The following is a 142,725-nucleotide window of genomic DNA, read 5'->3' on the forward strand; positions in this document are numbered from 1 at the left end:
CAGCGACAGGGTAACAATTCCAGAAATTGTTTTGTTCTGCATGGAGTATGTGCTTGTTAAGGGGTTTGGGAGTTTGTTTCTTTTTACATTGTTTTTACTGATTTTCAGAAATACAGAATAGCAGGAGTGCTTTCTCTGCACATTATACAACAGGGAGTCAGGAGCAGTAGCTACAAGCGACACACAAATGCAGCCGTGTTGTCCCCATGCAGCTTAACCACGTTCAATTAGTTTAGACAGGAGAAAAGTGAAATCTAATTTCGGGCATGTTTACAAAAATCTGCAAAAAGAAGTGTGCTCTTAAATAAGGTTAGCTAACCTGTGTTAACTAACCTGGGTTAAAACAGCGCTGATGCAGCAACTCACCTTTTAATTCGGGTTAGCAGCTCAAATTCAACTCCAGATTTCCCCATAGGCTTTAATTCGAGCTGCTAACCTGAGTTAAAAGCCAAATTGCTGCGTCTTCACTGCTATTTTAACCCAAGCTAGCTAACTGGAGTAAAGAACACTTTTTTTTTTTTTTTTTTAAATGTAGACATACCCATCATTTCTTTTTGCCCTGAGCAGGAAGGAAAAAGAGAGGGATGGTCACCAGTATGACCTACCCCTGGAGATGACAGGACTCAGTGGGTGACAAAGGGTATGTCTACACTGCAGTCAAGGAGTGTGAATGCAGCCTGTGTAGATGTACCCGAGCTGGCTTTAATCGGGTGCCAGCAGCAAAGAAGCCCAGGGCAGCACATGCTTCTGCATGGGCTGTACATGCCCACCAGGGACTCTGGGTAATAACTTGCGCAGCTAGCCCACACTGAAACCCGTGCTGCCGTGGCTTCTCTGCAACGGTACCTGAGCTAGCCAGATTAAAGCCAGCTTGGGTACGTCGACACAAGCTACAATCACATCCCGGGATTGCCATGTAAAGGCTGGATTACTAATGCCATCACAGCCCCAGATTTGGGGCAAGGAGGCCCTTCACGAGGGAAGGAGAAGGGGAAATGCCCTCAGACAGGGGAGGAAGAGGCCGAAACCCTTCTAAAGGAAAGAAGAGCCCTCGAGATGTGAGGACTGGGAGAGCCCCCACCAGGGAACTGAGGGCATGTTATAATCAACACCTTTGATTAGAAAATGAACACTGCGGCCAGGAAGCTGTGCGCTCCATGTAGCGACTGGTTTGTATATAACCAGAGCCGCAGTGGGGCCACACGGAAGGGAGAAGACAACTATGAAGACTGTCCCCTCGCACTGGGTCGCTGCCTCCATCCCATCCACAGAAACTCCCGGTAGCCCACTGACCACACCGAGAAACAGGGAGGGGTAGGAGCTGGATAACAGTTGATCTAACACAGCATGGCTGCCTTCTAAGTCCTGACTCCCGGGGTCATGAATTAGTTAATGCTGCCCAGAGAAGAGCTGGCGAGCTCTTGGGAGCCCAGTATGTAGGTCATGGCGCTCGGGTGCTGGTTGCCAGTCAGTGCATCTATCTGGCTGGCACTGCTGTCTGGGAAAGTGTGCCGAGAAGGCACGCAGGGACAGCCCCTCTGGGGAAATGCCTAGGGATCTGCTGGGGGGGGGGGTGCCAGAAATTCCTGGAGATCCTCAGGATACAGGGCCTAATCTGCACCTGTCCCATCACAGCACCCCTGGCCTCCTGTGGAAGAAGGGAGGCTGAGCCGAAAACATAGTTTCCCCCAATCCCATGCACTATCTGGGGACTCATGGCTGCCAGCCTGGCGTTGGGGGTGGCGGGGATGCCACAAATGAAATCTCTCACAAGAGCAAGTTTTTGTTAAGGGACCGGGGAAACTATTGGGAGTGGGAGGAATGTGGTTCATAACAATAGTTTTGTTTCCCCAGAAAATTAAGGTAAAAATAAATCAAATAATTTTTTTCCACCACAGCAGTCTGTAAAGGTCCAGTGCAGAGGCCTCCCCATGCCATTGTGGCTGTTGTTGATATTTTTGCTGACTTGCCACGTTTTAGCAGAGCTGTTGCTTGCTATGCAGTAGGCAAACCTAAATGTAAACGAGCTGGCATCAGCTAAACGGAGATGTAGTATGAAACAGCTTAATCAGTAACATCCTTATCTAAGCCACCCTTCCAAATCTCTGACGCTTGGGTCAGTCCCAGGAAATATGGCCATGTTCACAGGGTGTCACCTGGCCCATGTGAAAAGCGGGATACCCCTAAATTTAAAACTATTTGTCCTGCTGCACCAGTTCTGATCATCCATCTGAGTGTGTAAGCGAAACACGGGCATTTGCATCATGTCCCTGCTTGGAAGCACCGGCAACTCCTCGACCTGACCCCTCCTCTTATTTCCCAGACCACCGCTAAACAGTGCTCCACCCTGCCTCCCTCACATCCCACCCTTCACACTCCCCGCACACCTCAGTGATGCTTCCCAAAAGTCCATGCAGTCCTGTGAGGACCCTTCCTCCAAACTCCATTCAGAACACCAGGAATATGTATGTAGTGCCCACTGCTTAATCTAGAGCCATGGTTCTCAACCAGGACTACGTGTACCCTTGGGGGTATGCAGAGGTCTTCCAGGGGGTACAGCAACTCATCTAGGTATTTGCCTAGTTTTACAACAGGCTACATAAAAAGCACTAGCAAAGTCAGTACAAACTACAATTTCATACAGACAATACTGCTGTATATACTATACACGGAGATGTAAGGACAATATTTATATTCCAATGGACTTATTTTATAATTACATGGTAAAATGAGAAAGAAAACAATTTTGCAGTACAAGTGTGGCTGTGACACTTTTGTATTTTTCTGTCTGATTTTGTAAGCAAGTAGTTTTTAAGTGAGGTGAAACTTGGGGGTACGCAAGACGTACAGGGAGAACAGGGAAACGCCATTCACTTTTGGGAGAGGCCCACAAAACGCCCTGCCTTCCTCCAATCTCCCTCATTCAGAATAGCAGTTTATGGAGGTGAGTGTTTCCTACAATGCTAGCCCATGCAGCCTTTGCAGGCATTACTCCAGGGCTGGGACCTAGCCAATCTGCAGCTCCCTTGGCTGGCTTTCTGTTTTTCACAAACAGCTGTCAAGAAGTATGAATATTTTACTCAGCCCGGCTCCAGCAGGAAAAACTCTGTTTGAAGAGGCATTAGCCTCTATTAACAAACACTAAACATCCAGGATGAGGGCAATCTAGTTGTCTGGAGTCAAACAACTAGCTCCTAGCCAAATGTTCCTCAGAGCTGGGACTGATCCAGCAAACTCCCATTGACTTCAATGATTGAATATGTGGTGTCCTGGACCAAAGGGGCACTAATGAAGGGTCTGTCTATACTGCACAGTAGGCTCAGGTCTGTGGGGCTTGTGGACCCGAGTTTTCCAAGCCTATAGTTGAGCATGCGCACTGCACTGCACACCTCACAGCCACACTAACAAGTTCACACTGCATGACGCAGACCTTCTGACTCAGGTCTGCAGCTCAACCTGTGTCCACATTACAAAATGACAGGGCTTTAGACCTGAATTTCAGTGGGGTACTAGGACCCAGGTTCTGAGTGCTTGCTGACAAGAGTCAGACTGATTTGTGCACATACAGAAGGAGGGCTTGGGTTCAAACCTGAGTCAAAGCCTGGTCTTGGTGTGCAGTGTAGACATAAATTTAGATGCTGAGCCAGCTACTCCAGTGCAGGATCAAGGCTGCTGTGTGATTGTACACATTCCTGACTGGTAAGGGGGATAGGATAGTAGCATCGTCAAGGATGGGTCTGAAATTGGAACCTGACCTGAGTTCTTTAGCTGCCTGAAATAGAAGCAGCATCCTGGCTGAAGCCAAATTTAATTGATGGTACAGAGTGAGCACAGGGGAAAGATGAAAATAAGGAAGGACATTCAAGCACGGGTATCTGGAAGCCAAGTCTGTGGGGTAAAAGGCTGATTTCACCCTCTACTTTGTGGGGCGGGAGTCTGTCTAAGTGCATCCATGGGCAAGCAGCCTGCCTTTGTACCAAAAACATGCTAAGAACATTTATGCCCGAGCTATCTAGACATAGAATTTGCTGTTGACCAAATTCAAGGGTCGAGATGGGCCCAAAGCACAGTCCTGCCAGCTCCACACACCCCTGGCCCTTTGGTAGATGTTTGAATCAGAGTTTTGCTGTTGACTCCTGCCCACTTTTTTTTTTTTTTTTTTTAAATAACTGACCAAACTAAAACCCCAGCTCTGAATACCTCATAACTTTGGCTCCAAACCGTGCAGCAGAGCCCATCTCTCATCAAATGTATCATCAGTTTAATATCGGTTACCTCCTCTAATAGGGAATCTAAGTCCTCTCCTTGTAGGGGATGGCTCCTAGGAGCTAATCCTTCATCTTCATCTCTAGTTACGCCATTGCTGTAACAGGTCAGACCACTGGTCCATTAAGTCTAATATTCTGCCACTAGAGGCCACTACCTGATGCTCCAGAGAAAGGCAGAACCTGCACATAATGCACTTGCCCATCTGTGCAATGCTTTACATGGGTAGAAGTTCCTTCCTGACCCTTGTATCAACCAGCTTGTACCCTGGAGCTTGAGATTTGTATATACTTAGCATGTACAATTACAAAGGTTTTGCTAAGATGTATCTCTTGAAGATACACCTTAGCAAAATGCTGTATTGATTGAGCTGTAGGGGGATAAAGTGATATTTAGGGCAAAAAAAATTTTCCACCCATCACTGTCCACCTGCCCCTTAGATACTAGAATTTGCACCTGGAATCAGCACAAACCCAAGGCCAACATTTTCAAAAATGGCTACTAATTTTGGTTGCCCAGCCTGAGACACTTAAGGTCTGATTTCTGGAGTTGCTGAGCACGTACAGTGCCTGCTGATTTCAGCTATCATTTTAGGTGAAAGTGGGCATGGGATGTTTCAGGTTGGCTCCAAACAATGGAAGTTCCCACAATTAGTGGCCACTCTTGGCCTAAACTGCTTGTTTGTCCTCCCAAAAACTCCAAGTAAATCCCACAGCTTGGGCACTGAGCAGAACGGCTCCATGTAACATGAATTCACCCCACCTCCAGCAATCCTGGCACCAGCACAAGCTTGCAATAGGCTTCATTTCAAAACCTCTGTATAACCCCTAGGGAGCTGATCAATAAAGGACAGGCTAGGGAAACAGATTGTCCCTAAATAACATCCATGTTCAATGCAAGTCAGGCTGGGTGACAGAAGAAAACTAGATAAATTCATGGAGGTTAAGTCCATTAATGGCTATTAGCCAGGATGGGTAAGGAATGGTGTCCCTAGCCTCTGTTTGTCAGAGGGTGGAGATGGATGGCAGGAGAGAGATCACTTGATCATTACCTGTTAGGTTCACTCCGTCTGGGGCACCTGGCATTGGTCACTGTTGGTAGACAGGATACTGGGCTGGATGGACCTTTGGTCTAACCCAGTATGACCATTCTTATATTCTTAAGGGGTGCTTTGGTGCAGAAGTGACCTCCTGTCTAGTTCGTCCTCAGATATGGTCCTGTGTGGAATTCTGGCACGTAAACAGGTATAAACCCCTAAAATTTCTACCTCAGCTAATTCCAAGGACTATTTACCTAACTGGATACACAAGGATTATGAAATGCATTGCAGGACATGTTTGATTAGTTCAGTCCTTCCACAGTTCAGTGCAGCTGTCAGAATAAATGACTTCGGGGGGGCAGGGGGAGGGGGAGAGTACACATCTGATTAAATAACTCAATAGTTCAGCAGTTCCCAAACTTTAAAACACATGTTGTGTGGGATAAAGAAGCAGGAAGGCCTTTTAAAATTAGCCATTCATGGACAAACAATTAGATTAAAAACAAAACAGCATTTCCCATTCTTCAGCTTCATGCAAGCCCCAGAAAGCCAAGTTTAAGTGAAATCTGCAACTCCTGTACCTGTTTTAGCTGTGGCTTTCTTAAGTCATCGCTGCTAGGCAGCGGAACATTATTGAAACTGGCAGAGACAGCGAGGGCAGAAGTACTGGAGATTTTATTGATATGATTGATCTATCTGGCAATTACCATAGTATCTAAGCACCTTCAATGTAAAATCCATTGCAATAGCAAAGTACTTCATGGAGTCTCTGGCATTTCTCCCTTTTTGGGGAGAAACTCTTCTTGCGAGAGGCTCTGATTTTATTATTCATTTTGGTTTGGGGGTATTAGTGGTAGGGGTTTATTAGGCAGGGAGGGAGTGCAGGTTGCCAAGGTTGTTCTTACAACATTAGCATAGTCTAATGAACAGGACTGCAGCATGGCAGACAGGAGACCTGGGGGGTCTATGCTCAGCTCTGCCACTGACTTGCTATGTGACCTTGGGCAAATCACTTGAGGTCAGATTTTAAAAGTATCGAGGCACCTAAAGATGCAGCTAGACACCTTAGTGGGATTTTCAAAAGCAGTTTCGTGCCCACGACCCATATATTTTAATGGGGAAAATCTGGCCCTGGTGGTGGGAGTTGAGTACCTGTAAGTCCCATTGATTTCAAATATAGCTGTGGACACTCAGCACCTCTGAAAATTAGTCCCTTAACCTCTTTCTGCCTCAGACTCTGCGAAACAGCTCTGCTTTGAGCTCTGAGGCAGAAGAACGTTAAGTGTTAATATTCACAAGGCACTGTTGTACGGAAGCTCACATCCCTGCTCAGTGGGAACTGCCAGACAGGAAAAGTGGGCAGAAAAGTATAGATCAAGTGCTGTCAAAAGGTGACCTCAAGAGCATTAGTGGAGTAACCTTCTGTTTCATTAGAACGAGCAGACTCTGTCAGCAGATCAATGAAATGCTTTTAGCAGTTGTAGCTGGGAGCTCATGTAAAAGATCCCTGGTGGTGGCAATTGTTTCAGCAGGGAGGGGACAAGGATGGGACAGATAGTGGAAGGGCTGCACTTTGAGTAAATTGTTATTTACACTTTCTGGGATTGTCAAAGAAATGCATTGCCCAGCTCGGTTCTGATTTCAGACATTGCAAGAACCATGAGGATTCCAGCCACCTTGCTGCACCTGCTCCTTGTGCATCTCAGCACCTCTCATACAATACACTGGACATACAAAGGTAATGAGTACAAGCAACAACTGCTTTTTAAATGCTGCTGACTCCACCAGGCTGCTAACACAATCACCTGTGCTTGGAGCTAAAGCTTGGCTTTTCAGCTTATTAAAAAATACAACATGGCAGATAATTAATTTCACTTCATTGATGATCGCGTATCTTAAACATGGTTCTTTTCACTGCCAACCTTCTCAATTCCTTTGTGTGATTGGGACACATTGTCAGACAGAACAATAGGTTGCAAATAACGAGAAAAATCTTTACAGGGCTTTAGAATAAAAGCTGACCTTTTGCTGAGCCGGGAAAGAAAAGAAGAGCTTTCTCTTCAGATAACTGCTTGCTCACTATTTTACTTTCACAGCCTGCGGAACAGGGATACAGAGGCAGGGGGCTGTTTGTTTGCATATTTGCCCTCATGTGAAATTTTGCTTAATTCTCAGTTCTTTTCAGATCTGATTCTGTTGAAATCAGTGGGAGTCTTTCCATGGATTTCAATGTGCTGGGAAGCAGGCTGCCACAGTGGGGGGAAACTAAAGTTCTTGATTTAAATTTTTTTTTTTAAATGGCAGTTAGCACATTGGGCTGCTTTCAACAATTACCTTAAAAATCTTTTCACAACATCTCCTGAACATCTGTGCAATTACCTCACTGGTGCATGTCTGGGAATTAAACTACAGTACCTGCAAAAACTGACTTTCCCAAAGTAAAATGAAAGAAAAGAATAGGTCTCAAATGTTGAAAGAGGTTTATAACAATGCAGTAATAATAAATAAATAGAAAACCATTGGTCAGATGCTGAAATAGCTTTGAACAATTCAAAGATTAAAAAAAAATGATTAAAAAGCCAGGCCATCACCTTGTACTGTTGAATTCCCAGCGGGAGATTTCAGCAACAGCTTAAGGCTTTACCTTGGCTGTGGTATTCTGAAATAGATCAATGTGCTATAAATGGCAAAGGGAACTGCTGGAAAAGGAAGAATGGATTTCCATATTGATTCTAAGCCAGAGCAGTGACAGAGGACATAAAAATGCCATAAAGTCCTGAATACAACAGTACAGCGAGAGCAAAGCCTCCAAAGATTAAAGCAGTACTTAATTATTTGGATGGCACTGGGCTTGGGGGCGGGGGGGGGGAAAGATGTTAAATACTTAGATTGAATTGAAGTGGAAATTGAAGCAGAAATGTTATTGCTTTATATATTAAAGGGAGGGAATGTTAGCTAGTGATTTAGAGCAGATGAGTGGCAAACCAGGACTCCTGGGTTCTATTTCTACATCTGTGACCGACTCACAAGTGTGACAAGACACTTAACTCCCCCATGCCTCAGTTTACCACTGTCTAAAAAGGAATTAATATTATTTACCTACCCTAAAGAGGTAGCGTATGGTTTAATCAGTGAAAATAAATCAGTTTGTTATCCTCAAATGAAAGGTGGGACTGAAAGTGCCAATTCTTATTAGTAAAGCATTGACCAGTTACTTTCTTAGCAAAGAGCATTCAAGGGACCAAAGAAGACTCTAGCCAGCAAACTAGACAAAAGTTAGGAAAAAAACACGCAAGAGGTTTAATTGATTTGAAACCTTCTCTCCTTTTCCCTTCCTTATTTTCTTGATAGTGCCTATATAATTAAAAAAAAAGTAGAGAATTTGCTGACAATCCTCCGTGGGCCTCCACCTCCGAGAAACTGAGACAATTGGCTTAGTGCTGTTCACAGCTTTCATTGTAGAAGAACCCAGACTTCATGGCTCTGGCCCCTGGAATAGCTATAAACATCACGGTCTGTATAAACACCACTTCTATTTCAATACAGGTTCAGCCTCCAGCCATTAGTAGAGATGGGATATTAGGGGAGGCAGGTTTCCTGCCTGGTGGTGCCGTTGTCATGCAGCCAGAATGATGCATATTGTCACACTAGGGAAGGTAGATCAGCCTTTCAGGCACTTAGTTCCTGGCGTTATAATAATCAGAGGGGGATGCTCTGCGGCCCTGCTGCTGAGCAAGGAACAACTCATCGCCAATGAGCCAGCAGCACTCATGCCGCCTTGTAAGAACCTGCTCTGCTTCTCCTCGGCCTTGCAGCGGGAGAGCTGGATGAAGTGCACTGGGGAAAGCACTTTGCAGCCTGCGCTGGCAAGCACCAGTCCCCCATTGACATTCAGAAGAGGAAAGTGAGGTACAACCCGCAGCTGATGCAGCTTGAGCTGAGTGGTTACGATGGACCTTTGCAGGGGAACTTCACCATGACCAACAACGGGCACTCAGGTAAGCAGCAGGGGCTTGTCCAACTACCTTCCCTGCCCCAAAGAGGAGGGCAATAGGGCTGTGACATCACTGCTAATCTCAGGAGGGTGGCAGGTCACTGCCTCCACACAGAACATAAGAATGGCCATACTGGGTCAGGCCAAAGATCCATCTAGCCCAGTATCCGGTCTACCGACAGTGGACAATGCCAGGTGCACCAGAGGGAGTGAACCCAACAGGCAATGATCAAGTGATCTCTCTCCTGCCACCCATCTCCACCCTCTGACAAACAGAGGCTAGGGACACCCTTCCTCACCCAAGCAGGGAGTGGAGCATCTCTCCTTCCATAGCAATGGACAATTGACACTACATCTAACCCTAACCAGAGGCTGCAGAATTACCTGGAAACTGAGAACAGGCCTTGGGATTTTCACCTTTACTACCTCATGGAATGACCTAGACAGTCACTATGGCCCAGTCCTGCTCCCCCTGGAGTCAACAGCAGAACTTTAGACCTCTTGGCCTGATCCCAAGAGGTGCTGAACCCTACAACCCCCATGGGCTGCACTGGGAATTGCGAGGGAATGGCCATTAATTCCCATTAGGTAGGGAACAGTAGGCTCTATGCCAGGTGCCAAGCAGCTGTTGGGTGAAATTCACCCCTTGCCGAGGCCTATCTGTTGTAGGCTTCACAGGGACTCAAGTGGTGCTGAAGCCTTGGCCTCCTCCAGTGCGAAGGGGTGAATTTTACCCCCTGCTGTCTTTTTCAATGCAAGAAGTGAAGCAGCAGGCAGGTGTAGGGAATAGATCTTTACCAAGTGTGCAGATAGTCCACACTGTAGAGAGGCCCGTTTGTCCAGTAGCAGCCTGGCCAGTTGCCTTCCATTCCTAAAGGCCAGATGTCACACCCAGCAAAGTCCCTCCTGAAAACTGACCCTCTTTCTCGAGTCCCACTATCATATCTGCAGGACTGGGCCCAATGTTTGCGATTTGTTCATGGGAAAAGATAGAAAACCCTCCCTAGGGTATAGATATTCATTAGTGGGGATCACCCTAATCACACACTGTTCCACCTTTAAATAGTAAATACGGTCGGCCTGGAATACATGCCCTTACATTTCAAATGGTGCCAAGTAGGATGGATTAATTATTACAGTATTGTCAGTATGCATAAAACCCCACTCGCACATTGGTGGAGCAGAACTTTATCACACATATTCCCTGGCATATGCATTGGCATCTTGCCATGGCTAGTCATCCCATTATTGACCCATCACACCCTGCATCCCTTTTCTGGTAGGCTAGGTAGCAGGCATGTACCATGAATTAGCTGGCTGGCAGCAGCATGGATTCCTGTCAGTGAGGGGAGAGAGTCTCTCCTTGCTGAGCAGATACTTTTAGAGAGTTATTCAGGGCACGTGTATGCAGGAAACCAATTAACATGGGGGAAATATTTTTAGCTGACAGAAATCCTACTCTCAGACAAGGTTGTTTTTCTGAGCTCCACTGTCCTGATCTTGCTTATTTCAGTTTCCCGCTTTGTCATCTCATTCTGGTCTCCTAATTTTGCCGATTTCCCCAAACTGCTGGAAAAGCCTGTCAGCAACACACATACAATCAAGAGAAAGAAGAGTCTATTTGCATTTCTCTATGAGACATTGGTTGGGGGGGGGGGGGGGAGAGAAGGAGAAGGGGGATAGAGGGCAGATTCAGCATTATATACTGGCATTTTGTTCGTGTATACGAGTATTAGAACTACAATTCCTTGCATTTTGGGCCTGCTTCTCCCTGGCTTTGCAAAGTCATCATTTGCTCCTGTGCCAGGTGAGTGTAAAATAGAATTCTGCACTCACATCCATGGAAGATTAACTAGGGGAGGATTTGCAACCTCTGTGCACAGACATAAATGACAAGGTACCAGGAGTAAAAGGGGAAATCAGACCACCTGTTTTCAAAACCACTTCTAAAAACCCTTAAAGTAATTCACACAACAACCCTCCTGTGAGGTTGGCAAGTAATATCAGCCTTGTTTTACAAGATAGAAACAAACCCTGAGGGGCTTGATGTCAGAGTTAGGTGCATGCCTGCCTACCTTTGAGGTGTCTGGACCTATGTGAGTTGCTTGAGGCCCCTTGGTGAGTCAGAGCTGGCTTAGAATTTGGGAGTTCCTGGCTCCTAGCCCTCTGCAACATCCTACCTAAATGATGCATCCCTCAGTAAAGAATTTCCTGGCACTGGGGGGGGTGGGAGGAGAAGAGATATTTCAGTCTTCCATCAAAGGCAGCTGGAAGATAAAGAGATTCCCCATCTTCTGTGGAAGATCTTATTCCAAATGGATATTCCTTCACTCCATCTGCACAGGGAGAAGGGACAGATGCAGGGGAGGGACACAAGTGGTGAAACATACTGTCTCCTGAGTGAGACCGCTCTAGTTGTATCTCCAAGAATCATAATGGTTAAGAATGCCTATTTATCACACTTACGCCCAACTGTTCACTTGAGGCTTCTGAGGTCAGTGTTATCTGCTCCACTACCTGCAAATTAATTCTTGCAGCTTTATCTTTCAGGGCTCTCACCATTTTCCTACACTCTCATCATCGAACTACTGACTTGCCAGCCAGGCCATTTTAATAAGGAATGTGAGCTAAATCCCGGAGTCCTTATGCACAGCTGTATTGTAGTCAAGCAGAATTTTGCTACAGGCTTCACGGGGAATGGGAAAAGACTCATTATAGTGCTCTCAAGCAAGAGCCTCAAGCCGGGTCTACACTCAAAGTAGAGTCAACCCAGCTATGTTGCTTAGGAGTGTGAAGAGTGCATGCCCCTAAGCAACGTAGTTAACCCAACCTAACCCCACCTCCTCCCTTGCGTAGACATCTACCTACTGCCTCCAAGGCCTTGTCTACACTTGAAACACTGCTGCAGCTGTGCTGCTTTCACATTTCAAGTGTAGACAAGCCCCAAGTGGGCCACAGCAGGAGAGGTTCTGCACATCTTAAGCTGATGGGAGTTACAATGTTTAGCAGGTTCTTTGCACTAGAGCAGGGTAAAGTTTGTCAGACAAACCTTTTTTGGGGGGCGGGGGGGAATAAACTAGTTTTAGGTTGATGGACAAAAAGATTTTTCAGCTTGGGTTGAATTCAGGGACTAGTCTAGAGGAAAAAAAATTAGAAAGGTGAAATGTTTTGTTTGGACGGCATTGGCCTGGTAAACCCAGGGTTGTGAGTTCAATCCTTGAGGGGGCCATTTAGAGATCTGGGGCAAAAATCTGTCTGGGGATTGGTCCTGCTTTGAGCAGGGGGTTGGACTAGATGACTGCCTGAGGTCCCTTCCAACCCTGATATTCTATGATTAAACCCTCAGTAAAGATAGCAGCATTTGGCTCTTTGGTTTTTAAAGGAGATTACCCCACCAGCAGGAGCAGCCCCATTGAGTTCAGTGGAACTGCTCTCCCCACTAAGCTGTATGCACCGAATTAAGTATTTGCAGCATCAGGACCAGCTGCATCCATTTCTGTTAATCTCATGTCATCTTTTTCTCCTGTCTTGCAGTCCAGATTGATTTACCACCCACCATGCGCATCACCAAAGGGCTCCCAAGCGTCTTCACTGCTGTCCAGATGCACCTGCATTGGGGCGGGCTGGACCTGGAGACTAGCGGCTCTGAACACACGGTGGATGGAATGAGATACTTTGCAGAGGTACCTGTTTAAGGGGAGATGTGCGTCATCCTCATAAAGGGAGGGGTTGCCTTCTTCCCCCTCGTGGGGGGAAAAAGGCAGGAAAATCCCATGTTAAAAGAAAACCTCTGTGGGCAAACAGTTCCCTGTGAATTGCTTTAAGTGTAGGGGGCTAGAAATCTGGAGCAACTCCACTGAAATCCATGGGCCTGATTTGCCACCACCTTGGCTAGTCACCTCCCCTTGTTAGAGGAGAATGCAAAGTGGATGTAGAATGCTACCACTAATGTGAGCGAGAGGAGGATTCGGAAATGGGTGCATTTTACACCCATCCTGTCCAGATGGGTGCAAAGGAGGTAGAAAATTAAGGCACAGCAAGCAGCAAAATTTGGGCCAGGCCTTATTTCTGCCCAGGTTCCATCCCTGCATGCTATGGGCAATAGAGAGATTGAGACAGAAGCAGGGCCAGCTCCAGGTACCAGCGCAGCAAGCAGCTGCCTGGGAAGGGGCAGCACATCCAGGTCTTCAGCGGTGGGTCCTTCAGTCCCTCTCGGAGGGAAGGACTTGCCACTGAAGAATGAAGCGGCGGCGGTAGAGCTGCCACCGAAGTGCTGCCGATCGCTGCTGGAGCCAACCCTGGGCAGAAGCCCCTATAGTTTGAGGTTCGAGTCTGATCAGGCTGTTAGGTTGCAGCCATTGCCAAAAACCAGACTAATTGACCAAGGAGGGGGTTATTAGAATAAAGTACTAGCAAGAATAGAGAGAGGGGGTGAAAATCTCTGTTGTTCCACTAGCCAAGGCTCTTTCATGTTGTTTAGAAATAAGACTCCAGCCCTTGACTGTAAAAGGTTCCCCGACTGCTTTATCCACTGTCTTCCGCATGGTTGCTCTTTGCTTACAGTGGCAGGCCAAAGTTCACCACATGCATTGTGATGTGTGTGTGTGTGGGGGGGAAAATACAGAGCTAGAATTAATCTCCATCTTAGCTGTTTGCCCCAGGGCCCATTCTGTTACAGCCCAGTTCACAAAAGGGAGCTGCCAAGCCTTGGCAGACAAGATCATGTGCAGCAAAGGGCCAGCCCTCAGAAAGCAACAAGGATGGCAAATGCTTTCCTCCGTCTGATGCTTGTAGCTGCGGAGTTGCAAAGGCAGTTTAATAGGAGCTCAGGGAATACGTTAATACATTTTAATTTTTTCCTTATATTAGGCCTGATCCTGAACACAATTAAATGAAAAGGAAAAACAATGCTCATGGCAGCCAAGGGGGTTTGGATCAGACCCGTAACATTTGTTTTCTCCAACTGCTCTTTAATTGCAATCATTGCAAGAAGGGGCATCAGATGTTTTTCCTTCCTACTTTTAAAAACCAGGAGGGAATCCCGATTACTAGTAATACACAGTTATTGGCTCTTTGGTTGGCAATTTGGTCAGCCCTCAGGCCAAACCACCTTTGCAAAACCAAGGTTTGCTGCTGCACAAGGACTCTCTTCAGCATCTGTTCACAAGCCTCACCTCCACAGGCAGCAAGCAAAGAAAGGTCTTCGTGCATTAAAGATCAATGGTGGGACCCTACCTGCAGCTAGTAGCTTTAAGGAAGAGGAGGAAAGTGGGCATTGCACTAGCACCTAAAGGCCCCAAATGTGAGGAGGGACCTACTATGCTAGGTGCTGTACAAACACAGTAAGAGTCAGTCCCTACCCTGAAGGCTTTGCATTCTAAAGAAAGAGATTAAGTGACTTGGCCAAGGTCACAAAGCAGGTCAGTTGCAGAGCCAGGATTAGAACCCAAAGTATCTAAGTCCAACACACCAGCTACTGTGGGCCATGCTCCTGGTTTAGTCACACCTGCACAATCCCAATCGAACACAAGTTTGTGATGAAGAATTTGGCCCTAAATGTTTAAGTGTCACAGAGAATAGAAATTTGGTCCTAAAATATTTTCCCATACCCATGTTGCCGAAGTCTTGGGTGTCTGCATTCAGGTCAGCAGGACCAGGAGACGGTTGGGCACTGGCTATCCCTTCAGTCTGAGACTTATTTCAAGAGCTGGAGGCAGCAAAACCACAAGTCCCCAGCCTTGGACTGACCTTGTCTTGTTCCCCACAGCTGCACATTGTCCATTACAACTCCGGCAACTACTCCAGTTTTGAAGAGGCAAAAGACAAGCTGAACGGGCTGGCAGTGCTTGCTTTCCTCTATGTGGTAGGTTGTAGCTCTGCAGGGAGAGGGAACAGGTTGGTGAGTAGGTATGGGACATCATTATTAGTAGTAATAGTACTGCAGTAGCATGTAGTGGGCCTAACCGAAGTGTATTTGTTGGAATTGTAGGCGGTCACTTTAAGAACAAGGGTCAGAACTAGCTTGCAGGCTAGGGGGGCTCTGATCGGAGTCAATCTGGAAAGAACCAGCTTAAAGCTAGGTGGGGTGAATTGTGCCCCTCTGCCTTAGGGAGCAAGCCTGTTCTCTCCCCATTTTGGGGTGCTTGTGTAATTCTGAATGCTAAGGAATAGAGGAGAGTCACACTGTAGCCTTCCAACAGGAGTATTTAGGTTTCCATCTGATTTCTGCATGCATGCTGTGAACACAACACCAACCAGTGCAGAGCCCCATTGGGAAGGGCACTGTATGAACACATAGTAAGACAGCCCCGTCTTTGCAGATTGACCAGACAAGGGGATACAGGGGCACAGGGAGGTGAAAGGACATGCTCAAGGGTAGTAGCAGTTAGAAGACAGAGTTGGGGGGAGAGGGAGAGAATCCAGAACTCCTGCCCTAATCCAGTGCACTATTTTCTGGACCACAACAGTGGTGGAAGGTGCTTGCTATAGACATTCCTTATGCTTGCTGTAGGTTATTGGCTTTTCAAGGGTCACCAACTGCAGAACACTACTGAGATGGGTCATCACCCCTCAGCTCATGCAGCGGTAGAAGGCAGACAGAACACCACCAGAAGCTCAGTTTGGCCAGGAGGGCTTTTGTGAAGGATGGGAATGGACATTAAGAGTTACCATCCACAGGACATGCCAAGGTTGTTGTTCTGAACTATTTGTTAGACTGTCACTGAGCTCAGGAGTGGGCTAGAGTCTCCAGAGACAGGGGGTAAACCCCAGCAGGTGCAGAGAAATCCACTCACCCCTTTCTCTAGGGGGCAACATGAGCTCCACAGCAAAAAGCACATTGGCACAGGGGCAGCTCTGCAGCACCCAACACAAAGGAACACAAATTGGAATGGTCACCACAACGGAGTTCACCTGCCTGGTAACAGAAATAACATGATCCGAGTCCTTGCAGAGACCCTGCTTCATGCTTGGAAATATTTCCAGAGTAAGATTTTTGTGGAGTTCCATGCATTTGAAAGGTTTTGGAATTAAATCTATTTAGGCACAGAACACACATGGCAGGTTCTGCTCCCCCACCCCCAAAGTGCTCCTTTTCCCTGCTCTGGGCAGAGCCCTGTTTGAAATGAAATAAGAATTCATTCCCCATGGCCCATTCAGTCTCTGCCGAGACTGCCCGTGGCCAGAACACCCTCTCCCTAGCCCTACCTCATGGCAGGGGATGGCCTTTCAGGCACCTCATCTTCCAGGAAGACCCAAGTGGGAAATGAACTTTCCACAGTCCAGACTACCTAAAGCAAGACTTCCCTTCAGGGTAGGGTTGCCAACTTTCTAATCATGCAAAACCAAACACACTAGCTATGCCCTTGAGGCACTGTCCCGCCCCTTCCCCAAGGCCCCACCCCCCTGCTCATTACCTTTCCCCTCCATCCGTAACTCCCCCCCAGCTAAAAGAACCAGCTAAAAGCTAGGTGGGGTGAATTGTGCCCCTCTGCCTTAGGGAGCAAGCCTGTTCTCTCCCCATTTTGGGGTGCTTGTGTAATTCTGAATGCTAAGGAATAGAGCAGAGACACACTGCAGCCTTCCAACAGGAGTATTTAGGTTTCCATCTGATTTCTGTATGCATCACCCCCACTGTCACTGGGCTGGGGTGCAGGAGGGGGTGAGGGCTCCCCTGGGGATGCAGGCTCTGGAGTGGGGCTGGTGATGAGGTACAGGAGGGGGCTTCAGGCTGGGGCCAGGACATTCAGAGTGTGGAAGGGGGCTGTGGGTTGAGGCAGGGAGTTGGGGTACAGGAGGGGGTGAGTGCTCTGGGCTGGGGCCAGGGATGAGGAGTTGGGGGGGCTCAGGGCTGGGGGGTTGGAGCTCAGGGGGTTACCTCAGATAGCTTCCAGTCAGCAGCATAGGAGGGTTAAGACAGGCTTCAAGCATGTCCTACCTCCACACTGCACCCCAGAAGCATCCAGCAACAGGTCCAGCTTCTATGTGTGTGTGGGGGGGAGGTAGAGGGCAGGGCAGAAGGCACCACACGCTGCTCTCGCCTGCAAGCATCATCCCCCCCCAGCTCCAATTGGCCACAGTTCCCAGACAATGGGAGTGCAGAACTGGTGCTCAGGGCAGGGGCAGCACACAGAGCCCCATGCCCCCCCAACCCACAAGGGGACCTGCTGACTGCTTCCAGGACACAACACAGTGCCAGAACAGATAGGGACTAGCCTGTCTTAGCCCTGCAGCACTAAAAACCAGACACCTGGCAACCCAACTTCAGGGGTCAAAATTTTTAAGTCTTTCCACACAATTTCTAGTGACCTTAGAATCATAGAATATCAGGGTTGGAAGGGACCTCAAGAGGTCATCTAGTCCAACCCCCTGCTCAAAGCAGGACCAATTCCCAACTAAATCATCCCAGCCAGGGCTTTGTCAAGCCTGACCTTAAAAACCTCCAAGGAAGGAGACTCCACCACCTCCCTAGGTAACGCATTCCAGTGCTTCACCACCCTCCTAGTGAAATAGTGTTTCCTAATATCCAACCTGGACCTCCCCCACTGCAACTTGAGACCATTGCTCCTTGTTCTGTCATCTGCCACCACTGAGAACAGCCGAGCTCCATCCTCTTTGGAACCCCCCTTCAGGTGGTTGAAGGCTGCTATCAAATCCCCCCTCATTCTTCTCTTCTGGAGACTAAACAATCCCAGTTCCCTCAGCCTCTCCTCATAAGTCATGTGCTCCAGACCCCTAATCATTTTTGTTGCCCTCCGCTGGACTCTTTCCAATTTTTCCACATCCTTCTTGTAGTGTGGGGCCCAAAACTGGACACAGTATTCCAGATGAGGCCTCACCAATGTCAAATAAAGGGGAATGATCACGTTCCTCGATCTGCTGGCAATGCCCCTACTTATACAGCCCAAAATGCCATTAGCCTTCTTGGCAACAAGAGCACACTGTTGACTCATATCCAGCTTCTTGTCCACTGTGACCCCTAGGTCCTTTTCTGCAGAACTGCTACCTAGCCATTCGGTCCCTAGTCTGTATCAGTGCATGGGATTCTTCCATCCTCAGTGCAGGACTCTGCACTTGTCCTTGTTGAACCTCATCAGGTTTTTTTTTGCCCAATCCTCTAATTTGTCTAGGTCCCTCTATATCCGCTCCCTACCCTCTAGTGTATCTTCCAGGCCCAAACCCTTCCTTCTTAGCTAGGAGATTAGACAGCCTTCCTTCCAGAGCTCACACAATGCTTCTCCACAGCCCTTTTAAGTTTTCCACCACCAGTTTCACCTAGGTAATCAATAAGATCTTTCAAAAAGAGAAAACTCAAAATAAAGCCTTCCCAACACAAGCTCGCTCTCTCTCCAAGGCTCCTTGCAGGGTATCATGCAGCCTTCTACTCTACCTTGGAAACCAGCTGGCAAGGAATCGTCCCTTGCTTCTTCAGAAGGTCTTACAACAACCTTCACCCATCTCTAACTCAGTTCTTTGTCTCTCTACCCATGCCTCTCACTTATCTACCCTGACCTGCTCGGCGGGTCATGTGATCCACCAGTCATATGACCTTTATTTTTCCCACCTGGGGAGAAGAGCTGGCTGAGTTACAGGTGAGGCTGACATCCAGCTCTTCTCTATGGGCCAGACAGCTGCTGATGCTGCCAGACGAGGTGGCCAATTATTGGCAGTCGTTTTTGTGATGTAGACACTTGCCCCCTGGAACTGGGCAGAGACCCACTAAATTCATGTCACACAGGCTACCAAACAACCCTGAAATGGCCACTGTGGATAAATCTGAACCAGCCACATTAAAGGTGAAGTCTTCATAGTCTATCACCAATCTCCGGAGCCATCCCGACCCTTTATTAATTTAAATTTGCTTTTTCCTCCCATTGTAAAAAAAGCTCAGCTCCATTTTTTCCCCTTGAAGACCTTGAGCACAAATTCCCGCAGCTAGAAAGTGACACCCGGACTCTCATGGAATGACAACCAGTCACTCCCTCCCTGGTCACACTGGCAGTTCTATACAAAAAAAAGGCTTATGCCTCTCTTCCTTTGTTCAGCGTGTTTACTTAGTGCATCAAACCCCCAAGCCTCTCCCCAGCGCATTGCTGGAGCAGCCAGGGGCTGATCTTTCCCTGCTCAAAGGGTAGCAGCTCCTCCATGGCTCAGGCTTCCAGTCTGGAGTAGCCTGGGGCACAGGACTGGTGGATGTGCCTAATGTATTGCACAGTGTGAGCCCCTTGGGACCTGGCTCCGGGGAATGCATGGGATTAGCACTCCCTGTGCCGCCCTCATGCACTGCCCTCTCCTCATGTCGCAGAACCACACTGCTTCCATTGCAGACAGGGTCCAACTCCTTTGCCTGCGCTGGAGGATGAGTCAATTTTTCCTCTTATGGCCTCTTCTCTTTACCCCGGGGGTGGGGGGAAGGGTGGGAGGAGAGAGGTGAAACATGCCTGTGGACCATGATGTGGCTCAGCTTTTCATGGTCCTTGGTGGGGTCCTGTCCCCATCTGAGATTATTTTGAAGGCCCAGGCTCCTTGGGCCAGCAGCTCCCTTCTGCCAAGTGTAAGGACTCGGTACTACGGGCATCTCCTGCTGGTACAAAGAGCAAGAGTCTGAGATCAGAGCTGTTTAAGGGAGGGCGTCCTAGCCCAGGAGCGGGGCAAGGTGAGCTGATACCCTACCCCTACCACTCTACCCACACCCTTGCAGACTAAGCTGGACAACCGCTTAGTACAAGCCCTGGGGGAAAGCTGCAAAGTGGCAGATGTTAGTAGGTAAAGCGAGGGCCCCGCAGGACATGGATGTGAGTGAGGGGAGGAGGAGCAGCATCGAGACAAACAGAATAGAAGCAGCGGAGCTGGATGAATGACGGAAAAGAAACGTTACTGGTAAATAATAATAGGGAGGAGGGATGCTCATTTAGGGAATGGGGATGGGATCCAGGAGAGTTGGGCTCAACGCCCAGGCCAGCTCTGCCACAAACTCCATGGGTGACCGGGGGCAAGTTATTTAGCCTCAGATTCTCAATGGTATTTAGGTTCCTAGCTTCCATTGAAATCAGCTGGGCCTGGGCCTCAGTCTCCTCATCTGTAAGCTGGGACCAATAATAACACTCCCTTTCTCCCACCTGTTGTCTCTCTGATCTGTTTAGACTACGAGTTCTTTGTGGCAAGGAGCATCTCCTGCTCGATGTATATACAGCACCTTGTACGATGGGGCACCAAGGGCACTGGAACCATTTGTATTGTGGGGGTGCTGAGACCCATTGACCCAAGCTGTAAACCCTGTCTATGCTGGAAACCATTTCAAGTCAGGGGGTGCTGTAGCACCCCCTGCATCCCTAGTTCCAGCACCCATATGGGGCACCCCTCTGATTTGGGGCCTCTCGGTAGGGTGACCAGATGTCCCGATTTTATAGGGACAGTCCAGATATTTGGGGCTTTTTCTTACATAGGTGCCTATTACCCCCCACCCTCTGTCCCGATTTTTCACACTTGCTATGTGGTCACCCTACCTCTAGGTATTATTGTAATAGGAAGAAATTGTAACAGCATAACTATTTGCTGTGTGGGCAGGAAAGCCCAAATGAGTGACCACGGGAGTGCTGTGACCGGCTTTAGGTCATGGAAGTGGCTGAATGTCTGTATGTTCACTGCTCTTACAAACTGGACTCAGAGGTCTGGCTCTCTGCCGGGAAAGGGTCACCCCTCCCTCTCTTTTCTCTCTCTGGGAAGCACAACTCAGCTGCCCACCGCCATCAACAGAGCATTGTTCGTCTCCTCCAGGCTCCAGCCGCTTGAGAGCTTCGTGCTAATTTCAAAGGCCTGAGCGCTGCTTCATGTTGACAAAAGCTGCAGACAGGGGTCTGCGGTCCTAGCAAGAGATGATTTGACATGGCAGTTGAGATCCCGTTGTGGTGCGATAAAGAGAGGCATAACCTCGCTCCGTTCCAGAGCTCCTGCTGACAAGACGCTTCCAGGCACTGAAAAAGGGCATCTCCCTCTCTTCCTCACACTTCGCAGTTCATGAGAGGCATTGATCAGAGGCTGAGGGGATCAAGACTCCTGGATTCTCTTCCCAGCTATGGGAGGGGAGTGGTGTCTAGTGGTTAGCGCAGCAGAGACTGAGTCCGGATTGCTGGGTTCTGTTTCTAGCACTGGGAGGACAGTGTGGTCTAGTGCTTAGTGCAATGGGGCCAGAAGGGGCAGGACTTGTGAGTTCTACTCCCAGCTCATACACTGAGCTTAGGGAACTCATTTAGGGCTAAAAAAAGTATAGGACCTTAGGCCCAAATTTTCAGGATGTGGTTGCTTAACATTGGGCATCTAACTCACTACTGAGACACTTCCTGAGTCATAACTGGCTTGATTGTCAGAGGTGCTGAGCACCCACAAATCTTATGGAAGTCAGTGGGATCTGACAATCAAGCCAGTTATTTAGATGCCTAAATACAGACTTTGATGCCCAACTTTACATGCCCAAAGTTTTAAAACGTCAGCCTTAGTAGCTGTGTGCCTCAGTTTCCCCCATCTAACACACAAGAGAGCACTAGGATGCTTTAGTGTGTATGTAAGAGGAGGACACGTGGGAGGAGCCCTGCACCCTCTAAGGCTCCAGCACTCTTGTGCAATTCAGTGCAGGCTTCTAGCTTGAGGATCCATAATGACAAGTGTGGTTATTACTCATGAAAATATCCAGTCCCTGAAGAAATCCAGCGCCAGTATTTGGCCGTGTGAGCTCCTGCCTCAGTGAATCTCACATGCTGAACTGAGCTAGAACTGGTGCTGGGTTGACTTTTACGTATTTTATTCATCAAGCCCTGTTCTCTTTCTAGGATGGGAATTTTGAGAACACCTACTACAGTGAATTCATTTCCAACCTGGCCAAAATCAGGTTTGCCGGTAAGTCCCTGGCACCCCTCTCCATTCTTGTTGCCCAAAACGTCAGTACTTGTAAATGCTGGGTACATCTGGGCCTAAAGGGAGACAGCCGCAGGGCAGGGCAGGGCAGGTGAGCTCACTGGGAAGTTCTGTTTCATTCTCATGGATAAGGTCAGATAGATCTTGGCCTGGTTGGTGAATGGCATGGGAGACTGGGATTATTATTTGCCTGGGTTTAAGGTGCAGTGACCATTGCAAGGTCAGATGTCTCATGAGCCAAAGGTCACATATCGCTATCAGAACTTAACATGTTCTTCCTTGTCGTGCATAACAGGACCCAGGTCTGTGACTGACCCAGCCAGAGGTCCCAAACTGATGGGGACTTTCCCTTTCAGTTGTAATTTACCAGCCGCACAGGTGCCCCATGCATTAGCTCAATGGGTTCCATGGGCTTTGCTGGACCCTGCAGTTGTTACTGGGAGAAGGGGGGGAGGCTAGTAGTCAGCTTGCTGCATTTTTTAAAAAACAAATTACCGGTATATATCAAGTTGCAGTTAAATAACTAGGTAACTTCAGCCATACCCCACTGCACACCTCTGCAGCATCTCTCCTTCCCCACACATGGAGGAAACAATGGTGCTGATTGCAGAATCATCCTTCCATTCTTAAGCAAGCCATGACATCCTGTTAAAGGGAGGGACCTCTTCCTGCCTCCACCAGAGCTTGCTACATCGAAAAAAATAGTCTCGCAAAAAACAAACAAACCAAAAACCACTACAGCAACCCAGTATTAACACAATATGCTGGGCTGTTGGTTTGGGGCTGCCCTGGGATTTCCGGAGCTGATTCTCATGGACAGGTGAACACACCTGCGTAATCAGGTCTTTCTTGTGAACACCAAACTGGTTCTCAGTCCACAAAACCCACCCTTGCATTATGTATAGGGCAAATTCCATAGGGAACTTGGAATGTCTAGAATCATAAAAAATATTCTTCTTCTTAATACCTGGCCCTTATATAAAGTGGTTTTTATTTTCAAAGTGCCTAGAGCAGGAAAAGAACTATTAAATCAGCTTATCAAGTATGATTATTGTTATTTATCTCTATTATAGTAGCACATATAGACACTAGCCCCACTATGCTAGGTGCCGAGGTGCTGTACAGACTAGAGGTGGAAGAAAATTTTCATCAAAACAGGTTTCCATCATAACGTGTCCTTTCAACCAAACTGAAATGGTTGGGTGAAAGTGAGTAGCCATTTTGAGGAAATTTCATTTAAAAAAATTGGAGAAAACGTATTTTAAAAACATCAAAACGTCTTTTTTCAACATTTTCAGAACCGTTTTGACTATTTTTGTTTTGTAATTTATTTTGTATAAAAAATAGAAAATCTAAACAAATCATTTTGCATTTATTGAAATGAAATGTGTCAAAGGACCTGAAGTTAATTTTATTTTTTTGGAAGGTCATTTCATGAAAAATGTCTAAATTCTCATCTTGATTTGGGATGAAGATTTTTTCTCAGGACAGAAAACCTGTTTGCAGTCAGCTCTAGTACAGATGTAACAAAAAGACAGTCCCTGTCCGTCTGCTTTTGCTTGGCTCTGTCACTGGCCTAGTTCCTGGTGCATTTTGGGAAGAGATTTGTCAAGTGTCTGTCCACAGCATCCAGGACCAGTCCTATGCTTTCCTCTCCTTGGTCATCATGTAGCTATGTTTTGTTGCCTTTTTAGGACAATCAACCAAGCTCAGTTCGCTGGATGTCCAAGCCATGCTGCCCGAAAACCTCTCACACTTCTACAGGTATCAGGGTTCACTGACCACACCGCCCTGCTCGGAGAGCGTGATCTGGACAGTTTTTGATTCTCCCATCATCCTATCACACACGCAGGTAAGGCCCCCTCTGCTGCTTGCCAGATGTGATAGCCTTTCCTCCTTCCAGGCAGCCTCTCTTTAATTTTCTCCACACCTCCACTCTCCCTTGTCTGGTGCTTTCGAGGGGACTGGGGTAATTATTTGCCACGTTACAGGGCCATGAGGAGGTATGTGGCATTTTGTAGAGGAATGAAGTCACAGAGAAGCATGAAGTTATAGTGATGTCTTGACATAATAGTGCTCAGTCCTTCTCTAAGGCCTTCCATCCAGGAAAGTCACAGTGCTTTACAGACAGGAATGAATGTAGCTTCCCTTTATACAAGGTAGGTCAATAACATTATCCCATTTTACAGCTGGGGAAACTGAGGCAAAGCAGTTAAGTGACTTGCCCAAGACCACAGTGTTAATCTATGGTACAGAACCCAGGCCTCCTGATTCCCAGTCCCCTGCTCTTAGCCAGTAGTTGTAGCTCTTTCCTGATGCAGGGGGATGATTTTCATCATTTCCCACTCTCCTGTGTTCTTGGGAAGAGTAAGGTGTTTACCCCTCTCTGTCCCTTTTCTGGCTGCACAAGAAGCTGGGGCTAGATCTAGGTAATGCTGGGCCATTTGCTTAGCACTGCAGCATAGCGAACACGCCTGTGACCAATGCTCCAATTGCTTTACCTGGCACTCACACGTGAGACTCTATGACAGACCCAGGTGGCTGATCATTGGCTTGTAGATTTAGGGTTATGAATGCTCAACCGGTCACACTGCTTGACAGAGGTAGTGTGGTCCAGTGGTTTGAGCATGGTGCTGGGTGCCAGGAGATCCCACATTCTAATCCTGGTCCTGACAGTAACTCAACATGATAATACTTACTTGCCTCATGGGGTGTAGTGAGAATAATATTTGCCAGGCCTTTGAGGGTCCAGTCCCTGCTCTGCCACAGACTCCCTGCATGACCTTCACCTCTCTGTGCCTCGGTCTCCTACGTCAGCAGCTGTCGACCTTTCCAGGCTACTGTACCCCTTTCAGGAGTCTGATTTGTCTTGCGTACCCCCAAGTTTCACCTCGCTTAAGAACTATTTGCTTACAAAATCAGACATAGAAATACAAAAGTATCACAGCACACTGTTACTGAAAAAAATGTTGACTTTCTCATTTTTCTCATATAATTATAAAATAAATCAATTGGAATATAAATATTGTACTTACATTTCCGTGTATAGTATATAGAGCCAAGTCACTGTCTGTATGAAACTGTAGTTTGTACTGACTTCACGAGTGCTTTTTATGCTTTTGAAAAACTAGGCAAATATCTAGATGAGTTGATGTACCCCCTGGAAGACCTCTGCGTACCCCTGGTTGAGAACCACTGTCCTAGGCCCTCCAATGGGTATAGAAAACACTGACCATGACTATTTGAGAGAGCGTCTGTGTGAGGATCCATCTATTTGCAAAGCACTCTGGGCGACGTGATACACTGTAGTGCACATTATTGGTGTTTGGCTGACCACTCCTAACAATCGTTGTAATCAAAGATGGCGGAGAAGCTTCTGTAATTTATTATTTATAAACAGGCACAAAAAGAAACCCAATATAGAAGTGTCATTAATCATACGACTATGACTGTACCTATTGGAATTAGAGAGTGCTGGCTCGTATTCTCTCGGCTGCTGCTTAGACATCCCCACTCAGCACAAGCCAGACTGCTAATTCAAAGGGTTTATAGTCTGAGGTTATTGAATCTCTAAACTCTCTAGGCCAAATTCAGCCTTGGCATGAACAGGTGCGTCTCCACCCAGAGCGACTCTCGGCCTTTCCCCCAGCCAAACTAGCGGCGCAAGAGTGGCAGCTGCAGCCACATCTTGCAGCCACAGTGGTTTAAGCTAAAATCTCAGTACAGTACAGCACAGATTAGCTGATGTCTGGCAAGCGCAACAAAACTCCCTGCTCAGTTAAATGCAACAGGGCCAGAACCCAGCAAAAATACAAACAGCAAGGAAGACCAGCCAGAGCCAACCAGCAAAACTGCTGAGGCTGAGTTTTTGCTAGATACAAAGCCAGGAGCATAACGAACTCGCCCACCAGCAGGCCCTTGGGATAAGATAATTACAGAATAATAGTTATTTTTAGAAAAGTGACTCTCTCTTGTTTATATTGGCTGTGTGTAAATAGAGGCGTTATTTCAGCTAGGGGCCGGTGCAGGTTTTGTCTGCATGCCAGACGAACATTGGTCCAGTCTCCAGCCTAGGCATTAGGCTGTGCTGATGACTCCACGCTGCACACAAAGGGGAACTGTTGATGAGTGATTACAGGTGGCTCCTGTACACCCAAGAGTGATCAAACCCCTTCAGGAAGGACGGGACGCTGCCTCTTGTCTAGATCTGCGAGGGCATTTAGCATAGGGCACGGACCCAGCATAAGCAACATCAATAAGCTGAGAACACCAAGGAGCTTTAAATGATGAATTATTTTCCTTAGGCAAATAATGTGTGTAACCTTCTCTTTAAGTCACAGCAGAGACAGGAATGGGGTGTGTGTGATTGTGGTGAATTTGCATCTAAATAAGGGGCTGTGCATTCTAATGGGGACAGTTCAAAGGCCCCCTGGCAGTTGTCGTTAAGCAAAATAATAGGACTCATTGCAAAATCCCCATCACATGCATAGCCTGGTTAGGTGTCAGAACAAACTTCCTCTTCCACTTAGTTCAGCCATTGCCCTTGAGTCTGACAGGGGCCATGCTCCTGTTCTACGCCGGTGTCTCTTCCCCTTGCTCATGCACCTCAGTTCTGACATGTCAACACCCTGATTCTGGGCCTCTACACACTGCTGCTGGGAACAAGCCTCCCAACCCGGGGAGCAGACTCACGCTAGCGGGGCTTGAGGTAGCGCACTAAAAATAGCCCAGCTGACCCCGTGAGTCTGAGCCCGAGTCTGCACCAGAGCCTCAACGTCCACCCTGGCTGGCGTGAGTCTGTCGAGCTGGGGGCGGGAGGCTCACTTCCAGCGACAGTGTAGACATACCCTACCTAGTGCTGCAACTGCAAGGACTCATTCGGCACGATCGGCAGCTACCGCGTTATTGCTCTGGTGAGGGGTGTTTTTTCTTTCAAAGAGCTAGCCACCTATTTCCCCCTCCATAACAAGCCCGTGTTGCTTAAAGATCAAGCTGCTGGAGAACACCTTGCTGGACTGGCAGAACAACACCCTGCGGAACGACTATCGGCACGCTCAGCCGCTCAACGACAGAGTGGTGGAATCATCTTTCAAGGCCAAAGGCACCAAAGGTAAGAGTGGGGCTGGGTCCGGTGCCTAGGGTAGAACATAGCATCAGAGGGGTGGCTCCAGGTAGGCCTGCAGGCGAGGAATAAAAAAACCATTTGAAGTGAGTTTAATTTGCAATCAGTTAAGCAGGGCAACCCAAGACTCACACTCAAGGAGGGGTTAACGGTACCCTCGGACTACGGGTAAGGAAAGGTGCAGGGGTATATTGTGTCCAATTGCCATGACATCTCCAATATCTACTAGCAGAAACAACATGATCTAAGGTACTTATGGCTCTTATTACTGTAGTATCTGAGCGCTCCACAATCTTTAACAGATTTATCCTCACAAGCACTGTGTGAACTAAGGAAATATTATCCCCAATTTAGAGACAGGGAGCTGAAGCACACAGACTAAATGACTTGCCCAAGGTCACAGAGTCTGTCTGTGGCAGAGCAGGGAATTGAGTCCCAGGCTAGCGCCTTACCTACTAAACCATCCTGCCTCATCACAGGCAAGGATAAGCATGGCCAGCACGGCACCACTGACTGAGAGCCCACAATCAAGGGATTTTTTGAGAGAGAGAGAGAGAACTTTTTGCATATTGAGCCCCGTGCAACATGAACTGTCTGCCAGTCCAACAGAGGCGAGTGCTAATGCTATTTTAACAGGAGGTGCCTGGAAGTGAGACCTGGCACAACTCTGGGTTTGTGAGAATTTGGGGTCTGTATGACGCATCACCACTTGTGCAAGACCCAGTGTGTTTGCTGTAGCGTAGGTTTGGACCTTTCTCCCAGCACCTTTGACCCCCAGCGGGAAGAACATTAGCAATAAACTAACAGGGACATAATTTCAGACACAGGCAACCTACCATGTTAAAAATCTCTCTCCAGGTTCATAGGCCACTAGACAAATTACTTTTGCTCAGTGTCTTTCATACAAACTGTATCGTGGAGTGCTTTGTGGAGTTTAACAGCGGGAAAGAGAGAAGGGGAGAGAGGGACACACACCCAGGGAGAAATGATCACAAGCCAAACCCAGGCTAGGTGTAGACAAGAAGGGTCAACCCATGGGTTTAGTCTACACTACAAAGTTTTGCCGACATAGCTATGGTAACTAGGAGGGTGGGGGAAGGAATCGCACCTCCTAGCCAACCCAACTACGCTGACAAAATCCCCAGTATAGATGCAATGATGCCAGCAGAAGAGTGCGTCTGTCAGCTTAGCTAATGGTTTATCTGTGCTGGTCGAACGCCCCCTTCTGTCAGCTTATGCTGCATCTCCACCAGGGGACTCTGCCAGCACGGCTGTAGCAGTATAGTTGTACTGTACTGACAAAGCATCTGCTGTGCAGATGAGCACCTGGTCCCATGGAAGTCTGTAGTAAGACGCTCACTGCTGTCAATGGGAGTAGAACTTGGCCTGTTGGTTCCCATCAAATGGTGGCAGTTTTGCCATTGTTCGCTTAACAGATGGCAAAGATGAGGCCATGTAGCCAGGGACAACTGCCCCTCAAACAATTCCCCACCCCAAGTGGTGCACAGGGGAAAGAGACCCCAATTTAAAAGAGAGGCGCCCCAAAAGCTCCCGGTGTTTGGAAGCTGGAGAAATATCCCAGCTGACCATGAATTGGTGCGTATCAGTGATTGCTGTTCTCTCACTGATCTAGAACTCTGTCTGCCGGAAGAACTCAGCTCAAAACTGGAGCAAATACAGACTCAGCTCCAGGATCTGAAGAAGCATCTGCTGGCTGGAGTGGGCCTGACCGGTAAGAAACTTCCAGCCACTTCTATTTCCATGAGATTCACTTGCACAGGAAGTCACCATCTATATCTCCCCCTACTGGGGAGCCCACAATGGCTCTGCCCGTGGATGCCTCAGCGTCAGCAGGTGCCATGTGGACATACGAGTAGAATTTGGTCCTTTATTTGGTCCCACTGGAGAGCTTCCATCAGTCGTAACATAACTAAGCTTACCTTAAGGCCAGCTGTTAGACAGGCACAACCATCCCACTGCCCTACTCTAGTGGCTCCAGAGATCAGCACATGAAAGAATAAAAACTCAGAGCATCACTATGGTAGCATGGAGTATTGTTATCCCCATTTTACAGATGGGGGAACCTGAGGCATTGAGACTTAAGTGCTGCATTCATAAAGTCATGGTTTCCAGGAATCACATCCCCTTTAATCCTGAGAGGCTCATTTGTCAGGCATTTAGAACCAGCAAACTAGTCTCGTATCAATTGGAAATCTATCAAGAAAGATGGGCCACGCCTGGATCTTGTCATCTGAGCTGCCTGCCCCACACAACTCTGAACTTTGGGAGTTCAGATTAACTGGGACCTGGATCCAAGCCACTCCTGGTTTTGATTTACAGAACTACATATCAACGACATCAAATTGTACCCATCTCTACCTGAAATAGTCATTATAGCCGGGGGAAAAAGGTGCATTGGACCTGAAATACACTTTACACCCCCAAATATCTGTCCACATGCACATACGATTCTCCCCCGCAACCTCACCTCGTTTACTGGTACCTTCTGGTATGCTGGCCTGTTGCAATGAGAAGTTATTCTAAGAGAAGCCTCCTGAACCAACATTGGAAGGATAGGCCAATCACAGCAACATCATTTATGGAAAGTACCACTCTTTTAGGGGGGTCAAGGGGAGGGAATCTTAAGGATTGAAGAGAGAAAGACGCACAGTTGCAAACTTCTCTGCCCCAAATGAAGGTCTTTCACATTCTCCTCTCCCCCTGTGCTCCATTACATGATACCATCCAGAATCTACAACGTTAAACACCTCTTTTCTTCTTTCTTTCCCAATTTTCTGAGGGATTTTGTTGCCCAGGAAAGTGAGGAATCAGTAGTGCAGGGGTAGGCAACCTATGGCACGCGTGCCGATGGCGGCACGTGAGCGGATTTTCAGTGGCACTCTCACTGCCCAGGTCCTGGCCACCAGTCCGGGAGGCTCTGCATTTTAATTTAATTTTAAATGAAGCTTCTTAAACATTTTAAAAACCTTATTTACTTTACATACGACAATAGGTTAGTTATATATTATAGACTTATAGAATGAGACCATCTAAAAACATTAACATGTATTACTGGCACGCGAAAACTTAAATTAGAGTGAATAAATGAAGACTCGGCACACCACTTCTGAAAGGTTGCCGACCCCTGCAGTAGTGTATCACCTCCTCCTATGCCTGTCCATTCCCGATAGTCCTATGTTATCCTCTTGGCCACAGTCTCTCTCCCCTTCCTCTGAAGTCTCCTCAAATCCAGCCTTAACGCCCAGTGCTTTTGTGCTCCTGCAGTTCTTGGACCACTCACAGCTGCTTGCATATGAATTAGCGTCAGGCCTGATTGTACTGGGAGGCAGCGGAAATTCTTCAAATACAATTTTTTTAAACAAAAAACCACCTTTATTCAAAAATGTAAAATTGTTAAAAACGTGGTTTGCTTTTCAAATGTTCTGGAGGTTTTTTTTTTTTTTTTAAATTACACCTGAAAATGAAACTTTCCCTTTCTGCCACCCTTCCTTTTCTACTGGCAAAATGGAAAAAAGGCATAAAAGGTGGAAATTATAAAAGAGGAAGGCATGAAAGGAATGGGAGAAATAAATCCCCCAAATTGACTTTTTTTAAAAAACAAAAAAAAAAAATGTTTTTCCACAAATTTTCAAAAAAAATTTGAATGAATGAAAAACAAAGTGTTCCTTTTCAAAATCTGTGGAACAAAAATTATTCACATTTTTCTGGAATTTTTTAAATGGAAGATCTTTACCACTTTTTGCTCAGCTCTGATGGTATCAGTCCACCTTTCTCAGTGCTTCTGGGCTGGGTCTTTGCATGTTAAAGCATTTGGGGTAAAATGCTGCATGCACTTTCAAGGCAGTAAAGAGAATACAAGTAGAACTAGCTGAAGGCAGCTAAGACTCTGGCATAGCTCTGTCAATGCAGCTGTGTGCTGTGTCCACACCTGTCCTTGCCCTCTGTAGGTGTAGGAGAGCATGTCTTTAAAGATACATAACGGCTGGTTGATGTTTGTTTTTTTCAGGCCTTAAATCTAGTGCTTTCCCAGCTTTCTACTTCCCTGCTGAAAACATCGCAAGCTACGTGGCCGTCCGGCCCCTCCGTGACATGAAGCTCCAGGCCTTCACCTTGTGCTTTTGGATCCAAGCCCAGAACCGAGGCAGTCAGACCATTCTTGCCTATTGCACCCAGGAAAGAGACAATGAGCTGGTGGTGACTGTGGGCTCGGCCGTGGGGCTGTGGGTAGGGGGCCACTTTGTTGAGTTCCCCCTGCACCACAAGTCTGAGGAGTGGCTCCACTACTGCGTGGCATGGGCTTCCCACTCCGGGGCAGCAAATCTATGGCTCAACGGAGCAGCGGGGAGAGAGAAGCACCTCCAGAGAGGGTACGTGAGCCAGGCCGGAGGGACGCTCGTCCTTGGGAAGGACAGAGATGAGCTCCTGGGGATCTTCTCTAACGGATTCTCCGGGTGGATGAGCCACGTCAGCCTTTGGAGCTGGGTCATCAGCCATGCCGACATCCAGGCGCTCGCCTTGTGCAGGCGCAGTGAGCTAAAGGGGGATGTGATTGCCTGGGGGGAGACCCCCATGAGTCTCTCGGGGGGAGTGGTGCTGGAGTCAGACCCCAGTTGCCAATGATAGCAGGTCGAATGGGTCCCCTCTTTCTGAGCAAATGGGGAAGCACGTTTGTACAGTGTGATTTTTCTAGAGCACCTTGAATAACTGGCCGTTTCTCCTTCTGCTTTAAGTTTAGAGTCATTAAACACGCATCATAGTGTGACACGCAGAGCCCAGACACCCTGAGGGGAGAATAGAAGGTTTAAACCCCAAAACAGAGCAGTCAAACCAACTGATTTTATACTGTATTAATGTGCTATAAAGGTCTAATGAGTAAGGTCTTTTTTGGATGGTTGTACTGTTCTTAAGTCAATGATCATTATTATGCGATATGTCTACAGCCTGTGTTTATGTATATAGAAAACTCTGCTTATAATCTATAGTACAGCTACACCTCCTCCTGACATCCAGGCAATGGGCTGGGAGGGACTGCTGCCTCTCCAGCCAGCTGAGACTAGCCCCAAGCACCCAGCATTGTACAACCCAGGGAAAGACAAGTGATGGGCCATTAGAGTTAATGGGAAGACACAGCTATCCCGGCTAGAATTCCTGCCCCCCCATGAGTAACCATGAGTCAGCAGAGGGAGGTGGTACTCTGGGGTACCGTTCCGAGTCCCCAGCAATAGGTAACTTGTATTAGAAAAGGGATTTTATTCAATATAGAAACGCAACGCCTGCAAGGGCATCTTTATGTTGGTCTACTGTGTGACTTGTATGAGTTTGCTGTTTCTTACTATTTTATCTTTGGATCTGTGGTTCTTCTATTAAAATAAACCTCCTGTTTATCTCCCCCCAAGCAGGTCACTGTGTGGAGTGTGCGTGTCGCAGTGAGCTGATCACTTTGGGGCTGCTTTCACACCTTTGGGGGGTGACGAACTAGAGGGGGAAAGCCCAAGTGTCTCGTAATTATGAACTCGGGAAGATGTTTTTGGGGAGACTTGGGACCGGAAAGGCTGTTAGCGTCACCCTCTGAGGAGTAATGAGGCTGGGGGGAATCCGGGTGAGACCTTGTGCTTGTGGGCTGCTTACTGGGCTCCAGGATTTGAATCAAAGCCCCAGAATCGAGGCCCCCGCAGTTACAGGGCAGCGGGTGACAAAACCTCTTACCGTTCTGGGTGATCCCCAAAACGTCACCCACACAGCTTTGCTTTGTTTGCAGGGAGCTGACAGGGGTTAAGCCCCCACATTGGGGTAGTGGTGAGAGGGTGAAAGGAAAACTAGAACACCATAACCACAAATGACTCTCAGACTCAAGCATTTGCCAGCAGTTTAACCTGATTGACGTAGCTGCTGCCCCTTAGACAAAAGAAACACGTGCACATATCTCTCCCATATACAGCAGCCTCACGCATGGCCTTATCTTCTTCCATTCATTTGTTCGTTCATAGGGGCTGGACTACCATCTCTCCATCTATTATTTGCCTCCTCACCCCTTCTCTGTGGTGGCTTATCACCATCTTCTCTATGCATGGGCTCCCCACTTCTCATGCCAGCATTGCATCAACTCACCCCTCACAGGGGAACAGCCCCATCCTTGCGTGGGTTCTCTTTCAGCACCCCAGGGATCATTCCATCCCCCTGAGCATGGGATTATCTCGGTCCACTGGCCCTATGCAGTCATCACCCCAGACTCCATCCCATTCCAGGATCGGCTCTCCTGGACTTGGGTTGACCTATGGGCCAAGCCAGACTAAAGCCCGCGGCTGTTGATTGCTATCAAACCCCCATTCTTTCCATGGTCAAAAGTTTGTTTTTTCCTCCAAAGGGAAATAACTGAAAAATAAAATCTGAGCATGCAAACAGCCTGACACCTTCTGCACATGCTATCTGCATGACTGACCTCTCCAGTGGATTATTGCAACAAGTCTGTTGTCTCCTAAGAATTTTGGAGCTACGCCATAGCCATTGTGAATTTCCAAGGCCAAGGATAAAACTCTGATCCTCCTTCTCTAGGTAACTGACAGGTTCAAAGATGCAAACTGACCCCTTTCACCAGCCACAACAAAACAACACACAAAAACATTCAAGATTAAAGAAAACAAAATTCTATTGTTGCATCCACACCTGTACTCTTTCCTCCACCGCAGAGAGAACAAGTCACACACAAACCCGGTATATTACAGGGCTTGATTCTCCTCTCACCTTAATGGCCCCAGTAGCATTACTCTGTATTTGTGCATGCGCAGAATCTGGCCCCATGTATCACAAGAACATTTTTCCTCCTCTCTTCCAAGTGGAAGTAGAACATTCTGACAGCAGTAAAAGAACAGAAAACACATGATGAGATCAACTCACACTGGGGGGCCACGTATTGGACAGGTATGGTCTTTAAGGGTTTGTTTTCGTGTCACAAGAAAATTTACATGCGTTTCATATATTCTTTTGCTGCCACTATGTGCTAAATAAGTGACAGTGAATAATTCTCCTCTGATTCCTTCATAACATCTTGACGTTACTAGAGGACCATTTACCACTCATGCGTCTGGTATATTTTGTTAGAAGCAAAGGTTATTTCTCCCCCTTGTAAAAGTGACAGCACAGTGCCACCAAGAGGGGACCAGATTTCAAACACTTCTGTCTGCAGCTGCATTTGTACCTCATCCAATGCCAATAGAAAGATTAATTCCAGGACCGCTCCAATCTCTGTTGGAAGAATTCCTTACTTCTCTACAACTTCTTGGGGCTTTAGGGGTTTTCGATCTTAGAAATGCTTTGCAGGAACAGTTGATTCTGACAGCTTACACTTTATGGGCCTGATTCTGCTCTCACGACAGCATAACTCAGGCATAACTCCTGTGACGTCAATCTGTGAAACTGGTGTGGGATCAGAATCGACAGTCAGAGAATCAAAGTCAGACAGTGGCATTCTGTGGTGGGGTGTGTGAAATCTGTACAGTCATTTCTTCCCCTTCCCCAAGAAGAGTTGAGCTGGTTCTGAGGTCTACATCATGCAGATGGATTCAGATTCAATTTTCACTCAGTCCTTTGGCTGACACTTCAGGACAGGTTTTCGGGCTTCCATTTTTGTGTCAGCAAATTGTGGGTACAAATAAGGTCACCTAGAGGTACCTGCCTGCACCTGCAAAGATGGTACTTAGAACTCCAGGCACCATCATTTACTTACATATCCAAATTATTTTAACTGCACCTGGAAATATATGTTGGTGCTACAAGCTTAAGGCCTGGCTGAAAATCAAGGCTGCTTCCCCTCTGAACATCCAGGCAGCACTTGTTGAAACACCCCTTTGCAACAAACAGACTGGGCCTGCAGACTTAGCCCTGCTCAATTTCTAATTTGTCTTCTTGTGTTTTCCTATCAGATTTAATACTTATCATTCGGCTCCATGACCAATAGCAGGGTGACCAACAGCAGACACTGGATGTGAGGCTCACTCATTAGCACACTATCTCACTCTCACACGTATCTCACTCATTTTGAGTAAATATATAAAAATTTAAAACATTTTTACTCAGGTGCTGCAAGAGACAACAATACAGCCAGGGCCTCTTTGGAGATTGGAAAGCTGTTTTCCAAGCTTGTGTACTGCGGTAACCATGGAGATGACAGGCCCGCAAGAAGAGAAGAGGCTACGCGGGATTTGTGTGTGTGTGTGAGACACACTACTTGATGGTCAAAAAAATATTACTTTGCCCAAAAAATGAGCACGACTTGATCAAAAGTTTGCAGGTTCTGCCAAATACAGTTCAAAATTTAAACCCCACTGGACAAATTCATGTCCTCGGGGATCTCCAACCATCCAGGTCTTGGTTCCAAGTACCAAATAGTTGTGTTTGTTAAAATCCACTGGTTTGCATTGCATACAGAATTCCCATGTGCCCTAGACTTTAGTATGAATTAGGACATCTGAGCATTTCATATGCAATATTAAGCAGTGTACATTTTAAAAACAAACTATTAAGTGCTGGTTGGATTAAAAACCTGGACTATCGGATGTCGCCAGGGACCAAAGATGAGAGTCCCTGTCTTAAGCAATGACCTGCCACACCACCTGGAAAGTGTCACTCTTTGGGGTTGTAAAACTCCCTCTTAAGGACAGCCAACCCTGGGCATCTCTGCTGCAGGCAGAATTTCATTGCATCCTTCATCCCCAGCTCCAGCCCCCCGTGGTAGAATTGGCCCTCAGCACCGCTCCCACAGGCCACCTAGAAGGGTTACTCAACAAGCGCGAGCCGGCCGTCCTGACAAGGCCCTCAATGGACTGAGAACGTTTGCGACGAGCAACCATTTGTGATGCAGAGACCTCTCTCAGCCTGCGCCATAACAGCCACGTGCAGAAGTTTTCATCCAATCAGATTTATTTACCGCTACAAACCAATCGGTCCAGCACAACCTAGCAAGAGTCCTTTCTGCATTAAGGGCTAATGTTACCCTCTTCCTCACCAGTTCATTCCGGGGACCTCCCGCTTTCGCTAGCTATTGCCACATCAAGGATCTTCACACTTCTGCCTGATGGAGCTTTTGCCCACTGGCTCTCAGAGGCACCAGCTTCCTCTGTTTGGTTAGGAGGATTACAGCAGAGGGCCAATCGCTCAGTTTTCATTGGGTGGCTTTTTAGGCAACATTGCCTTGAATGGTGGAGTGGGACAATACTTCCAGTGATGACGAAAGCCAGAGCGCGCTCACAGGGGCTCACAGCCTGCTTGCTTGGCACGGACCTGGGAGGGGCCTAGTTATCTCCAAGCTGGTTTGTCCCAGCCCTGCTATGTGTGACGGAAACTGCATTAGGGATAGTTAACTGGACAGGCAGCACCAGGGACAGCTTTAGTGGGGGTTCATGGATTCAACGGCACCCACTGAAATCATGAAGCCAGGGGTGCAAAACACCCAGAGTAGCAGGGGGAGGGAGGAGGAGGAGCTGCGTTTGCTCCTTTGCTGGGAAGTCACGCATGGTACCATAGCTCGGACCCTGCATCACGGTGGCACCGCTCCCGGCCACATCACTGCATGATGTTGTGTTAGGCCCAGAGTATCAAATCTGCCAGAGGGAGCACCGGGGCGATACCCCCGTGTGTCCCAGTCTCCAGGCAGCAGGGACGCAGGGGCGGGGTGTTAGGCTTATGGCGAGAGCTCTCCCAGCTCTGCGCAGCCGGGTCTGGATGCCCCACACTGCATCCCAGGTGGGGTCTCTCTTGCTGCCGGATGAGCCCTAAGGCAGCCACACAAAGCAGGTCCTGAGGGTGGGCCAGGGCCCCTCACTGACCCACTCCCTACCCAGCCCCAGAGCATTCACTGTGCCAGGCCCTTGGTATTGTTTGGTTTTGTTTCGTACCAGAATGACACCAGAGTTATGCTGCTCCCATTGAACTGGCAGCCTACATCCACCAGGGGACAGCACAGCCTACTGGCCAGAGCAGGGCTGGAAGGTAGACGCTTGTGGGACCTAATCCTGGCTCTGCAAACGACTCTGTAAATTTCACTGCCTCAGTTTCCCTATCTGTAAGACAGGGACAGCGATACCCGCCTCTCCAGAATTTGGACTAGTTTACAGAGCATTTTGGACATGCTCCTTAAGCATTACTTGACAATTTTTTGCTGGCTGAGAGGTAGGGCCCCCAGTTAGCTCAACCTGTGAATGCAGAGAAAGATTAATTTTCTAAACCCAAACATTACCACCAACATTCATGCTAGTGCTGGCAGGAGCAGCTAGTGTGACTCCCCTCTCTGGCTTCTTTGGACACTCTCCCACTGTGGGAGACATGCAGAAAAAGTTTTGAATGAAAAAGCAAAGGTCCAGCCAGGAAGCAGTTCCCCCACTGAAGAGAAACCGTGGTCATCACTGTGTGAATCGGGATGCTGGACCGGATCAGAGCACACTGTCTGAGTGTGCTTCTTCCTTCTTCTTCGGTGTCTCCGAGGCAGTCTGGAAATCATTCAGCTTTTCTTTGTCCATCTGGATTTCTACCTTGTTCCTCTTGGCCATGCTCTGATTGATCTCCATGAAGGTTTTGCCCTTGGTTTCGGGGACAATGATGAAGATGTAAATGAAGGTGACCAGGCAGACGGCGCAGAAGACGAGGAAGCAATAGGGTCCAAGCCCTTCCTGGAGGAATAAAAACCAGAGGGGAAGGAGTCAGGGAACATGTAGGGGATGCAGGATATCATAAGATGGAGGCTCTACAGGGATGTGCCCTGTCACATGGTTTGGGAATGCAAAACTCTGCAGGAGCTGTAAAAAAGGCAGCGGCATAGACCCGTATTTAATGTAACCAGGTGAAGATAGCCGAGGTGCTGGATTCACAGCCCTGGGGACTGAAGGCCTGTGTTTAGCCGCAGAACCGGCACAGCCTGGGCTGTGGACCTGATCCTTGTATCTTGCACCCTGGGTTGTTCATTCACACCTGGCAAAGCGAGTGGCAAGCACCCCCAGTTCTAAGGCGGTAGTGGTTTTACATCCACTTTGCACAGGTGTGAAAGACAACACAAGGCAGGGCGGGTCAGGCACCATCGCGGTACAAGCTGCCCACACAGTCATGCCAATGCACGTCCATGCTGAGTTAGAGGGATCACTTCTCACGGGGAGAAGTTTCATCTCCATGGCCCATTCTGGGCCCAATCCAATGCCCACTGAAGTCAGGGGGAGTCTTTCTGTTGGCTCCAGTAAGCATCAGAACAGGCTGTTAATCCTGTCTAGCTAAGCATTTACATCGTACTCACCACTTTGGTACCTGAGCACCTTAAAATGCTCAAGAAATCTCCCCCCGTTTCTCCTGAGACTGCCAGCAAGTTGGAGGAAGAAGGGGGGCTGAGAGTTTATCTATCCACATTTCACACCCATGGAAAGGGAGTGGAAAATACCCCCAGTTCTGAGGTGGTAGCGGTTGTCAGATATCAATAGCTTGGGTCACTGCTGACCTGGGCTGGATTTGAACCAGTGACCTAGAGGTGAAAAACTATAAATATCTTTAATTCCCCCTGAAACATCGACTCCCCACCACGGAATCCTCTGGAAGATTTTTGTAAACTTTCAACATCTCTGAATTCAGCAGTAGGCAAGGGCCCAAAAGAGGAACTAAGATATACTGGGGGGCAGATCCTCAGCAGACATTGAAGTCAATAAAGCAATGCTGATTTACACCCAATGAGCTTCTGGCCCTTTATAGTTAATCCTTCACACATGCATTCTGGGACTAACAAAGGGCTAGTGTTCCCCTTTAAGATTATCCCCCCCATGAGGGGGAAGCTGCTTCTAACCTCAGGTGACAAACCCCCATGAGACTCTGGAGATCGCTCCGCACTCACCACCATATAAAGGAAGACGAGCCCCACCGTGAAGTTGCTGAGCCAATGCACAGATCCACCCACCATGAAGGCCGCAGGCCGAGACGACTGAAGGAACATTTCAGTTATCATCACAAAGGGGATTGGACCTTGAAGAGAAAGAAGAGATTGAATGTTTTAACAGGCATTTCCCTCGCCCAAATTCTTAGCAGGCGCGACACTGAACGTACAATAGAAAGCGGTGGTTCCTAAGGCACTCGTGTTTACAAGTACCTGGATAAACTAACTACAGGAAGAGATGGAAAAAAGCAGAAAGGAATGACTGTAGCTAGCCATTGTCATGGTTCCGAGGCTAGCTACACCTCTGTCCCTCCCTCATCTCTGAGCATACTCCTCAGCTGTCAGGCCTCGTGCCTTTACCTTTCCTAGGGTGGAATTTTGCAATTCTTCCACTGCTAGACTGGGCCCTGGATTACAGCCCCCTGCCTATCTACGGAGCCCATCCAGCAGGTGTGACAGGGCTCTGGGAGCCTGTGATCCATGTTATCCAGTGATCAGACAGCCTTCTTAAACCAAACTGTTCTTTGTCCTCACAGTGGGTACAAGGAGGAAGATGAAAAGGATTTTAAAACAAGAAAGAACCTGCTCTCCTATTTTTCTTCCCTAAGCCCCCACCCCCTTCCCTGACTTCTTCCAACACCTCACCACCTGCCTGTGTCAATCTAGTTTCTCAAACAGGTATCCAGCAACAACCTGCCTCTCCCTTGAGAAAGTCCCTGTATTCACAGCCGGGCTGCCACATTGACACTGCTCGAGCATGTCAACCCAAGCAGCAATCGCGCTTTGGACTGCAGGGTGGGCACACCCTCACACTGGAGATCTCGGATAGGGCAAATTGGCTTCTTTGAGGACAGCCGGCTGCCAGAATAGTTGCTGCTGTCTCTGCTAAAGAAACTGGCCCTTGGGGAAATTCCTGGTGGGGGCAGGGAGGGCAAAGCTCCCTGAATGGCAATCTAAGATAAGAACCCCACTGCCACCCATAGTTGGCAGAGAGGGGCAACAGGGGCAGTTTGCCCCAGCCCCCGTTTGAGAGGGCCCCCAAACCTGTGGAATTTGAGTGTCTTTGTGAGGTAGCTCCATTCAGGTTTGGCCCAGCTGCTGAGCCCGTCCACCGGGTCACAACCCCACTCACTCAAACTTGGCCGGGCCATCTCCCTGTCCCGTCAGAGGGGCAGCTGGGCCAAACTGGAGCGGCCCTACAACTTCGTGTGCGAGGCCGGAATGCCCGGAGCGGGAAGCCAGGCCCAGGAGCTGCTGCTGCAAGGGGTGGATCAGGCTCGTTCTCCAACTCCTGACCCACCCGCAGTCTAAGTCTCAGGGGAGAAGGGGTGGCCTCAGTTTCAGACCCCCCCCCCATGCAGCCCTGAATACCCCTTTGAGGTATCCAGTTACATCTGGATCAAAAGAAAATGGGGAAAGGGCTGGGCGGTCATTCCCTGGCTGAGAAGTTACCGGTAGTAAATGTTTACCGCCAAGGCAGAGATAAGTTAGACAGAGGGAAGAAAACACCTCGCTGTTCACTCACAAACACACCGCTGTGGAAACCCTGTCACTCTGCACGGAGAGTTTCCTTTCTGCAGCTGGCATTCCTGAGCCAGTCCGACCATGCACATAGAAGAGGAAAGGGTTGGGGGAATTGGCAGTTTCCACCAGCCAGAGAAACCCTTGCAGGAGCTGCAGTGTTGGGAATCGCTCGGCAGGGCTCCTCCAGCGAACCAATGCAAAGCACCTCTGCTGCAGCAGGGCAGTGCAACTGTAAGGAGGTGCAGATCCATGACAAAGCCTCCATGACCATGCACACGCTGCTCCCACCCACTTCATGGAACAGCCACGGCAGAATTTGGCTTTTAGGGGACAGCTGCCTGTTGCTCCATGTGGAACATATAAATGCAAGAAAGCAGCATTCAGATTAAACCGGTGTGACACACCCTCCAAGGGGGGGTTTGGCTCCAAAATGTATTGGGCACGTCTCGGACACCAGCAAGACTGTGTCTTTAGACAGCCTCTTGAAAATAGAAGATCACGTCCTTCTCTTACCAATACACTCAGACAGCCCCCGGAGATCCTCCTTTAGCTGGCATGAGAAGGGGCCTGCGTGTCTGGGGCAGAAAGCCCTGACCCCTGGACCATGCGTGCAGCCTAGCTGATAACTATCAGGTCTGTATCATTACTGCTAAGTCACACGGCCAAGCAGAAACACACCAGCTCATCTCTGCATCAGCTCAAGTTGCTGTTTCAAGTTTATGTCTTTGTTTTACCATCCTGTGCACACTTACTAGCTCCGATAGCGTGTCCAACGATATAGGCGATAACGCAGGCTATGCTGAGGTACTGCATCCAGGAGACAGTGGCCTGTGGGGAATTCAGTCACTGAATTACAGTCAGTTCTCTTCTAAAGTGATCAGCAAAGTCAAGGTGCCGTTTGCAAGCAGACTGTGGGAAGCTGTACGCCCCAGGTGCTGCTCCGTGTCTGGCGGAGATTGTGAAGGGGATGGGTTAGGCAGCGTCATTAGCTGGGCTAAGCTTACAGCCTCGGCTGGAACCTCACTTCCTATGAGCAGACCCAAGGGGCACTACCAGAGATGCACACAATGGGCAAGGGTCAGAAGAACTTAGAGGGAGGGAGGGAGAAGCAATCAAATTCAGCTCTGAACGTGCTCACTGCTAACCCAACCATGTCATTAATGGAAGTCCTGCTTTTTCCCAGCAGGGTCGCTGCTTCCCACTGCGGTTTGTGCTGCGTAAATAGGGTGGTGCAGGGAGGCCTTGCGTATTCTCCCTGCAGCTCTGGAAATAGTGACCCTGCCCACATCCCCCTAGAGGGTCCAGACAGACAGACACTATCACCTAAGCCATCCGGGCACATACCTGGAGGTTGAGGGCCATCGTTAACACAGCACAGGATACACAGCAGATCCCAAAGCCAGAAAGAAGCAGAAGTCTCCTCCCCAGGGACTCAATGATGAAAACCTGAGGGACACAGCACAAGAGGGTGAGAAAGGGGGCACCAAGGGAACCCAGCACACCTAGTCCTGAGAGGAGAAAGTGCATGGAGGGCTGTCAGCTGTTAGGGGTGGGGCGTTCTGAGGAACCTAGCGCTTTGCAGTTCTGCATGGAAGAGTCCTCTAGAATTTAAGGGCAAGGAAGCCAACAGGGTTCTATACAAGTGTCCTAGGGTTCTCCAGGAATTACTTTATAAGCCTCTAGAATTTAATAGAGAACAAGATCCCCTTTCTCTAGGGCTTTTTATACAAGCCTGTAGGAAGTCAACAGCAGGGGGATAATTGTCCAGCAAATCCTAGAGGATGGATCCAAAAAAAAAACACCCCAATCCTAAACAAACTTATAGAGAAGTTTATATTTTGTACATTCCATGGGGCTGTTCCATTAGGGAAATTCCAGTATTACCAGTAAAGTGTGGATTGGAAATAAAATAGAGACCGTGAAAGCTGGGGGAACCCCCCCACCCCGATGCTTAGCACACTTGTAGGGCAGTCAGCAGTCCCTACCCCGACTGCCTAATCCAGGCCAGGACTTAGGGAGACCCTGTGCAGTGACACTGGACAGGCCAAGTTGTGCTAGTCAGTCCGAGGCAGAGAGAACCACAAGATGCTTCTGGGTCCAAGCATGGGGGAGGGATAGCTCAGTGATTTGAGCATTGGCCTACTAAACCCAGGGTTGTGAGTTCAATCCTTGAGGGGGCCACTTAGGGATCTGGGGCAAAAATCTGTCTGGGGATTAGTCCTACTTTGAGCAGGGGGTTGGACTAGATGACCTCCTGAGGTCTCTTCCAACCCTGATATTCTATGATCCTAAGAAGGATTCCAGCCAAGTCCCGCCTCGTCTCTCCCGTGAGCAGCACTGCAGCATTTATACTATACTCTTCATCCATAGATGTCAAAGCACTTCACAAGGGTGGATAAGCATCATTACCAGTGTTTCACAGATAGGGAAACTGAGGCACAGAGCAGTCAAGTGATTCACTCAAAGTCACACAGTGAGCCTCTTGCAGAACTAGGAATAGAACTCCTGATCCCAGGCACCAGGTAAAAAAGACACCTTTCTTTTCTTATGGCTGCCTGTGCATTCCCAGAGCCCAACCACCTGTCTGAGTTGAAGAGATTTTTCTCCACCCTAGCATCAGGGGTGTCACTAGCAATCAGTGATTCATAGACACATGGGCAGGCCTGTTGCCTCCAAGCCCATGGGACCACATCCACAATCTCCCAGTGCAGAGATGCCATTATACCCGTCCGTTACAGTAACACAGTGGTTGCAAGGACAGAGAGTGCACTAGCGGGAGTGGCAACATAAGACCTGGTGAGGAAGCGAAGTAGATCCTGCTATTTCCCCAAAGAAAGTTGTAATTGTATGCGTTGGTGTAACCCAGCATATGCCCACTATTACATGGCAGGAGCTTAAGGAAACAATTTGCCTCTCTGTTTAGTGTGACTTGAGCACCGGGGGACTTTTCCTCTAAATGTGGGAAGGGGTAGTTGTGTTAATGGTAATTGTATAAAGGGACCAGAGAGGTGGGCAGTGGGGATTAAAAGTGGGCAGTGGGGGGATTAGAACCTGTCGGGCAGTGGGAAAAACTTACCGCTACACAAGTCATGAACACATTGACTGCACCTATCCCCACTGTGACATACTGCACTTCGGTTTCATTCACACCTGCAGACTTGAAGATTTCATCTGTATAGTAGAAGATCTGCAATCAAACCATACCTGTGGTTATACTTGGCCATTCATAGATGGGGGGAAGGGGAGGCTCTGAGTTAGGCACCTCCAGGCTGTAAAAGCAGCCAAACACAAATCCAAGATCTGAACTCTCCCAAACTTTGGAGACATCCACATCTGGATCCATCTGTTGGGACTGGTTTCTTTCTCCATAAATCTCCAAAACTGAGACCCCTGGGCAGAACCCTCCTAAACAATCAGATCCTGATACAAACTTCGTGGCATGGGACCAGTCTCATTTCCCAAGGTCTAGACTGGGGTTTTTTGTCCATCTGGAATGGGTTCTAGTGTCTGTGCCAGCGCTGCCCTGCCACTCTTGCCTAAGAACCCAGGTCCTCTCCTAGTCCACCTGATGATCTTCCTGGGTGTCATCTCACTTACCGCGTTAACTCCAGAAAGCTGCTGGCCCATCATCATGACAATGATGGAGATGAGCTGCCACCGCAGGGCCTGGAAGGTGCAGAGGTTGAACACGGACAGACGACCGTCCAACTTTTCTGACTGGTCTTCCCGACGCATCTCTTCGATCTCGTCATCCACATCGTCCCAGCCTCTCAGCCTCTTCAGAGCTGGATGGGAGGAGGGAAGGAGAAGTTGGGTTTCCAGGTAAACTCAGCTAGTGGGAGGAGGCTGGAGTTACAGGAAACCAGAGAGGGAATTGAGATACCCCAGAAGCAGCAGGGCAGTCTTGGCTACTTCTGCACGGTGGGAAACAAAGCAACCAGCCACAGTCATAGGACTGAAGGGAGGGCCATGGGTCCTTCATATGAGCCAACAAAGGAACAATGAGAAGGGGGACCAGAGTTCCCCTCGCGAAAAAGTACTTTTATCCTGGGCTTGATTACAAGGCTCGGGTTTCTTACGAGAGCTTTGAGAGCCCCAATCCATCTTCTTGCAAACAGAGTTCAAGGAGTTTGTGTTCTAGTGGTGAGAGCAAGGAACTGGGAGCCAGGACTCCTGACTCTGCCACTGACTATTTTTCTTACTCTCAGCAAATCAGTTATCCTCTCTCTGTATCCCTTTCAGCCCTATCGCGTAAAACTGGGATTATATGTACTTGCTGTACAGGGAAGCATAAATGAACTACTGTTTGCCAAGTGCTTTGAAAGCCTGAGATGTACTATAAAAGGGTAGCACCAGGAGCTTAATGCATCCTAACCTGACTTTTGGTTCAGGATGCTTCCCAACAGCATATTCCCATAAATCACAGAATCATAGAAGTGTAGGACTGGAAGGGACCTCGAGAGATCTTCTAGTCCAGTCCCCTGCATTCAGGGCAGGACTAAGTACTATCTAGACCATCCCTGACAGGTGTTTGTCTAACCTGCTCGTAAAAATCCCCAATGATGGAGACCCCACAACCTCCCTGGGCAATTTACTCCAGTGCTTAACTACCTTGACAGGAAGTTTTTCCTAACGTCCAACCTAAACCTCCCTTCCTGCAATTTAAGCACATTACTTCTTACCCTATCCTCAGAGGTTTATGAGAACAATTTTTCTCCTTCCTCCTTGTAACAACCCTTTATGTACTTGTCAACTGTTATCATGTCTCCCCACAGTCTTCTCTTCTCCAGACTAAACAAACCAAATTTTTTCAATCTTCCCTCATAGGTCATGTTTTCTAGACCTTTAATCATTTTTGTTGATCTTCTCTGGACTTTTTCCAGTTTGTCCACATCTTTCCTGAAATGTGGCACCCAGAACTGGACACAATTCTCCAGCTGAGGCCTTATCAGCGCGGAGTAGAGCGGAAGAATTACTTCTCATGTCTTGCTTACAACTCTCCTGCTAATACATCCCAGAATGATGATTGTGTTTTTGGCAACAGTGTTACACTGTTGACCATATTTAGCTTGTGATCCATTACGACCCCCAGACTCCTTTCCGCCATACTCGTTCCTAGGCAGTCATTTCTCATTTTGTATGTGTGCAATTGATTGTTCCTTCCTAAGTGGAGTATTTTGCATTTGTCCTTATTGAATTTCATCCTATTTACTTCAGAACATTTCTCCAGTTTGTCCAGATCATTGTGAATTTTAATCCAAAGCACTTGCAACTCCTCCCAGCATGGTATCATCCACAAACTCTATAAAAGCGGCTTCTCTCTGTCCTTATCTAAATCATTGATGAAGATATTAACCAGAACCCCTGGACCCATTCCTGCAGGACCCCACTCGTTATGCCCTTCCAGTTTGATTGAACCACTGAGAACTACTCTCTGGGAATGGTTTTCCAACCAGTTCTGCACCTACCTTATAGGAGCTCCACCTGGGTTGCCTTTCCCTAGTTTGTTTATGGATGGAGACCTAGTTTCAAATCCATGCCCCTGGCCCTTCTCCTAGTTCTCTTGCTAGCAGTGCTAGGCAGTCGTGGCTGTACCTTGCCTGGCTTGTTCTTCATTGCCCTTCTGTATCAGTAGGTACCTGGGACTCTCAGGAAAGAAGGGCAACAGGAGGAGTTCCACCACTGCAGGGATCCCAGTTAGCCCTAGTAACACTGGCCAGCCTGCAACAGACAAACAGATAACAAGGTGCCCAATGAGAGAGCTCATCCACTGAGGAGCAGTCAGAGATCTCTTCCTCAGACCGGGGCTTTACCTTCCAAATTTCCAAGGATGTTAGAAAGACCCAGGATCTGAGCTATAAGGATGCCAATGGTGATGAAGAGCTGGGGCACCACCCCGACTGCACCTCTCAGGTTTTTGGGGGACATCTCTCCCAGGTACATGGGAACGACATTGGAGGACAGGCCTAGGTGAGAAGAGAGAGAGAGGGGTTAGTCCTGCTCTGGGATGTGAGGGCTCGCTGTAACACCTGGATGTTCAGGGACTTGACCAAAGTATTCTTCCAGATGATGACAGCTGACCTCCTGTAGGTCACAAGGGGCTGGACGGCACTGGAGACCGGAGTTTGCTTTCTGCTGCTACATCCCAGGTTCACAGTTAGCCTAGGCTGTCAGTGGCTGAAAGCTTATTGCCATAGAATCACAGAATATCAGGATTGGAAGGGACCTCAGGAGGTCATCTAGTCCCACCCCCTGCTCAAAGCAGGACCAATTCCCAACTAAATCATCCCAGGCCAAGGCTTTGTCAAGCCTGACCTTAAAAACCTCTAAGGAAGGAGATTCCGATGGCCACTCTGGCCTGTGTGAAGGGAACCAATGTCATTTTTCTCCCTCCATTTGAGCTTAGAATAAAAGAGTAGGTGGCATCAGCTCCATTCCTAGTCTGAAGGTGTCCATGGTACAAAGTCCATCACCTGAGCTGGCATCTTTATTGGTCAACCTCAGTAGAAAGGCCAAAGATCGAATGGGACCATTCCATCAAGGAGATCAAATTTCCCTCTTGCCCCTGGCAGCTGGTGTTCCAAGGCAGGACGCTTGTGCTGTTGCTTCCCACACTGTATCCATTCCATGGATAAACAAGGCTGTCGCTCTCCAGCCAACACCTGCCCATGGCACTCAATTCACAGCCACAGAAACGAGCTGTTTGTCTAAGCCCCGAGGCCCCATCTCTACTAGGGCTTGGGCCAAGTCAGGGGACCTGGTTACAGAATGGGTTAGCATCATAGGACTAATCATGTGCCCATAATGAGGTTAGGATTCTGAACTGCCCAAGGTTTCAACCTCATTACAGGGACACAGTTAGGTCTTGTCTCCACTACAGCTTTTAACCCTATTGTAACCAGGTCTCTCGGATGGGGTTCTAGCTGCTGGCTAGAGGAGATCCAGCGAAAAATGAAGGGTTTAATTAAGCTGAGGAGTTTGGAGCATTTAAAACAAAACGACAGAATGGGGGCAAGCCGAAAAATGTGGGACCCAAGTTTTGGGGTGACAGTTTTGGTTTGGGCCCCATCAGCAACTCAATAGCACAGCACTGCCTAAGCGCTAGAGCTGGCCAGAGCCAGCCGAAGTCCCCCATTGCTGACAAAAGGCTCAGGGCTCGAATGCAGCAGGTTTCTCGAAGGAAGAATTTTTCTCCCAGCAGGGCAAAAACTGCCAGCAGGGGGCAGCCAAGTGATTCTCAACGTGACCTGAGCCATTCAGCCTGCTGCCCCTGCTCTGAACCAACTAGGGTGACCAGACAGCAAATGTGAAAAATTGGGACAGGGGATTGGGGGTAATAGGAGCCTATATAGGAAAAAGACCCAAAAATCAGGACTGTCCCTATAAAAATCGGGACATTTAGTCACCCTAGAACAAACCTAGTTTCTGCTTTAAGTTTTCAAAACAAAGTCTAGTGGAAACAGAGCAGTTTCCTCTTCCACTTCCAGAGGAGCAAATTGTCACCAGTACTAAATACCCAAATGAGGCTGTTCGTATGGTCTGTGAGGGAGAGAGAGACTTTCCCTCCTTTATAAACCCCCTGATCAACTAATTGCCCTGAAAACTTTTGGAGTGAGCCCTCGTGGCTTGGGGTGCATTTTGTCAGAGGCTGACTGGAGCAGATATTGTGACAAAGAGAGCACACAGAGAACGCTGGCAGTTACTTGGGAATGTAGCACTCTAAGGCCTATCAGCGTTGCCAATTGTTGCCATTTTATGATGCCTCTTGTGATGAAATCCCCTGCTTCTGGAGTCAGGTGAGTATATGAGACTCAGCCTTTCTCCTCCCCCGCCACTTTTGCTTTTCTTTAAAAATAAAAAAAAAATGTACAATAGGTAGACTGGGTCAAACAGAATCCCCCACCCAAACAGCTTGAACCATTCCGTTCTCATGTAGTCCATGTAGATATAATAGATTCCAAGGGCCCTGAACCTATCAGACAGCAGTGCCAATTTTCTATCTGTGGTAGATACTGCTAATTCCTGGAATGGATTTATGGATCTGGCCACACCTCTACAGACTTAGCTTGGAAGAGTTCTGCTTGGGGTTTTAAGAACCAGGTAATATAAATTTTGCCCAAAATATTTGAGAAGTGAATCACCACCAGCAAGGCCACAGCTGTCATAACAGACTGTGGTTCCATATATCTTAAACAGGACACATTTATTAAAGAAAACAAACTAAATTTACAGACTTCCACGGAGCCCAAGTTCCAGCCTTATCTCCTTCATTTACCAGGAACCACACCCACTCTGCACACAGCACACAGAGTGAGACAGACATGGAGACACTGCATTGCACTGCAGCGGGTACTGTTCCTACAATATACTCCTCGCAAACCAACCCGCTATGACACACGCTCCATCTGGCCCAGAAAATCCTACCCCTTGTTCTACCCCTGCACACTGCCTTTCACTCACCAGCGCATATTCCCACGATGATTCGCGAGAGGATGATCACCTCAAAGGTCTTTGCCACCTTGGAAGTTCCCATGAGGATGGCAGGGACAATGGAGAAGATGTTATTTATCAGCAAAGTGCCCTTTCTGCGGATAGATTGAGAGGATGACAGTTCTAACTTATCATCATCATTACTTGTACTGTGGTATTGCCTAAAGGCCCCAACTGAGACGGCGCTCAGCTGCGCTAGGTGCTGTACAAACACGTAGCCAGATGCAACTGCAGCTCCGAAGAGTTTAGAATTTAAATATGACAGACAAAGGAAATAGGCATGACAGACAAAGGAAATATTATCCCACTTCGCAGTTAGGGAACTAAGGCACAAAGAGGTTAAGTGTCTTGCCCAGGGTCACTCAGAATGCCTGTGGCAGAACTGGGAACCGAACCCAGTCCAGTACGTCAACCACGAGCCTGTCCTCCCTCTCAACTATCCTCACTCTCCTCTGGAGGATTTTTCCTGCATTTAAACACAGGAAAGCAGGTAGCCGAGGAGACAACAGTGGGCAAAGGATCGCCAGACATATAAAAAGCTACGGTGGGATCTAACCACAAGTGCCTTAGATAAACTAAGCTGCTTAAAAATTAATATTAAGATAGGGGCTAAGAGTGCAAAGACTATAGGCCTTGGCATAGCAGATTGGACCAAGTGGTACATTTGGCTCAGTATCGTGCCAGCAGTATGGTCACGTCCACTCCATCCACAGTGCAGCCAGATCAGTTGTTCTGCAGATGGGGGAGGGTGGATTCCTCCCTGATCCAAGAGGCAACCATTGGCCTGGCTCCATAATAGAGAGGGTGGCTATGGTAGGATACTGAATCAGATGGACTCGTGAAAAGACCTTTATTCAGACCACAGCAAATGGCTTCTGAATGGACTACAGACCGACCCTCTTATGGTGCCTCTGTCACTCACCTGCCACATTTGTTCACCAGAGGGCCCACCATAAGGGACCCAAAGAAACCTCCCAGTGGGAACATAGATACCGTGAGAGACCAGAGCAGTTTTTGGAAGCTGCTCTCCATCGGGATGCCATTCCTGTCAAAGTAGGTTTGATTGTAAAACTCTTGCATGAACTAGAAAAGATACAAAAACAGACTTAATTGGCTTGGTGGGGAGGAAAAGTGACTGAAACATGGTTATTCAGGTTATAAAAGCAGCAGGGGACCAAACAGGGTAAAGCTCCACTGAATAATTTCTTGGTGAAAGAGGAAGATTTGTTTTAAGAAAAATATAACAGAAGGTTAAAGAAACCTACAGTAGAACTCTGGCCTATTTCAAAGGTCCTGCTGCCTTAATTACCTGCTTGATTTTCAATGCTCCCTTTGACTTCATTTGCAATCACGGGTGCTCAACGCTCTTGAAAATCAGGCCCTATGGTTTCTGTGCACAAAGCCCAAAACACATGTTCTCCCATAATGCACATGGAAAAATGTTTGTGTTGGACCACACCCTGCTTCCCAGCTGTGGTTCCCCTTAACCTCTTCAGCAGAGCTCCAAACCCTTAAGCGATGTCAGTCTTGGAGCTGGGGGTGGTGAGTCCCCGCTTGCGTAGATGTACTTGTGCAAGCTCTCATTGAGCCAGCACCCTAAAATTAGAAGTGTAGCCAGGGTAGCATGGGCAGTGGCAAGCGGCGGCAGAGACGGGCTGTATAAAATACGTACCCAGGGGGTTCAGCTAACTTGTGCCACTGCTTCCTGTGTCCCGCGCTACACTACTATTTTTAGCATGCTAGCTCTCAGTGTATCTATTCGAGTCACGTGTCCAGCTCCAAGCATAGAATACAACAACAGATCTGGAAGAAATGGTGTCCCGTTTGAGTGGATATACCTGCACTAGCTTGGCGTGAGTGGTGGGAGGGGCCATCTGCCCAAGTGTGTACCTCGAGTCTTAGATGGGATTGTCCCTGGGGGGCTAGCCCCTCCCACTGTTTGTGCTGCTGTGGTTACGCAGTTGTTTTTAGTGCGCTACCTCAGTCAGAGCTAGTGTGGGTATGCCTGCGGGAGCTGGAAATTACACCTCCCAGTTGCAGTGTAGACACACTTATAAAGAGACAGGGCACAGGGAAATGTAACCCTGGCATCCCATGATAAGTGCTATCCTGGCAGGATCACAGGGAAGACATGCATACATAGATAGGAGACCAGCAAACGATCTGGGGGAGATAAAGGTCCCATTCCTCAGTGAGGCTGAACTTGGCTTTAGGAAGCAGGATTTTAGGACGATCATAAAAGGAGGAAGTGCAATAGTCAAGCCAGGAAGTGGGTATGTTAGCACATAGAGGAGCAGAGGGAGGGTCCACCTGAAGATGAATTTTGGCAATACACTGGAGGATGGTGACTGGCAGATTTGGAGGAAAAAGGAAGTTGGGGTCACAGATGGATCCAAATTTCAGTCCTTGGGAACAAAGTCTACTTGTTCGTGAAGACCAGGATAGCCACAATACAGTGTTATGGGACAACTAGTTTTATAGAGAAATGCCAAAGGCTGGATGCCGGAAGTCCAAAATTGGATCTTAGCAGTGGTCCAGCACTCTTAGCTTTCCCTGATTAAGGATTTCAGGACTGTGCTTCATTACTTTATCTCCGTCACCACAGCTGTCCAGTGTACGTGCACAGAGAGAATTCCACACTAGCCAGATGGCTTGTGGGGTTAGAATTCATACAGTGGGTTATGAGGTTCAGAAAAGAAAGGGCATCAAGAGAAATACATTCAGAAAGGAAGAGGGGCAGGAAATCAAGTGTTAGCAAGCAAAGCCTACGTTGGCAAGAACAGAGCCAATTTCAGTGCTATCCTGAAGTTATATTTCATGCCTACACACCACGATCACTGCATGCTAAGAACACACAAGACACAGAGAGGAAACAGTTAGGACATTTCTTCTCCCTTGGGGGATTCCTTGGCACCATGGTAATCCCAAGGCAGACGGAGTTTAGAAAGCCTAGACTCTGTGCATGTGCGCACACACGCCACTGTTACTAGTCTGCCACTTGTTTGTCTTTCTCGGCTGTTTCCTGCACCTACCACAGCTGGAGAGTTGATCACGGAGACATTGTAACCGTACTGGAAAGACGATCCAAAGGCCGACACCAGCGTTACACCTGCGAGCAGAAGTGTCATTTTCTGCAGGAAAGAAGAGCAGTTACATGGGTGGAAATTTGGAGTGTTTCTCTCAGTGTGTGCATATATATTAAAAAACCCAGGGCATTCATTAAAGCAAAGGACACTGAAAAAATTGGGCTCCTGCCCTTCTGTTTCTTCGTAGTGTAAAAAGAACATCTGATAGATTGTTTACACACTACAACTCACTTTATTCTGCTTGATTTTTCCCTTATTTGAAACTTCAGTGCAAACACCCTTTCTCTACAGTATCAATTGGTCGTTGAAGTCAAATAAATGCCAATAGCCAAAATAAATATCATTAAATTTTGCAGAATTAATAAAAATCTCTTCCCCTCGCAGTTGCCCTATTTTCTTTCTCATGGTTGTTCTGCCATCAGCATTTCCGAATCAAGCTGCTTATGGGCCCATTCCAGCTGCTATTAAACTCATTTGGAACCTTTCCACGGACATCAGATCGTGCCCTATGGGAACTGTGCTTTGTGGTTGCACAGGGGAGAAATAATTGTCTTGTGCAGGGCCTGAACATGAACGTTGTTCCTGGGCACAGAGTCCTTGGAGTCACCAGCCACTAACAACAGTCTATAGTATCCCTTGTTGCTACTGACTTCTCAAGCTACAGCCAGCTGTGCAGCAAACAGTGCTGCCTTTTAGAGCTCTCTAATGCACTCTATTGTGGGCAATCAAATCATATTTCCATTCAGCCGTACGTTGTTTTCTCCAGCCACCATTAGCCTTAATGGCTCAGAGCCTCCTCAGCCCATCTATTCTAGTGCAGAGAACTTGTTCAGTCTCTTTAACAGGAGGATTTCTCCGGAGTAGCCAGTAGTTTCCCCACTGGTCACACTCAACTTCTTCAGATGTCTCAGCAGCGTGCATGCAAAACAGAGACGCCGAGAGGTTATGTGACAGCCCCAGGTTACGCAGTGAGTCAGTTTCAGACGTGGGATTAGGAGTTCCTGGCTCCCAGTTCCATTCTCAGTCTTCTCTACTAGAGCCAGCCCCATCCCCAGTATTATAACAGTGTCTAGAGGCTCCAAATGAGATCAGGGCTCCACTCTGCTTGGTGCTGTACAAATGCACCGTGAGAGAGTCCCTGCCCCAAAAGCTTACTGTCTAAACAGACAAAAGGGAGGAGGCAAAGAGAGGCAAAAATGACTTGCCCAGGGCTCACACAGCAGGTTAGTTGCAGAACCTGGAATAGATCTGAGGTCTCCCAACTCCAGTGTCCTAACCACTAGACAGCACAGCCTCAGACATAAATAGATCCATAAAAGCCCATGAGCATCAGTTTTGGCACTGCTAACCAGCCCCCCGCCCCTGTTTTCCCCAAGGAAACTTTTCTGCAGCCTTCACCATGTCAGCCAGAAAGAGGCAGGCGAACTCACCCCCTTCCTGCCGCTGCAGGCGTCAGAGCTCTCCTGCTTCTCCTTTGTCAGCTTCATTTTGGCGTGTGAGGCAAAAACGTTGATTTCAGGCTTTTATAGGCAAAGTGGGGCAGGGGACGCCCCAAGAGGAATGATAATGCACGCTGGTTGCTCTGTGGGTGTAACAGGGAACACCTAATAATACGCTTTATTGCCCAGTACAATCAGTCTGTCCTCTGGACCTTCCCGGGGGCTGCATGGCTCTCGCATGTCTTCCATATGGCTCCGCTTTCACTTCCTCTGTTCAAGGCCCCGTCCCCGGGAGGGTCAGAATGCCTTGTGCCAAACCCATGTTCAAACTGGATTGCTGCCACACTCCCACTATGGATGTTTGAAAAAGCTCCTTGCTGCAATAGCGGTGGTGAAAGCAGCTGGAAACTCCACTGCGACAGGCTGGCTCTGCCACGGGGAGAGCAGGGTCACTTCTGCGCACGTAGCAGCAGGCTCCAGCCCTCTGGCTCAGCCTGCGCGGACAGAGCTATTTTCTCGAGGGCTGGAGGTGGTGCTTTAGGGAGAGGCAGTACGGTCTAGGAGCCTGAGCACAGATCTGGGAGCCAGGAACTCCCGCAGTTCAAAGCCTCTGCGGCAGTATGGGACACGTTCATTTCACCTCACTGGGCCCCATTTTCTCCATGTGTAAAATCAGGTTACGATCCCACAGCCCCTATTGAACCTGTATTATCTGCCAGTGATCCAGCCACTACGTCATGCAACGGTGCTACCGCAGGGTCTGGAGCCACTGCTGGAGGATGCTGCAGGGCTTGGGGCGGGGGGGGAGGAGGGGGGTTAGGATTTGTTGAACTACGCTTTTGTAGCATTCAGGAAAACCTCACGCAGTGCCTAGCCAGGCAGTTAAAGGAGCAGAGCACTACGAGCTCCCACTAACAACAATGGATGTTGAGGGTGCTCAGCGCCTCTGAATCGCAGGTCGTGCGCACCACGAGTCCTGAACATTGCCAGTTAGTTACAGTTCCGTCTCACACCCCAGACAAGAGAAAACCCTTGTCCGTGCTGCACAAGGAAAGGACGATAGACGCCGTTGTGTATTAACACAGTTGTTGGCAAGGCTCTGAGACTAGCATGAACAAGGGTTACAGAGACTCAGCAGACAAAGATAGGCCTAGGGCCTAGAGAGCACTTGTCTCGCTCCAGGCCCATTTAAACTACAAAATGTATCGGTCCGAGCCCTGCGCTCGAAGGGTCTGACCCTGTGGCCAGCGGGAGCCTTGCCATTGGCTTCAGTGGGGACAGGAGCAAACCGTAATGATGACAGCCGGGTTTTAGTCCTGCCTGTGGGCATGGGACCAAACTGGGTCAGCACCGTCTCATGGCTGCAGGTTGCCTCCCTGTTCTTTACACTGGATTGCAGCACCGTGCGCAGCGCGGAGGAGCCGTTTGCGGCCAGCTGCTGGGGGCATTGCTGTTTGATCTGCTGCTTTTGCCCCCAAGCATATTAACCCCTTCAGTCCCCAAGTCTTTTACCACCACATGCAAGGTGCATGCGGGGGCTGAGGGGGGATGGTTGGCAGAGGGTACAACTCTCTTCTCCATTCCAACTCCGAGAGCTTATTTTGCACAGAGCCTTGTTATTAGTTAACCAAGGCTGCATGGCCCCGATTAACTAGGAAACGAAGTTCACAGACAGTCCCAATCGCCAGGCTAGATGAAACAACCAACACGCTCTACTCTTAAAGGCCACACTTATTTTTATTGCTCAGTAAAATACCTTGTCCTCTTGGACCCTCGTGAGTTGCATGTGGGTCCCACATGGGTCCATGGTGTGTCTGCTTTTTCTTCCCTCATTTAAGGGACTTAACACAAGACCAGGCACAGAATCTAGACTCAGCATTTTCCACCCTGGTTTATATTTTTGGCATCCGTTGATCATTCCTCCCCAGCACTGTTCTGCAGGTCATAAAAGGAACCGGTTGGCCATTCAAACCAAAGTAACAACGGATCAACAGCAGCTCCCATCATTTTTCTTCTTCCTTCCTTCCTTCCTTCTTCAGGATTTGTTTTCGGAGTTGTTTGTTTTCAACACCCAGTAGTTACTGTTTATTCAAAGTCCCTTTCAAGCTAGTCCGAATCAGAAACACAAGTTATGCTCATGTGAGAGGTGCTAAAAACAACTGCACAATGTTGTGCAACAATGTAAAAGGTGATAAGCAGACAATACCAGCTTCTGGCTGTAATTAGGGCAAAGCAACCTACGTAGAAACAAGACCGGTGGAGGGATAAGAAGGAAAACGAAAAACCTTAAAGCAAAAATTATTCAGGGAAACAGATAAGTCCAGAAATCTTGGGGAAGGGCATTAGTGATTCATAACTATACTCATTCCTAAACAGCTTCATTCTATGCAAGCTAAAACCTATTGAGCACAGCTGGCTTTCCAGGAAGGATTCCTTCCAACAGCAAAAAAAGTGATCAGTGCCCAAAATTAAATTGCATATGCAAACACACTGGCAAAGAACATGTAGTGTGCCACTAGAGTCGCTGATTCACTGGAGGATAACTGACTACTACTGCTAGCAACTAATAGAATGAGGGAGCTAAATTACTGCTTTAGCACACATAGTGGAGGACAGTGCTGTGGTGCTGAACAATCCTGGGTTTAAAAATCCTGCCGATGACCCTGTGTGGTAGGGGTTTGGTTATGCATGGATGCCCAAGGTCTGATTTCTCTAATTAAGCTTAGCTATGCAGGGACCCCCCAAGAGCTACACCTCTTCTGTATGGGCACAAACCCCTTTCCTTTAGAACTTAAAAGTAAGCAAGAATGTATGCAAGGCAGTGTCGCCTCTCAATGCAGGAATGAAATCCCTGCACCCACACTCTGGCATCAAGAAATATTCAGCACTGCATGATTCTTTACTGATATCTGTACACAACACGTGCAAGTGTTGGGAAACGAAAGGCAACACATCGAAGTACACACTGGGCCAAAGATGCAACAAACTAGAGAGAGCAGCTATTTAAGTGGCCAGTTTGCCATTCTTGCCAGAAGGAGAGAAATTAACGAGGTCTAACCTCATGCTTTTATTGGCTGAGAAGAATCTCACGGTGAAGGAGAATTAATCTGAGAGCAGAAGTTTGTGAATTGCTGGGGGCCCACAGAGAGCCAGCTGGTCCCACGATCTCGTCTTGGCTGTTTCCAGCTTTCCTGCTGTCACTTTCCCCACGGAAGCGACTGCTGTAGTTGCCACAGTGATGTTATACATAGAGCCCTGAGTGGATACAAAATGTGTATCTGCATCCGATCCGCGATCCACAAACATGGTCTGTGGACGTATAGTGGATATCCACAGATTCTCCGGGCTCTAGTTATAGGATTGCCAGGGGGAGGGGGAAGTCTCCTATGTGATTTGAGGGGGATGAGAGGGGCTCATGAGATAACTTCTCTATTAAGATGTGGTCCACTCTGTGAAAAAAGATTGGCAAATCCTACTGTGGAAGAATGATTCAGTAACAGATCCTTGTCTAAGGACAGACAAAGGAACATTACAAGCTCAGATTTTACCTCGTTATATCTGAGCAGTTCCATGGATTTAAGTTTAGTAGAATTTTGCTGTTAAAAAAAGCTATGTTGTAACAAATTCATTGCCAAGAAAGTACTTTAGAGGCATCGTGTATACTGTACACTAGGCAGAATTTCACATCAGCAGTTGTGATTGATCTAAGATTCTCCTACTCCAAAAAAAACATAGAACCATACCATTTGAGCTGAAGGAGAATCTCCTTAGCAGTACAGAGCCTATGGCACACAGTTAAAGCAGAAAGTAATTTCCTTTGGCAAAAGCCAAAAATGTTAACTCATCTCAGAAACATTCTTAGGATTTAAAAATGTAAACAAAAATAGGTCTCCAGTGCTGGTAAAAACAAATACACACACACAACCCACAACCAACTGTCCCCCAATGGCTTAAAATGCTGCTTGTTTCATAATGAAAAACCACAACACCAATTTAAATTCTTTAACAAAATGCTTAGCTCTTTGAAGAAAGAAGCTACCAAATAGCTTAGAGCTTGAACAGCAGCTTCCTCATCTTGCAGAAACTGCTTCTTTCTAGTAGTTCCCAGCTCTTCTGCATATCTATCATCACCAGTCTTAACTGAACACAGGTGCAAGATAGAACATTAGTTGCAACAATAATTGTCTTAACATTTATTGGCTCTTCTAACCAATCAGAACACAGCAAGGGCAGTTGGGAGTTCGAGTTAACCCAGGTGCAATAGAACTCTCAGTTAATTACCTCCTTTGGTTGCTGGATTAAAATGTGCAGAGCACATGAACACTGCCCAAGACCGAGGTGATATGCACTGGCCTGCCCAGGGGTAGTCCTAAATTGGATTCCTAGTCCCATGTGCCCCTAGGCTGAGAGGTGCTGGAGGGAGCTCTGGCCAAGCAACCACAACCAGACGGTCGATGGGGAACAGGATGAGACAGGGAAGGAACAGAGAAGTCATCCCGCCTACGTGAGGAAAACGCTGCCCTATCCCGTAAGCAAACCAGCCTGAGGTGAGAGGGTGCAATAAATGCCCTGTGAGTGGGGAGGGCAAGTATTTGCAATTGGCAGACGACTAGTTCTTTGTAAATCTGCCTATCTCATCAAGGTCAATTAGCAACACGCAGCTGGCAGCAGTAGAGGAACCGTAAACAGATCGATACAGGGAGGGCTGCTTTACACTGCAGCCCAAACCAGCAGCTGTTGCTTGTCCAGCCAGCCACCCAACCTTCTCGTCAGAATCAAGACCAGGAGGGACCACCAGATCACAGCCCACCAGCCAGCACCCAGCCACCTCCACACCAGGCCCAACAACCAGAATTAGACCAAACTATTACCACCCTCAGAAAGCTCAACTATGTGTATCACAGGCAGGGAACAGGAGGGAGCAAGGTGGACCCACACCTGAGGCCCTGTCATGCCAGGGTATTGATCAAGGGAGATATGCCCAGATGATTCCAGTAAGTAGCCAATGCCCCATGCTGCAGGGGAAGGAGACAAACAAAAAACCCAGAATACATTGGAGGCGGGGGGTGGGGGAGAATCCCTTCCTGACCCCCTACAGGTGACTATCTGAAGCCCTGAAGCATGAGATCTCAGGAGCATAAGACAGAAGGGACCCTCCAGGGCTACCCAGCATAGTTCCCCACCACCACAGGCAATCCCATCATACGAACTCACTCATAAGTTTATCGAGCTCCATCTTAAAGCAAGTTAAGTTGTTTGCCCCTATTTTGTTTTGTTTTAGAACATCCCCATTCTCCCAAGATAAACACACGTTTTAGTCTCAGAAGAGCATAGAGTATTCTGGGCCTTTTGTTATAGTAGCTGGGTGCCCTATCAGACGGCAACAAATATGTGACGACCTAGGACTTCCCAGGAATCAATCTGCTGCATGCCACATCATTCAGAACTTCACAGGATAGAAACCTCGGCATCCTGCTTCTAAAGCAGGCCCCTGCCCACTTGGAGAAGCTCCTTTAACTCATAGCAGTACAGATTTTATGACACACACTTGAGCGGTGAGTGGGGGCATGTAACAGGCGGGATTGACCCTTTAAGGACCAGTGGCCTGGGGTCAACCAGCCCTGGTCAATGATCAGACCCAGCAGAAAAGGGAGTAAGTGATTATAACAACCAGCAAGTGACTCAGTTGAGGGTGGACTGCAGGGAGAAGCTGCAGGAAGGGACTGGCTCCTGCAAAAGTCCCCAAGGAAGATTCCAGGTGGAAAGCCCCAGCTCGAAGTTTGTTTTTCTTTTGTGAGCTCGTGGTCATTTGGACAATAAATGGAGCCCAGAACAAAGGGCTAAAGTCTAATTTGGTGTAGCTAATAATTCTCCAGGAAGCCAGTGTGTACAGGGCACCTACCCAAGCACGTACGCACACAGTCCGCTACAGGACGGGTGCAGACCTACAGCATCAGTGGACAGGACCCAGGACACCCAGATTCTGTTCCTGGTTCAGGCACTGACCTTTGGGGTGACATTGAGCTAGTCACTTCTCTGTCTCGGTGTAGCACCTCGCACAACGAGGTGACCTTGCTGCGAGGTGCCACCAGAATGCAAATAATAAAACAAAACCAACCAACAATGTATTTGTACCTTAAATATTCCCTTGGTGTTTCATTTCCTTTACATCTTGCTTATAGCACCAGCTTGGCAGAAGAGTTCTTATTTCACAGTCATGGTTTCATTTCAACCAACACACATCAAAGGATTTTCCAGCTCGCTGTGTCTGTGCTTCACCCCTGCACCCAAATCCAAAGAGGAGAACTTGTCTGGAGACACTAGCTACAGTTTGGCTGCCCACAACATTCCTGCACCCGTGATGGGGAGAAGTTCTTGTGTGTGTGTTTGGGAACTATCTGCATTTAATCCTGCTGTCTGGCCTCACAAAACCAGGAGCTGAAGAGAAGTTGAATTTCATGGCGAAAGGGGCAAAATATTTAAAGCTCCCAAGTTTGAAGTTTTCAGCGTCAGCAATGGGCTCTAGGACGAGAAGTTTCAGCCCCAAAGGACTTGGCTGGAGAAAATCTGTGTGTGCAACAGAAAAAGGGGAGGAGAGAGCGGGAACTAGCACTGAACCATAAATCACTGTTAGTGACTAATGAAGAGATTATTGGTGAGAGAGAGAGAGACCACACAATGCAGCAGTGCTTGAAAACTGGATTCTGAAACCCAGGGGGTTGGAGCGCTCAGATTACGCAATGATGGAGCGGTTATAAAATCCTGGATTGATCGGTAAAGAACACCACAGATAGACAAAGACGCTAAAATTCAGGTGTTTCCCCTTTTTAACAATAAATACTACAGCCGGTTTCCTCTTTCCCATCTGACTAACGGGCCACTCTACCTCGAAAGGTCCCTTATAGTCCGTGCTAACTACTCATGCTAAACCATCTGTTCCCCCTTGCATTTTGCCAGGAATACCTTTCCCAGCCCTGAAGAAGAGCCCTGTGCGGCTTGAAAGCTTGTCTCTCTCATGGATAGAAGTTGGTCCAACCCACCTCATCTCTCTAATATCCAGGGACTGACACAGCTACAACTACACTGCATATTTAGGGCAGCGACTGTCTTTTTGTTCTGTGTTTGTACAGCACCGGGCACAATAGGGTCCTAGCCCATGACTGCAATACAAATAATCAAAGATCTGCCCACAACCAAAATGTGTACAGATCCTGCCGTATATCATCCTGCTTTGCCTGTGCATGGGACTTTCCTTCACCACACTCGCCAACAGGCGACGTGGCACGTTACTGATCGCGAATGGCGTGGATGGGACTCTCGGATAAGGCCCGTTTACTTTGGTGGTAACTCAGCAGCGGTGGGAAGGGTGGGTTGGATGTGGAATCGGAGGCAGCCACAAGAGCAGAGCTTCTTTTTGCTAAGCTGCATTATAAGAAAGAGCAAAAAAAATATACCCAAGTTTCTCAGTGTATTTCATAGGTCTTGTGCCCAGCAGAAACCACAGTGCTGGCTGGTATCCCACTGCCCACCTCAGAGCAACCCTTCCCTCCTTGACCAAAACTTACTCCCAGACACCATCAGCCTTTGTTACTGGGCAGAAACTCCGGGCTTGCATGAGCCTCTAAATCCAACACAGCAGCTTCCGAACCCAGATTGTGAGCCCGGAGAACTTGCCCCAGTCCTGGGTGTGCAGGTCTGTGAAGGCGCTGGTCCCTTCTCCGCCCACATGTCTGCATGAGCCAGCAAAATGAGGATGCTACAAAATGCAAAACAACACAGAAAAGGAATGGAAATTAAAGCTCCTTCTGCCCTTGGCTCTGCACAAGCCCCTTTTTGCCCAAGGTGCGTTTTCTGACCGCTTAGACCGTGGTGGGTGGGTTCATTTTCCTGCTCCTAGAGACAAATGCTGATTTGGCCCAGCCTGGCATTCCTTTTCCGCATCTCAGGTGCTCAGAAGACAGCGAGGGTTTACGCTGTGGTTATGTAGGAGCAGATGTCACATGGAATTAAATACAGCAGGTTAGATGCCAAGCGCTCCCGCTCCCGCCGAGAAAGGAGAGCCGTGTATCTCTCAAGAGTGACCTCTACAGGCAATTAAAAATGGCATTGGTTTAGAGAGATGCTGCCCAGCCAGGTCTCCTTGGCTGGAAGGATGATCCGAGCAGGTGGGGGTGGAATATATTTGAAATCCTATCACTTCCTTGATTCATCCAGCAGTTGTAAGCTCTCTGAGGCAGGACGAGGAGTATGATATGTTTACAAAGCCTTATATAAACTTGCACTCTCCAGACAATTTAAACCTGCCACACCACCATTCTGCCTTTGTTTTACGTGGACACAGGGCTAGTCCATGGAGTTTGGCCCTGCAGGCATCTTAAAGGGGCAGGAGCATGGACGGTGCTCGCGTAATAAGCAGCTATTAGATATTTTGTATTAGCCCCATCGTTGTGCGCGTGACTCCAGGCTTTATTTACTGCACACAATTCAAACGATTTATTAATTCCTTCAGGGGCCTCTCTATGGTGCTCATTGATTTGGAAGTAATTCGGTTTTGTGATGCGCTCAGGGACCACAACACCCCTGTGAGGGGCGGGGTGGTATGATCCCCATTTTACAGATGGGGGCAGGGGCGTAGATTAAGGTCAAAATCATCCACTCGTTTCGGGTGCCCAATTTGAGGCACCGAGGACCTGATTTTTCAAAGTATTTACTGTTATCTAGTCCTTTCTATATTCAAAGCACGGCTCCCACGTCTTCAGCTGCGGCTGTGAGTGCTCGGCCCTGCTGCAAAGGAGAGCCCAGGGTCTCCAGTCGGGCACCAGAAAACGAGGATCACACCACCAGCGACCACCCGGGAGAAGTTCGGTTTAAGCATCTTGCCCAGCATCACACAGCAATTCTGGGGCAGAGACCGAATCCAGTTCTTCAGTGCAGTACCCAGCAGCCTTCACCGTGAGCCTCCTTTCTCTTCCTGCAGTCCCCCGGCTCCAGGCACTACCCAGCTGCCAAGGCACCACCTGGGCAGCCTGCCTTTTGAGCTCTCCTTTGACTTCTTCCAAGCAAAAGCTAATGCTTTGCCCTCTTAGACTTGGCCACTCAAGTAAACGCCCCTACACAGCTTTCAACTTGGGCGACAAACGAGGCAGGGTTTTACAGACGTCCCCAGAGCACTGTCCAGCCTGGGTGCTGAACGAGGCAGGGGCCCCATGGAAGAAACCGTACGTGATCGTGTAATGAACGACTACCAGGATGCAGACACACAAGGGGGCAGAATTAAGGTTGCACAGCCAATCATACGCTCTCCTTCCAAGTCCCATTCTCCCCCAAACTCCTACCAGGCCCAGTCGCTGACCCTTCTTCCCAGCTCCTTGCACAGTCTGTTTCTCACCCCCACCCTGGCCTCTGACCATCCCTGCCCTGCCCCCATTGCACCTGGCATTCTCTGTGCTCCTCGTCCAATCCCAGTCGGCTCACCTCACCCCCTCCCTGGCTCCTTGTCCAAGCTCCACCCCTGCTTCCCCCACCTCCTCGTCAGATCCGTCCCCCACTTCTGGTTCCCAGTCCTGGTCTCCTTGCTCCATCAGTCCCCGGCTCCTTGTACGATCTCATTTCCCTGGTCCCCCAACTCTCATCCTTTCCTGGATGCCAGACCTAGTCTTATTACTCAACAATTCCCAGTCTTCCTCCCTGCCCCACTCCCGTTTCCTTCTTCCCTTTCCTCTCCACAACTTCCAGTCTCCCCTTCCCACCCAGCTCCTTTTCTTCTACTCCTTCCTCTCCCCTCCTCCCCATCCAGCTCTTGTCTCCTCCTGGCTAGGCAGTGTGAACGGGGAAGTTCAGGATGGCTCCTGTAGGCAGGGCTGGAGCACACCCAGGCTGGTCAGCGCAAGGAGCTGTGAGGCTCAGTGAGGGTGAAATCTGCAGTGATTTTGCTGGTTAGTTTGTAAGAAGTCTTCCCACGCATGAGCTGAGATTTTCAAAGGCTCAGAACTTGGCCGAAAAGCACGTTGCTGGCCCCATGGCCACCCCTTCACTGCATTTCAAATCTCTTCTGCAAAACACGGGGACACTGGAACATCTCAGGAGAAAGGGGACCAGATTTTTTTTTTTTTTTTTAAAAACATGTTGATCAACGTCTTTGTTCCCCAACCTTGTTCTTGGCAATGGCTAAATCCTGTTGACTGAAACTCACAAACCAACCCAAGGCAGACACGTGGCATGGAAAATTTCAGCCCCAATGGTTAAAAACGTGGCAAAATTATAAAGCCACCAAAACCAGACATTTATAACGGGAAGTGCTGTGCACCCTGGATAACAGGTGGTGCTGCCTATAATATCCGGACCTTCAATGAAGATGAACCCCAATCGACCAACGCCTGCCTGACCCTTGCAAACATGGGTTAACATCCACATTGGTAAATTCTGCAGTAGGCGGAACACAAGTGCTCAGCCATGACCACCCAGCAGATTTTTAACAACTACAAGTGACTTAGGCACCTTTGAAAGTTGTACCCAGGCACCTCTGAAAATGTGCCTTGACAGTCCTAGTTCACAGCAAGGGTGAGGTGGCATTGATCATTATGCCATCTATTTCCCCGGCTCAGACAGGTTCCGGGAAGCCCTGGAATCTACCTCACCCGCACCATGTCTCGGTGCTGACCAGGTATAGGGAAGGCACAATCTTCCATCTCCCAGTTCAGTCCTGGGGCTTTCTGCTGAGACCAGCATCAGAAGGTGTTGGCAGTGGTGGTAGTTATGCACGTGTGTGCTGGGAACCCGACAGAGACCTACCCACTCGTTTCACACAGTCCTTTAATTTTATACCAAGAAGGTGGTGGACATTCCAAGTGAAATCAACCAACCCACACACACAAACAGCTCAGCAGGTTGCACCCCATGCTGGTGAGAGGTCAATATCCGAGTAAAAACAATCGGGAAGAGCAACATCTACAATTGGCATGGATGATTTGTGTTTAGTCACCCTGGATATGCCTTAGACAATCATTTGTTAAATTACAGAGACACTGGGAACTTGTAAAAACATTGTCACAGAATTTCTCTTCTCCCCCCACCCAGCCTGGAGAGATATTGGCAGACCAATCTGTGCCTTTATCACACACTGAATAACAACATCTCCATTAAAAAAAAAAATGCACCGAAAGGAGACCACTGTCCATACACAGAGATTGGAATCCGGTGAGGACTTTGTTAAAAAGACGAAGGGCTTCAGAAGTGCATCAGGAAAGGAAAGTTGAGGAGCTGTTATCAGGGTGTGTTCTAAAAGGGATGGCATCTCCTAAAGCCCAAGCTGTGATTTTAAAAACCACGGGTGGGAGAAGGGGCGCATTAATAAAAACAGACTGTGCCTTGGAAGAAGGAAAACCTGGATTTAGGATTTGTGCAGCAAAATGTGTCCATACGTCCATGCTGTCCCTTTCAGGGGCTGTTCTCGCTGGATGGCTGGGTTGATATGCTCGCCCACTTACCTACCCTCAGTACCAAACTGTCCACAGAGCCATGATTCCGTCAAGCGGCCACCCAAGCTCATTCACATCCGAAATCCAGAAGGAAGACGAGCTGCTGTGGCCCTGGAAAAGGAGCAAAACATCCAAGACACATCCCCACCCCAAGGAGAACAAAGAAAGACTTTGCCAAGTTATCGGCGCCCATCCACCATCTGAAGCATAGAAGAGCAGGAGCCTCCTTGAAGGCCTCATGAAACAGATGATCAATCTATCACACATCCAAGGCGCTTCCATTCAGAAGCTCCTGGAGTCTTCAGAACGTTGGGGATTTCCCCCCACCCCAGCCGCACGGTGAGAAATCCTCTTAGTAAAACAGAAAATCAGAACCCAGGAACAATTTGTAAACTTCTGCGGGAGGGGCATGGGGATGAGACTGGAAGTTGGGGTGTGACCCGGTAGCACATTCCTGGAAATCTTGAAAGAAGCGCTAAGGCAGCTGGTATCTGAATTCCATGGAGGGAGATTTCCATAAAGACGCTGTCAGTCGTTGCCCGCACGGTAATTGTTCAAGTGGGAGTTCGTTTTCCTCAGGCCTCTATCTCCCTCTACAGGCACTTGGTGGTACTTCAGTTACCTGTTCAAAACAAAAGCAAACAGGTTAAGATCTAGGACCTTGCTGTCTTCCTAAGCCCATCCTTGTGCCATGTACCAAGCCTCCTGTGGACCAGAAGCGCATGGGCTGCTGTGCACAGAGTGAAGTCCTGCAGCAGCGGCAGTATTTTCCAGCATGGACTTGCCATTATTGCATGGATCAGCCCGCTGAATTTTACTTCGGAACTGGTGCCGCATGTGCTCCAGCATGGACTAATCCCTTCTTTCCATGGGCCCCCCTTGTAGCTCACAACCACAGCTAGGCCGGCCTGGAAGGGCCGTGACCAAACTCTCTCTTTACCCAGGCAGCACGACCTGCAAGGAGAGTTGTCCTCAGCAACTTCCCACCACATCCCCCTGAAATCCCAGCGCAGTCATTGGCATGCAGCAGCAAGGGCCAGAAGTTGCCAGATTTTCTGCACACCACATTTTCTGCACTTCCTCTTCCTATGACACAGTGCGACCACTGCTTATTTTTAGGCAGCGCTCAGCTGCGGCGAAGGGAACTAAAACCCCACGTCCACCGACTTCCTATGGGTTTGTTTCCATTTCCCCGGCCTTGCCTACACTAGTGTTTTATGGTCTAATACATTTCCCATTGGTGCATCTTCCTGAGGGGGAGCACGAGTGTAGACGGCAGCCAGGGCTTATCACTGTCCTTTAGACTCCCCCTGACCAGGACTACGGCTTCCACTGAGCTGCAGATGTCTTAGTGCAGGGGTGGCCGACCTGGGGCTCCGGAGCCACATGCGGCTCTTCAGAAGTTAATATGCGGCTCCTTGTATAGGCACCAACACTGGGGCTGGAGCTACAGGCACCAACTTTCCAATGTGCCGGGGGGTGCTCACTGCTCTGCCACAGGCCCTGCCCCCTCTCCACCCCTTCCCGCCCCATCCCCTGAGCCTGCCATGCCCTCACTCCTCCCCCCCACCCCCAGAGCCTCCTGCAAGCCACCAAACAGCTGATCGGAGGTGTGGGAAGGGAGGGGGAGGCGCTGATTGGCACGGCTGCCAGTGGGCAGGAGGTGCTGGGAGCAGGGTGGTGGGGGGAGCTGATGGGGGGCTGCTGACATATTACTGTGGCTCTTTGGCAACGTACATTGGTAAATTCTGGCTCCTTCTCAGGCTCAGGTTGGCCTACCCTGTCTTAGTGCAACTCACTGGGCTGTGTTATGGGTCCCCTCTGTGCTAATCCACAGAGGACATGATGTGACGTTGTGCAGTCTATATGGTTTTATAAAAATATGATAAGTGAATATAATGTAACTGGAATACGCTTCATGCAAAAGGTCTCTTGTTAGGTATCATTACAAAGTTTATAATCTACTGAGTGTGATCATGCTATTTGTATAAATGTACCACTCTTGTATCTAAAACTAGAAATATGAAATATAACTCTGAGGGCCTATTGTCATTATGTAAAGTGTGGGCCATTAATGATGGTTTGGAATCTTGATGACTCCCATTAACCAGGACCATTGTCTGCAGATAGTTGTGTTTACCTGTTAGTCTTCCTGTATATGTGTGTGCTGGCAAGTGGGTAATGAAGTCTTGCAGTGACATGTGATCATGTCACCTGAACTGGAATCCATCTTTAACCTGGTGCTTTTCCAGTGAGGGGGGGTGGAAACCCAGAGGGACAAAGGGTTCCCGCCTTATGCAAAAGATATATAAAGGGGTGGAAGAGAACAGAGAGGGGGGAGAGGAGCCATCATGAAGAATCCCCTAGCTATCACCTGAGCTGCAACAAGAGCTGTACCAGGGGAAAGAATTGGGCCCAGGCCTGGAAGGTGTCCAGTCTGAGAAAAACTTACTGAAGCAGCTCTGAGGGTGAGATTATCTGTATTCAGTTTGATTAGGCATAGATTTGCGCATTTTATTTTATTTTGCTTGGTGACTTACTTTGTTCTGTCTGTTACTACTTGGAACCACTTAAATCCTATTTTCTGTATTTAATAAAATCACTTTTTATTTAGTAATTTACTCAGAGTATGTATTAATACCTGGGGGAGCAAACAACTGTGCATCTCTCTCTATCAGTGTTATAGAGGGCGAACAATTTCTGGGTTTGCCCTGCATAAGCTTTATGCAGGGTAAAACGGATTTATCTGGGTTTAGACCCCATTGGGAGTTGGGCATCTGAGTGCTAAAGACAAGCACACTACTGTGAGCTGTTTTCAGGTAAACTTGCAGCTTTGGGACAAGTGATTCAGACCCTGGATCTGTGTTGGAGCAGACGGGAGTGTCTGGCTCAGCAAGACAGGGTGCTGGAGTCCTGAGCTGGCAGGGAAAACAGAAGCAGGGGTAGTCTTTGCACATCGGGTGGCAGCTCCCAAGGGGGTTTCTGTGATCCAACCCGTCACACATGAGTTGTTACAGCCACTAACTGCAGAGCCTTGACTCTTTACTCATGCTGTACGAGCGCCTGCTTTTAGCTCTAGAGGTCCCTAGTTCAATCCGTGGTGCGTCAGGCAACATGGTGCCTGTCACGTTAGCTAGCCAGAGCAGGAAAAAACAGCCTGTTTCTCTCAGAACCTGGATCGGTCATCCAGTCCTGTCCCCTGCACTGAGGCAGGACTAAGTATTATCTAGACCACCCCTGACACAACTTCCAATGCCAGAGATTCCACAACCTCCCTAAGTAATTTGTTCCAGTGCTTAACTACCCTGACAGTTAGGAAGTTTCTCCTAATATCTAAACTAAATTTCCCTTGCTGCAACTTAAGCCAATTGCTTCCTGTTCTGTCCTCACTTGATAAGGAGAACAATTTATCACCCTCCTCTTATAACAACCTTTTATGTACTTATGTCTCTCCTCCCCACCCCACCCCCACCACCTTCTCTTCTCCAGACTAACCAAACCCATTTTTTTTTTTTTCAATCTTTCTTTGGAGTTATATGGAAAGAGGAATTGAGAGAGAAGGTGGTTTTGCTGCATTTAAAAAAATATCTTGGTGACTATCAGAATTCTTATTTCCTCTTCTGTAAGCAGCTTCAAAAGATTCAAATGAAGCAAGGTTTTAATTTCAATTTTAACGCTTAGTCTCTCCCCCTCTATAAGAAAGGAAACTGCAGCTGCCATTAATCCAGTCACATGCAATGCTCACCGTTGGCAACATGAGGTTTAGGTGCTGGGCTGGTTACTTGTTTGTTATCAAGGTAATACACGCTTCTGTTTGGAGAACAGCGCGCTAACGATCTGTCTACGCTGCAATCAGAGGTGTGACTGCAGCAGGTGCAGACTTACCTGAGCTAGCTTGGATCTAGTTGGCTTGAATAACGTTAGTAGTGAAGTCATGGCCCCCAGAGCTAGCTGCTGGAGCATAACCCTGCCCGAGACCCTGGGGATGTACACTGGCACCTGGCCCATGCCACTCTGGTTATTCCAGCTAGCTAGATCAAAGCTATCGCAAGCAAGTCTGTACATGCTGCAGTCACACCTCCCAGGTGCTGTGCATACACACACTAAGTGTAGAGCTACCACCTGGCTCATATTTGACTGGCCGGGCCGTTTTTTTTAAATGGATTTGCCAGTTGCCAGAAAAATAATGTAATCTGCCGGGTTCTCTTTTTACATGGGTCTAAACATTTGCATCATCATCACCACCACCACCACACTCCCCTGGGATATCGAACGTGCAAAGTTTCTGTGCCCAGCTGAAGCTGCCGCAGCGTTCCCACTTCGGCAGTTTAGCAACAACAGATGAAAACTGTTGAAAATACAGCAGCTGTCTGCCCACCAACACGCAAGTGCACTGCGCGGGTGTGGGAGAAGGTTTGAGTCATGTGAGAACACGGGTGAGATTATCTATATGCGTTCTCTCTCTAGATACTATAAGTAGCTGTTGAAGGGGCGGGGGTTGCAAAGTTGACTTGTGGTTGGGGTAGGCTTGCCTTGGGGGGGGGTGGGGTTGCAGGTTTTTTGCATTTCAAAGGTGGTAACCCTATCTAAAAGTCATCTGCTCATAATACTTATGTGAACGCACCTTCCACATGCTTTACTAATATTAACCGAATCAGCCTCTCAACACCCTGGTGAGGCAGCAAGAAAGACTGTAAGCTCTTTGGAGTGCGGCCTTTGCCTTCCTATATGTCTATGCAGTATGTTGCTAAACAGCATCTTGCCCCCAAGTGGGAAGTTGAGGCGTTCCTGGGATATAAAATAATACCCTCGCCAATCTCCCACATGCGCTTCAATTTAAAGACTTTACGCAAAGCCACACCCAAATTCATCATCCCAGCCACGATTAGACCTTGGGTGTTCGCTAGATCATTTGACCGCCATGTGCTCAGGACTAATATTAGTTACACTAATGAGTGCTGCCTCTGAACAGCTGCGTGCATGGAGCAATGGGAGTTGGGCTGCTGCCCTCTGCCACCCCCACCCCCACCCCAGACAGCTCATGTGTCGCTAATTTGCTGCAAAAGCTGCTTATGCAAATAGTTTTTTTAAAAAACAAGTGTGGCCAGGAAGCAAAATCCTGCTCCGGTTTTTCAAGCCTTGCATTTGTATTGGGAGCGAACAAGGAGGAAAAAATGGGTGGCAGGAGCTCACCCAAAGATATGTCGTGTCTCTCCCTCGTGCGCAACACCCAGTTTTTGCCAAGCTCCATGCACACCCAGCTGCTCACGGTGACTCCTTTTTCGAGTTCACCCCTCTGTACGAATGGTGGTGGGACTGTACCCTGAAGGGCCAATACAGGTCAGGGAACTCTGCAAGGCTTGCAGCTGCTTTTGCAGAGACTACAGTGCGCAGTGAGCCACCTGGATCTGAGCAGATTAACCATGGCACCGTGGGACTTGTCTTCATGGGCTGCAGCTCCATAGTAAAGTCAGACGGCTTTGCCAGAATCTGTTCCATCCAACACTGGGTGATATTCAGACTCCTACCCATACAGCTCTCAGATGGGCAACGTCTCAGCACCCTCCCAGCTCTGCATTACGTTCCTGCTGGGCTACGCCTCAAAATGGAAACAGGACTCTGAACATAGCCAGGCAGTAAGAGAGGATGGTCCAGGGATTAGGACACTAATTTATGACCCAGGAGACCAGAGCTCAAATCCTTACTCTGCTACAGAGTCTTGAGTGACCTTGGGCAAGTCACTTAGCCTCTCTGTGCCTAAGCTCCCTCTCTGTGAAGTGGGGCTAATTGCATTGCCCTACTTCCCAAACCTCACAAGGATACTGTGTGGATAAATACAATAAAGGTACTCAGTTACTAAGGAAATAGCGGTACCACGGATAGGCAGGTAGTGGCAGTAACCACAGATCCCTATCGACACTCGGCTGCATGCGTTGTCAATTGATATATGGGCAGCTAAAGGGTCAAGAGATACAGCTTCTATCCCCATCTGCACCACCGACTGCCTCTGTGCCTTGTTTCCCCATTTTCCACACTTCCCTATCTGACAGAGGCCATGTGCAAATCACTTCACTGATGCTTGTAAAACACCCAGAGATGGACAGTTCTCCTGCAGGAGTGCTGCAAAACCAGCTGCAGTGGAATTCTCTTCTCTCGCTCTAGCGGCTGAATTCATCTCTCTTAATAAAGCTCGCTGTTGTTTTCCTCCTCTGCCTCCATGCTGCCCATGGCAATTACCCCGACTACAGGAATGAGGATGCGCACAGGCAGGACTCACAGTTAAACCTTTACCAAGAATGACGGAATCTCACACTCAGCCGTGGAGATTCAAGGCTCAGGTGCTTGTGAATTCGGCCTTCGTCTGTTCAGCCTCCGTGTTCTTGGGGGGTTCGGCGTGCTGGTAACCCCCCTCTAGGCTCTGTGAAGGCTGATGCAAACCTCCGTAGCGACCACAGCAAAGGGAAGAGAGCAGCCGGGTCCTGATTACACGAGTGCAGAGGACAAACATGATGCAGTTGGCACCTCCCTGGAATGTGTTCCCAATTCCCTGCAAGGGTAGGAAGAGAAAATTAGCTCCAAGCAGTTCCAGGAGGTGTCTCTTCCCCCATCCCAGAAGCAATCAGATGCTGGACTAGGCCAAGACAGTCACTGAACGGGCAGAGCAGGGGGTTTCAGCCTTGAGAGGACAAGGGTCTGGGACATCATCCCTGCACCAGAAAGAAAACCAAGCCCCTAAGCAGTCAGGAAAGGCGGACAACTCACCTGTGTTTAGAAGGGAACATCTCCACAGTCACTGTCCCGCTTTAGAAGGGCAAAGACAGCCTGTGCTCTGGCCCCATCCTAAGAGAGGCCAGGGCATAGGGGGATGGAGAAATGGTGGGGAAGAGTTAGAAAACAGAGGGAAAGAAAAAGACACTGGGGAGGAGAGACCCAGGAAAGAGCAGAGGCAGGGAGAGAAGAGAGAACAACAGTTGAGACAGTAAACAGGAACGTTGAATAAAAGAGTGAGAGGCTAGTCAGAGACACCCAGACATGAAAGAGGAATCAAGAGATGGAGAGGAAAAAAAAGGTGTGTGTGGGGGAGATAAAAAGAGTCCGGGGACAGGAAAACGAAGGCCCTTCTATTTCACAAGACCCTTGCTTTACAGAACGTGCCATATCTGTGTATTAGTGGAGGGTCGGCTCGAACAACAACAACAAAATCCATAAACCAAGCTAAAACTAGCCTGGCTTTGGAACTCCCTGAAGTAGAGTAGCAACCCCCACAGACAATCTCTCAGATCCTCTTTCTGTTTGAAACGTGGCCAGAGAGGTGTGAGCACCTCCAGCCAGCCCCTCGCATGCGAGACATTGGCACCCAGGAGGAGCAGCTCAGCTCTATTCCGTTGGAACCAACGGTCCCATTCCGGGAGAGACGTTCACCGAGTTCCTCGCCTACAATATGGATCTCCCTCTGCGTCCTTGGCAGCTGGGACGGGGGAATCTCTTTTTGGCTGCAGTTTGCCCCTCTGGCCACTAGATGCTGCTGAAACTGCTGCTCCTGGGAGGGTATATTTTGATGCAGCAGAATTTGATGTTTAATCACTGTTGGTTGGTTTTCCTCCCTCGGTTCACAGAGCTGGGCCATTCGCAACAGGTCTCCCCAGGCATTAGCGCCAATCAGGAGTGGGCTCTTTGTGAATTATAAATAGATTAGCAAAAATATCCGCCAAGAAACTGCTCCACCACAGCCATAAAAAAGGCTTTGCTGATCCATAGCAAAGTCGAGATACGTTTCCCAGAATCATGCAAGTCTTGAATGTTATATGAGAGGAAGAAAATACTGTTCAGGGCAGCACTTCCCAAAATTGTGGGAGCGAAGCTCCCCACCTTTCAGGAAAATCAATCATGCCCATTCCCTGCAACTCTGCTGTCTTGCTCAAAAGCTACCAGTCTTAATGCATTCATTTTCCAAGCCCCGCCCATCCCTGGGAACATTGCCCTCACTTTGAGAAACACTGGAATATCCTGTGTAGATCTTCAGAATATGACCCTTCCTCACCTTTCTTCCCTGCTTTGATGAGCAGTGGAATAGTTAACCATTTTGAGATTTAAAGTATATCATCCTGGCCATCTGAACAGAATGGGGCAGCCCACATCGCTGAGCTATTGTTTCAGGCTCTCTGCAAACACAGGCGGACATCTGCTGCCTTTGTTATATCTGGGTCACATTTTGAAGGAAGTTTTTTAAAAAGGAAAGCAGAGGTGCAACTGTGCACCCTGACTAGCTCTCCCAGAAGGATCACGCTCCCACTTTAGGAAATGCTGGTTTAGGATAATGAGTCATAGCCTGGTCTATTTCAGAGAAAGAAATGGACATCTGCCCCCCAGCCCAGGTGCCTTTGTAAAAAGAATTGGGAGAATCACACTAACTCTTTCTTTGTGCACTCTCGTGCTCATAGAAAATTATATAGCTTGTGCACAGTGTTCAGTGAGAACAGGAGAAAAGCCTCAATTGGAGTAGTGTGTCTAATTCTGGGCCCCACGCTTTGGGAAAGAGCTGTACAATTTGGAGAGCTTCCAGAGGAGAGCAGCAACAGAAATAAAAAATGATAAAAGGTTTAGAAAACCTGACCTATTAGGAAAGGTTAAAAAAAACTGGGAAGGGTTAGTGTTGAGAAAAGGAGGCAGAGGAGGGATATGATAACAGCCTTTGAATATGTTAAAGGCTGCTATAAAGAAGACTGTGATCAATTGTTCTCAGTGCCCACTGAAGGTAGGACAAGTAGTAATGAGCTTAATCAGTAGCCAGGGAGATTTAGGTTAGATATTAGGAAAAAAATGTCTAACTCTAAGCGTAGCAAGCCTATTCCAGAGCTTAACAAGGGAGCTTGTGGAATCCCCATTGTTGGAGATTTTTTAAGATAGGTTGGACACAAACCTGCCAGGGAGGGTCTAGGTTTGTTTGGTCCTGCCAAAGAGCAGGGGGCTGAACTTAATGACTTCTCAAGGTCCCATCCCAGCCCTACATTTCATTGATTCTATGCTCTTGGGCTAGCATGAAGTCTTTGCTGGTGGCATGCACGCACAAATCATGCAGGCCATTTTCTGAGTCCCTGCACGGTTACATCTAGTCCCGAAAATGGCAGGGGCCAAAAACTGCATGTCTCAGACGTGGGCAAGCCCATCACTTCTCACCCACCCCCCCATCTCCCATATGGACCTGTCAGGTGAGTGCAGCGACCGGCAGGTACTTACGTGCAGGACCACCAGGACTGAATTTTGCACGGCAGGGGAGCTGCAGAGGGTCAGGATGAATCGGACAGTGCTCCAGATGCGGAGGAAGATGAAGATGAGCGGGATGAGGATCAATTTCTTATCTGCTATGGAAGTCCTGGGCTGAAAGGCAGGAGCCCTGGCTAGTATGGGGCGATATTCAGAGAGTGCCGCACGCTTCAAAGGAAAGAAAAAATGAAAGACTCTGAAGTTCCAATACTAGGTTATTGCAAATGCTCACGCTGGTGGCTTCTTGCCAAAGCCAATTAACCCTTCGCATTCTGCCCTCTGCTGCACTGTCAGCCAAAGGAACACCCAGGCCGTACAGAGACTGCCCAGGTTGGACTCCAGCCCAGCTACCTATCTGTTCTTTGGAACACAGATTTTGGGCAAAATTCTGCCCGTTAACATAAGCAAACCCGGGGCAAAACCAAGACGGCCACCCAGATGTAAAGGAGGGCAGAATGGGACACCTCGACTTTTTCAGTATTCTACGTGAGCACCACATACCACCTAGGTTGCTAAATAATTAAGAACAATCACAGCTATAGCAACGTAAACATCAGTAATGCTTAACAAAATAGGTTCGCTGGTTGTCGAGAAACCTGGGTTCCATTCCTGGCTCTGCCACCGAGTTGCTGCACGGCCTCTGGCAAGTTATTTAATCTGTACGTGCCTGTGAAATAGAAGTAATCTCAGCCTGCTTTTATAAAACCAAGATCCACAGATAAAAAACAACTATAAAGGGCAAAGTATTAATTATTATTGCCTCTGTGGTCTCCAAAGTACTAATGGTCTATTCAGAGCCTTACATAACCACACCACTGTAATAACGTGTGTGAGGCAGGGAAGGATTATCCCCATTTTACAGAGGGGGAAATCAAGAGATTAAGGGCCAGATTCTCAGCTGGCGAAATGAGCAGAGAGCCTCTGAACTGACACCTCTCAAAAACCTGCACAGGTGTCCCGCTGAAAACTCCTCCTCCCTCTCACATGTGTTGCAGAGCGTATAAAATCTTATACCCTTCCCTTCCCCCAACCCCCATTCCTCCTGCTCCTCCCAATGCTAGCAGCCCCGCCAGCAAAATCCCATTGCCCCAGAAGAGTCGGTGCAAACACACACAGACCTCACAGGGCAGCTGGGAGTTAGACCCCCTCCAAGGACCATCAGTAAAGCCCCAGCCATTTCTATAGGGGTACAAGACGCTCTTGGGAAAGAATACAACCTGCCAGCATTCTGCATTCCTCTCCTAACACAGCTGCTCTCACAATCACGAGAAAGCACGTGTCAGAAACCCACGCCGGCTCCAAAGCCAGCAGTGGTTAAACAAGCTGCCAAAGTAGGGAGGGAAGATTATTTATTGCTGTTCCTTGGAAATGGCAGACCCCCCCCCCCCCCCCAGGGCTGGAGGAGAGCGGTGAGGCCGCAGTCCTAGGGCTACCAGGCTCAGGACAGCTTCAAGCTACAGGGGAAAGCTCAGGAGAAGGGAGAAAAGCTGCAGTCCAGATGGCCCAGCCTGCTGCTGCCTCCGGCCCTCGGAAACCAGTTACAAGAATCGGCTTTGACAACCGCTTGCGTTCAGCTCCCTTCCTGCAGAGGAATCAGAGCCCAGGGCACGTGAGGGAGAGGACAGTGCCTGAAAGTCTCTGGCACAGAGCAGACGGGCGGGGAATGGGGGAGATTGGGTTTCCAGACAGTTACGCTGGCATCTTTGATAGAACACAGAGTCCCGTCTAGTTCAGAGATGGGCGACAGGTGATAGGCAGCCACGAACCTTCTTGGCCTCCTCTTCCCAGATCTCCAGGCACTGAGGATATTCCCCAGTGTTTCCAATACAGACATGACCAGGTGATGCCCGGTCTCATGGCAGGAAAGCCGGCCATCCTTCGGGAGATGGCAAGCCAGGTTTCCTGATTAGAGCCGGGTGGGAGAAACATCTCAACTTCTGGATGTCTAGCCTAACCAATCCCTTAGCTGTCTGCTCTCTCTAATTATCACCCTGGCAAGCAGATGTGACTGCGCTGGCGGCCAGGGGAAGACAATATTTTTAGAGTTGGCTTTTTTAAAATCCATAATTTAGGGCAAAAAATAGGAATCTGTCCTCTGGAGGTCCCGGTGTCCTGCCACTGTGGCATAATTTAGGTTTATATTTCCACATTGTTCAAGTGCTAACCTGGCCCTCCAAATTCTTGTCCTTGCCAGAGGTTTCATTGTTATTTGCTGTATAGATTGAAAGCTCTTTGGGGCAGGAGCTGAATTTTTTATTAGGGGTGTGTATCCAGTGCCTAGCACAGAGCAGCCACTCAAGATCCCACAGCACTTTTTGCCAGGCTAAGGATGTTTGACACCCCCACTCCCCCCAGAGGCCAAATTCAGGCCTAGTGTAGGTGGATCAACGCCACTAAAGTTGCCTTGGATTACACCAGGTCTGGATTTTTCCCCCCCAATGTCCTACTCCAATATTTACATTCTACCTTTCCACATCCCCTCCCCTTTACAGTTTTTAAATGGGTGCCATGTTCATCTCATGCTAAGTCACTGGGTAGTGGTGCTGTGCACTGTTGCTCCCCAGAGATGGCTGCATTTTAGGGATGGACGAAGCCATTCCAATCTATGTAGTTGACAGCATGCCTTGAGAGTCTAAGTGATATGAAAATACCATCATAAGTCATCCTTATTTAAAGCAAAAGCACCCAGGGTACCAACCGCTCTATTGATGTGCTTTTTGATGAGGATGTAAAGGACTGGTAGGATCACATACGCCAGCAGCTCCCACAATTTCCCTGTTAACAGCATCCACAGGACCTGATCCGCCGCTTCCAGGTTGACCCAGCACCAGCCCACAGAGACGTTTGACGCATCATAGCCAATCTTCTTCAAAGCGACAGCAGCCACTGTGATGACAAGTGGGACTCCCCAGCTGAGAAGAGAGAATGGGAGGGAGAAGAGGACACGGTTCAGTTCATCGTCACCACACAGTGAAGAGCTGGGGAACAGGTCACAGACATAAGCAAACCTTCAGCGCTGAGGACACTGAAGTGTCCTGGGATAATCAGCTGGTGACTCCAGCACCCAGACAGCTGGGAAATCCATCAACACACCTGGGAACCCCATGGTGCAGCAAGGCACAGTGCACGCCAACACCCTTCCCAGGTTAATTCTATCTCAGGACCTGCACAACAGCTGGAGACGTCCCAAATAATCTATCCTAGGAGCTGGGCTGGATTTCCTACCCTGGAAATCACGTGAAAGAGACACAATGACATTTCATCCCCCTGCTTCCTCTTCCACTTCCTTATTCCCCCCACATCAGACAGAAGCAGAGGTTTGTTTTGTTTTTGTTTTTAAAAAACAGGGTAACATGGCTCGCTCCGTTCCAGAGAGTACCGATGCAGCAATTATAACATCCTGACACTTCCTCTTGTCATTAGAGACAATCACTGAGGTGACCTATGATTCACCCAGTTCACTCAGTCTAAAGCGCAGCACATCCTTGAGCTGAAGGAAGGAAAATCCAAACATGGGGAAAAAAATAAGAGTAGGAAGGGAGAGATACAACTAAATCCTCCATATGGAACTATCTGGGATGGTGGATCAGTTCTACTGATTTCTCTCCTGCCTTTATTAGTGCCACAGCACTGTAGTATTTAGGAAACTTTTATGATCCAGCAAGAAGCCCATGCATCACAAAAGCCCTATTGTGAACTGTTTTATATCTGAACAGAATACAGTCCTGTCCAAAGGCAGGCTCAGCCACGGTCAATGCCATCATAACGTAGACTCGTCTGCACCTGACAGTCCATGCAATGAAACCATCTTTCAGGGTCCCTGATCTCAAGTTCCGTATGCACAAGTGAAAACAGGAGTTTTGCCTACATGGGAAGTACAGGACCTGACTCCAGCTAAGTGACTTGGACATCTACTCCTTTCTCCCAAGTTCTCTCAGCTGGCAGGATACCACCAGTTCCCCGCTGGGGAGAGGATGATAGATAGAAAGAAAAGCCACGGGTGACAGATTCTAGACATGTTGCTTACTGACCTACAGGAAGGTACAATGGAGATGCACATGGCATAAGACTCCTCTCCACAGTTTCAAGGATTTAAGCAAACAGTAGGTCTAATCATGTTGCCTTGAATCCTGTGCAATCATTTCCACCAGTATAAGATGCTACCAAACAGAATGGCGACGTTTTAGATCTATTTTATCAGTGCAAGGTAAGATCACCAAGGAGCCAAAGTTGCAGCTACCATGCAACCAAAAAACAATGGGGGCTTGGACAAGAAAAGTCTTCAGTTTTCGATTGCTCTCAATTTGTAGCATTGGCCACATGACATCAGTTTGCAGCATCAATTCCCCATTCTACTCCGACAGGAGCATATAAACATGCAGACAGGTCATACTCAGAGAGACCCATCATTTGCTACTACCACCGCAGGTGACCAGCAATATAATCTTTCATCCTTTTTCTCTCTGCCAGCCCAAACTCTTGAGTTCTACCAGAACACCCCTTCCTTGGCTCTTCATTGCCAAATTGCAGTCATCTGTAGCAGTCCGCTCCATACTCCTCCCTGAAACACGCAAGCACCTGGACTTGGTGTATGAAAATCTGCTCCAGTTGGAACACTCTATAGAGTATACTGATTCAAGAGCGAATCAGCAGGAGCCCAGTTTTCAAGCATGGACAATGACAATGGGCATCTAAATCCTGCATTTAGACGTCTAATGGGCATTTAAATAGAAGTGCCGATTGGTTAAATAAAGGCATTAAACATCCTACTTCTTCTTTGGGCAACTACTTTGGAAAACTGGACACCTGGTAACTTTGGGAAGGGGGGGTTGTTTTTGGAGGGAGCAGAATGTATGTGTGTCTTTTTAGGGAAAAAGCACTGGTGGCAAATACAAGAATTGATGAGAGAGCAGAGATGAGCCTGATGTACGTAGTTCGGACCCAGAGAGGAACTTGCCGAAGTTTCAGGGTGTTCAGAGCCAGTGTTTTGTTTCAGGACCACCCCAGTAGATGGCTGCAGCCAAAAACAGAAGGGAAATGAAGTCATGGGACAGCTTGGGCAGCCCACAAAAATCCATAAGTGAGAACCACAGGAATTCACAGACTCAAGCATAAAACGTTCCCCCCCTGACCCCAACTCCCACCCAGTATCTTATAGTGCAGAGGACAAGCCTAGCCCCTGATTCAACTAGCTGTGAATCTCTCCCTGGCTACAATGCCAGCCCATATTTACTTGGAAACAAAACCGGCCCCTTCCATATTATTCCACCCTGCAAGGCCTGTGGAGGTGGCAATAGGCATGATCCTCAAGAGCTGAAAAAAGTAGCCCAACAGTGACAAAAGCCCAGACTAAACACCCCTCCGGGTGCCAAGAAAACAAGGCAAATGTCCTATTTCCTTATTCATCTTTCTAGGTTCTCAATCCTGCTTGCCAGATGATCCTGAGCAGCTACACTCAGTAAAGGATACATGGGAGGACAGTGCTCTTGAAATCGATTCCAGATCCCTTGTCCTTTCTAACCAGCCAGTCCACATTTTTTCCAAGTCTAGTATACAGCTGTAGGTGGGGGTGGGGGGAGAATAACTACCACACATAATTAATTAATACAGAGAAAGCAAACAGTGCCCACAATGTATAAAGTTTTCTATGGTGCTTATCACAGTAGTGGCCGAGTGCTTGACAAATATTAATGAATTTATCTTCATTACCCCCAATGTGTTGCTATGCCCATTTTACAGATGGGAAACTGAAGCACAGAGAGATTAAGTGATTTGCCTAAGGTCACAGGGGGTCTGTGGCAGAGCTGAAAACTAAATCCAGATCTCCTCAGTCTCAAGCACAGGGCCTTAACCACAAACCATCCACACTTTCTCTCTCCAGGTTAAACATCAATCAATCACGGTATGGTGTGCTTGGAGCTGGGGTTTGGGCTCGGCTCATTATCTCCCATAAACATCAAAATGAGAACTTGCCACAGCTGGCGATCCCTCCAAGTTCAAGGATGATGGTCTTCCATAAAATGACAGCCATTTATTGCTGGTGGAGTCGCAGATCTTGTCACAGTTGGGGCAGACATTTCCCAAGGGAAGGGGCAGAACTGGACAGAAGGTGCCGGTGCGTGATTTCTTTGAACATGGAGACCCTGTTGCACACCAGTGTCCACATGGTGCTTGGCAGGAGGAGGATCATAATCCAATGGCAAGGAAACCAACATCATTGGAGACCTTCATTCTACTGCAACCTTCAGCCACCTTCACAGTCGTTGAGAGAAATGGTCTCTTCATCTGCCTGTTCTGATGTTGAGGACTTGGGGGGGTGGTAGGGGGAGGAGGGGAGATTGCTGTTTGTCTGGAACCTCACCTTCGACGTTGCCGCCTTGGGTGACCCTACCAGGAGTGCGAGATTCCTGAAGGAACCGCTTCAGCATCATGGGAACACTCAAGCCGCTCCACCACCACACCAAGGTCGCCATCCACTGGGGCAGAACAATGCAAACAGCAGAAGCAAATAACCAGACTTCAGATGTTTCAGAAAGAGCTGTAAGCACTAATAGAGCTGGTCCAATGCAGCCCTTTGAAAATACTTCTGCAGAGAGACGTTCCACATGCTATTACTCATGGAGGAGTCCCCCAGTGCATTGGCTTTTCAGAAGTATTCAGACAACTGCTGAGTGTTTGTGAAAATGGCTGTTGAATGCCAGAAATTTCATACATCTTGGCATGAATGATCACTTGCCTGAAAATTATTGCCAGAGCTTGTGTTGTTTGCGATTTTATCATCCTCCAATTTTATAACATTTACTCATCCACTCAGGAAGCAAAAAATTAATATTATGTCCATGTGACGGAGATGGCCAATCATACTCCATGAATATGGAGAGAGAACAGTTCACAAATCACCCTAGGCTGAAGAGTTGTTTATTCAAAGCAATCAGCAAATATTTCTACAGATATCAGGATTGATTTGTGAACAGGAAAAATAAAAAATAAAATTCCTGATGGTTATTCACAACTAACAACTACCCCAGCTCTGACTGCAAATGGGGTTTGCTATTTTTCCACTCTGTTGAGCTTCCCGGCTATTCAACAGTAAATGAATGACGGAGGTCAGAGCAAGACAGGTGCCTACTGGTGTGAAATCAGAAAACTGGGAAGCACTGGCAGTTTCTAAGCCTGGAAAATGATGGTTTGGGATACTAAGCGATGGTCTGAATTGGGCCTTTTAGTCGTAGGTGCTGGAGGTGCGGGGGCACCCCCTGCCTTGAAGGGGTTTCCATCATATACAAGGTTTACAGTTCAGTGGCTCTCAGCCCCCCACTATACAAATTGTTCCAGCCCCCTGCTTTTAGGGCTGCTACAGCCATGCCCGTCCACGCCAGCCCCATGCAGATCACAGAGGCACGCATTCTGGAATCGTTTATTCCTAGGCTACGGGGGCACTCCGTAGCCCATACATATGAAGATATTTTGCTGTTGGCCACAGGACACACCCAAGGGGCATACCAACAGCACAGTAACAAAGGGAGCAGAGGACACAAGGAGCCAGGAATTACTGAATTTTATTCCTGGCTTGGGTTACTCCCTCTCTCCTCCGCCCCTTGGGGAAACAGTATCTTAGGCCCCAGTCTTCAGAAGGGCTGAGCACTCAAAGATGGGGTGCCTGGCACTTCTGAAAATAAGGTATTTAATTTCTATATTCCTTAGTTTTCCCCATCCATAAAATGGGGATGGCTGCACTCCCCTACCTCACAGGGGCTGAGAGGATTCATGTATTTGTAAAGCACTTGGCAGTGTTGCCTAGTGGTTAGATCAATAGACTAGACCCCAGGGGACCATGATTCTATTCTCAGCTCTGTCACTGGACTGCTGAGAGATTCTGGGCAAGTTACTTCCTCTCTGTGCCTCAGTGTCCCCATCTGTAAAATGGAGACAACGATACTGACCTCCTCAGTAAAGTGCTTTGAGATGTACTGATGGAAAGCATTGTTGCAAGTTGGGTTGTTTTATTGGGACTCACAAAAGGGTGTTACACGTCTGGTCACGTGACGTGCAAACACCTGATTGGTATTGCCTTAGCGTGTAAATACTCAGACATGTATGCAGCCACGAATGGCACTTTACCTGATAACAGAAGGAGATGCTCTGACGACACACAAAGCAGATACACTTAGACCTGGAGTAATTAGCCCAGAAGAACTGTCCCCGGCTATTGCTAGCTAACAGGACAATGAGCTAAGCACTATTGAGTTTGGGGTACAAGAAGCTCCCATCTCGGCTTTCCATTTCAGTTTCCTCACACTCTCCTCCTCCCCGCCCCCGCCCCCACAAAGTGTCTGGGGTCAGGCTGTTTAATTGTTCACCTTTTGACACATTTCACGCAGCAGTTTATATTCCTACAAGCGCGGGGAGGATTTGCAGTATGCTGTCTGGGCAAGTCAGGCAGCGACCCGTTCAAGTGGTAGGATTTGTGCTTCCACAAAACCGCAAGTGCATTTTTTTTTTTTTTTGTGAGCAGGAATTTGCATCCTCAAAAAAGGAGGCTGGGCTTCTGGAAATATGAGCCACGAACTGTATAGGGTTTTATCCAGAGATGCACCTTAACCAGAACCCAGAGCCAGGGCCTTCAGCGGAAGTTCGGCAGCGGGTCCTTTACTCGCTCCGGGACCCACCGCCGAAGTGCCCCGAAGACGCGGAACGGAAGGATCCCTGCCACCGAAGACCCCAGGCCCCCTGAATGCTCAGAGGAGGAGCGCTGCTGCCTAGGGTGGCAAAAACCCTGGCACTGCTCCTGCCCAGAGCCAAACCTTTCCCCTAAACTTAGGGTTTGTGTCCTCACCCCCTTGAACTTTGGGACTGGCAGGATCTGCACCTAAATTTTGCAGCTCCTGGCCAGCTTTCGTTTCACAGCATCCCAGGCAATCACCCAACATGGCTGCCAGACCTGGTGGTAGGTCCATAGGCTGTTGAACTTCGAGAGTGTGTGTATACACACACACGGTTTTAGGTTATGTAAGCGGGGGAGGCCAATGCTTCAAGTTTTGTGCATGGGTCTCTTTAGGAGACCTTAAAAGTCAAGGTTCTCTCTGCTCTCCATGGACACTGAAGACTACACAGCACTTTTTAATAAATCAGTCATTTGCCCTGGTATCTTTGGCCCTCACCTCTACCTATACAACATGCTGTGTGCAGTCGCTGGCAGGCTGCTGCTCCCCACCTCAGAGGTGGTTGCATTTCAGTTGGACTGCATGCATGTTGTTGGTAAAATGCTTTGGGAAGAAAAAAATATTTATATTCTATTCCTCTATCTTCACGGGCCACTCTATAAACTTTCTATTCCCACCAGCCTTGGTAGCTAGCAATAGCTGGGGACAACTAGGAGGTCACCTGGTCCAGTTACTCTAGATTTATGAGTGTATCTGGTTTGGGTGTCATCAGAGCATCATTGCCTTCTGTCACCAGGAAGAGCACCCGTCACGGATATGTGACCACGGATTTACACGCTACAGCACTACCGTTCATGTGTTTGCACTGAACTTGACCTGACCTGTAACAGCCTTTGGTGAGCTACCCTATAAAACCAAAGCAAACTGCGAGAGCTTCTGACATGTTATCAGCAGCACTTAAAGAGTTTATGGACAATCTCACCTTCGTGAAAACAATTTGTCAGCAGTACTTGCGCAATACGTTTACGAGCCATTTCACTGAAACCTCTGATGGGTAACACAATAGTAGTTTACATTTACACGGCCCTGTATTTGAAAGGATCCCGAAGCGCGCTGCAGACATGTATGATACATAGACATACACACATGCTCTCTCTCTAACTGCTTAGCTCCCCAATGAAATGCAGACACTTCTGGGTGGACAGAAGAAGCTTTTTAATAGCACCCCACCATACTACACAATTTAGGATAGGAAGCAAAGGAAACTGTCTCCAGTTGAGATTCTACGGGCTATTCAGAGAACCAGAACATAATTAACTAACTTAGAATTTTGTGGCCAGGATACTGGGACTAACACACATTGCAAATGTTTAAACGGACTCAAAATTAACTCCATTATCTTGAGGCCCAGCACAACAAAACTGAAAGAGTAGGATGGAGCTCCCCAGACTGGCTGTTAAAACAGAGCATGTGTTACTCCTCAGTCAATAACCAAGAAACCAGTCTGGCAGGTTTCATCTAAAGCAACAATCCTATTTCCTTAAGAGAAAAAATCCAGGGTAAACCGTCCAGCACACATTCAGCCATCACAGGGGCACGTCAATTAAAAACAAAAAGTCTCTGATTGATTAAACTGAATGTCAGAATGAGAAATGCAACTCCTTTTCCCACCATAAGACACAGGCAACCACAGGACAGCATTTGTCTTTTTAAAAATGTCAACCCTTTTTACGGGTAATTTAACTATGATCAACCCCACTCTTGCCATGCACTCTCTACAGCAGAGGTGGCAAACTACGGCCCACGGGGCCGTCCTGCCCGGCCCCTGAGCTCCCAGCCGGCCCCAGCCCCTCCACTGCTGTCCCCCTTCCCCGGCAGCCTCAGCTCCCCATGCCAGCAGCACGGCTCAGGGGCAGATTTACAAGTGAACCCAGGGTGTCCTGGCACAGACTCCGCGACAATAGGGGGACCCAGGGCCAGGCACTCGGGCAGCTCAGCACTGTGGGGAGGGGCTGCACTGTGGGGGCAGGGGAGCAGGAGGGGGGGGCGAGTGGCGGGAGCACGGGGAACGCGGGCGGCCACGCAGCCGGCTGGAGAGAAACAGCGCTTCTCTCCGGCTGCGCGGCTGCCCCTGCTCCTCCTGAAGCCTCTGTTCATGTTTGCAGGGCCACATTCCGAAAGGGGCTGAGGGTGGTGGATGGGGGTGGAGTCCCGGGGGGGCGGTTAGGGGCAGGGGGTCCTGGGAGGGGGCGGTCAGGGGACAGAGGGTTGGATAGGGGGTGGGGTCCCGGGGGGCGGTTAGGGGAAGGGGGGTCCCGGGAGGGAGTGGTCAGGGGACAGGGAGCGGGGGGGGGGGGGGGGTGGGGGGGGCGGGGGGTCTGGGGGGGGCAGTCAGGGGGGGGGAAGTGGGAGGGGGCAGAGAGGGTGCGGGGGGGCAGGCTGTTTGGGGGGGCATAGCCTTCCCTACCTGTCCCTTCATACCGTTTCGCAACCCAGATGTGGCCCTCAGGCCAAAAAGTTTGCCCACCCCTGCTGTACAGCCACCTATGCCCAGATGGAGTCTCACTGAAATTAATGGGAATATGCACGTGTGTGACTCACTGCAAGATCAGGGCCTTGGTGAATTATCACAATGATTCCTAAACTCTTATCTAATCTACCATTAACCCCTTTTCTTGTGTCAAGGATCCTAATGATTTTATCTTATCTTTAACCCCTAACCATAACATCTTCTCTTTATACAGCCCCCGCTGTCCCTCCATTCAGTTTACTTGTCACCACATGCCCCGGAATCTGTTAATGACATTTGTGAGCTATTCCAGATTCGACCTGTCCTGTTGGATAAGGGATTTTGGACAGTACACAAAGGACAATTCAGTCTGGGCAATAGGACTTTGGAGCCTTGAAAAATAACCAGCCAGACAGCATACTTCCCAAGTTGCGCTTTTATGGCCAAGTTCTCAAGCCACAATAAAGAAAACAAAGGAGGGAGGGGAAAGAGGAGAACGATGCTGATAGGTGGGGCAGGGAACAAGTCCCCACTGGTGCAGCTGCTACACCGGTTTTCTCTCGGAGTTCTTGCAGATTTTTGAAGTTGGTAAAAATATTTCATAGGCTCTGCACGGCAGTGGGTCGGCAGAGTCATCTATGAATCATAGAATCATAGAACTGGAAGGGACCTCGAGAGGTGATCCAGCCCAGGCCCCTGCTCTCCAGGCAGGATTGAGTATTATCTAGACCATCCCTGACAGGTGTTTGTCTAACCTGCTCTTAAAAATCCCCAATGACAGAGATTCCACAACCTCCTTAGGCAATTTACTCCAGTGCTTAACCACTCTGACAGTTAGAACAGTTAGTCTTTAAGGTGCCACCAGACTCCTTGTTGTTTTTGTAGATACAGACTAACACGGCTACCCCCTGATATCTGACAGTTAGGAAGTTTTTCCTAATATCCAACCTAAACCGCCCTCGCTGCAATTTAAGCCCATTGCTTCTTGTCCTGTCCTCAAAGGTTAAGAACAACAATTTTTCTCCCTCCTCCTTGTAACAACCTTTTATGTACTTGAAAACTGTTACGTCCCCTCTCAGTCTTCTCTTCTCCAGACTAAACAAACCCAATTGTTTCAATCTTCCCTCATAGGTCATGTTTTCTAGACCTTTAATCATTTTTGTTGCTCTTCTCTGGACTTTCTCGAATTTGTCCACATCTTTCCTAAAATGTGGTGCCCAGAACTGGACACAATACTCCAGTTGAGGCCTAATCAGTGCGGAGTAGAGCAGAAGAATTACTTCTCGTGTCTTGCTTACAACACTCCTGCTAATACATCCCAGAATGATGTTTGCTTTTTTTGCAACAGCGTTACATTGTTGACTCATATTTGGCTTGTGAGCCACTAAGACCCCCAGATCCCTTTCCGCATTACTCCTTCCTAGGCAGTCATTTCCCATTTTGTATGTGTGCAACTGATTATGAAGCAGAATCCAATAATGGGACTTGGATGTCAATGACCTGCCTTGTCCTTCGAACACAGCAAAGTTTGAGCTGAATGATACCCAGGCATCTTGCTGACGCTTATTAGGACAGAGAGAACATGGTGATCGATTTTGACTATATGGAGTGTGAAAATAAAACCCAGCAAGGTTCACAAAGGCGGGGGGGGAGGAGTTCAGCTTCTGAATCCTCTCTCCCAGTACCTAGTGGTGGCAAGGGATGTCTTGAATTCTTAGCAGGCTGCACAAACAATCAATCCATCCTTACAATTCCCCTCCCCTGCACCCTTGTTAGGTTGGGAAGCATTAAACAGATGGAGAAACTGAGGCTCAGACCATGGTCCCACAAATTACTGATCGAAAAGGAAAAGAACAAATGGACCAGATTCCGCAGAGACTCATTCATTCTTATCAAGTTTGATGGGGTGCAAGTCGGTGTAGAATTTGGCCTCATGGATCTTGGCTCCCATTCCTGTTCCCCAACCATTAGGCCTGCCCTTCTCACTAGCCCTTCTCCCTCTCTCTATAATTTCCGTAGCCCCGCCCCACCACCTTCTAGTTATTTGAAGACCAAATGAAAGAATCCCACAACCCTGTAACATACAATAGCAAAGATCATGTAAGTCACACACTAGACTCTCCGAGCTATCAAGCGGCTTTTGCAAGCTCTCTGATTTCTACTCAGGCAGCCGTGGCCTTAGCTCTTTTAATTATCATCTGAGTGTAAGAATCCAATTTTCTTCTCTACTTAACACTTAGACTTGCTTCATGTTTTCTCTGGCCTATCTTTTAAGATCGGCACAACAGTGTAATTCAATCATCTCCAAAATAATGCTGTTTGTACGTACTGTACGAGATGATTGAAACATTTGACAAAGAAAAAGACCGCAAAATCCACTCGTTGGCTTGCCTTGGAGGGTTTTTTAAAACTATAGCCTTTCCCATGTAATTTATTATAAAAACCTGGCAGCCCAGAGCACCAAAGGATCACTGTCAGGCTGAGCTTGGAGGTGGCACATGATTACACAAGCTCAGATTGCATAATGAAGGCTTTTATTAAACATGATGTGGAAAATCAACTAGCTAAACAGTAAACACTCAGGCGCAAGTTAAACCGTGAGCTATTTTGTCTTGCTTTCCGTCAGATATGCCAAACAGCCTTCAGACCGTTTTTCTATCCTCCTCCTCACTTTCAAACCGCATTCTTCCTACAAAAACAACAAGGAGTCCGGTGGCACCTTATATTAATGCCTGCATCTGTAATTTTCACTCCATGCATCTGAAGAAGTGGGTTTTTTACCCACAAAAGTTTATGCCCAAATAAATCTGTTAGTCTTTAAGGTGCCACCGGACTCCTTGTTTTTGTGGATACAGACTAACACGGCTACCCTCTGATACTATTCTCCCTACAGTTACTGAATTACTGGTGCAAGGAGAGTGGGGGGGGGGGGGAGGAGGCCAAGGAGCTAGGTAAACACACTCTTAATGAGGGACTTTGTCACTAAAACAGAGGCACTAAATACAGCCTCCCTGCTTTGGGTACGGGTGGTATTCTAGTGGGACTCTCTCTGACAGAAAGTCAGAACTATGAGCCAGGATTCCTGGGTTCTTTCCTTGTCTCTGCCAGAGATCCACTGTGTGACTGTGAGCAAGTCATTTCATCCCGCCATGCCGCAGTTTCCGCATCTGGGTTTAATGAGAACTACTTCCCAAGGGCATTGAGACACTTAATTTGTTAATGACCACAAAGCCCTGGCTTGAAAGGGGCTAAAGAAGGGCAAAGTAGCCTCAGGAGAGACCAGGTTGAGTCCCCAGCAGCTCACCACCAATCCTGGCAGCAGTGGGGAAGTTCCAACACACAACAGCCATCCCTACCAACCAACCAACCAAGATCATGGCACTGATGAGCACAGGTGGGACTCCCATCTACCAGCTCTCAGCGGCACTTCTTGGCTGAAGTGGGAGCCCTGGATGAGGGTAACAGCAGTTGAGTGGCCAGAACTCACCCACCTCATCCCGTGGAAGAAGCAGAGCAGGCCAGTGCCCGTTGGCGCGCCCCTCACAATGGTGATGTACAGGTAGAAGGCAATGGCCATGGTCCAGAAGAAGGAGCTGGTGTTGGAGAAGGTGGACAGGGCGCCCTGCAGCACGCAGTCCCACGAGGTCGAGTCGAAGTCCTGCAGCACCCCGTAGAAGTAGGACACAGCCGACAGGAGGTCGGCCAGGGACAGGTAGAGCAGGAGCTGCCGGGGACGGGTCCGCAGCTCGGGCCAAAGGGCATGGGTGAAGACCAGGAGGCTGGAGCCCAGGAAGGAGAGGACACAGGAGACCAGCACGATGACCCGCTCAGAGAAGTACACCTCCGTTGGGGGCATGGTCCCCGTCAGCATGGTGGAGTGGGGCATGGGGGGGGGGGGGGGGGGAGGGGGAGGGGTGTGTCTGGGGGGGAAGGATCTGGGGGAGGGAAAGAAGGAAGGAAGGAGAGGTCAGCAGCAGGGGAATGAAAGGCTGCAGGGAGAGCCCAGGGGAAGGGGGCCCGGCCCAGGGGGAGGCAGCTGACGAAGAAATGAGAGAAGAGCGAGCGGAGGGAGGGGAGCAGGGGCCGGCAAAGCAAAAGCCGCCAGCGGGCTGCGGAGCGAAGCGGCTCCCAGGGCCAGGCCGGCCGGGACGCGGCGACCGCGGGAGGAAAGTTCTGCCGGGCTCCCAGCGCCGAAACTCGGCCCGGCCCCCGCCGCGCAGCTCATCATGTGAGCGCCGGGCGCCCGCTGCCCGGGTCCGGTGCGTGTCTCAGCCCTGCCCGGGCCACGCGTGTCTGCGCCGGCCAATAAACCCGCGCCCCGGCCACTGGGTCCCTGCCCCTTCCCTTCGCCGCTCTGCTCCAGCGCCGGGCGCCTTCCTTCTCCCGCCGCCGCCCCGCCCCGTGCTCCGCCCCGGGATCCTCTGCTGGCATGCAGCCACCTCTGGGGTGGAGCCCCACCGCTCCCTAAGGCCTGCCCCGAGCTGCGGGTGTGAACAATTCACCCCCCTCTGAGCGCTGTCGTTAAGCCGACCTAGCCCCCCAGTGTGGACGTGGCTAGGTCAACAGAAGAACTGGTCCATAAAGCTAGTTACTGACACATCTAGGGAGGTGAATTACCTCCATCAATGGGAAAATCCCTTCCCTGGATGTAGGCAGTATCTACACTATGGCCCTACAGAGCCTGTGCTAGTCTCCTGCCATAGACATGGCCTTAGTGCACAGAGTGACCAGCTATAACAGTATGGGATGGCAGGTGGAAAGAGTTACACCGTCTACATTGAAATGGCGAGGGAAAGGCTAAGTAGGCAGAATTATGTACTTGCTCAAGATGGAAGCCACGATGCGGAGGATAATGCTGCAAAAAGTGCCATGAGATCTTGAATCAATGGCCAGCAGTGGTCTGGACCTTGGTTTTATGTCTCATCCAAAAGAGGGAACTTCCATTCTTGTGTCGATTGCTTACCGGTTTCCAAAAAGTACCTTGTTCCCAGCCTGAAAGTTAATTTTTATGTGTGGAAAGTTTCCACAACACTCCCTCCCGCTGGCTTAGTTTAGATGGCAAGTGACAACTGTTTAAACCACTTAAAGAAATGTTCAGATTTATTTATTGATTTATTTATTTTTGGAGTTCAGAACAGGTTCTTTTGAAAACTTCACAGTTGCTGTCGACTCAGGCCTTCCTGAGGGCATCACCATGGATATGAGTGAAGAAATCTGTATAGAGTGTTCAAAATAGTGTGGTGGATCAAACTTGATTTCCCCCCCCCCCCAATACCGTATTATACAATGTTTGGACAAGCATACAGCTTTAGCATTGTGCGATCAAATACAACCTAACCCCAATCTCTGGCCAATAATTCCTCCCCAGCCCTCCTGACTTACCATGTTGATTTGATACTGAGACAGACTCTATAGTACATTATGCCCCAACAGCATTCTGAAACTGGCAGCCTAGCTTACTAGGACAGCCAGATCTACACTGCCCTTCCAATTCTATCTTAAAAGGTAGGAAAAAGCTAGTGACCCCCCCTCCTCCACCGCTCTACTGCCAATTTCAAATTGCATGTGCTTTATAAGTAGTCTTGGAGGATTAGATTTTTGTCAGTAAATGTCAATTTCGCCATATACACACAAACCCATGACAAATATTTCCATCAATAATAATCAACATTTACAGATAGGCAAAGTAAGAAAAATGCTGTGTGAGAACTAGTGTTTGATTAAAGGATATTTTGACGTGATGTTGTCAATTTGTGCTTTAATGGTTATAGAGCTTTAGGTTTTTGAATTTCAAGGTCTACTGTCATTTAATAATTATTGTCTCACTTCCCCTCTCCCCCAATTTCCAGCTGTGAAAATGTAAATTGATAAAAAACAATTAAATGCTTAAAAATGAACGTCAAAATTATAAAAAAAATAAAATCAAATTCGACCAAGCCTAGTTATAACGAGCAACAGTGTGATGGCATGATCTCAGATTCAGCCATGGGCCCCGATCCTGCAATCTGAACCATGTGAGCAGACTGTAGGGAGCCCCATTGACTTCAGTGGGACTCTAGATGAGTGTAAAGTCCTGCTCAGATGGGTCAGATTGTAGGGTGAGGGCCAGAGAGCCATGGCCCAGATCCTCAAAGTATTTAGGCTTCTAACTTGGATAGATTTATTGCGAGAACCACACTGGGTTATTTTCCCCCCATTTTCCTGATTTTTGCACATGTAAGATGTCCATCACCAAATTGCGTTCATGTAACCTTGACATTACTGCCTCCTATCCCAGGGTGGATGTGCAGCTGTTTCTGCTTCTCCCCAGATACACATTCCTACCCTCAGACACATGGAATGCTACAGTTGTCAAATTAATAGAAATGTTTGGAAACTGACTAAAAATAAATGACAAAACAAAAGGCAGTGTTCTAATTAACTTTGTGCAGACAAAAAAAATCAATGGGAATAGTTTGCTTTAAAAGCAACTGACTAGGCTAAATTTCCCCTTGAAAGTCCCATCAAATGTATTTACATGCACAATGAAGTAACAAAAATGGTAAAGGGTGGGAAAGGTTATTTCCCCTGATGTTCTGTTGATTTCGATGATAGTTAACTTCACAGTAAAAAAGCTTTTATGTTGTGATTTTCAAAGGCACCCTTAGGTTCTTTTGAAAATTGCAGCCTTAAAGTCTGCTTGCTGATTTTGTGAAAGGATGGGGCTATCTGGGAGCCAACCAGCTTTGTTACATTCATGAAATTTGCCAGATTGGAATGGGAGGCCTCTTAGCAGAAATAAGTGGCTTTTTTGGGGTAGGGTGGGGAAGAGAATCTGGACTTCCCTCCATCCATCCCCCCAAATATCCCTGAAGCTTGACTCAGAGAGGGCACGAAGGAGGGCAAGAAGGAATTGAGAGTCCATGGCCAATTAAGTCCTTGGCCTCCAACTGAACTAATCTGTGTGAGGGACAAGGGAAATAGCACCAACCACAGTGGTGCATGTCTATAATACAGCTACCTGGCCAACAGGAGATGAACTCAGAACAACACACTCATTTCTCCTCGGGGATGATTCTGAGCCCATGAAACTGTACAACTGGTAGTGTGTACTGAGCACTCTTCTCGATTTCCCAGGACAGCTATCTTAAAAAATAATAATTGACGATTCTGGGAAAACATGGACAGGTGGCACCTCTAGTCTTGTTGCAGTTATCATTTAAAAACTCCCCTCTTCCTGCCCCCCGCCCACATGCCTATTTAGAATTCGGATCAATGATTCTTCTCATTAGCCTCAAGATGTCACTATTGTTCCAGCTGCCAGTGCAGTTATGATCTCCAAGAAGCAGATGTTCACGAATAGCTTCGCTGGACAAAGCTCTCACTGTGTTAACATGGTCGTAAATAAGGCAAAGTGTTTTGATGCCAATATTCTTACCCAGCTCATCCTCACCCCCCTCACCTGATATTGCAGATTAACTAACAAAATATGTACAGAATTTTGGGGGCAGGCAAGGTCCTGGCATAAGGATGGAGAATCAGGCATAGAAAAGTAGAGTACAATACAGGTGGGCAAAGAAATGGACACAAATATAAATCTTAGCAAAAAAAACCACACACAGAATTAGAAGCTTGTTTTTTATTTGAATTCCATTGTAGTTGGGCCTTATAATCATTGTGCAATGACTCTCAGGCACATCATTGTACTAGTTTTCTGTATTTTACTCCTAGCCTCGGGGAGCCCGGTCTACAACCAGGGAGAGTACCAAAGGACATTCAAATCCCTGGCCTCAATGCAGGCAAAGCATTCCTCTCCAAGACAGCAGCTAAGCATATGTTTAACTGCTGGCCTGAAGAATAAGGCTGGAGTTGTGCATGTGTTTAAGTGCCTTTCTGCATTAGGGCTTCACCTACGTGTACTAAATTGACATTTATGTGCCAGAGTGGAACTTTGAGCTACTAAATTCAAAGCAGCTAGATGTCCTATTAAAATGCCCACAGTTGAGAGCTTGGGTCAAACTCCTCTTCAGTTGTAACTTCCCATCCCATTTCTAGATATCTGAAGGCAAAGGTCAGACACAGGGGGTTAGGAAGGCAGTTCCTCCATGTGCCTCTTATTACAAAACTGTCCTTTAGGGATATTTCACCCTTTCTGCTGACCTCCCTGGGGCTAGGTGGAGAAAGGATGATAGACAAGATGGATCATTGATGGACACGGGTGTGGTATAAACCAATGGGCTAACTCATTGACCGGTACCCCAGACAACACCCTCCAGCAACAAGATTTCAATCTCCTTGGCTTTAGTTTTATTTCTTCAAAATAACCCAGGTTCAGCATCACATCTGTACTCTTTGCCCTGACCCAAGGTCTTCTACAAAGGCCCTACCTACCCCTGACAGTGACAGGATGACACTCCACAAGCATCCGCCTGGGAGACAAGGCATGTCACTCTGCTCCCTTTCCCTTTGCAGCCTATTCCCTCTCTGCACGATTGCACTCTGCAGTTCTCTTTGCCACACCCAGGGACGGCTGCAGGAGGAAGGGAACTATCACACACCTCCCTAGCAACTGCGCTCTTGCTGCTTTTTATGAGGACAAGCTGATCATCAAGCTATTACCTGATCCCTGGCCTCCAGGGATGGTGCCACCCATTAGGTGATCTAGGCAGTCGCCTAGGGTGCTAGCATTTGGGGCACGGCATTTTGGGTCCTTCGGCGTTGACCGTGACGACCAGATCTTTGGCTGCCCCAGTCGGCGGCGGCATTTAGGCAGAGGGAGCCGGGGCAGGGAGGCGCGGGGAGGGCTGCCTGCAGCAAGTAAGGGGGGAGGGTGGCACGCAGGGGAACTCCCCACCCCACCTCACCTCTGCCTTCTCCCCCTGAGCACACTGCCCCGCTCTGCTTCTTTCCCTCCCAGGCTTGCAGCGCCAAACAGCTGATTGGCACCGCAAGCCTGGGAGGTGAGCTGGGGTGGGGAGCTGAAACACGGCTTCCTGGGCCAGGGGGAGCTGCCGTGGGGGGCGGCTCAGGGTGGAAGCTACTGCAGGGGGGTGCCTCAGGGCAGAGGGGGGGTGGGGAGCTGTCACAGGGGGGCCTTAAGGCGGAGGGGGGGCGGAGAGTTGCCACAGGGCTCAGGGAGGGGGGCGCAAGGTGAAAGTTTCACCTAGGGCATGAAACATCCTTGCACCTGCCCTGCTGGCCTCCAAACATCAGCTGAGAGGCAGCTGATTAGTCACAGGTAGGGTAGGGGCCCAACTTCTATTAAAGACCAGCCACCCCGTGACATGGTAATTCCAATATTTGTTCTCTCTTATTGTCATACGTGAATTAGCATCTACACATCCAACAGTCCTGCCTCAGATTAATTATATGAACAGTGACTGTGTTTCCTTGGTACAGCCCTTTCTGGAGCCCAGACTAAATCAACATAGCTCTGTGAATAGGGTTGGGGGGATGGGGAGGAACCGAGTCTATACAGCAAAGCTCTGAAAAGCCCTTTAAAGCCTTCAGGCCTGTTTTACAAGTTCCTCTTCTGATACTGCCCTTTGCAGTAAGTTGGTTCAGAAAGAAGAAGAATCAGGAGAGACTCTGTAATATTTCTGGAAAAACTAGTTGCATGTCCCCAAACATAACTGCTCTTAACATACAACAGTGAGTTAGCCACAGTATTGGAGTCAGAAGTTGCATAGTCGAAAGGACTGAGATGTTGGTTGAATCCTCAGCATGTATTGCACTTTTTTGATGCAACGGGAATCACACTGGAAGCTCTTTGTCAAGAATATACTGCTTTTTGTTACATGCAGAGATACTACAATAGTTATATATATTTGTATTTTTGTTTTCAAATTCATGTGGAGACATCAGATTACAGCAATCAAGAGTGTAGGGGCGGGGTCTATGCTTTCAAGCATAGCACTTGGGGTTATAACTTGTGCGATGTGAAAAAACAGGTCCAGCCTGTACTTGGATGGAAAATCCCTGAATTGCAGTGAGCGGTGGTTGTGGTCCGCAAGGTGGAATGCTTCCCGCTGAGCCTGCTCAGAACCAATGTACAAGCATCCAGCGCTGAAAAACGGAGTAAGGAGATGCCAATGCACCATGCTGCGCGAAGTGCCATTTTTCATATAAGCTGCAAAACTAGAGGTCCTCAGTGTTTGGATGGCTATTTAAAAAAAAAAAAAAATATCGCATAGCACAACAATGCTAGCGTGTTGGAGGGAACAAGGCTATTCTAGGAGATGAAGAGCTTTCATTCCCCTAGGATGGATTCAGGCACCTGGAAAGGGAACTTCGGGGTTTAGACTGTTGAGGACAGGCGCTGGGCTCTACTGCACGCGTGGCATTGTTCAACTCTGCAAATAACCGAAGCTACAATTGACTAAAACACACTTCTCCCTTCTCACAAGTGTTTGCATACGAGAGAACAGTAGCTTAGTGTCCACCTCCACTGAAATGTGGATCCTTTATTCCCCTCCCTGAGATCACAGACCTCATTGGATAGAAACCTAGTTGTGTCATGGACTATGACAGTCTCACCTCTAGCTGTCACTGCTTGACATCGGATGAGTCCTGGGCATGCCTGTTAGGCCAGATCCTTGTGCGCAAGACAAAGGCCATCACCACGGTGACTAGTCTGCACTATGTTAAGGGAATTCTGCCCCAGCTGCCTCTCCTCTGCTAGGTTTCAGAGTAGCAGCCGTGTTAGTCTGTATGCACAAAAAGAACAGGAGTACTTGTGGCACCTTAGAGACTAACAAATTTATTAGAGCATAAGCTTTCGTGGACTACAGCCCACTGGGCTGCTTCCATCCATGCCAGTTCCTGGAAACTGACAGCGCTGGTGGATTGTTTGTATTTAGTAGATTTTGGGGAGGTGTGCGCTGGGAAGAGGGCTCACCTTTTCATTAGAAATAACCCAGTGGGGAAACCCCTTCATTGAATCTAAAATAAACCCCAGGCACCCTGATTCAAGGCCAAAGCATGAAATAAATTCACTAAAGGGCTGTAGTGTGACAGCAGGATCAACTGTCCACCTTCTCCAAGCAAGAACCACCTCCAAGGATAAAGGAGTAATGGAAGCTAGAGAACTCTCTCTTTTATCTTGTGGGAGCACGAGTTAGTACTCAAAGCTATAGATAAATACAGCGGAGTGAGGTCCAGTAGCTTGAGTGTTTACCAAGTACCAGAAACTCCTGCACTAAAATCCTGACACTGACACTGTCTGGGACCTTGGGCAAGGCATTTAACCTTGCTCTGCCTTAGTTTAACCCATCTATTAAGTGAGGATCATGCCAACATCCCTACCCTACAGCAGAGGAGGGATGAGTTGAGTACTAAAGTCCACACCCGTGATGCACTACAGAAGTGCTCATTAATATAATAGTAACACCCTGAGAATTAAGCATTTTAATCAACTATGACTTTTAAGTTCTTCCAGCAGCCTGCATCATTAACAGACTTCTTCGGAATTTCTTCTATGGCTTTTGATCATAAATTTAAAAAATTGTGAAGCCATGCAGCTGCTACAGTCTAATTCATTTCTCCCACCTCCACCCACCCACTTAGTTCCTTCCATTTCACTGCTCTGATGGAGGCCCTTTAATCCACCTATTGTGAAACGTCGCCTTATGGGTGTGCTTCAGGGTATTAGGCCAACAAACCAACATGGGCCTTGAAGACTCAGTTGCCCCATAGCAAAGTTTTCAGGGTCCAGACTGAATCCTTTGTTTGCAAAACTTAGCATCAGTGCAGGTGAGTGACTCAATGCAAATATACTTACGTGCACTCTCATTAGGCTAACAGATAGCTGGTGTATACCACAGGACTCCTGGCAGCATGCAGTCTTGCACGTTTTTGTCTCTAGTAAGTTATGGATGGAGAACAGGACCTCTGAATGTTGAATGACAGGCCGTTGGCTGAATACTATGCACACTACTGTATTAGATCTGACCAGCGTGTACAATTGCTTTCTTCCCATCAAATAGAGATGCCCGAATCCTGACTCACTTTAAAAAGTTGTCCATTAAACATTAAAAATCTGTAATAGGGCTGCAGCAAGGTTACATGCCAGCACAGGACAGCAACTGACCAAAACCCCCACCAACTACATAGGGAATTATATGTAGGCAGAATGTAATTAGTTACCCACTTGGAATTAGATCAGTACAATCATTGAATTAAGCTACGTTCCCAGTGTTATAATAGTTTCCTTTTTGAATTACAAGAATGCTAAAAGGATATTTTTTTATCCCCCATGGGTCACTTGCTGGAGGATTCTCTGCACCTTGAGGTCTTTAAACCACGATTTGAGGACTTCAATAACTCAGACATAGGTTAGGGGTTTGTTACAGGAGATTCTGTGGCCTGTGTTGTGCAGGAGGTCAGACTAGATGAGCATAATGGTCCCTTCTGACCTTAAAGTCTTTGAGTCTATGAATGGGCGGTACATTTACAATGACACTTAGCATTAGCAATCGATAATTTAACAAATCTGGTCTTCTAATAAAAACCTATTGAGTGAAATTCTGCTCCCTTTGAGGAAAGACACCAACCCCTCTTTACTGTATTGTTCGGTGATTTCTTGTGCAGCTTTTACGGTATATGGCATTGTAAAGTAATATGTACAGTTACAATATATGCTCCTGCCTACAGAGCTTACCATCTAACACAGACAAGACAGCAGCGTAGAGAAGGGGAAAGAATGAAAAGTACAATGGTGAGACCAGGAAGAAGTGCTGTGAAGAGATGTCAACTTTACTAGTGAGCAGAAACACCCTAACCAAGAGTTATTTCACCTGGATGACGACGTGCTCAGCGGCAGAGACCCAGTTGCTTTCGACCTGAACAGGGTGCAGCAGAACTATATGTAAGGACTGTCGCTCACACCAACATCCAGCGGCTTCTAGTGCCGGGCCACGGTCCAGAATTCTGTGTCCGAGATGACTCTGTGGGCGTTAACCAGCAACAAAGGGCCTGTTGTTCCCTTCATTTACCTCTTAATGAAAAGCTACAGTAAGTGCCCGATTAATTATAAATGAGCTGACTCTCCTCCTCCATCTGTCTGCCCTAGGATGGTTTTTGAACACTCCAATTTGCCAACAAACAGGTGTGACCCTCAACAGCCCTAACCCACCCTTCTATAGGCTTGGATGTAAATCACCCTCCCCACAAACGTAGAGCTCCAGTTCAGCTCTGCTTCCAGGATCATTTCACCTGGAAGTAGGAGCGTGCTGTATGTTTCCATAGAGGTTCCGAGGTAGTACAGAGCACAGAAGGAGCCCAGTTACAATACAGGTGATTTCTGCAGTGTCATTCCTACCACATATCCTCAGCTGAATACAGGCAAAACCATTACACACAAGTCAGCCACAGAAGGTATTTACAGGAAAATCATAAAAGGACCAGAATCTTACTGCCTGGTGTAAATGGAGTCGCACTGGTTTTATACATCAGTGGAGTTACTATGGATTTACACCCACATCAGTGAAAGTAGATCCAGGCCTTAAGCGCCTGATTGTCATCTCAACCCACATTCCAGACATTTTATCAGTTCCATTCGGCCTACACCCTGCTTGGCGGGACTCAAGCATGCAGAGCAGTGGAGTTTTGGGGAAGGGGGTTGGAGGGTGGGCTGGGGTGAAGAGAAGGGGAGCACTGCAGAAATGGTGTTTCATGAATGGCTAAAGAGAGAACACTTGTTCCCTTTAGGGATTTACATAAAACAATGCTCAGAATACTGTCGCTTGGGTAAAAAAAAAACGGGGACTGACTGCAGCTCTTGCTTTGCAAAGAGGAAAAACCTTGTACAGAGAAGATTTCTGGGCAGTGTTTGCCATTAGAGAAGTTATGTACCAGCCCAAAATCTCACTCACCAGCCCTTTTATGGTCTTTAATAAGGCATAGTCCAGTTTCAGAACAGCTGCAACAAAACAATAATTCGCATTTCTCTAGCGCCCAACACCCTCTGATAAAAAGTGCTTTACAAACATTCATGCATTAAAGCCACACAACCCCCTATGTCAGGTAGGTTGGTACAGTCATCCCCATTTTAAAGATAGGGAAACTGAGGCACAAAAGTTGAGACACACCCCAGGTCAGAGTCCATTTAGAGCTGGGGTTCCAGCTGTGGAGTCTCTGGCTTCCAGTTCCTTGGGGGCTGTTTCTGCACAAGACAGCAGGTCAGTGTGAGCAGGGGCCTTTCACAACCTGCACTCTCATCCCTTTCCTGGAGTTTGTTTTACCACCGGACACAGATAAAGTTCAGCTCAAATCCCCTCCCTGAGCTTGGCTGCTCTTAGGGTTCCTCCCTCAGGACTGTTCAGCCCACACCCTAGATCCCTCATCTCAATAAAGCCACTCTCCATGTCCCTTATATCCATGTGGATTAACAAGCCATCAGTAAAACCCACCTAACTCTGTCCCAGCAGGATCTACACATAAAAGGGTGGCATATTTCAGGCAGACAGCTGGCAGAGCCCAGAGAAGTATCCTGCCTATACAGGCCCAACATGGAGCAGCTCAAAAGTGCTGTCACGCATAGGATCTTCCATGCATGGGCTCCAGCACAAAGAAAGCTTGAGCAGGGCATAGGGCAATCTCAGTATGACAATCCTGCCACTTCCTCATGTCTCTGCTTGGCTTGCACTTACTTATCATGTGATTCTTATGGCTGTGACCTGAATGACCTTGCAGTTGAACAGATTGGTAAGGTGGGGCAGCACAGCCAGGCCTGGGGACTTTGGGTAGCACCTTGCTTGGCATGTTCAGCTGCTTGTCCTCCCTGCTGAATAGGGCCCTGCAGGAGCAGTGACCACAGAAACGAGCTCCACGCTGACCCCACACTGGGCCAAAATCAATATCAACGTCTCCTTATTAGCCCAAGCCCTGAACCGAGAGAGACTCTTCCCAATGGGGACACTTCTCCCATGAGCCAGAGATTTTTGCAGTGTTACTAACAGCTGTAATTGACGCAGTGGTAGGGGGTTGGTGAGGTGGGGCAGGGTAGGAGTGAACAGCACCTTGCAATGCTCAATTCAGCTGCCTCTGGCACCTCTGATACAATCACCATCTTATCTAGGATCCTTCAGCATCTCTCTCGTCAGTCTTCTGCTCCACCGACAGCACCCGCCGTGCCATTCTCCAACCCAGCACGAAGCACAGGGGACCAGCTGGGCAGCATTCCACTCGACGGCAGTCTCCTCTTGTGTCAGCGAGACGTGCTGCGGGCCCAACAATGTGCAGCACTTCTAGGGCAGTATACTTGCTGATTGCTTCCTTGATTATTGCTCACAACAACCAGCTAAGACACTGCCAAAGAAACACTCACAGCTGGCATCAACTGACGGGATGTGAGCCGCGGCAGGTGGTTCTGTCTCCCTCTTTCTTTCTCTGACCTAAAAATGGCAGGAGAGTCTGGGGGACAAAGAAACAGTCAATAAACAGCCATAACAGCGAGGGGGAAAAAAGTGTGGCTCTCCGGACGAAGATTCCAAATATACTTTGATAGACACACACACGATCTCAGATACAGCCTCTAAATGATACAGATATTAAAATAATAAAGAAAGCCAGCATCTGTCTGGATTCCATATTTACCTGAATTAGTCCTCTAGTTCCAGAGAGCCTCATTCAGCAGAGATAATGGAAAAATAACCCATCCCCAGATGCCTAATACATAGTTTCTGAGACACCCGCCTGTTCAAACTCTTAGTGGTTTCACTGGACTGCGCACTGCCACTCCTGAGTCATGCTCAGGATTAGAGAAGGAGAACTCGCTCAGCGCAGATCCCTCTGCAAATGAAACAGAAAAAGGGCCCAATTCTCATTTACATTAAGGCCACTTTCAGTTCCCTTTTTCCAGCCAGAGGGGTGCACAGTGGCATTTGGGAGCGGAACAGTACTGCTAACTCTTGTGATATCTGGCGCTCAAAAAGCCCTAGCGCCTGCTGTCATGTGAACATGTGAAAATGTCGACTTTTGTTACTTAAGAAAACATTTACCCCTCATGGGTCTAATCCCAAATGCCAGGAGCCTTCCCCTAGGGCCTCCGGTACTAGGGCTAACATCCCAAAGCAACAACACGTTGAACTATATGGAGGCCCATCTTCACTTCCTTACAGATTTTCCTAACTCTCTATTTTTCATTGGTTGGTCAGCTGGCAACTCTATTATTACCAAGGGACATGGCAGTTTCTTGGCACTTGGAGTCCTTACATCAAGACTGGATGTCTTCCTAAAAGGCATCCCCAAGTCCGACCCATTATTGGGCTTGACGATGGAATCACCAGATGAAGTTCTGTGGCCTGTGTTAAGCAGGAGGTCAGAGCAGATGATCTTAAATGGTCCCGTCTGTCCTTAAACTCTATGAACTGTTTTCCAGTTTCCAATTGGGCACAGTAGACACGTGCCTAGGGGCGCCGGCATTCTTGGGGAACCTATAAAGTTAAAAGTGGGTTAAAAGTTTAATTTTTTACAGAAAACACAAAGGTCAGCTGTAGGCGGGGGGGGAGCTGAAGATGCTGTGACTAGGGCGCGGAAGGTGTAAATCCAGCCCTATGAACGGTCTGTCTGAGGAGGCCGACTGACGGAGTGAGGAGTAGTAACTGCACTCCAATAAGCAAAGGGCAGAGGTGACTTGCAGTGCAGTCAGTCCACCCCAGAAGAGGCAATTGTTGACTAACAAGCCCTTTGTTTATGCAGCCCTCTCACCCTAGCAAAAAAAGTCACAAGCCTTCTTTACAGCAATCACCTGAGGTGGTCAGTAATCTGCCCCTTCCCTAACACGGAGATGGGCCAAAATCTGGAACTAGCTGCCTTGTTTGAACAGTGACCTAAACCAGCACTCCAATATTCCCCACCTGTATCAAAACAAGTCAGATTTTATCTCAAAAGCAAACAGTTCAGTGACAGGCCCTACAGGGGCACAAAGCAGTCAAATGCAGAAGAGGGAGGAGGGGCCACTGGTATTTCAAGTCACCCCACTCTGCTTTTATGCCTAACTGCGAGAGCTATAAGACTGGAATAGCTTCTCTGGGGAAATGGTAGAATCCCCATCACTTGGGCCCTTGTAAACCGGACAGGACAAAACCCCGGAGAACAGGGCCGGCTTTAGGAAGTGCGGGGCCCGATTCGAACAGTTTTGACGGGGCCCTGGCAGGGATGACTGAAAAAAAAAAACCACGTAAAAAACACGTGGGGCTTGTACTCACCAGGCGGCACTCCTAGTCTTCGGCGGTGGGTCCTTCACTCGCTCCGGGTCTTTGGTGGCACTGAAGGACCTGCCGCTGAAGTGCTGCCAAAGACCCAGAGCGAGTGAAGGACCCGTCGCTGAAGTGCCGCCGAAGACCCGGAGCGCTGCCGGGTGAGTAAAAATTAAAAAGGAGCCTCTAGCCAGGGAAGGGATTCTCGGCCACTTGCCCCCACCCCGGCGGCCCTGCCACTGGGCGCGGGGCCCTCTTAGGCGCGGGGCCCGATTCGGGGGAATTGGTGGAATTGGCCTAAAGCCGGCCCTGCCGGAGAAGATACTGTAGGGGAGAATCTTGTACACATGGGGCAAGTGAGGCAGACTAGCTGACCTAGTCAGTTTCATATCTCCATGCTACCTAGTCCCTAGATTTGGACAGGTTAAAGCCAGCTGATACCTAGCTCTTCTATGGTGCTTTTCATCTGCAGAGCTCACAGTGCTTTGCCAATCCGACGGACCCAGCCCTGCTATTGTTATAGGGGAGTATTAGCCAATATGATAATCCCCTATAGCCTTTGACTCAAACCTCCCTGGGTTACATCAGTGTCTCTCAGCTAGTTAGTGCTAATCTACTCAGGCATTCAACTGCAAGTTGCTGGAACCTTATACACGATTTAATCTCTCCATCAGATCTAACTAGTCGGAGTCTAGCTCCAGGCAGATGCGCAGGGATCTCTGCTTGGGGTTTTGTTTCCACATTGCTGAGAGCACTAGAAGCAAATACATTTTAGATAACGCGGCACCTAATGCAAGAAAGCAGCAGATGATCTCCCACGTCCCATGGGTCTTTGCAAGTGAAATCAGCTGCACCTTGTGGGTTTGGGGTTCCTTTAATTGTGTGCATGGGAGGATTGTGGCAGGGCGGCCGCAGTTGGGGTGGGCAGGAGAAGCAGCTTGTTTGTGTGGATGAGAGTCCCTACAAAAACAGGAAGAACTTTAAAATATCCTGTTAGATGGGGCTATTTTATACATCCAGAAAGAAATACTGACTTGAACCAATGGAGACACCTCTTATATTATTATTAATTAAATTACTTTGCAGTAGTGCCTAGAGGCATCAACCAAGCTTGGACCCCATTGTGCTAGCTGCTGTGCAAAGACATCGTAGGAAACAGTATCCTTGCCCAAAAGAGTTTACAATCTAAATCTCTGACTATCTAGAAGTCATTAGGACATCCCGAACAATGAGATGTTAGCTTCTGCTCCCAGTCCATTAGGAATTGTTCTAAAAAGATAATTTTATTTCCTTAGGTTTGACCTAAGATCTGAGTGCCTGTAAGGGTGCGGGACTCACCCCTGCAGCGCCTCCTGCTAGTTATCTGTGGGAATTAGCTCGTCCCAGCTCCAGAGTGCCCTCTGCAGGCTGGTGATCTGCCTTACCTCACTCTGGCCCCCAGTGCCCCCCTTACAGAACCTCTCAGTCTCAGGGTCTCCCCCTCCCAAGAGAACCCCCACCCACTAACCCCACTTCACCTCAGTCTTGACTCCTGCCAGTCATCACTTAGCCCCCGTTCACTGGGGCAGACTGCAGTGTATCAGCCACTCATCACTGGCAAAGGGGTTTGGACCCGCTGCCTCTGCCTACCTGTGGGCTTCCCCTTTGCAACCCCAGTACCCAGTTGGCCTTACCCTAGGCCTGCAGCCTGGGGGGTTTCCAGGCCAGAGCTCCCCAGCTTCTCTTGCCTTCCCTCAGCCCTGCTCCACCTTAGGTACCCAGGTACGCTCCCTAGCAGCCAGGCCCTTCTCCCTCTAAAGGCAGAGAGAGAGTGTTTGCTTGAGCTCCTGGCTCAAGCCTTTATAGGGCCAGCTGGGCCCTAATTGTGGCGTGGCCCCACCTGAGCCTGGGCTGTTCTCCCTGCCCTCCAGCCCTCTCCCAGGGCTGGTTTTAACCCTGCCAGGGCTGGAGCGGGTAACCACCCTGCTACAGTGCCATGCGGTGTTAATGAAATCCCCACCACAGGCAACTGAGTACACACCCGCCCAGGGAATATTTGATGGCGGGCCACTAAAATCTTTATGCCAGACCCTGAGTCTGGGATGTCTGGATTTCTCACACGTAGGAAACACACATGCCTCCTCCAAGGATGCTGGATGGGATTTACCACCAAAAGTTGGGGCTTAAAAGTCAATGATCCTTTAAGCTTTGCAATGGATATTTTAAAAGCTGCATGAAGGAAGTGAAGGGGCGGGGGGAAGCATCATCTTCCTTTGCAGAGAGCTAGGATCATTTAATGCAGATTACACCCCATGCTGCTGCAGAAAAGGCAGGCATTTGTGACGCTTAAGCAATCTGTCCAGCTCTTGAGCGGGGAATTCGTTGGCTCTTTCATTTCCAGCCAGACGGAGGTTCTCTCTGGTGGGCTGCCTCAGAAGCAACTTTGAAGTCTTAAGTGGACAAAAAAAGCTTTCTGATTTAGCAGGAGAGTTGGAAGAGTTTTGCTTGGAGGTGGTGGTCCTGGACAGTGAATAGAGCAACTTGTCCAAGCAGCAATAGTTTCATTCCCCTCTGCTCCAAGTTCTCGGCTAACTTACTGTGACGACATATTCACGGCAAGTTTTCCACTCTGGTGCACGTTTTGCAGTGAGACTGAGGGCAGCAAGAATTTCAGCACCTGGCACACTAGCATCCAAGGGCTAGAGTCAGAGGCAATATAGATGCTGGTGAAAGTTGTATGTGGTTAAGTCGGGCACATGTCTTGGTGTAATTTGCAAGCGAAGGGGGCAGAAATGTGGGGTTTACACCAGGAACGTCAGTCAACCAGGATTTGGGGGGGAGGGAGACGATGTGTAAGAAGGAGAAACTTTTTTGTCTCACCCCACCCTCACTTCCGGTTGCCTTTCCTGGTACAACCCAGCCCTTTCAGTGCGCAAAATACACCAGCTCACACCGGCTCTGAATTTAGATTCCAATCTATTGCTTTCGTTGTTGTGCCTTGGCTGCTCATTTGAGATATTGGTGGGCCACAGATTTGGAGGATTCCATGCTCCACCCTTGCCCTACCTGTCTGGGTGGTGGACAGGCGAGCAGGAGGGAACTGCTTGGTGGATCATATCACAATACAACGGATTAACCCTGAAAGAGAAAGTTAGTGTGAGTCACTCTATTACCAAGCAAGGAAACCTCATTGCGTATGTCTATGCTACAGAAAACGCCCCCACACCCACAGCAGCAACTCCCAGAGCCCAGGTCTACCGACTCAGGTTGGTAAGGCTCGTGCTATGGCGCTAAAAATAGCACTGTAGCTATTCCTGCTCGGGCTGGAGCTCTGAAACCCGGCGAGGGGGTGGGTCCGAGACACAAAGGGGGACCATCTCCGCTGCTATTTTTAGCACCGTATCACAAGCCCTGCAAGCCTCAGCCAGTAGACTCTGGTTTTGAGACTCATTGCGGTGTTTGTTTTTGTTGTTTTGTTTGCAGGGTAGACATACCCAACGAGGTGGGGAGAAGATGCTCCTGTTATTGGACCACATTCCTTCTTGCTCTAAAGGGGAAGGAGTCTGTTCCAAAGAAGACCTGCAGGGATGTGCATGGTATTCCCCATGGGAATACATCTCTCTGCTGCTGAAAGCCTCCGTTTAACAAAATAAAGAAGGGGCCAAGTTCATTTCCAGCGTCATGCCATTCAAGCAAAGTCAGTGGAATTACACCAGGGATGACTTTGGACCCAGCTGAATGAACTGGCCAGAGACTCCAATTTATGGACTGGAGAAAATAGGGACCTGTTGCCAGCTTCTTGCAGTGCTGGGCCACGTCCCATAGTTTCAGAGGGGGCGTCATAAGTTTAGATGCTTCTCTGAAAAGTTAATCAACTCTTGCTGGGAGTTTCCTGAGGAGAGATCCTTCCCACATGGAGGTTCCCAGTACGTCCTGTTTCTAGTCAGGTCAGAACACCAGTAAGGCTAACGTCAGCTCATCAGTTTGTGGGTGGAACCCAGGATTACCGGAGGAGAACACTCACCCCAAGGCAGTAAATTGACCATTTTAAGCAATTCTTATTCTACAGAGGCTGGTTTAGCCATCCTGACCTATTCTCACCCCATGCAAACCATATAACAGACTCTGCATAAGGAGTCATCAGAAAAAGGCATCACAAACCGAAGAAGGGTTTGGGATGAGGAAGACAGCCACATCAATCCCCTCAAAAACAAACAAACCAACCAACCCCACAAGAGGCTGCAGTTTGGCCTCCCCCCTCTGAGCTAGCAGACAGAGAAAATTCCCTGAGCTCCAGACAAGTGCCATCCTTCTAGTCAATCTTCCTTTTCAACGGGAATGAGCTAGCAAGCTGACCTCTTGGATTCTTGCCACCTGCAAGTTCAAACAGGATGTCGACTTTAAAATAAAAAAAAACCTGACAAGTTTGCCCCCCCGATCCCAATCTGTATTTCCTCAAAGCTGTGGGACATTTGGGTTCGGCTTCTCCACAGAGCTTTCACTTCAGTGCTGCATTGTGCGACGGTTGGAGGTTTAGAAAGTGGACACTGCCGCTTGAATTGCCACCCTGGGCTGGCATTATCCTGTTACTGTGGCAAGCGCTTATTAACAGCACATCTCAATCTCTCTCCCACAGTTTCCCACAGCATCCAAATTCCCCACCACTAAGCTAAAACTGTTTAACATCTCCCGCCTGCACAGAGGTTTTGTTTAATCCACAGCACACATTTCCTCTCCCAGACACATGCATTGTGAGGAGGCTGCCTAGAAGAGATATTTACCCGTTTCGTTAGGCTCTCCCGAGTCGCTTCCCCTCTTGCCAGGAGCTAGCACAGGCAGTCTATCCTAGTTCGCCCTCTAGCCTTCATTCTCCTGCCTCGGGATTGGCACTGCAGCACCTTAGCCCAGCACTGGCTCCTGGGACGTGCGTACACCTGCTGTACCGTGCGGTCACGCTCCTAGAGCAGGGGTTTCAGCATTCGCCCCACCCTGCCCCTAGTCACCCTCCTGTCGGGGAACCTCAGAGCAAATGAGGAAACAGGGAAGATACCTTTGCAGTGAGTCATCTTCCTTCTAAAATGAAATCAGAACTGAAGGGAAAGAGGCGAGACAGCGACTCCCGCAAAGGGGGGAATGCGATGGGCAGAGACAGCAGGTGTAGGAGATGGGGGAGACACGCGGGGACCTGGAAAAAGGGAGAGTGATGGGGAAGGACTGGGTGGAGGAGAGGTTACACAGGAGCAATAAAAGCAGGGTCCAATCCCCACAATATCGACGGGCGTTTCTCCCCACACGTGGCTATTTCAGAAAGGCAGCTTCCTCCCGGCCCGTCAGCTGGGCAGCTCACACAGACACTGCCGCTGGGCGGGAGGGAGGGCTGCCCCTGCCCGTGTTGCTGGTGGGAGAGGGGAAGGAGGAACAGAGAGAGAGATTTGAGCAAAGGGCAGCCCCAGGCGCGCCTGCTCTCACGCGCTGATCATACCCCCAGCGGCAGGTTGAAGACCAGGAAGGACTCCAGTTCCTCTCTCGCTGCCGGCCTGCCTCCCATCCCCACCTTGCAGTCAGACCACGTCAGGTGAAGTTCAGCCCTGGGCACAGGGCCAGCCTCGGGCGCTATTTCAAACTGGCTGAAGCCCGGAGAGAGGGACTGGAGCGATGCGCAGACGCCGCTGTCTCTCTCTGCACAGGGGTCACCGTTACAAAGCAGCGGGGCGTTCCCCTGGGGAAAAGCGAGGCAGCACTGGAAGAGCACTGCTGTCCTCCAGGCAGCCAGAGTCAGTGCCCACATTTAGGCAGCTGGGCCAGTGACACTAGGAGAGTAGGCCCCTACACCTAACTCTTCTGGCAACCCCCAAGAGCACCTTGATCTCCCTCTCTCAGCCCCCTCCCCTCGAAGGCATGGAGGGAGCACTGGTTCCTCCCCCCCCGCCCCCGACACGCTCTTGGGCCATTGTTATCCCCACACCACAGCAACCAGGCCCAGGCACCCAATCCTGGCTGAATCCACCTTGGATGGGAGGCAACAGGCCCAATGCAGCAGCCGGAGATTCAGTAGAGGACAGAGCCGTTTTACTGCTGACCAGGCTAGTCTTCATTGCAGTTAACCCAGGCTCTTGCCTGGGTGGGTGGGCTGGGGCTTTATAGCCGAGCAAGCTGAACCATCTGGGTCTACAGACTAAGCCCAAGTGCTGCTGGCACTCGGGCTTGTAACCCAGGTGCTTCGCAGTGAGGACACAGGCTAAACCACACAAGTGCTGATAGTCCTCCAGTGCCTTCCCACTATTCCCCCCATTAGTACCCACGAGGACAGACAAGTTTCCCCACAATTTACTGGGAGAGAGTCCTAGAGCGGCTCTGCTTACTGCAGTGCTAAGAACCATGTAATATGCCCCAGAAAATATGCCCCTTAGCTCCTTACACAGGTGGGTGCAGCAGCAGTGTGGACCCAGTAACTTGAGTATGGTTTTGCAGTGTGGCTGCTCACACCCAAGCTAGGCCAACCTGGGCTCAGACCCAAGTGCCTATCACCCAGGTTAACTCAGCAGTGAAGACTAATCAATGGGACTGCTCGACGAACTGCATGGATTTGTCTTTCCCATTATTGCCATCCACCCCAGGGTACATATTAAAGGGTATCATTAGGGAGTGCTAAAACAGACTAGCTAGATTAGATGCCTCCTTCCCTTATGAAGAGGAGCTGTGCACTTAGAATGCACTGCATACATAGCCCTGAAAGCATCCTCTGTAAAGAGCCACCAATTCCCACCAGTACCTCTGCGATCACTGGTCTAGACAACTTCACATTCCTGGATCAGAGCAAGAGAAGGCCATGGATTTTACAGGCATATCAGCAACTCTAGGGGAGAAATCTATTTTCCATCACTGCTTCCTCCATAAGCTAGCAATCCCCCTGCTTCCACCTTCAAATCTGTGCCTTCTTCCATGAGGCAGACCCCGTGCCTGGAATCCCACTCTATAGGAGATAGCAAATCCAACATGCTTCCACCCTTTCTTCCAAGCATCTCCTTAAAACAAACGAACCCACCTCATTTCTTCCAGGAGGCCCATGAACCCTGATCTTCCGTACTTGATAACAATCTTACATTTAACAAAATCCCTCAAGACACACGATTACTAACCAGCGCAGCTGTGTGAGCTTGTTGCCACAGTGTCGCACAGACCTCCCTCCCGCTGCCCCCTCACACCTCTCTCCCATCTCACCTCCACTATTTGGAATCTCTCATGTGTCAGGCCTTAGATTGCAAGCTCTTCAGGGTGGTTGTATGAGCTTATTTGCCCAAGGAGTGCCTGGCACATTTGTGTTATTGCATTATTATTATTACCGAGGTGCCACCTTCCAAGACAGCTCAAAGCTACCACGCATCGTCTCACCCCAAGGTCGGCGTGTGATGCCACCCACACACAAGGATTCCTGACCAAGTACATCAGCTTTCAGGCCTGGCTTTAGCCAAGCACATCCTTAAGTCCAGCCTTATTCAGTGAAGTACTTTAGCGTGTGCTTAAGTATTTTGCAGACTGGGAGCCAGTTATCTGCAAGATATCAGCAATGCATCCACACAGTGACACAGTACAGAGAAATGTTTTGGCAAAATGTTGGCGTTTATACAAGCACCGAGACAACAGAAATGTAGCATCCTCTCAGCCCATTTCCCAGATGCCACGTCTCTGCCAACACAATAGGAACTAACTGGCAGAGGGGACACGGCAGGAATGGGCCATGGATAATCAGCTACCCATCCACCCCAGAAATGGGGTCCCTCTAGGTCAGGGCTGAGGAAACATAGGGCAGGCATGTAGTGGGGGAGAGGGACGCTTGCACTGCTGCATCTGTTCTGTGGATAGGATTGGGCCTTCGTTTGCCAGGGCTGGAACTAAGACCCTGATTCAAACTGCACTGAAGTCAACGGGGAAAGACTCCCATTGACCTCAATAGGCTTTGGAGAACTCACACAATGCCATGGTGTTAAGACAAACAGCTGATTTATCATTTTCGGGGACTGTTTAATTTGTCTTTCACTTGTGTGACTTAACTAAGAGAACTGCCATGATATGCTATTTCCACCTCTTTAATCCACTCCCGAACTCTGCTAAAGAGACACTGGTCTTTAACCCCACATCAGATGTCTCCCTACACACCTTTCATGAAAGCACTCCAGCGACCGTGGGGTCTAATGTACCAAGCATAGGAACTCCCAGCTCCTTCGCTCACTCCCTGAGACCTTGGGCAAGTTGTTTCACCGGTCTCTGCCTCAGTTTCCCCACCTGTTTAAATGAGAGCAACGATCGCGGCCTACGCCATGTGGGGAAACGAAGCTTGGTTAAATAATGAACCTTTATAAAATGCTTAGAAAGTGAAAGCACTATGGACATGCCAGGTATTATCCAGGAAAGTGTGGGGGGGAGCCAAGATTTAAAGTCAATCCAAACAAAGCAAATGGTTTTGGACACAGAAAACCTGATGAAACAGACTACAAAATAAAATTATCTCTGTGAGTTGCATTATCCTGAGAAAGCCGAGACCCTCCGGCACTTGGAATCCCCCAGTCACCTCCTTCAGTTCACAGAGCAAGAGTCCTAGTGACCCAACACCCAGCGTACTCCAGGGCCTGGCAGTCACAGCAGGTCAGCAAGTATCTGTGTTGCTGAGGCGAAGAGACAGAGCTTGGGCCAGCAGCCTATGGGAGTGCAGCAGTGTTAGTGCCAGCTTCCAGTCAGCAGGGCAGAGAGTCGATGGAGCCGGTTGCGCACACACATTCCCCAGCTACACACAACTTCACTTCCCCTGCTGCTCCAGCCCCTTCGCTGAATCAGAGAGTAAACGGAGCCTCGCCCTTCGGTGTTCTCTGGACTGGCTCGACCTGCACTGTGGGCACGGGGCACACGGGCAGGCAGACCAGGAAGCGAACGTGCAGAAGATAAGAACCAGCCTCGAGTCCATGGGGTGCCCTCGTTACGGAACAGAGCACACAGGGTGAGGCTGGGAGGTTTTCCCCTCTCGCTTGCATAACATCTGCATTCCCCGCTTCCATCCCCAGCCTGCTGAGGGTCATTCCCCTGGTTTGACAGGCCACAACCCCAGTACCAGAGTCTCTGGCAGAGAGAACTTCAGCTCCACCCACAGGAATGAGATTACTCCCGAGCATCCTTCCCCTGCTCTGTCTGGCCACGAGGGGCCAAGGCAACCAGTCTCTCTTTCCTCTCCTGCCCCAGGAGCGCCATGGGTCTGCACTTAATTCCAGTCCTAATAGCACCGGGAACAAGGGGACCAAACTCACGACTCAAAATGACACTCGTGGCATCACGGCTGCTGCTCCCCCTTCCCCTTACGCAGGGAGGTGGGGCCCACCACTGGAGTAACCTTACGATGGAATGGGGTGACCTAGCACACACTTGCCAGCATATCTGGGCCAGCCCCGATCCCTGCCCTTTGTGCCTTCGCTGCAGGCCTTGTCCCAGGGTCTCAGCAATCTAAAATTGCTGAAGTCGGCCTGTCTGAGGAGGACTGGACGGTGCAGGAGGCTGGCAGAGAGATACAGAGCCTTCCAGTCCTAGGCTCGCCACTCCAAACGGCCCTATTTGTAATGGCCGGAACCTGACTTTAGGAGAGGATGCGGGTGGCGCAGGGCAATGAAGCTATTTCACGAGATCTGCCACGGAAAGCAATGAAGTCCCTGGGAGAGTAGATAGGAGTCAGGTGGCCAGGACTGAAAGCCAGGAGGCCCATAAGCAGAGCACTTGCACACACTTTCACTTTAGTGTCTGTGTATACAATGCCCACTGACCCCAGGCACAGACACCTTCTTGTTCTGGGGCACGAAGAGACCCAATGCCAGCAGGGCAAGGGCTTGTTGGTGATGCCCATGCAAAGTAAAGCTGCAAAGCAAATACTCCCCCAGCCAGTGTAATACTGCCCTCTCTCCTGGAAGCAGGGTCATCTCTTCTCCTAGCTGGCTGGGCTCTAGATCCCTTGCTGACTGCCAAGTGTGCAGCTGGACTCCCGTCCGCTTGGCGGTCCTGCTGTGACTCAGAATCCCAGGAGAGGCCTGGGAAGAGTCCAGGCCACTGCACATTTTCCAGAGGACTTGAAGCCCCACCTAAAGCACCCGTGACTTATTAACCCAGCAGTCTGCTAGAGATAGCATCAGGCAATAACCCAGAGTCAATAGCTGTCAGCGTCGGCTACAGCGGCCCCCACCTCCACCCGGGAGCTTCGCGGCTAGAACTCCGGGTTTGGCCATGCAGCACTGATAAAGTCGCCCAGCCTAGGGTCTGAGTCAATAGACTGGCCAACTACAGCCCTTGCTGACTCATGCTGGCGGCGCTGAGCTGGAGGGCCACCAGGCTGACCCACCGCAAACACTCCATTGGTCAGAGCAGCTCTGTACGCGGCCACTGGCTAAGCTTAGGCTGTAGCTACACCTCCAGGGGCCCATGCAGGACCCACCCTCCTCTTCCACCAAGACCCAGAACAGCACGTTCCTGGCTAACTGGAGTCCTGACTCCTCCATCCATCATGGAGAAGCAACCTAGAGGCAGATATGGCCAAATAGGAGTCTTTCACCTGTTTTGCTTCCCCACCCTTATCTTTGGACGGATTGTATTCAAAACCACCTGGCCTGCTGCCCGCAAGCCTACGTGGCCAACCACTCGCCATCACAAAAAGACCTTCGGACGCTCCAAGTGCATGGTCCTCGCCCACCACAGGGTCCTGCTCTGGAATGGGGAAGTCACGCGCTCGCTGCTGGCAGGTGCCAGTCATGCACTGTGGCTAGAAGCACGTAGGCAATTATGAGGAGCAGGGTTTCCAGCCTGCGCAGGGCAGTGTAGGATACACCCTGTGGGGAGACAGCCTCGTGAAGAGGTTGGGGTGCTGCCTCAGGACTAGCTGGAGAGGTCGCCCTGCGAATGCTCCCCAGCAGTACTCTCCTCTTGCTCTCATCTCTATCCGTGCCCTTCCCTCTGCTGAACAGACACTGACCTCCGGCAGCCAACAGCCCTCTTGGGTGGATGCTTGGATCGATACTGCCTGGATTTTGCAGCACTACCAGCATCAGGTAGGGATTATCTGGGACACAGATGGCTGCAGGGGTGGGGAGAAAAGGGGCGTGCCCTAAAGGTATATTAGTGTCATTGCAGGTACTGCAAGGTGAATATCAAGGGCTAATAAAATGAAAGCAGCCCTGCTGGCCCTGGGGTGGGAAGAGGAAGAAACCTCAGCAGCATAATACTTTACAATGATAAAATTAGCAGGGTTATGTTGCGGGTGCAGCAAGGTTGGGGGGGACTATTGGCTTTCTCCCCTTTACTTACCAACACTCGCCACAGGAAGACGGTACGTGTGTGTGCAGCCGCGGGGAAGAAGAGAATTGGCTGAACGAGTCATCACAGGCACAGCTACAAGGAAGGGAATGGTCAGGCACCACCCAGGGAGGAGGGGGAGTACGCTAATTGCATTTCTAAGGGGACGGGGATATTACTGGGTGCCACCAGAATTGCAGGGCACCCGAACAAGTGCACTCTCCTCATCCTGGGCCCTGAAGACTTTATTGCCCCCTCAGCGTTATCTAATGTTCAGAGCAAGGAACGAAAGAGTCAGGACACCTTGGTTCTATTTGCAGCTATGCCACTAGTTCACTCTATGATCTTAGGCAAGGCACAAGCCATTTGTATCTCAGTGTCCTTATCTCTAAAACACAGGGTTAATACTGACCCCCAACAGGGGAGAATGTCTGTAAAGAGAGTATCACAGAGCAGAGAGCAACCCCAAACAACGTATTTGGCAGGGTACCATTCAGCAGAACTTAGCCAGTTTCTCTCTCATAACTGGACTTCACCTGTTTCCTCTTACCACCGTCTCCTGTTCTCATCAGCATAAGGGATCCTTGTTTCAGGGACAAGGCTGCTTTAGAGAAGCTCGGTCATTATCTTGACAGCTGACCTCTGCTGCTACAGTATGTTCAGGTGCAAAAATATATGTCTCAGCTTAAAGCCACCCAGCTCCATAAACCCCTTCAGCTAAGGCTCCCTCCTAGGAAACAAGACAATGGTCCATGTGTTTTTAATTCTCCTGCCTTTCCCTCTAGGAGACAGGCTGTACTAGTCACCAGTAGGGCACTGTTATTCTGCCTCCAAAACACGGGTACTTCATACTAACTTTCCTGCAAAACGGACTCAGAGATGTTACTAGGTCCTCGCCATAATGGACAAACCGGCCGAAGAGCCAACAGCCCTGCAAGGAGTTATGCACATGGCGAGGGATGTTGTAGCATCGCATCACGGCTCTGCGTTCTGAGGAGCAGCAGAAAGAACAAATTTGTATTTCTTTTTTAAAGAGTTGAAAATCCTTCTGTGTGCAGAACATTCCAGCTGCACTTCTTGGGATGATAGCATTGCCTCCAGGGGGAGGATACAGGTGAAATTTTTCAGAAGCCCTCAAGGAATACGAGGCACTCAGATACCATGGTGATGACAGCAATATAAGAACCTACAGAACAGACGCTCTGGAAAATCCCACTCTAAGTGGTCAGGGTAACATTTGCAAGAGCACCAAAGGGATTTAGGAGATGGAATCCCATTGCCTTTCACTAAGACACTGGCTCCCAAAATGTCTAAGTCACTTTGAAAATGGGACTTTGTCTCCTAAGTCACTTAGGAGCCCTTGAAAATTTTACCCTCAACTTGCAAGATCTGGACTTCCCATAAAACAGGTTCAAATCCCACCAGGTGCAACTCAGCCCATCAGCTTCGTCAGAAGATAAAACAGAGTCCCTTATAGGTTCCGGGATCAGGATCTTTTGAACGAATGTTAAAACCAAGGTCCTTTCTGCACTTCGTTTGAGGATGTGGCAATTCCCCCATCTCTCACGCTTCAAGAGCCGAAGGAGAGGTGATTCGGGTTCAGAGGGGTATACAGGTAACTTTCGTAAGAGGTTACATTTTCCCCCCACTCCTTTTAAAGGAGTAGAGGGAGCGGTTTCATTGTTTCCCTTTCTCATTAATGCCATTAAAGCCACAAATTATCTCACCTGTGTTATCAACTTGGCCACACTCCAGTAATACACAATGCCTGACAACAGATAGCAAGGGAACACCTGATACAATAGTTTATTCACAACAGCAATGGCTTATTCATAAAGCCTTGTATCAGGTATTAACTTGTCTGCCTGTGCTATTTCCACAGTTAGTGACTGTCACAAGAGCTGACCCTGTATCTGAAATTCTCCCTAGATCGAGGTTATTGTCACAAAGGGGGGTTTTTTTGTGTGGGGATCAGAGGAATATTTAAAAAAAAAAAACAAAAAAACCCACGAACACCAAACTAGTTTAAGGGAATTTTAATCTGGAGTCAGGACAGACCCAAGTATCCCTCATGTAACTTCACTGAAATCACTGTTGAATTTGGCTCTGTAAATGACTGCGGCAAGGACTCTCAAAGTTCACCTCTCCCCTGCTATTCTCTGTGCCCAGGCATTCCATAGTCATTTCATAGTCAAATAACTTTTTACCTGCATTAAGAAATAGATCAGAAGCCTCACATTCCAGAAGCGCTGAGCACTCGGAACTCCTGAAGTCAGTGGGAGCTGCAGGTACTCAGTCCTTCTGGATGGGTGAGGGAAACAGTAGTAATCAGGCCTTGTGTTACCAAAACCAGAGTCTTTTGCCTCTTGGTCCCTGCACAGACTTGGAATCAGTAGCCTCTTTAGAAAGACTATGTTTTGTGATTGAATTTGGGTAGAGACAGACCTGAACCAAAACTCTGACCCCATCCCCAGAGACATTCTGATCCAGGATCGATCGATCACACACACCAAACTAGTTCTCTCTCTCTCTCTCTCTCTCCCCCCCCCCCCCCCCCCAGCAGGTCCCAGGTTCTACTCCCCATTTGCACCATTCTGGCCTCTCTCTCTCTCTCCCCCCATCTCCTCTTAGGGGGGCCTGCTAAACCCAGGGTTGTGAGTTCAATCTTTGAGGGGGCCACTTAGGGATCTGGGGCAAAATCAGTACTTGGTCCTGTTAGTGAAGGCAGGGGGCTGGACTCAATGACCTTTCAGGGTCCCTTCCAGTTCTAGGAGATCGGTATATCTCCATATATAGTCCCACCCCAGTGTCTCCGTTTGCCATCTAACTGTTTCCTTTTCCTGTGGTAGCTTGCAGCAGGCAGCCTTTCAGACTGTCCCAAATGCCTAGACCAGCCCAACCCCAACTTCAAAAAGCACTTGGAGTTCTACAGGTTCAAGGATGCTCTAGGAGCCTACACAGTATTGTTATTAATGCCTTCTCACCACTCAGCTATGGGCTGCATTGCAAATACCTGTAGATCATAAACTCCTCGGGGAAAAGAGCTGTGCTATATTTGCCCAACACCACGCTCACTGACAGCACTACACGTAGAGAGACAAGGTGGGTGAGGTAATATCCAGGCCCACCCAAAGAGTGGAGGGAAGGGAGCAATTGCCCAGGGGCCTGGGTGATTTAAAAGGGCCTGGAGGGTCCCAGCCACTGCCACGGTAGCGGCAGCCGGGAGCCCCAGGCCCTTTTAAATCGCCTGGGCAGGCCGCAGGGCCCTCTCTGCAGAAGTGGCGGGCCAGGGAAGTCAGTGGCTGCCCCACTCCTGCAAGGAAATGCCTCCTCTCCACCGCGGGCACCAGCACCAGGCAGGTAGGGCTGGGTGGGGCCCTGGGGGATGGGACCGCTCTGTGCTCCCAAGCTTCAGGTGTTCTGCCCGTAGGACTGTGCTGGGAGGGGGGACCCCTGCTCTGCACTGGCTCAGCAGGGCCGGTAAGTGTGGCCAGGGGGCAGGGCATGGGGGAGTGGGTCTCTGGGGGGGTCTGTGAGGGGGTGCTGGGCAGTGGAGGCAGCCTGTGTGAGTTGGGGTGCTGGGCAGTGGGAGGGGGGTCTGTGTGTAGTTGAGTGGTGGGGCTGTGGGGAAGGGCATTGGATAGTACAGGGTGGGGGAGATCAGTGTGTGTTGGGGTGCTGGGCAGTGGGGGGGGTCTGTGTGGGGTGCTGGACAGTTTTGGTGGGGCTGTGGGCGGGGGGAGTGCTGGGCAGGGACGGTGGTGTGTAGGGCGCTGGGCAGTTGTGATGGGGCTGTGTGTGGCGGAAGGGCGCTCGGCATAGCAGGTCCGGGGAATGCTGGGCATAGGGAGGTGTTAGCTGGGTGTGGGGGGGGGGGGCTGTGTGGCGTGGCATGGGCTTACCCCAGCGGGGAAGGGGCACTCTGGCAGCACAGGGCTGGGCGGGCCAGTACGCGCTTGGCAGCTGCCGGTTTGTAAACAATGCCCTCACACTGGGCTGGGCAGATTGGGGCCGCCCCCTCCATGCCATGCCATGCCCCATTGCCCCTGGCCAGCCCCTCACTCTGGGTACTGACCTCCCTGCACCATGCTCCATTGCTCCCATGGGGGCCCACAAATACGTTTGGCGCCGGGTCCACAAAAGGTTAATCTGGCCCTGGCTCCTAGGCGCATGCGGGGTGGTATCGGTGGCGGCGAAGGCAGCTGGATGGGCACATCCCTTTCTAGGGGGCCCATTGACTGGAATTGCTGTCACCAGGCCTGGTAATATCTCTTCTTAGACCAACTTCTGTGAGGGGTATAGATGGTGAGTTCTCGGGGGATGATGTTTCTTGCATTTGTTTCTTGCATTTGCTCAGGAAGTCGATGTCGCTGTTAAGTTTTGCTTCCTTTTTCTTCATGGGGTGGAGTTTCCATTTCAGACAGCTCCAGGCGATATCTTCCATGGTGGTATGCAGGGTGGCTGTCGCCAGAAGTTGGTCCAGTAAAATACAGTACCTCACCCACCTTATCTTTCTAATATCCTGGGACCAACGCGGCTATAATTACACTGCCTAGCACCATCAGTGGGAATGAAAAGGCTGCAAGGCCCTCATTAAACTCCTTCCACCTGTCTGCAAAGGTGTCCATTTGGGCAAGTGGAACAACCCTTGGTTCACATGGGTCAGCAACAGGGCTTGAAGCTGGGATCTTCAGCACAGCACTGACCTCTACTCTACTGCTACCAATAACAGTAGTAGGTCATTATCCTCTAGCAACCCAGCCACTGGGAGGGAAAACTACATATGCTGAGTGTGAAGCATGTTTTACAAAGGCAGGAAATAAGTGTTTCAGTGAATTTTTTTCTCCTTTTATTTACCCAAACCAATTTTACACATACCAAACCAAACAAATTTACCCAAACCAAACCAAACCACCAACAAAAACAAACAAACCCCAACCTACCTCACTCCTCCCCCTACAAACAGGGATCAGCTCTACAATAAACCTACATCCAGATTGGCCTGCCTCTGGGAGAAACCTCACAAACCCACCGGTGTGTATAGCACAACACCGCAGAGAAACCCTACAATAACAAACCCCCAGTTTGTGCAGGTACAAGTGACATGGAGGGAAGGGGTGAAACCGTTTACTTCAGGAGAAACAGATTTTAGATCCAACATTAGAAATAACAGCATGGGGGGGAAGAAATAGCAAAAGGATCCCCCAAGAGATCTTTAATAAGATGAATAAAGCAGGTTTTTTGGGCAGTGCCAGGATCAGCATTATAAGAACTTAGGCAGAGGGTGGTACTGGAGATGCCTCCCAAATCCCAGAGGAAGGACCCTCTGCAGAAATATCTGCACAATCAGCTCCAATGGGTTTTGGGTCCAATGGAACAACTCAGAGAGAGGCCAGGAAAAGAGTCTGAATTAGCATCTAATGAGCATTCAGAGCCCATGCAGCACTGAGGTAACTCCAGTTGGTTTCAACAGAGTGACGCTCTCTTGTATCTGGTCTGAAATGGGTCCTGATGTCTTTTGAATTCTTGTCTGCTCTAAGCCTTTCCTATGCGCACTCATCTCCTATGTCATCTAATAGCCACCTAGATACCACAGAATCCCACTGGAGGTTTGCATAGACACCTGAAACCTTGGGATAAACAGGTAGGCCATACAGGGCGTGACCGATATTGGAAGGTTTCAGCTACCCAGGGCTCAGAATGACAGGGACGTCAGCATTTAGTCACAAGTGGCATCGGATCACAGGGCACGGACACGATTATTCCCAGAGATTCAGCTTCCAAAGAAATATCGGGGCAAACTGATGGAGCAGGTACCGCTGCTAGGAAAAGCAAAGCAGGGAGGGAGAGAGAGCTGCTGAAAAGTCCGTGGGGTAGAATGTAGCTCCTTGTTCCGGACATGACACATCCCCAGATAAAGACAGTTCATAAAAGCAGCCAGGGGGCCAACGACACCAGGAGCAAACCCTCCATAAAAATCACAATGCCCTCCGATCCCAGAAGCAGAGAGCAAGAGCATGAACGCCACGAGAGTCCCCTCTCTCCTGCCAAACTCAGGCAGCCCCAAGGAACGTTCAGATTCTCCTCCCTGCAGACAGAACTGCTTCGACCCCTTCTAAAAAACGGGGATGTACCGCAGTTCCCCTCCTGCCACTGGCACCTCTGGGGATGTCCCTCTGCTCACCACCGAGCCCCTTTCCTCTGCGACTCCCCATCATCCCTCTCCGTGTGCTTTCACGCAGACCCCTCGCTGACCTTCGAGATTGGAAGTAGGGGATCTGGGGAAGGTGAAGGGGCAGGAAGGAGGGTAGGATCCCAGAAGGGGGTTCCCTAATCCTGTAGTCGGGATGGGCTGAAGAGCGTTACTGTCTAAACTCTTCCCAGGTGGCTTAGAGACCCTAGACTGTTTCTGTCAGTCCATTTCAGTCAAGACTTCATGCAGTCCCCACCGCACGCAGTACATACTGTATGCACGCATGTACACAGAGTATGTTATATGTGCAGACATGCATGTGCTACATCAGCAGCCACGTAAACCCTCCTTCACACACACACACACACACACACACACACACTTTCTTTACCTGCACAGAGGATCAAGCAGAAGGGCAGTAGATTTCTGTGACTGGCTTTTCCGAAGCTCCCAGCCCAGCACAGTGGCTGCAAAGCTGTATGAGGCAAGTTTCCTTTAGAGCCACCCTGATCCTTCTGATCACCGACAGAGGCAGGCTGAGGCCTGAACAAGCCCAGACAAGCCCAAGTGAAGCCACTTCCTAATCCTGCCCGGTTACAGGAGAGAGAGAGAAAGAGAGAGAGACCAATCACTCTTCAATGTCCTAAAGCTAGGTACCACAGATGGCCTCCCACAGCTACAAGGAGAACACAGCCTGCAGACAGAGGTAGGTATAGATCATTCTGCATTAAAAGAGGGCCAAATTCCTCCTCAGTGCAACACCACTGACTTCAATGGCATTGAAATGTATTGCATGGGAATGTACTGACTTCAGATGAGTTGCACCAGGGTTGAATTTGATCCATTTTGTTTAAAGACCCCCGTGACAGGGAGATTGCAGGGATTTCTCCAGGAAAAGGAGCGTAAACCCACAAACTGTGCACTCACATTGGAGGCTTTAGTAACTGGAAAAAGCAAACTGCCAAGACATACTGCAGCGATGACATCACCAAACCAACAGTGCAGGGAACCCGAGTTTCAGACCTGCACGTGAGCAATTGATCCGTCAGGTTCCACAGGATTCCCTCCTCCCACACTCAACAACACTCTTTTCTTCTCCCACTCATTTTGCTCCCATAGTGAAGAGGTGGAGGGAAGATCCTTCGGCGCCGAGCACCCTTCCCCTCATTCATGGTCACGAAAAGCAATTGCAGCACACACGGCTAATTAATAAAGAGCCCTTCAGACACACAGCTGCAGTCGCCTTCCCCTCTGCTCTCTCAGACGGCTGATATTTCCCCCTCCTCCATAGCAAGGGATGGTCACATTTACTTTTCTTTATTAACAAGGCCGCTAGGCTGGATTCTGCTCTCAGAGCGGTGCAACTCCAGTGACTTCAACTGAGTTACTCGGCGTTTGCACAGCTGTGTAACGGAGCACAGGGTCTGGCCCGTCAAATCCATCCAAATATATTAAATTACATCGATGTAAAAAACACCCAACCATGAGATTTTAAGCAGCAATAAATAAAAATCCCACTGGAGTGGTCAGGGGCCACAACGTATTTGGACACCAACCCTCTCTGCAGCTGCTCTCTCTGCCGATTCCCTCTGACTATGACTTGCAAAGGGACAGAGGCTTGTTCAGAACCAGTCCCAGAGATAGGTACCTAGGTTGTAATGACATTAAGACACTGGTCATTTAAAAAGAAGCATTTAAACTTCACAGAGGTGACCCATACCGCGCTGTGTGCGCCTAGCGGGAGAAAGGTACCTTCCAATGCATCACCAGTGAATAAGACTTCTGTGCACCGTCATCTTATTTGCCAAAATGGAGAGAATTTGGAAGCCTTTGCTGTCAACTGGCTAGACTGCACCGAAGTTCACTAGAACAGTTTGCTGGTGGAGCTGATGCCTGACATTCATTCTCAGTGACCACAGAGAGATTAAAGCACAGGCACCAGGCTCCATAGGAATGAGAGAGCTAAACCCTGGAATATCTAGACCTGTGGCCAGGATTCAAGGGAAGCAGGAGTTTACCAAGGGGCTGTAGCACTTACTTGCTTTGCTCTGCCTGCCTTGTGCCCTGGGAAAGCTGGCGGTGAAGGAGAGCGAAGAGGAGAGCGCCAGGGAAAGTTGAGTGCTGCAGTGCCTTCTGATCACAATGACATTGTTCGGGATCTCTGGCAGCTCAAACTGCACAGCTCAGCAGAGTTCCCCAGTGCCGCAACACAGCCTGCAGGAGCTCCGCAGATCAGCATGTGCTGGGACTTTTAAAGGGGAATGCAACCTCGTGGGGAGTGCAAGCATGTGTGAGCGCAGGAGAAAGGCAGCTTGAGAACTACTGGTGCTCAGAACTTCAAGGGCAAAAGGGAGGGATTGCCAAGGTTGTGGGACATCCTCCCCCCGCCCCGACTTCTCCAGTCCAGAGATAAGGAGAGAGTTGGGGAGCTGAAAGAGGGGGAACCAAGTGCAGTTTCCATGAGTGTGAATTTCAGGCTTGTTTCGCTTTTAGAATGTCTATGAAAATTGCAACCAAAAGATTCCTCTCTGGGTTTCCAATGCAAGGGCTTGAACCCACCCTGCTCTTTCCAGTTACTAGGTGTGTATACAGATAGATTTAGAGTCTCATTGGAGAGGGATTGTAGGTACTAGATAGGACATAGGAGCAGATACACAAGGGGGCAGTCCAGCACTGGCCTATGCCACCTATTAGGGCTCTTTCACCTTTAAAGTCTATGATTCCCCCTTCCAGGAATGGTATTATATGAAGTCCGTTAAGCTATGAAGAGCCCCTCCATGGAAATAGTTCATCTTAGTGAACTAGCATTTCCCTTCCTTCCCCCAGCGCAGACAGGTAGGATTCCATGGACTAAATAAAAATGAAACCTCCTTCAACATAGTGCTCTTGCCCATCGCAGACCCGGGCACAGCGGAGAATCTTTGCACTTGGGGGCCTGATCCCATTGTTTTCCACCTCAACATGCCTCACTCTCAGAACTGCAGCTGTCCTACTGTGAGTTTCATAGAAGCAGCTTATGTTGAAGATCACACACGCACACCAAAAATGACCCAAGGTTTGAAGTTTTCTCAGCATTGAAAGTTGGCCAGAGGGATCACTGCAAATTGCTGGGAGTTGATCCTAAGGGAAGGGGGTGGTGGTGGGTGGGGGGAATTGAGATAATTGGAGTAAAAATATTTTAAAATCCCCAATTTAAAAACAAATCCTACAAAATTAGTTCAACTTCCACTAAAATGGAGCCATAATTTGCTAAAGACTAAGCTGCCAAAAAAAAAAAAATCAGAACAAACAAAATCCATCAGCAGGAAATCCCGTATTCATTATAAACACTGAACAAGCCATCAAGAAGTGCATATTAAAAGAAGTCTGCAATCACAAGATCTAGGATATTTATCCAGTTAGGTACAGTGAAGAGAAGAGAAGAATGCAGAACAGACACAGCCACACACATACACACACAGAGTCTCTAAATACCATCCAGGTAACAGCCTAAAGGAAAGAAGGGAATTACTCTGTCTCCAAAGAGGAAAGAACAAGCAGAATGGAGGACGCTAAGGATGGAGAACTTTAGCCTAGACATTAGGAAGAAATTAAGAGTCGGACCAGTTGGGCTGCATGACAGACTCTTCGAGGAGATGGAGATACCGTGACTGCAGCCAGCGAAGTACAGAACAGAAATGACCATATGGAATAATACTACCCTCTTACGCCTGGCGAGCCCCCATTGATTTGAGAGAGATACCATGGGTACAGCCAGAAGCAGAATTTGGCTATAAGGGGACTCAGGGCAAGTGGACCAAGAGCACTGATCTTGCCTGACTCTAGGAAGTTTAGCCTTGAAATTAGATGAAGGTTTCTAACCATCAGAGGAGTGAAGTTCTGGAACAGACGTCCAAGGGGAGTAGTGGGGCAAAAGACATATCTAGCTTCAAGACTAAGCTTGATAAGTTTATGGAGGGGATGGTATGATGGGATAGCCTAATTTTGGCCATTAATTCATCTTTGATTATTAGCAGGTAAATATGCCCAATGGTCTGTGATGGGACGTTAGATGGGGAGGGATCTGAGTTACTACAGAGAATTCTTTCCTGGGTGCTGGCTGGTGAGTCTTGCCCACATGCTCAGGGTTTAACTGATCGCCATATTTGGGGTCGGGAAGGAATTTTCCTCCAGGGCAGATTGGCAGAGGCCCTGGAGGTTTTTCGCCGTCCTCTGCAGCGTGGGGCACGGGTCACTTGCTGGAGGATTCTCTGCACCTTGAGGTCTTTAAACCACGATTTGAGGACTTCAGTAACTCAGACATAGGTTAGGGGTTTGTTACAGGAGGGCGTGGGTGAGATCCCGTGGCCTGCGTTGTGCAGGTCAGACTAGATGATCATAATGGTCCCGTCTGACCTTAAAGTCTATGATTCAACTAGCCCAAGTCTTAGACACTAGGAGTTAGCATCACACACACTCATCCTCCTTTATGTATAGTTGCTATGGGAGTTGGGGGCTGATTAGGGCTGGTCTATAATTTTCCATGAAAAAATTTGTTGGTTTTTTTTTCAGATGCAAAAATTGGGTTTTTGACAAATTAATTTTTTTTCAGGCAACGTGTCCACTGTCCTCAAAATGTTTGGATTCTTCATCAGGAGATAATTTTGTGAGAGGTAGTTTTCAGTTGCTGAAAATATTTTGATTTTTTGGCTGCTGAAAACTGGAAAACTGTCAGTTTTCAGGGTGGGTTGTTTTGTTTTGTTTTTGGACAGAGTCAAAGTTCTTCAGCAGGGAAAATCCAACAAACCAAACACCCCCCCTCCACACACACACACCTTTTCCCAGTCAGCTCTAGTGTGTTAATGAAGGAGAGGAGAAACACACACACACACAGTTGGTAGTGACTCCACAGATAAGGCTTCAGTGCAATTTCTACTTCAAGCAAAGCTAAAAGTCCTCCCCATGTTACATATTAATGAAGAGAGTGAGGGTGCATGCCACATCTGGGGATTAAATTCAGAAGGCAGCTGAGTTTTCTATTGAAGTTATTTTCAGAAAACATAAAATTTACCCTTAAAACAAAATTTTTTTTGCCTCCTCTCCCAATCCCCGTGTCTTGGAGTCCTGCAGCTCAACAACTCCCCTCTCTGCAAACTCCACTTCGTCCACTGTTAAAAACTTGTTACAAAGAGTCACTCCTCTTATTCAGGGCAACTAACTGAGTTTTGCCAAGATCCATCAGCTTTCCCCAATGCTGCCATTTGGTGGCCCTGACGACAGCTGGACAGTGGGGGCGAGAAGGGGGGAAATTCAGGGAAGTTTTCATTTTTTGTCAAAGTTTGGTAGTTTGCTTTTCCCTGATCAGCTCTTTGACTCACTGGAATGCCCCGTGAATACCTCTAGCAAGCCAGGGAGGGAGGCTAGCCAGCTGGGAACGAGTGGATGACCTCTGGCTTGGGAGGAGATAGAAGCAGGAGGGGCTTAACAGGGATGGCTTAGAAGAGAGGAGATGCTTCTGTGTCAAAGCACTGATAGAACTCCTACGTTAGCACCCCAAAAACTTCCTTCCTAAGCCCACATCTTTCCCACCCAAGTGTGCAGCCTTACGTCTGCCCATAAATATAAATACACCAGTGCAGCCACAAATGTGGATTTTGCCTCTAATTGCGACATTTAGAAAAATCTCATCCCAGACTTTGGACACTTGCTAATTTTGATCACCATTCACACCCTTTCCCTCCCCAGACACTACAGGAAAAAATGTAAGAAGCATGCTGAAGTCACCATCTGCACTCTCGCACTACGCCTCGCCTAGCCCAGGGGTTCTCAAACTGGGGGTCGGAACCCATCTGGGGGTCGCAAGGTTATTACATGGGGGGTGCGAGCTGTCAGACTCCACCCCAAACCCCGCTTTGCCTCCAGCATTTATAATGGTGTTAAATATATTAAAAAGTGTTTTAATTTATAAGGGGGGGTCGCACTCAGAGGCTTGCTATGTGAAAGGGGTACAAAAGTACAAAAGTTTGAAAACCACTGGCCTAGACAAACCAATGCAAGAGTCACCCACAGGTTACATGCGAAAGCCGCACCATCCCTGTATTAGTCACCTAGGCAAGGAACATGTCATCAACAAACATGGTCAGAGTTCAAGGGGGCTTGTTTGGGCTCTCAGGATGAGGGCGGAGATGTGGTTCTGGGGGGCAGCGGAAGGAAAGTAACTGAGGTTGAGAAAGGAAACTGACGAGGGGATGAGTAGTGCATTACTTAATTACTTCTTCCCTTGTTTTCAATGGTTTGTGGGGATGAGACATGCAGTCTAGTGACCTGGACTCAAAACTCACAGTGATTTTTTTTTGTGCTTAGATTTGCCAAAGCGGCTACTTATTTTGAGTGCCCAACTTGAGACGCCTTAAAAAGGAGCAGATACTGAGAGAGCACCCACCCTCTGAAAATCAACCCCTTTAAAAACATTGGGGCTAAGAAAGAAAAAGAAAAGAAAGAAGCCCCCAAAAGTGACTAGTCACCTTTAAATATTCTAGGCCATAGGATATATTATATATTGGGTCAAGTCCCTGCCTCCCCCCAACCTCCGCCCCAGGCAACCCCACTGACTTCAGCAGAGACATGACACACAGATGAACTTATCCCAGGACAGTCACAAACGATTCCGGCATTTTGTTAGGCATGAAACGTTTGTGAAATGCAGAGACTTGTAAGGGGATGGACGTTTGCTCGGCTCTTCGCACCGCAATCACAGGCGGGTCTGATTCATCCTTCCTGTCTGAGGATCAACAACTTGGACCTACCAACAACTACCCTAGCCAGGCCCACTTTTAGAGGAGAGAGCGGGTGACTCACTGATCCCACAGAGAGCCCCTCACCAGATTTCGGGCATCCGTTTTCTGCACTGAAGCATTCCTTCCCTTTGAGCTAGGATATGCTCCTAGCCCCGTTTCCTCCCCTATGTGCCCTCCATCATACCTCTCGGAAGAGCCAGTTTCTGCCCTGGAGGTGGGTGGACTCCTCTTTGAGCTTGCTCTGCCTCTGACGAACTAACAACGCAAGACTGAAAATTAAAATGTGTCCTGCTAGGAAGAAAAGGGATTAAGAACGGCCTGTCAGGAAGCACATTGCAAGGAGATGGGATGTACTCAGGTATCATTAGGTACTGGATCGCTTGTTCCTTTCCTTCCCTCCGTGCTTGGAGATCCCAGCCCCTCTTTATCCCAGCCCAAATACAGATTCCTAGACGAGCAGCGACATTGCAACGTACAGCTGAGGATCTATTCCGGCAGCACAGAATGGGCATCCCCACGTGACGAACCTGCATCCAATTTAGCCTTCATGATCCCCAGCTATTCTGCACATGGATTTGTGAGGGTGACGTCACCAGAAGGCAGGAGAACTCAGGGAAGGGCCCCAAAGCTCTCCCAAAATCTTGAGTCTGAGGCCAAATGCTTGAAATTGGGCAGGAATAAGCGAGGCTCAGTCTAAGACATCCCCAAGCCATTTTCAATAGCAGGGGATGCCACCCGTCTTCGCCCCTGAGCAGCGAACGCTGCTGTATCCAGGCAGGGATGAGAGAACTTTGGTTACTGCCCAGAAGCTTGGTAGCACGGCACCACTTGATTTATTTCACAGCTGAGGGAGATTAAGCCGACTGATCTCTTTAAACTGCACACACTTTAATGCAAGCAAATCCAGTCTCCCCATAGGCATCCTGGCACCCTGCCACGATACAGGCACAATTCCCTGCAGGAACACTGGCCCCCTGCCATGCTACGGGCAATAGATTCCTTTAACCCCTTTTGGGTAGCAACAGTGTCACAGTCGGGCTCCCATTGACAATCCAGAGCTCAGTCCAGATGCATTTGGCTGAAAGACGAGCAGCAGCAGCGTCTGGCAGCAATTCCGTTCTAGCTGCAGGTTCAGCCCAGTGTAGTCAGGGGATGAGAGTTCAGCACCCAGCTGCCAGCAGGGTATTCCCCCCACACCTGCTAGCAAGTGTGACAGACATGCCCGGACATCCCCAGGCAGGTATATTACCCCTGGGGTATATTTCACCTAAGGGGGGTCATGGGTGGTCTCTGTTGAAAGCTAAGAACGAGAAGATTGCCAGGTTATTGCAAGCTGTTTGAGCGTTATTTAACATGTAGGCCATTGTGTTCCAGAACGGCTGGAAGTGAAACTTCCCACCTGAGGCGAGGGAGTCTCAATCGAGGTGGAGAACAACAGATGTCTATGGACCCAGCCTGTCTTTACAGGCTGGCCCTGGGGCAGGCTGGAGGATTTATGAAGACAAAAGAACCCCAAGAAGAGTCTGAGATGGGGGACCTCCAGGGGTAAGAGACAACGGCTATAATTTGTGTCTTATGTTTTTCTTTTACCGGTAACCTTATATTTCCAAATCCTTATCCTTGCTTTCACTTCAATCTTTGTCTCAAGCCTTGTTCAATAAACGTGGACAGGCCTATGGTAAAGCCAGATTTAACTGCCTTGTGCAAAGAAGAGTGTTGAACTGCAGTGGACTTCCATGATCATGCGGCTTGCGGGAATCGCCCAAACTGAAATTCCACCAGCTAACAGAGGTGCGTCTGCAGCGCTGGATGAAGATAGGAGGGCAGAAGCACGTATTGGCATTGAAGATCTTAGAGCATCTGCTGCCACAGCACAAGTAGCCACCGAACGGTGGTGAAACAGCCTTTTCATGACATCCTGCCTGCAATCAGGCAGGCTCATGTTTCATCAGTGAGTCACGGTCACGGCCAAGCTACTTTCACCTCGGGGAAACCAACAGGGCTGTCAAATCCTTAGCGCAAATGAGAGAGACTTCACGTTTTCCATTGCAGCAATGCCCCCTCTGTTAGGCCATAATGCAGGACATTCAACCAGCTGGCAAATGCAGAAGTCAGAAATCATCTTAGGGTCTCTCCTTCGGTCTCACAACCAACCTCCTTCTTGGAACTCCTGCAGGTGCAAGATGAAGCAAGGATGGGGACTGTCGACCACTTAGCACTTAGAGAAAACCTCCTTGGCAGTCTGTGGGAAGAGACTCCCATCAGGGAGCAGAGCTCACTCTGGGTTAGAGGGCTGAGTGATGGGGCTGAAAGAGAGCGTCCCCCAGGGAGCTAGTGGGTGGAAGCCCCATCATTTGGACCCTTAGAAACTGGACAAGTGAAGGGCTCGAGAACACAATCCACTGACAGCAATCTTTCTTCCAACCAGAGAGCGCCAGGTGGGACTACTCTGGAGCACTCCCAAGTCACGCTGGCCAGAGAGTAGAGCGGTTACGGAGTAATCCGTTCCCTTAAGGGGCGGGCAAGGGCATTAGCTCTGCAGCACTCAGGGTTAGCAGGGGCTGGAGCCTATGCTTGGCTGCCAAGTCATTAACCCCTCTCTTGCTGGGGGAATGTTTCTTTCTGGGAATCTAGGCCTCGCTATGGTTGCTCTCGAGAATCCAGGGCCCAGAAACGTGGCCTCAGGGAGTGGGGTGGCCTGGGGAACCGAGCTAAGCCCTGCATGTAGCTATCCCACCCTGAGGAGCACCTCCTTCAGCTGTAGGTCTGATGGGTCCTGACCTGCAGCCTGGATACGTTCCTAAGTACTGTGCTGCTCTGCGTGCAGAAGTTGTTAACCAGCACCATGAAGGGGAATAGAGAGCAGGAGTGGAATCTAAGGCCTCTGAAGTGTGCAAACCCCCAGGATAACTGCGCAGGTCAGGGAATCAGCCACAGCGTCTTCAGTGTGTAACAAACAGCTACAGCTTGTGACGTGAGGCTACCTGCTTTGGGGGAGAGGCTGACTTTGGTATCGAGCCTCATGTGCCAATCTCGAACGCTGGACAAACAAGGGAGATGCTCTAGATTTCTCTTCCCTCTTCTCCACATATGCACGGAATCCGATGGGCTTACACCTGGGATGACTTTGGTCCATTCATTATGGTCAATCAGGCCACTGCCTTTCTCCCTCCTACAATTGCAGCCCCTTGGAACTCAGGGAGGAGGAGTTGCTTTTGCAAGCTTCAGACAGGCCTCTGCTGGGAGACTCAAACCATCAGGTACAAATCAGCAAAACAAAATGCCGGGAATTTCCTAGGCCGAAATTAGCCCTGGTGTAACGCCATTTGACAACAGAAGTTGTTACATCAAGGATGAACTTGACCTCTTATTAAATATGCCGGCCCAAAGCTGGTGTGAAACAGACAAGCTGCGCAACACAAGGGTGCTGAACTACAGGGTGCAGCCACAGTGCTTCAAGCTATCCTCTTCCAAGCTAAGCAAGGGCAGGCTAGGCCAGCACTGGGAAGGGAGACCAACTCTCAAGAAGCTGGTTTTTGGGAGCAGTGTAGACGAGCGAGTGTTGAGAGAATGTGGAATTGGTCAATGCTACGCTTGGCTGATGCAGTAACTCATGGTGTGGGATGCTATCAGAAGCTCCATAGAACACATCACCAGACATCAGCAATACCAGGAGGGATGAGCTGGAGTGTGGATGAGAAGCCTAGTGGGGAAAGTAACTGAAATATTTCCTCATGGACTGTATTTTCTGACTGGACAACCTACCTACATTCTCAATTACTGAGGGACAATCTTCACTCATTGATCTACAGTATGTGCTTTCCACAGCCAACTCTCTGTATAACTTTTCAGGAGCGATGTACCCGAATACTTGGATGCTAATATCTAAAATGTATTCACCTAAATTTGGGTGACTGCTGATTATGCACTATATGTAGCTTATGACTTTAAAAACAAACTTTGTATTTGTGGCTAATCTAAGCACTATACCCAGATGTATAGACACTCTTTTCTCAACCCGTGTATTATATAATTTTAACATTAGCTTTAATAAAATGTTTAAATAGTCCATATCCCTGCCCCCAGGTCTGATATGTGACAGAATCTGCCTGGCAGCCACATTTGTCAGAATGCTGTATACAGATGCTTGGTCATTCTCACCAATTGCCAAAGACATGCTTTGTTCTCCCTAAGGGCCATCTAGCTAAACACAAAGGATTAAAAATAAATAAATAAAATTAAGGCTGATGCTGGTGGAAAATAGTTACATTGTCCTTTGTGGTTTTTAAGCCATATTTTAATCAAGGAGAACAGAGGAAACAAAAATCTTCCAAGGCAGCAAAATGGAGCGTCTCCCAGATCATTGCTAGCACTCACTTCTATTCACCCTGCTGTAATTAAACCCCCGCCAATATGCAACAATTCAGATTCCGTTTCCAGTCCCATCACTACACAATTCCACCTCCAAAGAGCCTGTTTAATATTAGCAGAGAAAAATGGTCTCCCATAAGCTCTTGGGTCTTCACTATGGCCCTGCTGATCTATGGTGCCTCCCCTCCAAAATGGCTACGTAGCTAGTTAGCTAACACAGCATCCAGTGGGTATTATCCCCATTTTACAGATGGATAATCTGAAGGGCAGAGAAGTTTAGTGACTTTCCCAAGGAAAAGGAGCGAGTCAGTGATGGAGCCAGAGATAGAACTCAGATCTCCTAGCAGATAGACCCCCCTGCTCTAGCCACTAGGTCATGCTTCCAGTGGCTGCAAAAGAGTAACAGATGGTCCATCCTACAGGCCTTATTCAGGTGAGCAGCCTTCTTGGCCTTGCTAACAATAGGGTGACTCCCATGAGTATAAGGCTGAAGGAAATAACCTTTGCACCCCTGCCTGGGGTAGTTTGCCTCCCTTCCAAGCCAGCATAGAAAGAAGCAGAGAAGATCCCAATAAAGCACTTTATTCACGCTGTGTAAGCAGCTTTATTAGTAGTAACTACCTAGGAGTCCTAGTCAGGGATCAGGACCCCACTGTGCTAGGTGCTGTACAAATACAGTACAAAGACACTGTCCTAATCCAGGTACCTTGAAAGCTACAGGTCTGAACAGTGCAGGATCCCCATAGTTACCTCCCAGCAGACAAGTGTGGAATCTCACCACATCTCAGCCTTTTTCCTGCATGCAATGAATCTCTTTTCTATCAGTTGCCACAGAAAGGACATTCAAAACTGCTCAATGCAAGGACAGCCATCCCCACTGGCTGCCTGGCCAGGCCAGCCAGAAGGAACAGCATACAGGAGAAAGACAGCAGCAAGGAGATGAGAAGGAAACTCCTAGCAAGGCTGATATAGACACTAGGTAGTGAAGGGTTCCCTAAATGGGGTCAAATCCTTTAAGGCACTGAGCATCCATAATGCCTATTGATTAGAATGGGGGATAGGGAGAGATGTTCAGAGTTTAGGATACAGATGGACCATAGAGACCTTCACTTCCTAAGGGCATCCACTGGCAGCGTGGTCTACTGGATGGGGGCCGTGGGAGTCAGGAGATCGGGGAGGTCAGTTCCAGGCTCTGCCACAGACTTCCTGTGTGACCTTGGGCAAGTCACTTAGTCTCCCTTGTGACTTAGTTCCCCAGCTGTGAAATGGGGATAATACTGTCCTACCTCACAGGGAGGGTAAAAGCCATTCACAACTGCCAGGCACTCAGATACCGCGGGGCACTGAGGGACATGTAAGTACCTAGACCGATGCTGGCGTGGAACTGCCAGAGCTCAGTGCTCTGCTGACAAACTCCTTGCAAAAGTGTTGTGCATTGGGGTGTAGCCCTGGTGAGCCATTCTAGACAGAAAATAAATAACAGCAGTGCCAGACATCACCCACGGCGACAGTGAACTGTTACATGATGGGGGGGGGTGATGTCGCATCCCTTTTTAAGGAATGACACATTCTCTGGCTTCCTTCCCTCACCCTCATTTCTATGATGGTCAAGTCATTCTGGCCCAGCAGGCAATAACCTGGTGAGATGCAGACAGAGGAGAGCAGAGGTAGCACTCTGGCTGTGCCACCATACGCTCTCTGCAATAAAGGAGCCTGCCCTTGCAGCCCCAAGGAAGGCAGGGGGTTGTTCTACATAGGACACAGCAATCCTGTGCTTTCCAGCTGAGGAGCGAGCCTCCAGGACAATATGGGGACACTGATCCTCTCGCCCGTCAGTCACACACAAGCACAAGGCTCACACACACATGGCTCTTGGCTAATTGCGGATGTAATATATTGAGAAGAGCAGACTGGAGACCCTACATCGGATACTCTAGATGGGTGAGTGGACATGAGATTTTTGCACTAGGTATCACAATCACAGAAATGAAGAGACAGCAGAAAACTCAGCGGGTCACCTAGCCTGTTCCTTGGTCAGTTCAGGATTGTTCCCTATCTCACTTATCCACCAGCCCAGTTTTTGAGTGGCCCAAGAGATGCTGTTTCCACCACTTCCCTAGGGAGTGGATTCCACTCCCATTTAATAGATCTCGCACACTTTTACCCCTCCGGTGAGATCAATGGAGACACTGGTTTTCTTCCTACCCGGAGACACTTTCTTTTCACATGTATTTGACTGTAATTTCTTGATCCCTTAAAGCACCCAGCAGTTTCTGAGGTTTTCTCTAGATAGACTGACTGAAAAGCATCCGCTACCCTTCCCACCCCGCACTTTGCCAGAAGCCAGTGTAGCATTTATAGTCCTACATGCTGCTGGCGCCCTCTGCTGGGAGATGCCCAAATTACACCATATCATAGAGGACAATTCCCTTCTTTTGAACAAGAAACCTGGTTTTCCCTCTCTTCAGCCTGAGTGTTTAGCCAAAGAAATGCCCGAGTGTCCTTGCCCCAGTGTGTGCTTAGAGTCACTGGGCTGCAGCAGGAAGGATGGGTTAATGCAGCTACGCTGATCTCCTTTGGAACCATAAAGGAAAGTGAAGGGGTCTTCCCTGTCTTGTCCCCTTCTTTCTGCTGCTGGCAGCTGGCACAGCGCTTCCCCGGCTGGGACTCTGTCCGACAAAGGGACACCTTCACGGGCTTCTCATTTTATGGCTCACCCAGTTACAGATTAATCTCGTCCGTGTGCTTCCAGGCCCATTTGCCCCAGGGGCTGCAGGCATTTCTGCTCAGTGTTGGCAGAAGCAAAGGAGTTTGCAAGGAAGCCGGGATGAAGATTAAGTTTCCCTGTGTGCGCAGGTGGTTATCCAGGCAGAGGTGCAGACACCTGCATATGTCTACAGGGCCTCTGCCCTTATGGAAAGAGGCAGGCTGATTTAGACGCAAAGAGGGAAAGGGAGTCAGGAAGGAGGGTCTCCAGCATTCTTCCCTCACCCACCCTTCACTTCTATCCCGACACCCCAAAAGGGCTGGCTCCAGCTCACACTAGGTCCTTCTGTGAGCCTCATGCTTGCACAAGCTACCTTACTCCCTGCTTTCTTTGAGGGGGTCCCAGGAACCAAGTGACACCCCCTGGGTAATCTCCCGGCACTGATTAACTGGCCTACACTGCCGACACCATCTCTGCAAGGGAAACTCAGCCAGCATTCCCTGTTCTTTATCCTGTGACACTGCATCAGCCTGAGTTAAGGGGTTAACTCCCTTGTATGGAGGAGGGACACGCTTACCCTGTGAAAGGAGCCCAATGGCCTCTGCACATTTCCCTCCCAACACCGCAGACAGGCAGAATTCTGCTCAGCTAGCAAGCTGTGCTGCCAAGAGATCTGGCCTGGAATCAGCACTCTGGGACGTCCCCTAGCGAGGACGTTCTCCCCAAGTCCCTGCAGAATGCAGCTAGCAGGCCCCACATTGCAGCACCTGGCCTGTGGATCAATGGAGGCCTCTTGCTTCCAGAGCTCTCGGCCTCCCACCTCCGGTGCAGCGAGGATGGTTACACGAGCAAAGGGCTGAGAGAGAGCGCGGGCTCGGCAGAGGCCAGTTCCCTCTGCAGCCCAACACCGCCCCTTGGGGGAAGCCGAGGGCAGATGTGGCTGGTGTCAGTTCATTGAAAGGGGGGGATGCCCAGCTAGGAAGGAGCTCGCACTTCAGCAAACCAAGGGGTTGCTGGAGGCACAAGAAGGGACAGAACGGGAGTGAGGGGCAGCCTCTGATGCACCAGTAACACTTGTTCTACAGCAATAGCCTAGCGATCCCGTACACTCTGCAGGCACAGCGCTCCAAGGGACAGCTGCTGCAGGCTCAGCCATTGTGACCCACAAGTAGAACGCCCCCTTTCTATAGGCACCTTCCGCTTCTCCACAGCCCGGCTCACCCGCCCTGACACACCAAGGACACTCAGCCTGGGACGGCTACTATCTCTAGCCAACTCCGTTGCTGTAGAAGGATGGGGAGGGAGGTTGTCTCAGTCTCAGCCATTCCTCGTGCTGCATGCAGCTCCCTCTTCTGCACACCCTCCCGCTCCACCCTCCTCCCTGCATCAGACAGGGCTCCTGCTGCAGTGCCGGGCATCACAGGGGAATCATGCTTTGCTGGCTAGTGGGGTCTGCAAAAAGGAAGAGTGTTTGCATTCATCACTTCTTCCGCCTTCTCTGAGGCTGGCGATGTGTAGTAATTAGAGAAATAACGAACCCTGGAGTTGCCCAAGTCTTATATTAAGGCTCCTTTCCACCTCTCTAGCAGTATAAAGAGGCATTACAGGGAGCGTAAGTTTTGATGTTCACTTTACTTTCCCTGTACGCTGTCAGAGTGGCAGAAAGGGACTCTAATATATAGGACAGTTCCACTGGGGCTTCAACCTTTTCCCTTGGTTTTCACAGGCAGGTAGATCTCACGGTTAGGATCTTTTCCTGCTATTCAACCTACGGTCACCTCTTCTTGACTTGCATCTGAAGAAGTGAGGTTCTTACCCACGAAAGCTTATGCTCCCAATACTTCTGTTAGTCTTAAAGATGCCACGGGACCCTCTGTTGCTCTTCTTGACTGTATCCCATTGCTCCTATCTATGCACCATTGCAACAGCCCAAGAAACTCTAAAAGTGAGCCTCAGCTATTGAGTTTGGATATAAACGTTCCCCCCAAGTTCAAGGTCATTTGGATCCAAGTTTTGCTCATGGTGGTCTCCTTGCCTGGAGCACCTCAAGTGCCTCTCCTTGGGGCACAGCAGTCACTCTAGCCTAGCACTCTGTGGGCTTTTGGAAGATTCGCATCATTCCCTGTTGCACTGACAATGCTGTTGCACTGGCAAATCAGTATCAGCTAATCTAGAGAGAGCTTCCCACCTCATATGTGGTTCATACTCTGACGCACGTCCAGTGTGCATGCCTGCTCAGCCCTCGCAAATAGGATGCGGCTCTCCCTCAGCCTCTCCCAGCATGCACCATCTAAAAAACCTGATCCTTCCTCAACCCTCAGTGCACCCCAAATCTGGCAGCTTCCCCGAAGGCCACAGATGACTGTCCATTGGTTTTATGTCCTGCACATGCACATTGTGGTCCAGACACTACCACTAGGCGCTGGGTCTGCTCTGTGCCGACTGGTTGATTTTTAAAGGGAGGGACTGTCAAGAGGAAAATATTTAAGATTGGTGTTAGATTAAAAACCGTGAACGGTTTTAATCCAATATTTTTTTCCACCCCCATTTGTGAAATATGGAAGCTGGATCATAGGTTAATTCTGTGCTTTTAACAACAAAACACGTAATTTGTCTATACCTGTTTGTCAGTCTTGTGTTTTTAGACTGTAAGCTTTTGGGGACAGGGACAATCATCTATCCTGTTCCCAAGGGACCCACAACAACAACGTTGGTTGGGACCTTTAGGTGCTAACAGAATATAAAAACAGACTGGTCAGTTTCGCTTCTGCTTCTAATTAGTTTCACTTTCTGGTTCTAAACAAAGGGCAGGGTTTATCCTGGGCAGTGTACCCAAGAAATATCCCCTGGACTCATTTTTTTCTTTAGCGATATATAAACGCAGCAGGAGCAAGTGACTTTGCACTTACTACAGTCAAGCAAGTTTGCAGTCAGAAGTTCTTTGTCCCAGTTTCATATACACATTATTGTTATTTGTTGCAGATTGTTGCGGTAAATAGAAATAACATTTGCTAGATCTCAGTGGTTCTCTCCCATAAATGGGGCCCCTGAGGGGAAAGGCTAGAGAAGAGTAACAAACCTGGCACAGCTTAGCACTCACAGCACCACCAGAGATTCTAAGGGCTGAGCTGGAAAAGTTACCTCGGACGGACATTTAGACCCAGGCCTGGGAATAAAGAAGAAAACGATTCAGATTTTTGCAGGGTTCCTGCGTCAGACAGGGATGGGCAAAACGCCATTTACAGTAGCGGCTGAAGTCCTTTTTTTTAAATTTAGACATCGGTGCATCACACTGCACAACTGAGACAGCCCGTTTCTCCCTCCCACTCCCTTGCATCTGTGACCACTGTGGATTCTGCAGCAACGCAGCCAACTGGAAGAATCTGCAGAGGTTTTGAGAGAAGTGGCACTAAAAGCTCACTCCCCTACTCCCACCCCCAGGCCCTGCTCCAAGCCTTTCAGGTTTGCGGGAGAACAGCCTGGTACTGGGTGCATAAGCACCATTTAGATTCTTCATGGGAAACAGCACTGCCAATAGGCCTCTCATTTTGGAGAGCATTTAATAATCTCCTCTTGAAGTGGACAAATAGCCTCTGCTTTCCACGGCTGCTTTCACCCCCTACCTCTTTAAACCAGCTCTCATGGAAACGACTGATTTATGGAAATGTACATTTGCTGCAGTGCTTGGAGAACATGCCATTCATGTCTTAGGGGGGAGGATAAAGGGGAGCCCAATCTCTCGTTTATTTCCAAGTTATCCCAAAAGCCTGTGTGTAGCCTCTGGTTACGCCACACCACACCAGTGTCAGCAGCGGCAGCAGCAGCACAGAGGGTGATAATTTATAAACTGCAGAAGTACCGGAATATTTACGGGGTTCACTTCTGTGAGTGGGGCATGAGGAACAGCATCCATGACCTTCAACTGCAAAAAATAACACGGGCGGCTGCCGCTTAGACAAATCTCCCTCAACCGTTTCCAAACCTTTCTCCCACTAGAGGGGGAGAGAATTACAAACCAGTAGACAGGAGTGATCTGCTGCAAATTCCACTCATCAACTGTGCAAACCAAAACACCCTGCAACGACTATGCAGACCCGGCTCTGATCTCTCCTTGCCCAACTTCCTCAACCCCAAGAAGAGTAAGGAGCGTGCATCATGTGCATTTAATTCTGATTAGCACTTCATGCTAGGACTTATAGAGAAGAAACGATTATTAATATCTAAGAGACAGAGACTAGCGCATGGGTGAATTAAATACCATAATAGTCCAAAATAACACAGCTCACAAAAGTGTCACTCATTATACCATGAGTGTCGGCTTTAAGGATTGTGATTCAGGGTGCTATGGTCTCCTATGGGTAGAGATTTTTAGGTCATGATTCCATGCAGAGAAGCATAGACTCTATGCCTGTGCTTAGAATATTCTGTATCCTGGCTGGCTTTAGATTCATGTCAATTGCACGTGGATTGTTCTGTGTAATACCTATAGCAGGCCAAAATACAAGGTGACTCGAAGGGTGCTGCAACGTACAGGTGGAGTGCGCTTGGTTAAGGAGTTTGCACTAAGGAGGGCATCCAGTAGGTGATCAAAGCAAGTGTTACATCTACCAAAAGGGAAAAAGTAACAGCGGGCTGTCAGATAAAGCAACCTCTGCTGAGTTATCTTACACTCTCCTATTAGTTTGTCTGCTGCATTTTTCCTTCTTCTCTGCACCTATGTTACATTCCCATACTAGTGCATGTTGCGCAGGAGCCATAAAGGGTTACGTGTAACTCACGTCATCCTATTCTTCACCTCCAAATTTGGTCCAGAGACTCCAGTTTGAGTTGAACCTGCTTCTACCAGTACTGAATTTGGAACACATTGTCCTCTATAAGCCACCTCTCTTCTCTCGAGCATCTGATGCAGGGTCATCTTGCCCTCACTGCTGGGAGGGAGGAAGGAACAGCTTTAAGTGGGTATATTCTTCTAGAAAGCCAAACTCCTAGGCACATGGAAGCTGCTCGGCTCTCTATATCCCCTGGATCTCATTTGCTTTGAGTAGATGGGCATATTTTCCTCCTCCTGGTGGAATCCTCCCTTCTCCCCAACTCTTCATAAAGGTATCTTATTTCATAAGGCAGCGGCTGATGATAGAACCTCCAGATTCTGCAGTGCAGCCCGTGCTTTGGAACTCTGCATCATCAGATCTGGCCCGGTCTAGGAAAGTCACTCATCCCACAATAGTCTGTCCCCTATTAATAACCATCAGCCTTTATGTTAGTCACACATCTGATTACTAGTATACGGTACTTTCTCTCTATGAATTACGCAGTGCCACTGATGAGGAACCGCACAAATGTATCACAGTGCTTTCATATTTTTTAAAAGCCCAGGCTTAATTCTTGGTAACTGTATGATAGTACATGGGGACATTCAAGACACGCACTATGAGCCAGTGCAAGCCAGCATTATTGTTTGTCATCATTTCATGTTTTCGGTACTTTAGCTTTTGATTTTTTACAGCACTCAAAGCTTATCAGGGTCTTTACAACCAATCTAGGACTCAACCAGAGACACAGAGCAGACACTAGGACAAATTCAATCCTGATATAACTTAACGTCTGCAAATTTGACCCGCTGTGCCTGAAGCAGAAGCATCAAACTCAGGACACCTTGCCCAGCCTCTGCCACTGACTGGCTGCATGACCTTGGGAATGCAGCCTCTGATCTTCAATGTACTCTGGGGCTAATACTTACCTTGTCCACAGATCTGGGGTTTACTTGATTGGCATTTATAAATCATTGTGCAACCTTCAGATGAAAAACAGCAATACAATGGCCAGGTATTACTATTACAGATCAAAGACAAGTAAAGACACACCTCTGCTTTAGAAGAAGTTATGGACAAGAAAAGTGACTCAGCCCTCAGTGGAGACTCTTTGCAGAAAGGTCCTCATTGGTGCTGAATGACATCACCAAAAATGCAGACAAAAATGTGGCCATGCCAGGCCCCACTAAATGTCACCAAGTGCTTTTTCCTACAGCAGCAAGGAACTAACTTGGTGTTTTCTAAAAACTGCTTTCAGAGCAACTTTCCTCCCCCTAGATAGATGAGTATGTGAAATATTTATCTAGCAAGATTTCAACCCAGCTGACTTTGCCGTTATTACATTTCACTAGAATTAACAATTGCTCAGAGTTCAATTCCCCCCCCACCGGCCCCCACCAGCCCTATCCATTCACATTCCTATCGATCCCACAGAACTGGCAATTGACAACATCTGCACTAATTTTTAATTGAGTGTTTGTAGCTGTATTTTTGCACTGTGGGGAAGAAACCCCCATACTAGTTTAGAGAAAGACTCACATCCCTAATGCCAGTTATTGTGGTTTATTTTTTTAAATCGACAATAAATCATCATTCAAACCTCATTCCATTAGCAGATTTTGTCCAGAGCTCACATCCCCCCAGAAGACGATCCAGGTCTTGCACCCACTCTACGAGCACGTTCCCAAGGGAAATTCTACTTTTGCATCCAGTGGCAAGGCACTGATGCTCAGAGATCACGCGGCTCATCTCCTGATTTCATAAATCAAACACTAGACACTGGTTTTAAAAAAACAAAACCCAGTTAATTAAACAGAAATGAATGCACCAGGGCAGGATCTTGCTGAAGGCAGGAGCTGCCATCCAAACTTGCATATGTCACAGCAGGAACCTACATTCCCTCCCTTTATATTTTTAAAACAATTCAAAACAAAAGTCAGGAAACTTGAGGCTGATCGTGCAAAGGCCTGATTGCTGCACTTTCCTTTGCTGGCTGGTAGCCGTGGAGAGCGCAGAGCATCAAGGAAGGGGGAAATCCCCTGGTTGAAGCGGCTTCTCTGCAGATCACTTGAAGGAGAAAAGCTTTCGCATTACGGCACTCTTAAAGCTGCAGTGTCCAATTCCTCCTTCAATCTCCTGCATCTCAACCTGCAAGCGCCCGCACAGGTAGGGGTGACCAGGGGGGCGACTGGGGTAGAGAGGGACCCAGGAAGACCCCCCCCCACGCTGCTGCCTGAGTGGGAAGGCAATGCATTTTGATGCACTCCTTCCTGCAGCCAAGGGTCTGTCTGCAGTTTGCCAGGGAGCTGGGACTGCAGCAGGGCTGCATGAGACTGGGGGCATCAAAATCAATCCATCCCCTCTAGCCAGAAAAAATGAAACAGAAAAGATTTTGCAAACTGGAAGCCCCAGACAAGCAGCCAAACGGCCTTTAGCAATGCTACAAAGCGGGTTTTAACATCCAAAATAATCCATTTCTGGACGACACTGACTGACCCGTCCCTGCACTGATCCCCGGCAAGAGCTGAACCGGGGGCAGTTAATTAGCAAGCGCCCCTAGAAAGTTTAAGGGGGGGAACCCCCAAATCTTATGAATTTCTGCAAATTGCATGAATTACCCCGACCCTTGGGAAGGAAATACGAACACTCCTTTAACAAGGATCATTGCTAACGGGGGTGAAGGCAAGTTCTGAATCCCCCGCCCAGAAAGTTACCTCTCTCCCCGCAGATCCGCTTTGCGCAGCTCCCGTCCTCGGAGCTGGGTCCTGGTTGAAGCTGCAAAAGTTGCTTGCAGACTGCTGCTGCCAATGGAGAGGCAGGACCTCCAATACGGAGTGTCAGATGGGTCCTTGCACTGAAATGAGGCCGGGGGTGGCCCGAGCTGCTGTTCTGACAAGCAAGCGGGGGGTGGGGGAGTAAAAAAATAAATTGAAATCCCTGACATTGCAAGAACGCTGATCCTATAGGATGGCACCTAAGAAGCATCTCCCCTTCCCCCCTCCCCATTTTCTGTCCAGGTAAAGGCTCGATTTGATTGCCTGCTGGATGGGCTCACTTGGAGAGACACCTCTGGCAACACAAAAACACATCAGGCCTGTGCACAGACTGGGGGGCCCTTCCCCTCCCTCTTGGGTGCACCTTTTGGGGCAGGTTGGAACTTGTTCACAAGTTACTATAGTAGCACTGGTGCTCAGGCCAGCCGGGGCTGGGGAGAAAATGGGCTTGACATGGATAATGGAACAAATGAAGACAGGAGAGGAATAAGGGAGACTCTCACCCCAGTTAATCCCAGTCTTCTCCCAGCCAGTTTAGAACTCCACCGGGAATCCAGTGAGAGGTTCTTTCTGAGAAAAAACAAAAAAAAACTCCGCTCATGCGATTGCCCTATGTTTTATTCCTGACGTGCAGGACAATACCAAGCAAGGTTCCAGACTTTGAGCTGGTGTAAATCAACATCACTCCACTGACATCAGTGCTGATTTACAGCCTCTGAGAATCTGGCCCGAAGGCGATTTTTTACCCTTTGTGCATTTGATTCCGACCGGCCTTTTATTAGCTGGATAGAATATTCAGTTTCTGTCTCATTGAGTAGCCCATTGATAAAGCCATTGGAATTGTACAGGAAAGGAAGCTATGCCACCATGCCACCCCCACCCTCCTTTTTTTCTTCCTCCATGCTGGATTCAGCCC

General features: G+C 48.7%; 3 protein-coding genes across 6 annotated transcripts; 1 reads left to right on the top strand and 2 right to left on the bottom strand.

Annotated features, from left to right (window-relative positions):
- Positions 1-6,724: 6,724 nt before the first annotated feature.
- On the top strand, positions 6,725-32,738 carry CA6 (carbonic anhydrase 6). Its single transcript, XM_034753693.1, has 9 exons — positions 6,725-7,043; positions 9,121-9,303; positions 12,834-12,982; positions 15,067-15,162; positions 22,124-22,190; positions 23,903-24,060; positions 27,195-27,318; positions 28,964-29,062; positions 31,358-32,738. The coding sequence occupies exons 1-9, from the start codon at positions 6,965-6,967 to the stop codon at positions 31,969-31,971; spliced, it is 1,569 nt and encodes a 522-aa protein (XP_034609584.1). The 5' UTR covers positions 6,725-6,964; the 3' UTR covers positions 31,972-32,738.
- A 3,511-nt stretch (positions 32,739-36,249) lies between these two features.
- Positions 36,250-60,299, bottom strand: LOC117867893 (solute carrier family 2, facilitated glucose transporter member 5-like). 2 transcript variants are annotated; one of them, XM_034753323.1, is made up of 12 exons: positions 59,925-60,299; positions 52,297-52,395; positions 50,187-50,347; positions 49,235-49,359; positions 46,588-46,740; positions 46,370-46,495; positions 44,372-44,559; positions 43,851-43,961; positions 42,119-42,220; positions 41,527-41,602; positions 39,212-39,339; positions 36,250-38,012 (listed from the first exon to the last, which is right to left on the bottom strand). In XM_034753323.1, the coding sequence occupies exons 2-12, from the start codon at positions 52,390-52,392 to the stop codon at positions 37,776-37,778; spliced, it is 1,503 nt and encodes a 500-aa protein (XP_034609214.1). In that variant the 5' UTR covers positions 52,393-52,395; positions 59,925-60,299; the 3' UTR covers positions 36,250-37,775. The 2 variants fall into 2 exon arrangements, with proteins under 2 accessions (XP_034609214.1, XP_034609213.1); XM_034753322.1 differs by lacking the exon at positions 59,925-60,299 and adding an exon at positions 53,781-53,837.
- A 4,284-nt stretch (positions 60,300-64,583) lies between these two features.
- Positions 64,584-90,071, bottom strand: GPR157 (G protein-coupled receptor 157). 3 transcript variants are annotated; one of them, XR_004643555.1, is made up of 5 exons: positions 89,194-90,071; positions 77,229-77,442; positions 74,504-74,698; positions 71,544-71,813; positions 64,584-65,888 (listed from the first exon to the last, which is right to left on the bottom strand). XR_004643555.1 is itself a non-coding variant. In XM_034753582.1 (5 exons), the coding sequence occupies exons 1-4, from the start codon at positions 89,586-89,588 to the stop codon at positions 71,601-71,603; spliced, it is 1,017 nt and encodes a 338-aa protein (XP_034609473.1). In that variant the 5' UTR covers positions 89,589-90,071; the 3' UTR covers positions 64,584-65,888; positions 71,578-71,600. The 3 variants fall into 3 exon arrangements, 2 of the variants coding, with proteins under 2 accessions (XP_034609473.1, XP_034609471.1); XM_034753582.1 differs by having other exon boundaries at positions 71,578-71,813; XM_034753580.1 differs by having other exon boundaries at positions 71,558-71,813.
- Between the last annotated feature and the right edge of the window lie 52,654 nt (positions 90,072-142,725).

The sequence above is a fragment of the Trachemys scripta genome, chromosome 19 (genome assembly GCF_013100865.1).
Source record: "Trachemys scripta elegans isolate TJP31775 chromosome 19, CAS_Tse_1.0, whole genome shotgun sequence".
In the NCBI taxonomy this organism is placed as follows: domain Eukaryota; kingdom Metazoa; phylum Chordata; order Testudines; family Emydidae; genus Trachemys; species Trachemys scripta.

What these genes read in the sequence shown, in the direction of transcription:
- GPR157 (XM_034753582.1), bottom strand. Translation starts at nt 89,588, where the DNA reads ATGCCCCACTCCACCATGCTGACGGGGACCATGCCCCCAACGGAGGTG. An exon ending in AAAAGCACATCAATAGAGCG is followed by an intron (nt 74,699 to 77,228) that starts GTTGGTACCCTG and finishes TTTCCTTTGAAG; the next exon opens with CGTGCGGCACTCTCTGAATA. An exon ending in CAGTCCTGGTGGTCCTGCAC is followed by an intron (nt 71,814 to 74,503) that starts GTAAGTACCTGC and finishes CTACCCTTGCAG; the next exon opens with GGAATTGGGAACACATTCCA.
- LOC117867893 (XM_034753322.1), bottom strand. Translation starts at nt 53,837, where the DNA reads ATGAAGCTGACAAAGGAGAAGCAGGAGAGCTCTGACGCCTGCAGCGGC. An exon ending in CATCGTGGGAATATGCGCTG is followed by an intron (nt 46,741 to 49,234) that starts GTGAGTGAAAGG and finishes CTTCTCACCTAG; the next exon opens with GCCTGTCCTCCAATGTCGTT. An exon ending in AGCTTTCTGGAGTTAACGCG is followed by an intron (nt 43,962 to 44,371) that starts GTAAGTGAGATG and finishes GTTTGATTGCAG; the next exon opens with ATCTTCTACTATACAGATGA.
- CA6 (XM_034753693.1), top strand. Translation starts at nt 6,965, where the DNA reads ATGAGGATTCCAGCCACCTTGCTGCACCTGCTCCTTGTGCATCTCAGC. An exon ending in TGCTTGCTTTCCTCTATGTG is followed by an intron (nt 15,163 to 22,123) that starts GTAGGTTGTAGC and finishes TTCTCTTTCTAG; the next exon opens with GATGGGAATTTTGAGAACAC. An exon ending in TCATCCTATCACACACGCAG is followed by an intron (nt 24,061 to 27,194) that starts GTAAGGCCCCCT and finishes TGTTGCTTAAAG; the next exon opens with ATCAAGCTGCTGGAGAACAC.